The 121,960-nt window shown below is 34.2% G+C and overlaps 6 protein-coding genes, 2 long non-coding RNA genes, 1 other non-coding gene and 1 pseudogene across 18 annotated transcripts; 5 read left to right on the top strand and 5 right to left on the bottom strand.

Moving 5' to 3' along the window:
* Window positions 1–10,920: 10,920 nt before the first annotated feature.
* On the bottom strand, window positions 10,921–11,935 carry LOC126691129 (uncharacterized). Its single transcript, XM_050386203.1, has 2 exons — window positions 11,540–11,935; window positions 10,921–11,457 (listed from the first exon to the last, which is right to left on the bottom strand). The coding sequence occupies exons 1-2, from the start codon at window positions 11,933–11,935 to the stop codon at window positions 10,921–10,923; spliced, it is 933 nt and encodes a 310-aa protein (XP_050242160.1).
* Window positions 11,936–14,180: 2,245 nt separating this feature from the next.
* Window positions 14,181–14,758, top strand: LOC126692676 (uncharacterized). Its single transcript, XR_007645058.1, has 2 exons — window positions 14,181–14,254; window positions 14,365–14,758. It is a non-coding gene; the product is annotated as an uncharacterized LOC126692676 (long non-coding RNA).
* Window positions 14,759–20,587: 5,829 nt separating this feature from the next.
* LOC126692675 (uncharacterized) lies at window positions 20,588–37,119 on the top strand. Of its 5 annotated transcripts, XR_007645057.1 has the most exons (8): window positions 20,590–20,964; window positions 21,552–21,728; window positions 21,821–21,967; window positions 22,140–22,256; window positions 22,357–22,427; window positions 22,524–22,591; window positions 24,631–25,117; window positions 36,963–37,119. XR_007645057.1 is itself a non-coding variant. In XM_050388371.1 (7 exons), the coding sequence occupies exons 1-7, from the start codon at window positions 20,746–20,748 to the stop codon at window positions 36,749–36,751; spliced, it is 1,074 nt and encodes a 357-aa protein (XP_050244328.1). In that variant the 5' UTR covers window positions 20,588–20,745; the 3' UTR covers window positions 36,752–36,896. The 5 variants fall into 5 exon arrangements, 4 of the variants coding, with proteins under 4 accessions (XP_050244328.1, XP_050244329.1, XP_050244330.1 ...); XM_050388371.1 differs by lacking the exons at window positions 24,631–25,117; window positions 36,963–37,119 and adding an exon at window positions 36,477–36,896 and having other exon boundaries at window positions 20,588–20,964; XM_050388372.1 differs by lacking the exons at window positions 24,631–25,117; window positions 36,963–37,119 and adding an exon at window positions 36,477–36,896 and having other exon boundaries at window positions 20,589–20,964; window positions 22,155–22,256.
* Window positions 37,120–49,251: 12,132 nt separating this feature from the next.
* LOC126692674 (uncharacterized) lies at window positions 49,252–50,525 on the top strand. Its single transcript, XR_007645056.1, has 2 exons — window positions 49,252–49,698; window positions 50,155–50,525. It is a non-coding gene; the product is annotated as an uncharacterized LOC126692674 (long non-coding RNA).
* Window positions 50,039–51,584, bottom strand: LOC126692673 (uncharacterized; annotated as a pseudogene).
* Window positions 51,585–52,512: 928 nt separating this feature from the next.
* On the bottom strand, window positions 52,513–53,352 carry LOC126690861 (protein MIZU-KUSSEI 1). Its single transcript, XM_050385983.1, has one exon. The coding sequence runs from the start codon at window positions 53,350–53,352 to the stop codon at window positions 52,594–52,596; it is 759 nt and encodes a 252-aa protein (XP_050241940.1). The 3' UTR covers window positions 52,513–52,593.
* A 6,585-nt stretch (window positions 53,353–59,937) lies between these two features.
* Window positions 59,938–65,583, bottom strand: LOC126692672 (protein RETICULATA, chloroplastic). Of its 2 annotated transcripts, XM_050388370.1 has the most exons (8): window positions 65,315–65,583; window positions 64,580–65,222; window positions 64,380–64,478; window positions 63,709–63,929; window positions 63,386–63,455; window positions 63,225–63,304; window positions 61,806–61,870; window positions 59,938–60,342 (listed from the first exon to the last, which is right to left on the bottom strand). In XM_050388370.1, exons 2-8 carry the CDS (start codon window positions 65,138–65,140, stop codon window positions 60,149–60,151), a joined length of 1,290 nt encoding a protein of 429 aa, XP_050244327.1. In that variant the 5' UTR covers window positions 65,141–65,222; window positions 65,315–65,583; the 3' UTR covers window positions 59,938–60,148. The 2 variants fall into 2 exon arrangements, with proteins under 2 accessions (XP_050244327.1, XP_050244326.1); XM_050388369.1 differs by having other exon boundaries at window positions 64,580–65,583.
* Window positions 65,584–72,380: 6,797 nt separating this feature from the next.
* Window positions 72,381–83,270, bottom strand: LOC126692671 (serine/threonine-protein kinase ATG1c). 5 transcript variants are annotated; one of them, XM_050388366.1, is made up of 14 exons: window positions 82,766–83,270; window positions 81,807–81,924; window positions 81,650–81,708; window positions 81,196–81,260; window positions 79,863–79,956; window positions 79,703–79,783; window positions 79,425–79,533; window positions 78,573–78,645; window positions 78,098–78,480; window positions 77,613–77,983; window positions 75,412–75,706; window positions 74,249–74,319; window positions 73,391–73,472; window positions 72,694–72,822 (listed from the first exon to the last, which is right to left on the bottom strand). In XM_050388366.1, the coding sequence occupies exons 1-14, from the start codon at window positions 83,006–83,008 to the stop codon at window positions 72,818–72,820; spliced, it is 2,049 nt and encodes a 682-aa protein (XP_050244323.1). In that variant the 5' UTR covers window positions 83,009–83,270; the 3' UTR covers window positions 72,694–72,817. The 5 variants fall into 5 exon arrangements, with proteins under 5 accessions (XP_050244321.1, XP_050244322.1, XP_050244325.1 ...); XM_050388364.1 differs by lacking the exon at window positions 73,391–73,472 and having other exon boundaries at window positions 72,381–72,822; window positions 82,766–83,246; XM_050388365.1 differs by lacking the exon at window positions 73,391–73,472 and having other exon boundaries at window positions 72,381–72,822; window positions 78,098–78,477; window positions 82,766–83,245.
* Window positions 83,271–106,331: 23,061 nt separating this feature from the next.
* TRNAV-CAC (transfer RNA valine (anticodon CAC)) lies at window positions 106,332–106,405 on the top strand. Its single transcript has one exon. It is a non-coding gene; the product is annotated as a tRNA-Val (tRNA).
* A 66-nt stretch (window positions 106,406–106,471) lies between these two features.
* On the top strand, window positions 106,472–112,643 carry LOC126692669 (PRA1 family protein A1). Its single transcript, XM_050388363.1, has 8 exons — window positions 106,472–106,894; window positions 107,350–107,390; window positions 107,489–107,567; window positions 107,670–107,756; window positions 107,834–107,922; window positions 108,059–108,130; window positions 108,213–108,337; window positions 112,287–112,643. Exons 1-7 carry the CDS (start codon window positions 106,737–106,739, stop codon window positions 108,314–108,316), a joined length of 630 nt encoding a protein of 209 aa, XP_050244320.1. The 5' UTR covers window positions 106,472–106,736; the 3' UTR covers window positions 108,317–108,337; window positions 112,287–112,643.
* The last annotated feature ends 9,317 nt before the right edge of the window (window positions 112,644–121,960 follow it).

Here is a 121,960-nt window from a genome sequence, read left to right as displayed (position 1 = left end):
TAAATGCAACAGATCTAGGATTTTGCACATTAACCAATTTTAGATCTAGTAATATTGACACAATGATTTGCATGTCATTTTTTTATGGGTATTTAAAAGGTCATTTAAAGTCTAGAAGACTAGACTCTATCTAGGTAGGGTGGGTGTCTAACACCTTCACATCCTGTAACTTAGCCCCCGAATATTGGAATCTTAGGTTGGTAGATTTAGTGTCTTATTTTATTTGGGTAGATTGTAACTAAGAAACAAGGCTTTGTATTTCTTTCTTCTTCTTCTTCTTCTTTTTTTTTATTTTTTTTTTAATTTTTTTTTTATAACTTGATTGTACCTAGGAATCAAAACAATGTAAAGTTCTTCCTACCAAGATGTAATTATTTCCAATTAATGAGAATGTGTACTATTCAAGATATGTTATAGTTTATAAAGTTTTCTTATTTTACTCATAAAATAAGAGGCGACTCCATGTGATCTTGAAAAGGGAAGGTGCCGATGCCTAAACCCCTTTTTTGAGAGTACCAAATTTCTCTGTCTCTCACACAATGCAACACAAAGAATGATAAAAAAAAACATAACATTCAATTCAGGCTTGAAAAAAACTCCATTGTCCATAGTTTAATGGAGTATGAAAGCTATTTGCGTGGAAAAAGGAAGGAGTTAGCAATGAATATGAAACATGTAAGGTACTAAGTAACATGCATGAAGAAAATATAGATGTAAGTCTACATGCCATATGAGTATGCATGATGAAACGTAAGTTGATCTAAATGACATATGAATGATCTGAATTAAAACAAACAACTAAGCCAATAACAATTGAAAGCCCTAATTGCACAAATCTAAAATAACAAATTAAAAACCCAAGGTTAGTGATGTAAAATTACACAAATATTAGGGTGCGTTTGTTTCAGTGTAAAACACTTTCAGGAAATTATTTACCCCCTTGTGCGTGTTTGGCAGCTACGGAAAATACAGTCAACGGAAAATCATTTATGATTTGACTGGAAAATAAGCCACTTTGAGCATAAAATCATTTACACGTTGATTTTACCTTCAAACCATTTCCGGAAATCATACCTGAAGAGAGTGAGCTCGAGCACACTCCTCACACGGTCCAAAACCCATCTGCAAGCTCACCTCAACCAAGCTCCAGCCAGTCCAAATCATGCCGCCCCACGGTCCAAAACCCATCTCCAAGCTTACCTTCAAACCATTTCCACAAAAAAAAAAAAAAAAAAAAAAAACCGAACCCAGAGAGAGAGAGAGAGAGAGAGAGAGAGAGAGAGAGGTCAGTCACTGTCAGAGAGAGAGAGGCCGATCACCTAAACTTGAGATCGATTCCATCGCCATCGGGGTTGTGCCTTTCACCGCCGATCAAGCAAAGATCAACTCCAACGCCGTGCAATCTTGCCTTCGCCGCGTGATCTTGCTTTCGCCTTTGCCGCGCGATCTCGCTTTCGCCTTTGCCGCGCGATCTCACCTCTAGATCGAACCCAGTCGCCTCTGTCGCGCAATCTCGCCTCTAGATCGAACCCAGTCGCCTCTCTCTCTTCCTTCTTCTCTCAATTTGACCAGATTTGATGAATTATTTTTTGGGTTTTGTTTCTTTTGTGTTTCTGGACTGAGAAATGATATTATATATTTGTTTGGAAGCTGAGAAAATGTAAGCAACAAATAGAAAATATGTTTTCTATAGTATTTTCAAGAACACAACCAAACACTAAAAAATATTTTCCGAAGTATTTTTTAAAATACCACCAAACACCTGAAAATATTTTACACTTGGAAAACATTTTACATAGAACCAAACACAACCTTAAATAAAAATTTTAAAAGTCTAAGTTCCTTATGCCAAATTACACAAATATAAGGTTTTTTTTTTTTTAATTAAATACTATAGGTTTGGGAGAGTAGCTTGCGGTCCAATTTAAATATTTTTTCATTTGAAATTGACAACAAGACTTTGAGAGAGAGAGAGAGAGAGAGAATTATACAAGCACATATTTTACACACGTTACCATGTTAGTGTACATTTTTTACACACAATGTTCATAATTTCACATGCGTTATCCACGTTTTTTAAGCATGCTCACGTTTAACCCATGACATAAGTGACGTGTTTGAATGATGTGCACTATTAAATGTGCGATAATCAAAGCCTCTTTTAAAACTCTTTAACTACTAATTGTACTACTTCCATCGGCCATTTTCATTCTAACACGAATGGCTATGCCTGTGGCTAACATCATTGGCGATGGCTAATCTATTCTGGACAGTTATAAATCAGTTTCATGAACACCCATACAACTCATTGCTACAACCTAAAAGTAATGCTACAGCCACACACAAAGAGCAAGCAATCTATTTTTTCGTTATTTAATTAATTAATTTTTTCCTCTATTATTATTGGTGGTTGAACTGATTCGGACTAAACTTGCATTGGATTTACGACAAATACTAAGAAGTAGGGCATTTTCGGTAGACTGTAATTGTAATAACATAGGAATAAGAATAGGAATAGGTTGCAGCCTCTGTGAAGAACACACCGAAGATACTATTCACTGTCTTTGGTTGTGTGATCGGGTTAAATGTATCTGGCTTTCGGAGCCATCTTTCTGTCCATTCTGACCAAAGATTTTTAGAAATTTTGGCGATCTTGTTTCAGCGGTTTTAGCTAATGCAAGCCCAGCCATAGCTGCTCTGTTTTCGATGGTTGCTTGGAGCATTTGGATGAGGCAGAATAAACTGAGGGAGAAGCAAAGTGTTTGGGGAGTAGGGGAGACGGTACAGTGAGCTCGTGAACTGTTACAGGAATTTTGGGACGTTCAGGATCGTCCATTTCGGTCTAGGGTGTCTCGCACAAGACTGCCATGGACGCCGCCAAGTGTTGGTTTTTATAAGCTGAATTTCGACGATGCCGTCTTTGAGAATTCTGGTAGAGCAGGTCTGGGGGTGGTAGTTAGGGATGTGGAAGGAATGATAATTGCAGCTCTAAGTCAGAACATTCCGCTCCCCAGCTCTGTAGAATTGGTGGAAGCCATGGCTGCCCGACGTGCTATCCTTTTGGCGCAGGAGATAAGTCTCACATGAGTGGTAATGGAGGGTGACTCACTAAAGGTAATTGAAGCCATCAATAGTCCAAAACAATGTAGGACTCAGTGGGGCCATATTATAGAAGATATTAAAATAGCTAGTCTTTATTTGCAAGAATGTAGTTTCTTTCATGTTAGTAGGGGGGGTAATAATTTAGCCCACTCCATGGCAAGAAGAGCAGTTTTAACTGCTGATACTGATGTGTGGTTAGAAGAACTACCACAGGATTTGGATGATGTTTTCCAGTCTGATTTACCGAAATAAAATTGACTTACCTTATTCTCAAAAAAAAAAAAAAAAAAAAAAAAAGAATAGGGATATGTATTATAAGGAATACAAGACGCTATTATGTAATACCTATTACTATTCATTTATCTGGTGACAACACAATAATAGAACCCTAAAGAAAATGGAATGAAAGCATTTTAAATCAAATTTAAGATATATTTTAAGAAATATTTTATTCATATAATTATATTTCCAAAAAAAATATTTTTAAAATTCGAAAGGGAGATTAATTATTTTTTTATGATTTTTTATTTTCATAATTGTTTTGTGCTTATGGAAAGTTTGTTTATTTAAAAATATATTAATTTTAGAAATTAACATACTTATTAAGAAATAACTATTACAATCATTTTAGAAATGAATATTTATACTTCATTTTAAAAAATAATTATTCATTAGAAATGGTTATTCCTTACAATAAAAACACAACAAAACTAATGAATAACTAAATTTATTAGAATAAATTTTATATTACACTGTTAATTATAATCTACCAAACATATATCTGAGAACATAACATGACTGATGAGTTATGACTGTATTTTGGCAAGTTAGAATTAGGCATGTTCAGGGATTTGTTGCCCCCCACAAATCGACCTGACCCGCACCGATCCGCCGGTCTCATGGCTCCGCCAAAGCTTTTCGGTGCTGGTTGGCGGGCTTTCTCCAGTGTCGATGTTGGGCCAGTGTGGCGATCGGCGTCGAGATCTGCTGCACCGCGGGACATCGACTGAACCGAGCTATGTGATTACCTTAAAAAAAAAAAAAAAAAAAAAATCTATACAGTAAACGAACGGAGCCCCCTTCTGCTTTTTTTTTTTTTTTTTAGGATAAGTTTTAGTTCAACTAAACGACACTGCTACTATTAATTTTACTGTAGAAGATATTTTCTCTTCTTTTGCTCTCAGCCACACACGTTGTATAGTCTCTCATCTACAATTTTTTCTACAGCCCGCCCAAGTCCCAATTTCTTCTCTCTCCCTCACCTAACCCTCCACTGATTAATAAGACTATCTCCTCAGTCTCACTCTCTCAAGTCTCAAGTCTCATAGTCTCACTCTCTCACAGTCAGTCAGTCAGTCATAGAGAAAAACTTCCTTTTCATAGCTATAGTTGAAGATGATAAAATATAGAGCCTGATGGGCCTACCTTAATGGGCCTGACGGATCGGAACTGCTGGGCCTGTGTAAAGATGATCTCATGCGCTTTGAAGACCCATCGCTGACAGACATAGTAAGGGCCCATGATCCGAAGTCCCTATCGCCTAGAAAAGCCCTAAGATCCAAAAATGGAAATCCTTGCTCACCACGCTCAGAAGAATTTGTATTAGAGTCCCACATGGAAAAGATTTGGAAACCAAGAAGAAAAGCCAACTCTCTACCACTATAAAAGACCTAACACCCTCGTAAATCGAGGTACGTTTTAATTGACCCTCTCTAACGCTCTAAAGTGGGGAGAAGAATTCTAACTTGACCTTCGGAGAGTGTTTGGCCGGCACCACACCGGTGCTCTCTAAAGGTTTTCTTTCGATTGCTTCTGTTGTGCAGGTTCGCTTCGAGTCGCGAGTATGGTGTGACCTATTGGTGATAATTTTCGTCGTCATCAGTTGGCGCCGTCTGTGGGAAACGTAGCACACTATCGCTTCCTAGACAAAAGAGTTACATGGTACTCACACGCTCGATGGCAACCACTAACGACGTTCAAGAAGAGGAAGCCCCTATGACTGCCCTTGAGAGACAGGTCAGGACACTCGCCGCAGCCGTGGAGCGCCTCACCAAACAAAACCACGACCTAGAAGAGCAGCTGAACCAAAAGAGTGCGGCGGTCAATAACCAAGGAGTGGATCAAGAAGGGACCAGCGCTGAAAGGAGAAATCATGATGGACCACAGGAGAGTAACGCCCCGAGCAGACCAGTGCGACGGGACACTAGCATCCCTTCAGTGACGGATACGGCTCCACAACCCATCATCGCGGAGATGCAGGCGATGAAGGAACAGATGGAAGTACTGATGAACGCTCTCAAGGGGCGAGTGTCCAATGATCTTGACGACCTTGTCAACCGGACTGACTCGCCATTTACGACAACCGTCAATTCCTTCCCCCTGCCGAGTAAGTTCCGCATGCCAAGTATGGATAGTTATGACGGAATCAAGGACCCTCTAGATCACCTAGAGACCTTCAAGACCCTGATGCACCTTCAGGGAGTGGCAGACGCAATTATGTGCAGGGCATTTCCTTCGACCCTAAAGGGCGCAGCAAGGATTTGGTTCAGCCGGCTAGCACCAAACTCCATCAGCACCTTCAAGGAGCTAAGCGCTCAATTTACTACGCACTTTATCGGAGGACATCGGTATAAGAAATCCACGGCTTGTTTAATGAATATCAAGCAGCGAGAGGAGGAGACGTTACGGGCCTACATATCACGCTTCAATAAAGAAGCGCTCTCGATCGACGAAGCCGACGACAAGATATTGGTGGCAGCGTTCACGAACGGGTTGAAGGGGGGTAAGTTTTTGTTCTCCCTGTACAAAAACGACCCAAAGACCATGTCAGAGGTGCTTTACAGGGCCACCAAGTATATGAACGCTGAAGACGCACTATTAGCCCGAGAAGATAGACCCAAGAAAAGAGACAGACAAGAGGATCCCCGACAGGACCAGGGGCGGAAGAAAGGAAGGATGGGAGACCGGAGGGAGGAGAGACGTCCAAAACCCATGGGCGGAAGGTTCACAAGTTTCACCCCGTTGACTGCTCCGATAGACCAAGTCCTAATGCAGATTAAGGACGAAGGATCCCTAACGTTTCCAGGAAAGCTGAAGAGTGATCCCAACAAAAGGTCCAGAGACAAATATTGCCGCTTCCACCGTGACCATGGTCACGACACGGCCGATTGCTACGACTTGAAGCAACAAATCGAAGCCCTTATCCGGCAAGGGAAGCTGAAGAAGTTCGTCAGCAAGGAGAGAACGGATCAACCCCCACAAGAACAACACCCCTGTCGAGAAAACGAGCGACCAAGGCCCCCATTAGGGGACATAAGGATGATAATCGGAGGAACAGCTGCGGCCGGATCGTCAAAAAAGGCTCGCAAAACATACCTTCGGATGGTACAGAATGTCCAGTTGGCGGGTACAGTGCCAAAGATGGCAAGAAGGGAAAGCCCCATTATCGAGTTCTCGGAAGAGGATGCACGACGCCTACACCATCCACACGACGATGCCCTCGTCGTCAGCATGCGGGCAGGCGACTACAATATGCATCGAGTGTTGGTCGACAACGGCAGCTCGGCCGATATCTTGTACTATCCGGCGTTCCAGCAAATGAGGATTGACAGGGAGCAGCTAATACCGACAAACGCCCCGCTCGTTGGTTTCGGAGGGAGTAGGGTATTCCCTTTGGGCGCGGTCACATTATCGGTGACAGTAGGAGATTACCCCCAACAAATCACCAAGGACGTAACATTCTTGGTGGTCGATTGCTCGTCCGCCTACAATGCTATTATTGGACGACCCACGCTCAACTCGTGGAAGGCGGCAACATCAACTTACCACCTAATGATCAAGTTCCCAACAGAGTATGGCGTGGGAGAGCTACGCGGAAGTCAAGTTGCCGCACGAGAATGCTACGTAGCTATGATGGAGATGGAAGACCAAATCCAGGTCTTGAATATAGAAGAGCACCGAATGATGGCAGAACCCACAGAGAAGCTAGAGGAGATAACTCTCGACAGTTCCAACCCGGACAGAACAACCAAGATCGGAACGCTTGCCAAACCCGCAATTCGTCAAGAGCTCGTAGCTTTCTTGAGGAGCAATAAGGATGTGTTCGCCTGGAGTCATGACGATATGCCAGGAATCGATCCCTCGGTCATGGTACATAAATTGAATGTATTGCCTTCATTTCCACCCGTCCGATAAAAGAAGAGAGCGTTCGCGCCGGAACGAGACGAAGCGATAGCGGAAGAGGTCCGCAAACTCCAAGAGGCAAGCCTCATCAGGGAAGTCTACTATCCCGATTGGCTGGCAAATGTGGTAATGGTGAAGAAGACGAGCGGTAAGTGGCGGATGTGCGTGGATTTCACCGATCTTAACAAAGCATGCCCCAAAGATAGCTATCCCCTTCCAAGGGTCGACGTCCTGGTAGACTCGACGGCTCAACACCAATTACTAAGCTTCATGGACGCTTTCTCGGGTTACAACCAGATCCGCATGCACGAGGCCGATCAGGAAAAGACTTCGTTCGTAACTAGTCAAGGACTCTTCTGTTACAAAGTAATGCCATTCGGCCTGAAGAATGCGGGAGCAACATACCAAAGGCTAATGGACAAGATGTTCGCACAGCAAATCGGGAGGAATGTACAGGTCTATGTCGATGACATGTTGGTGAAAAGTCGGAAGGAGGAAGACCACCTGGAAGATCTTAAGGAAACATTCGGTACGCTTCGATCCTACAACATGAAGCTCAATCCGGGAAAGTGCGCATTCGGCATAACGGCAGGCAAATTCCTAGGATTCATGGTATCCTAGAGGGGGATTGAGGCTAACCCGGACAAAATCCAAGCCATAGTAGAGATGGCCCCACCGCGAAATGTGAAGGAGATACAAAGCCTTAACGGCAAGATAGCGGCATTAAATAGATTCGTGTCAAGAGCCACGGACAAGTGTTTGCCCTTCTTTCGCACGTTAAAGAAGTCTTTCAAGTGGACGGACGAGTGTCAGCGAGCATTTGCGGAATTAAAAGCATACCTATCCTCACCGCCCCTATTGAGTCCCTCGCAACCTGGTGAAGAACTTTTCCTCTACTTGGTTGTCTCCTCTGTGGCAGTAAGCGCGGCCTTAATTAGAGAAGAGGATAATGCACAGAAGCCTGTATACAACGCCAGCCGGGCGTTCCGCGGTGCCGAAGAAAGATACCAGCCTATGGAGAAACTCGCTTTTGCATTGGTCACGGCGGCTCGCAAGCTCAAGCCCTACTTTCAAGCCCATACCGTGAACGTAATGACCGACAAGCCCTTGCGAAGGGCACTGAGTAACCCTGAAGCCGCGGGTCGACTAACGTTGTGGGCAATAGAATTGAGTGAGTTTGATATCAAGTACCGTCCACGTGTGGCCATTAAAGGACAAGCTGTAGCCGACTTCATAGCGGAGTTTACGCGTGACGAGGACAAGGGGGCAGAAGAATTCCCCCAGTGGAGCATATATACCGACGGATCATCCAATCGGCGAGCCGGAGGGGCCGGCATAGTATTGCTGTCACCTGAAGGAGACAAGATTGAATGTATGGTCCGTCTCGACTTCCCCACCACCAACAATGAAGCGGAATACGAAGCCGTGGCGGCAGGACTCGACCTAGCCAAAGCCGCCAGAGCTGAAAATGTGGTCGTTTACTGCGACTCTCAAGTCGTGACCAATCAAGTAAACGAAGATTATGAATGCAAGGGGGAAAGGTTGAAGAGATATCTTGATCAAGTAAGGGCGAGAGTCGACGGACTAAAAGCAATGGTCGTCCAATCCCCAGGGGAGAAAATGAGCTCGCTGATCGGCTAGCCAAAGCCGCTTTAGCAGAACATATGGTGACACCGGGTAATGTACTTTCTTTTGTTCAACTTTTTCCACTAATAGACCCCGACAACATGCAGGAGATACGCTCTGAAAGAAACTGGACTGCACAGATAACTTCATACTTAAAGGACGGGTTACTGCCAGAAGAAAAGGAAGCAGCAAGAAAGCTAAAAGTCCAAGCGGCAAGGTTCGTCTTAATAAAAGACATTCTTTACAAGAGAGGTTTCTCCCGTCCTTATCTAAGATGCCTGGGGGCTGAAGAGGCAGACTACGTAATGAGGGAAGTACACGAAGGGATATGCGGGAACCATTCTGGATCGCGGTCGTTAGTGCACAAATTGGTACGAGCTGGGTATTACTGGCCAACCATGCAGAAGGATGTCGAGTCTTACGTTAAAAGCTGCGACAAATGCCAGAGGTTCAGCAATTTTATCGGACAACCAGCTGAGGAGCTAACCCCTATAACGACTCCATGGTCGTTCGCTCAGTGGGGACTAGATATCATGGGACCTTTCCCAACGGCGGTAAGGCAACTGAAGTTCTTGGTAGTGGGTATTGACTACTTCACAAAATGGGTAGAAGCGGAAGCCTTGGCCACCATTACAGAAAAGAACATTAGAAGTTTTGTCTGACGGTGCATCGTATGCAGGTTTGGTATTCCTAGAGTTCTTGTCTCAGATAATGGGAGGCAGTTCGACAACGGCCACTTCCGGGATTTTTGTACACAGCTAGGAATAAAAAACCACTACTAATCACCCGCCCATCCTCAGGCTAATGGCCAGGTCGAAGTCACGAACCGATCCCTGTTAAAGATTATCAAGACTCGGCTCGAGGGGGCAAAGGGCATATGGCCCGAAGAATTGCCGAGCATACTATGGGCATACAGGACAACGGCGAGGACTCCGACAGGAGAGACGCCATTTCGACTGACATACGGGAGCGAGGCGGTCATCCCAGCAGAAGTTGGGCTCACAAGTTACAGGGTTCACAACCATGACGAGTGCAGGAATGACGAATCCATGAGGCTACAGCTGGACCTGATAGATGAGGTTCGGTCGGCGGCGGAGCAAAGGATCGCTAGATACCAGGATCGCATGACCAGACATTACAACTCCCGGGTCCGACACAGAAACTTCCAAGTAGGAGACCTCGTACTCAGGAGGGTCATGGGTGCAACTAGAGACCCTACACAGGGAAAACTCGGCCCCAACTGGGAAGGACCTTATAGAGTTACGTCAAGGAAAAGGAAAGGAACACAAAATGCAGTCCACAAGATGGACGGATCATCCTACAGGGATGATAACATCCTACAGGGATGATAACTTGAAAAGTCCACAAGATGGACGGATCATCCTACAAGGACGATCACTGTCAGTCCACAAGATGGATGGACACAAAATAAAGTCCACAAGATGGACGGATCATCCTACAGGGATGATAACATCCTACAGGGATGATAGCTTAAGTCCACAAGATAGACGGATACAAATGAAGTCCACAGGGAACGGATCACCAACAGCGTGAAAGAACTATTCACAAAGTGGACGGATCACCTAAACGGTGTTATAATTTTATCCACAAAATGGACGAATCACCAAAGACGGCAAACAAAATTACAAGTCCAAGAATGGACAGATAACGGGATGCTGAAAAGTTGGCGGACCGTCCACGAGGCCGGACAACGGATCTTCCAAATGGACGGATCAATCAGCACAAAATAATAAGTCTGCAATGTGGACGGAGTATAACGGATAAACAAATATTCTTTTGAAAATCCTTCCTCAAGGAGGAGGACGGACTTTTAAACAAGTTCCAAACAATAATAGAAAACATATAAACATTAATAAGCCAAAAGCCCAGAAGGCAAGTGTTTAATACAATTAAAGAGGACGGATTGTTCTGAAAAGTAAATTAATAAACCAAAAAAAAAAAAAAAAAAAAAAAGAGGACGGATTGTTCTCAAAATAAATTATATAGAGATTAATCCACTTTCTTTGGCTCAGCAACTTGAACATCCTTCGACGGGACGGATTCTCTGTCGCCCTGAACAGCGTCTTCGCCAAAAAGGTCCTCCGTATTTTCGGAAGCGACGGGGAGGGCAGAAGTCTGGCCTTGGTCGTCAACTTTGACCATTGACAAATCCAGCTCGGGGTAGGCCTTCTTGACCTGACGGAGAGAGTCGTCGAAGCCTTGAAGGAAAGAGTCCGCCAGCTCGCTCAACAAGGAGTCTGAGTCACGGTACTCCTTGACGGCTACCTCTTTCACATGACGGATCTCTTCCTTCAGTTCTTTAATCTCCGCCTCCTTCTTCTCTATAACCGTCAACGACTCGACCGTCTTCTCCTCCAGCTCTTTCCTTGCCTTCTCAGAAATCTCCAGCTTCTTCTCCATATTGGACCTCCATTTATGGAGTTGACCAAGCTCTTCCTCCGTCTGCTCCGCCTTTGCACGCACCCGGTCCAAAGTACTCTCACGATTGAGACACCGGTCCAGTAATCCCTTCATCATGACCAAGGACTGTAAACAAGGAAAGAGCCCGTCACATAATGTACTAAACAACGAAAAAGAGAAACAAACATATTTGACGGACATAACCCACCTGAGCAACGGCAAAGAGGCCCGTCTCCCCCATGGCCTCCGTCGAGTGGTTTCCAAGATCCTCATAGTCTTCCGCCGTGATAATAGACGACAGCTTCTCCAACGCATACTTGGAGTCGTCACGGAGGAGGGAAGGAGGTCTCTCTTGCTTAGAGTCTGGGGCCGTCATGAATCCTTTTCCCGTCCCATGCTTAGCTGGGGTGACGGTCTTGGTACCCTCAGCCATCAAACCAACCACAGGTTCAAGAGAGACCTTTGGTTGCCTAAACGGACGGTCAGATTTTGATGTCGGTTTCCTCTTCGGGGCTGAAGCCGACACCCTAGGTACCACCTCGCCCGATTCCTTCTTCTTGACGGCTTGAGATTTAATTAAAGCTCTCCTTTTTGCGTCTTCCATCTCTGCAAATAATGACGGATGAAATTAAAACTAAGTAAAGTCAATTAAATGGCAAAGTAAAGTCGACGGGCTTACGTCTATGAACTTGCTCGTCGTATCTAATAGCCTCTTGGGTGGGCTCAGGACCGTCGCAATACCAATGTATGGTCTTCGGGTTCACCAACTTAGCCCAAGTCCTTTCCTCCGGCTTAGTTTTTCTGCAAATCTTTTCAAGGAAACTAAATTCCTCAAGGCTAACTTGCGGGCGCCGTCTACCTGCAGAGAAAGACGATCAAGATATACATATAAAAATGGACGGATATGAAAAGCATTACAAAATTAAGACGGGTGCATACACGATTGATTTATCACTGCCCAGGTTGTGTCGACGGGCATGTACTCCGTCTCCCCTGGACGGTTCATCCATCTGTCACCCTCCAGGAAGAAGTAACGACTCTTCCAGTCTCTATTTGAGTCTGGGGTCTCAAAGATCACCTTCAACAAGGGGCTTCGACTAGCAAAACTATACATCCCCCTTGATCCAGAAATCTCGTCTGGACGGTAACAGTGAAGAAATTCACGGACCGTCAGTCTCCTTTCTCCATTCGACATTGCACCATAAAGAATCTCCATGGCTATGAAGACCCTCCAGGCGTTAGGAGATATCTGGGTGACGGACAACCCCAGATAATGCAAAAGTTCCCTATGAAGTGTAGAGAGCGGGAATTGAAGTCCTGCCTTCAACGCCTGCTCGTATACTCCGACACCGTCTACCCCTTCATAGTAACACTTCTCCGACACATAGGGTAGACGGATGGAAATGTAGTCCGGGATTTGGAAGTTGGTTCTAAAAGTGCTGAAATGTTTCTCCCTGATGACGGATGTGAACCTATGCACTGTCCACTCTGGCAACATGATGAATTGCCTTAGTCCATCAGCACCTACAACGGACTCCAGTGCTTGATTCCCGTCGTCATCAGAACCCTCTATTTCAACTATCTCCATATCCTCATTTGTTGAGGATGAAGAGGAGGTAGACGGACTCCTATCTTCGCCGGGGCTCTCTTGGTCTTTATGACCGGACGGGTATACATCCTCGTATTCCGTCCCGTCACGAACCACCGACTGGTTACTTGACGCACTAGACATTTCCTACAATTGACGATGAAACCTAAGACTGACGGGTTTGAAAGTATTGACGGGTATAGTAAGCCTAACAACAATGCAAGGACGGAAATGTAACTTGATTATGGTATTAAAGTAAGTACTTACCACACTTAGCAGAGGATAGGTGACGGTTGGTGTAATCGGTAGATACTCGTCCTCGACGGATTGCTCTGACAAGGTTGACGGCTTCGCTCTGACAAACGATTTCTAATTGAAAATTGTAAAAATGAGAGAGTGAGGCGCCTTATATATATAGGAGATGCACGGAAGACGAAGCGACACTTCGATCCTATACAACGGCCATTCAGAGATTGACACGTGGCATGCTCAATAAATGTTGACAACCTGTCAGTACGCATCAACAGATTTGTACCCATCATGTAACCGTTAACTTTATGAATCTTCCTCTGACGGGTTGATCCATCTGGAACCGTCATCCTATCTTGCATAAATCCGTCAACCAGTTGTGACTACAAAATTAAAACCTTCTTTTTGTCTCACGGATCCCATTCCGTCATAAAATACCCGTCATACCCATACGTTAGGGTCGTCACCCCATTGATCCTTTGACCTAAAAGCTAACGGACCATTGGGGTGAAGGGGGCAACTGAAGATGATAAAATATAGAGCCTGATGGGCCTACCTTAATGGGCCTGACGGATCGAAACTGCTGGGCCTGTGTAAAGATGATCCCATGCGCTTTGAAGGCCCATCGCTGACAGATATAGTAAGGACCCATGATCCGAAGTCCCTATCGCCTAGAAAAGCCCTAAGATCCAAAAATGGAAATCCTTGCTCACCACGCTCAGAAGAATTTGTATTAGAGTCCCACATGGAAAAGATTTGGAAACCAAGAAGAAAAGCCAACTCTCTACCACTATAAAAGACCTAACACCCTTGCAAATCGAGGTACGTTTTAATTGACCCTCTCTAACGCTCTAAAGTGGGGAGAAGAATTCTAACTTGACATTCGGAGAGTGTTTGGCCGGCACCACACCGGTGCTCTCTAAAGGTTTTCTTTCGATTGCTTCTGTTGTGCAGGTTCGCTTCGAGTCGCGAGTACGGTGTGACCTATTGGTGATAATTTTCGTCGTCATCAATAGTCTTACGAAATCAGTCTTTGTCATCTCTGTTCTCCACCATCGGCTCTACCATTATGCAGCTCTCTCTTTAGTAAACCTAACCCCTAATTTATTTTTGGTTTTATTTTGAGTTCATTGATTGTTTCTTGCTGACTCTTTTTTTTTTTTTTTTTTTTTGGGGTTATTTTCTTGTAATTTCAGGGGTGTTTTAAGAGATTCAGCCTGGTAAAGGACTAAATCCCAAAGGCTCAAATATTTTTAGAGTATTTTCTCAAATATCTGTGGCTGTGCTACTGAGTACTGACTATATTTGATATTACTAGAAGACTATGCTAGAAATATAAAACATTATTGTTAAATGTTAATGTTGCTACCTTGCTGAAATGATCTTATTATGGTTGAGACTTGATAGTTTATAATTGTGTGTTTGATTAGGAATGCTGTGACAGGTAGAGATTTGTTAATGTGTGTTAATGTGTTTAATTTGACAGGATGAGATTTATAGTCTTATCATGATTGAGACTGGATATTTTATAATCGTGTATGGTTGAGACTTGAGACTTTATAATTGTATTTGATTTGGAATGTTGTGACAGGTTGAGTTAACATGCATAGTCTTATTGTGGTTGAAACTTGATAATTTAGTGTTGGGTATTTGATTTGGAATGTTGTGATAGGTTGAGATTTATTAATATGTGTTAGTGTGTTTTTTTTTTGAAAGGTATGTGTTAGTATGTTTAATATTTTTTGTTTTTTTGAGCTCGTGTTAGTATGTTTGATATAACAGGTTGAGATTTATAGGGCTTAATGTGACAAGTTAAAATTTTATTACTATGTTTTTTTTTTTTTTGATAAGTTTATTACTTTGTTTGACAGGTTTAGATTTTCAAAATTTATAATTTATATGTTTTATAAATTATATGTTTATAAGGGTTTAATGTTAAGCCGAACATGTATAAGTAAATTGCCCAAGTATTAGGGGAAAAATAAGCCCTTTGTAAAGAAAGGCCCAGTTAAAAAAAAAAGTCAAAATGGGCTTAAATGCTATTCTTTAGAGGCCTAAAATCCCAAACTTAGAATAATAATTTTTAAAAGCCCAGCCTAAAAGTAAGGTGCGGTCATGCATAAAGTGAAAGTGCACCCTATAATTGTGGTACAAAAAACCTTTTCAAAACTGACCGAGCCGAACTGTGTACAGGCATGGCAAATCGGGCAGGTTGGGTTAATTAGATTACGGGTCAAATGGTTATGGGTTAAAAACGAGTTTGGGTCAATCGGATTGCAGATATTGGGTTGGGTTGATTTGTATTTTTCATATGAATATATTTTTTTTAATAAAAAAAAATATGTATTTGTCATTTGAAAAGTCATATAACAAATTACTTGATGTAAAATACATACTTGGAATTTATTACTTGTATCAAGAATGAACTCAATTAAATTTATTAATACTTATTTAATAATTTTAAAATTATATAAATTATAACATTACTATTTAAAACAAAATAACATAAAAATAAGTAAAAGAAATGCATAAGTTTTATTTCTACACAATATCAATATTTCAAAATATAAAAGAAAATTACAAATGATTTATTGGATAACTCATTTGACAAAGAATAAAAACATATAAGAAATTTACAATCTTGAAAATTAATTTTATAATTTATTATTAATTGTGGTTGACATTTTATTTCAATTTGAGAAATACATTAAAGTTTGATAGTTTACTTATTTATACATGGTTTCTTTTATGAATATCATATTATTGTTAAGCAACACAAACTCTAGGAAATATTATAATTTATTTTGAAAAACCATTTATTTTGGACATAAATTGTTAAAAAATAGGTTTAAACATTCATAATTTATATTAATTTGATACTTGGTTTTATTATTTTTACACTTGTGAATGTTTCTCATATATGTCTATGATTTTAAATTTATGTTTTTAATTCTATTGTAATTAGATTATCTTGACATGTATTTTACTATTTGATATCTAAAAATCTTTATTCATTAGAGAATGCTCAATCATTCATCTTTCAATTAATTTGCATACAGTTATGTAAATGTCTCAATTGTTTTCTTAAAGTTCACAATAAACAATTAAACTAATATTATTTTTATTTTATTTTATTTTATTTTTTACCAAAAAATAGTTTTAAAAATAGTTTGGGTTCAAGTTGGGTTGACTTGCAAAAAATATGAATCAAGTCAACTCATTTTTGTTTCAACCCGTTTTGCAATGTCAGCCTAGTCAAAGTCAATTTCAGGCGTTCAGCCGCGTGGAGCTGGAGCTAACCTTGTCCGCATGGCATTGTAAATTCAAAACTTAAAAAAAAAAATATTAACCATTCAAATATGTATGGGCCTGTAGGCCCACAAAAAAGTTTGGGAATATGGAGCTGTAGTAGGTTCGAGCAAGTTGAATTGGCTGGAAACTGAAGCGTGAAGAGACTGATGACTGACGAGTATATTCCAGTCCCCACCAATGAAACTTTAAACCAAAATTTTTAACTTTGAGAAACCCACGAAATTCTGTACTTTCTTTTCGGTTTAAGAGGCCCAATTAAGAAGATGTGTGTACCTCATTTTGTGCTAACCGCTGCTGGGACTTATTCCTACTGGCTATTACTATTATACCAGCATTATGTCGCGATGCATAGTTTAATATAAATTAATCAAAATTTATATGTAAATATTTTTTTATTAATTTACTTAAAATAAATAATAAAAATAAATGAATATTTTACTTTTAAGTTACATAATGAATGTATGTTGTGTGAATCTAAGATATCATAAAATACACACACACACACACACATATATATATATATATATATATAATGATTTACAATAATACATTGAACTTTAAGGCTCAATTAATCACATATATTTAAATGGAAAACCCTTGAATTTAATAGGTAAAAACTATCCAAAACAATAATTGAAATCATGTTTAAGTGAAATCTCAATTCAATAATTAAGAACAATCTAAATTATTAAACATTTAAAAATTTGAAGTAAAGAGAGACTCACATGAGAATTTAATTTTTGTCCTTGAAAGCATGGAAGAAGACATTGCAATTTGAGTGAGTTTCACCCTAAGTTTAAACTTAAAGTTTAAGTTCTATGCATTGCACACTATATGTGTGTGTATATGCATGAAAAATGCTTTGAATTTAATATTTATTGTAGAAAAGAGGTGGTGTAGGCTTACCTCTGTTTAGCTAATTTTTGTTATAATTCCTTTGTGTAATGTGTGTATATGCATGAAAAATTATATGAATTTAACATTTATTGTAGAAAAGAGGCAGTGTAGTTTTACACCTGTCTAGTTAATTCTTGTTATAATCCCTTTGTTTTGCAAGGAGAGAGAAAACCCTTCTTTCATAATTAAAAAAAAAAAAGTCAGCGTTAATATATAATGGCTAAGATATTAATCTTTGGAAGTAGTATTTTATATTGATTAGTATTTCAATTGTGGGTTTTGGTAGCTAGAAGTTAGCGCATAGTAATTAATAATTAGAAAATTACTTTGAAATTTTTTTAAACCAATCCCTTAAAAAAGATTTAGTAGAGTTTAAATCACGTTAATAAATTATCTCTCTATTCAAATTTTTTTTTTAAAAATCATGTTAATAAAAAGTTACTAATAAAACTATTATTAGTAAACATTTCTTAGGCTTATCTATTTAGCTTTGTTGCCAAATTTATATAAACATTTTTTTTTCCTCCGAAGAATATAACACAACCAAAAACCTATAAACAACAATTTACATTCAATATAAAGAATATAATCGAAATTATTCATAATTTAAAATTAAGAAATTAAGGCAAATTATAAATTAAGATATAAATTTAGAAAATGGACAAAGAATAAATCTGTTTGTTTTTTCTATCACCTTGAGAGATGAAAGTGTGAGTATGTAACTAAAACCTGAACCAATTTATTGTAGAAGAGAATAAATGAGTGCAAAAGTTTAATATTATGAATTGGGTTGAAACGAATGTGAGAAGTTTTTATTAATTTTTTTTTAAGTTAAAGAAATATAGCTTTAAACAAAATGAAAAAAATAATAATGAAGAAAGAATGCATACCTGTCATGGAATTTAGACATTCGCATATTGGAATAAACTTCACTTCAAAAAAGATATATATATATATATATATATATATATATTAATATATAGGTAGAGTTTCATTTGATATAGAATTTAAATCCTATTGGAATTAAGATTTCTAATCAATTTCTTTGTTGCTATCTCATAAATCTCATAAGAAGTGGATTAAAAAGAAGGTCATATGAATAGAAAGAAAAAAGAAAACATTTTTTTTATTGAAAAAATGAAACTTTTCTTTTATAACCAAAAAAAAAAAAAAAAAAAAAAAAGACAAACAAACATTTTTTTAGAAGAGAAGAGAAGGTGTTTACTTTAAACTCAAATATTTATTACCTTATTTACAAATTTTTTTTTTTTTTTTTAACTTTATCCAAAAATTTTTTGGGTAAATTGGTATAAATAATAATTATCTAAAAAAAGCCATGTGTGAATAGGAAGATTTTGCTGTTGAATACGTTTTGTTTGTTTGTTTGTTTTTGTTTTTTTTTTTTTCTTTTTACGGGTATTATTATTATTATTATTATGTTGTTGTTGTTGTTTACACGGAGTAATATAAGTTAAATTTTTAAAAAAAGGAATAGATGAAGATTGTTGCTGACTTCTAAGCCCAATTTTTATTATATGTTTCCTCCGTCTTACTTTGTTTGTTCTATTTGAAAAGTCAAACTTTTTAAGGGAATATCATTTATTATCTTGTCTACCTTTTAAAAATGTATAAGTTTCCAAAACTACCCTTAAATAAATTTATCAAAAAATTGAATTATTAATAAAGTAGGGGTATAATAGGAACATTAGTAAATTAATGACTTTTATTTCTAGAAACAGGACAATATTTTGGGACATCCCAAAATAGAATAGAGGACAAACAAAGTGGGACGGAGGGAGTAGTATATAGTATATGATATATATATATATATATATATTTGATAGTTTTATCTTATGGTGTCCTTTTCGGATGATTGCTTTTTATCATTAGATTAAGATACTAATTGATTTTTCATGCAGGTGGAGATCGAATTTTAAATCTTTTACAAGTTGAATTAATTAGAACTCACTATTAGTTATTACCATTAAAGAACCCAATCTATTTTTTTCATTATTTATTTATTTTTATATTAAAATATTTTGCGGTGGAGGAGTTGAATTGAGACAAAACTTAGCATTATAAATTTATAATTTACGGTAAATTCTAAGAAAAAAAATGTTATGATTGTAATTGGGCAAGTCCATATCAATTTCAGTCGTTTAGCAGCGTGGATAACGCCGTCCATCTGACCATAGGGAATGAAGAACATGAATGAATGAATATTGACAATTCTGCGAATATTCAATGTGTTAATTGCTCGGAATAAACAAGGTAAATGTCGCCTAATTGGGAATAAGGAAAGCAAGCACGCAATGAACAACGTGTTAACTTAATCTCACGGTCAAAGGAATGCTTTTTTTTTTTTTAGTTTTTGCTTTGGCTTCTAAAAAGTTTACATTCTGATTTAAAAAATATATATATTGATAAGTGAAAAAAAAAATTTATACATTCATAATGCATTATTGTATGTACTCCTATTATAATATGCGCAAATATTAAAAAAAAAAAAATTAAATAGAAAAATGCCTTTCTTTCTTATAGTACGTTTTCTCTGTAGTATTGCTATTCAAATAATATAATTCATTTGTTACATTTAACAAATGTTTAACACATTGAAAACTTTTTTTTTTTTTTTTAAGAAACAGAGAAAACTTTTTAATGTTATGTCTTTGGCTACTTTATTTTCTTTTAATGAATTTTTAAAAATGATGAGATAAAAAGTTATTGTATGGTCACAATTTGATTCCCAAGACCAAATGATGGATGAACTTAGGCCCAAAGAGCCAAATACAATGAATTTGTAGAGAGCGGATTGAAAAACTTAGCTTTAATGAATAAAGTAACAAGTAAAGTGAATCCAGATGACAAGAGAATGAAGATAGGCTGATTTAATCTAAAGAAAATCGTCATCGGCACAATCCGAGGAGATCAGTTCTTATATATTTCTGTTCAAGTTTGATTACAAGTTCAATTCTTGATTGCTATAGTGTTTTTCTTTCAATTTCTCGATCTCCTGTTGTTATACTAATTTTTTTAAATTAAAAAAAAAATTGAAAAAAAGACTTTGTTAAACTTTTCCACATGCCAATCGTGTGGAAAAGGTGTTTAATTGTTTATTACTATTTTTTTTTTAATGAAAAAAAATAGTTTATGTTTTTTTTGGGGTGAATAATGCGTTTGAATTGTTTATATGCCAAAATTTGTACCATAGTATATTCTTGGACATTTAGACTAGGGTTTTGCTGGAGGGTTTCTCTTGTAGAATCCCATGTGAGTCTGTAAGAGAGATAAAAGAGGGAGATAGTTTTCACTATACATTTACAGACAGAGAGAGAAAGAGAGAGTTGAAGAAGGGAAGGAATATAACAATGGAAGCTAGAGTGGGTGTGGTGGTTGAAGGAGGACAGAGAGCTCGGAGTTCACCAACTCAGGTATTTCAGCAACCGAGGCAGAGCCAAGCAACACGCTCACAAACACAGACACCCAATCAGATTGGAACGGTGCAACAGCTTCTCGCCGGTGGTATCGCCGGAGCTTTCAGCAAGACCTGCACCGCTCCTCTTGCTCGACTCACAATCCTCTTTCAGGTCTCTCTCTCTCTCTTGGTTCTCTTTCTCATTCACAAACTTATTGTGTTTATGGTTTTTGCTATCTGGGTATTTTTGTGGTTTGTGATTCTGACTCTTTTATTTTATTTTATTTGGGGAAGTGGGTCTTATGGTTTTTGACTTGGGTTTGGTTGGGGAGTGTTTATATTATCTGGGCTCTGTTTATTTTTTGAATGAATTAAGACTTATGTGTTATTTGGGGTTTTGATTTCTGCTAAATAAAGAAAATGTCTAATTTAGTTTCTTAGTAGTATGCAACACAAATGCTAAGAAGAGAAACTATCAGGCGGAAAAACACGGCGGATTTTATCGTGAAGCCTTCTTATTTGATTGCATACATACAATGACTTCCATTTTCCATGACAATCAGTACGTTTCTGATTGTAATATTGTTTAGAAATCATGATAATGAGTGTTTGAGGCTTAGAGCAATAATTAGTTAATTGTTGATTATACATAATGCTTACTATTGTCCTTGGTTTGGAAGAACATGAGATTAAAATTTGTGGATAGGTCTATATCATTCCAAAGCTTGGTTATTGACTCTTCCAAATCGTTCTTATCAGGTCCAAGGTATGCACTCTGATGTTTCTGCACTGAGCAAGGCTAGCATATGGCGTGAGGCTTCCCGTATTATCAATGAAGAAGGGTTCAGAGCATTTTGGAAAGGCAATCTGGTCACAATTGCTCATCGTCTTCCTTATTCTTCAGTCAGCTTCTATGCTTATGAACGCTACAAGAATGTGAGTGCAGGTTTTCTTTGAGTAATTCTGATGCATATATTATCTCTTCCATTGCTTGATATCAATTTGTTGATCCCTTTTATGTTCTGCAGTTGTTGCATTCGATTCTTGGGGAAAATCGTAGGGGTAATATGAGTTCAGATGTTTGTGTGCACTTTGTAGGTGGTGGGTTGGCGGGAATAACAGCTGCCTCTGCTACATATCCGCTGGATCTTGTGAGGACACGTCTTGCAGCACAGGTACTGGCAGCATATCTTGGTTGATTTTTTTTTTTGGATCTTGTGAGGACATGTCTTGTAGAGAGTAAAACTAACAGTGAACTGAATAAGGAAAAACCGATTATCAAAAAAAAGAATAAGGAAAAACCATTTCCTGTCTTTTGAATTTCAACTTCTTTCTTACTTCAATTAGATTTTAAATCTGCAGACAAATGCAACTTACTACAGAGGTATCTGGCATTCATTTCATACCATTTGCAGAGATGAAGGTTTTATGGGCTTGTATAAGGGACTTGGACCGACACTTTTAGTATGATTTTAACCTTCTTCTTCTTCTCCTCCTCCTCATTCTCCTTGGTGGCTCTAGTTTATTGACTTAAATTGCCCTTGGTATGCTTTGCGTGACACAGGGTGTTGGACCTAGTATAGCGATAAGCTTTTCTGTTTATGAGACCTTGAGATCGCTTTGGCAGTTGAATAGGTGAATACTGCATTTTGGTTGTGGAGTTATGTTTGCTGTCTCCTGCTTTGTGCAATTTGGTTGTACTACTATACTAATATTTTCTTTTGGCATCAGGCCTGATGATTCCCCTGCCATGGTCAGTCTTGCTTGTGGCAGTCTTTCAGGCATTGCATCATCAACAGGTGAGTGGTCCAGGACCTCTTTTTCTTTTTTATTATTATTTTTATGGATAAGTTTTGGTCATAAGGTATGGGGGAAGGGGAGTTTCTAACTAGTGCTTATATTTATGTGATGTCATGGCAATTGTGATGGAAAGGAGATAAATGGAAATTTTGTTAGGGTATATGAATTTTGTTTCCTCATTGCTAATCAATGGCTTATTATATATATTTGTTGTATCTTGTGTGGGGATGTTCATATAATATCTTTTGGAGATGAACTTTTGAATATCATTTACTACTATTCATCAAGCCTCTAAATGTGAGAAAAACTTCTAATGTTGCAATGCTTGTGTTTTTGTAGAAGTTGAGTTAGATGTCTTGCTCAATTGGCATATTTTAATTTTTGGGAAACTTGTGTACAAAAGATTTTTTTCTCAATAAGTTGACATTTTTAATGAAATGTTGCTGTTGTGCATTGGAGTCTGATGACAATTGTATAATTTGTGCTATAGACTTAGGGTCCGTTTGGTTGGAGAAGTGGAAAAGTGGGAGGATGGAAAATTAGTGAAAGGATAGAAAAGTGGGAGGATAGAAAAGATTTGGTTTTCCCTCATGTGTGTTTGGTTGAAGGGGTGGAAAAGTGGGAGAGTGAAAAACTCTTTTGTTTGGTTAGAGAGTAAAAGGAGAGGATAGAAAATGTAGTTTATATAAATTGACTATTATACCCTTGTTACATAATAGGTAAAAAATAGATTTATTTGTCCTCATTAAATAATATAAAATTTACCAACAATTATATTTTTCAATGAGAAGTGTTACGTCCACAACATTTTTCGCAATGCTTTCACAACAAAATTTATGTTGAAAGTTGTTACTAGTTCTAGTTTGAACCCACCACTAAAATTATTTTTTTACTCACCAATATTAACTAATAACAATATATTACTTAAAATTTATTGTGAAAATATTGTAGTAATATTTTTCAAATAAGATTTTTTATTCTTTATAATATTTCTCTTTTCTTCCTTTGCATTTCATCCATACGTTGTTTTGTTTTTTTTTTTTTTTTTTTTTTTTTTTTTCTACGCTATCTCCTCCACACACGTTGTCCTATCTCTATCCCCACCCCCTTCTTTTTCTTTTTCTCCCTCATTCAAGTCTCAAGAACGTTCTAGCACTCTCATTCTCTCTCTTTTTTTTCTCCAGTTCGCTCTCTCTGCGTTTTTTTTTTTTTTTTTTATTACTTGATTCCAAAATAGTCGTCCCCAATGTGGTCCAGATGGGTCATCTTCGTCCCAAAGCAGTTGGCCCAGTTGGAGCCATCGCTCATCTTTGTCCCTAACGCAATCCAGATGGGTCTGATGGCTTCTGTTTTCTGTCTTTTGTCTTTTTTTTTTTTTTTTTTCTTTGTTATGATTCGATTAACTTTAAAATTGTGTTTTTGAGTTTGTATTCTGATTATGCTTGAGTTTAGAGATGTTTAGAGAAAGATTGTTGTGTTTGTAGCTGTGAGGGCATTTCTGTAAAAGTGTTGTGAGAGCACTTTTCTCTCCACAATTTTCCTCCCGATTTGGGAGGATGAAAATTGTGGGCCCAGGAGAGAATTTTCTCCCAGGTTTTCCATCCTCAGCATTTTCCTTCTTTTGTCAAACAGTGGAAAACACTGTTTTCCACCCTATTTTCCTTCCTCAGTTTTCCATCTTCCCTATTTTCACCCCAACCAAACACAGTGTTAGTGGCAAACTTCCTCATACTGAACGACCATCCCATGTCTTATGCATACACTCAATAGGCCTTGGTGCTATTTAGTTACAAGTGGTAAACTAGTTAAGAAGGCTTAAAACTACTATCCTGATGAGATTTGTTAGGTGCTGCTATTCTTTTTCCGTTTTTCCCCTGTATTGACAGTGCCAGCAAAAACTGATATAGTTATGAATCTCATATTGTAAATTGTTTTTAGCAATTTATAATCAAATGGTTGGTTATACTTGACATTAATTATATCTGGCATTTTCAATATATCTACATGATTTTCATTTTCTCTCCTGCTTACTTTTCAGCAACATTCCCTTTGGATCTTGTGAGGCGAAGGATGCAATTGGAGGGTGCTGGTGGTCGAGCCCGTGTTTATAATACTGGCTTGTTTGGGACATTGGGGAACATAATGAAGAGTGAAGGCCTACGTGGCTTGTATAGAGGGATTATACCAGAATACTTAAAGGTTGTTCCCAGTGTAGGCATTGTCTTCATGACTTACGAGACATTAAAGATGCTTCTATCGCGCATCCCATGAAGTTTGCAGTTGCCTATAAAATTTCACGTTTACTGCCATTGATTGTGGCCATTAAAGTCAAACTCATTCTCCTCTGCAATATGGAAGGTGCTTCATAAAAGATACAAGGTAGGTAGAGAAAGTTCCGTGGTGTCTGTCTTTTGAGAAATTGTGGTGGTAAATTTTGTCCTTGCTGCCATGAGCCCATATTTTTTCATGTATAGGTAGTTAGCACAATGAGGAACATCAACTGTACCCAATTCCAATATGATTAGGTCGTGACATGATAGTATTCATTGGTGATCATAATATCACTAAAGTTTTGTTCAGTTTTGTTGTCGCAACTTGTTTGTTACTTGTCTGTCTCTGCATATTTACTAACTATTTATGCTAACAATGTATCTGAATGTGTCCCATTTCACTGGGAAATTATTTTTGTTTATTAAGATAGTGTTTTAAAGACTTGGGAAGCACCAATAAGGATACTGAATATGTGCATGATCCAAACCCGGATATGATCATTCTTGGAAATTTAGAAAACAATGTAGTATCAATATATTTGTTTTTTTGAGATAATTTCAACCTATGGTATCCGCTTTTGATGATAGATTTTTATCATTAAACTAAGACACTAGTCAGTTTTTGGTGTAAGTAAGGATTGAATCTTAAATATCTTATTCAAATATTAGAGATACTCTGAATAACATATAAATAAATATTTGTAAATATATATCATGGGTGATTTTATGGTACACATTTCTTTTTTTCTTTTTTGGTATGAAATAAAAAGTTGAACATAAGTTATTGCGTTTTAAATATATATTTTATAAGAATAAATTATCGATTAAGATCATATAAGTAAATATTTGTAAATATATATCATGGGTGATTTTATGGTACACATTTCTTTTCTTTTTTCTTCTTTTTTGGTATGAAATAAAAAGCTGAACATAAGTTATTGCTTTTTAAATATATATTTTATAAGAATAGATTATCGAATAAGATTAGATAGGTATGATACTAAAAATAAAAAGTGTACCGCATAATTCTCCATATATCAGGCTAATTTTTCACTAAAAAGATAAATCATTTCTAAAAGGCATAAAATGCGTAAAATAAGAATCCCTCCGTATATGCATTTGACTGTTAGAAGTATCAATGTTTCTTGGTTAATGACTCTGCGGATGTTAAAGGCTCATGGCAATGTGGCGCTTGTCCTAGTCTTTTTATTTTCTTATTTTATAAATAGTTGCAATATATTGCTAACCTTGCGGTTTGAAATTTTTTTTTTCCTTAGACCCTGACCACTTTGTGCATGAAGAGGTGTTAATTAAGCTAAAGCTTTTGGAAATTGGCCTCAGAGTTAGTTAATAAATAATAGAATACTCTTCGAGACCTACTTTTTTTTTTTTGGGGGGGGGGGGGAGGGGGGGGTGGGGGGAAGCCTTGGAGACCTGTCTCTATTTTAGATACATATGATCTTCTACAATATGAAAATTGTGATGCATGAGGAATTCTGGTTTCCACTATAGGCCCTTTTGCCCAACTCAAGGATGAGTTGAATAAAAATTGTTGTGGGTGTTTTTTTTACTTATTGTACCTTAGACGCATGTTTTGATGTTATTAGATAACTTCCAGTCTAGGCTTTTTTAAGGAAAGAAGTTGGGTCTGACGTTCTCACGAAATGGGCTCTAAAGTCCCATTTTGCTGATGCCAGTTTGTGCACAAACATTGAGTCCAAAGTTCAGGGGGACGACGCTACAAACTAGGCTTATTCTCCACTTCTACCGCATAAGGAACATTTCTCCAACTTTTGCTGTGTGTTAGGGTACTTCTTTTTTTTTTTTTTTTTTTTTTTTTTTTTTTTTTTTTTTTTTTTTTTTTTCACACCTAATTTTATTTAGGTACCGCCTATTTATTTTCAAACACTACTAATAAGTTATTGGATTTTCCCAAATATTTTTTGCTCTATTATTATGATAATCACAAATGTTTCATATCTCATTATCTAAATTGGGTTATGATATAAAATATCACAAAAAAGCCTGAAAACTCACATTTTATCTAATTTTATTATCATATTTTATTTAAAACCCAAGAATACTTATGCTTGGCAATATTTGAGAAGCCCATGATTCAAGTCCATGGCAAAATAATTTTATCAATGGAATTTAAATCCATGATCAAAGCTCATGATTTAAACCCATGACAATTTATTTATCCAAAACCCAATTTTCATTGGCAACATCAAAGCTCAATTCTCATTGGCAATATCAAAAGCCTAACTTACGTTGGCACTATTTAAAGCCTAATTTTCATTGGTAACATCAAAACCCAATTCTCATTGGCAATATCAAAAGCCCAACTTACGTTGGCACTATTTAAAGCCCAATTCTCATTGGCAATATCAAAAGCCCAACTTGCGTTAGCACTATCAAAAGCCCAAGCTAACTACTTGGCACTATTCTATCAAAAGTCCAAGGTTATTAATACTTGGCAAAATACTATATTATAATTATTTCACTTATAAGTCCAATAATGAACAATACTTTAAATTCTTAAACATATTATTATTATATTACAAGTTCATAGAATTTATGAATTATCTATTCTCAAAACCCATGCAATCATCTTGTAGAAGCCCATGGAAAGTTATGATTGTTAGACCCATGACATATATTTATTTCATGTTATAAACCCATGAAATACATGGACATCATTTGCATTGCGACATCCATAATATACGCCTTCGACACTCATGGTAAACATTCAAACCCACAAGATCATCATTTAAGTTATGATGCGATTATTAGAAATCATGAACATTATTGTAACATGGAATTCATCAAAGTAAATATTATTTACAAAAGTATTTTGAAACTTGTCCTATTGTTTCAAACATTACAACTAATTGCCCAATGGCCCATTGCAAGTATTTATGAAAAACCCAAAAATATTTACTAATAAAATCCATGAGGAATGAAAGCCCATGGCAACATATGCACACAACTCAGCCCATGTGAGCAAGAAACACCAGCAGAAGGCAAGGGAGAACAGCCCCTGTTCAGTCTTAACCAAAAAGAGCAACTAGGGACTCATACAAGGGAACCAAGCCTTTGAGAATGGACTAAAGGCTGTTCCCTCAATTTTCTGTCACCCCCCACCTGACGTGAACAGTGCCCAAGGGCTGTCACATCAGCTGAAGCCTAAAAAATGATGGAACTCCATCATCTTCCCCAAAATTGCACCTCCAGCGGAAGGGGAGCTGAAACCGAATTGTTCAAACTCTAACAAATTGATGTTAAAAATGCTAAAAATGTTTAAAACGTGATTCATGTGCCAAGCCCATTAATCCTAAAGGGGGAAAATTGGGAACATGTGGTTTGGAGGGCAAAAAGGGATCTCTAGCGGAACCCCCTTAAAGTAGACTAGAACTTGACACCTGGCTTGGGGTGTTAAATCTTACTTCTCAGGGGTCCGAATCTCAGTTGCAGTATTAGGATTCACTTATGACACACGCCTCAAATCACTATAATCAAAGCTCTGCCCCAAGAATCCAGGCATTTAATGCAAAAAGCTCTAAAATCCCATCATTACCCAAAAAAGCAAAGCAACCCCCTAAATGGATTTTCCTACTTTTGAGCAAAAATCCCAGGGAAGCTTGACTCTGATTCATCACCTTTGAGTGGTCACACATTTTTTGGAGCTTTGTCAATAAATGCTTCTCTGAAAACTCCATTATAAAAGCACAAGCAAGCTAACCAAAAAACCAACTAAGCTACCCCTCTGAGACTTTGAAATTCGTTGGCCATTTCCTTCTCTTTCAACTCTCTTCTAGCTCACCATCCATCACCTTCAACCCATACCCATCTGATCCCAGATATTCTTCTCCTCCCTTTACACTACCACAGCTCATAAGCGTCTTCCAGTTAGCCACAAACAGCCCATTACTCACAAAAAGCTTCAATCTCAGTGTTAATCCCATCTCACTCACTCAAAATAGCCCACATTCACCTCATTCATGCCTTATAATTATACACTCACCAAAATCTTAGTTTAATACTTGCTGCACTGAGCTGGGGATCTTTCTCCCCCTTCATTCCATCCTATTTTTCCTCTTTTATTTGTAACTATGGAACATTTAATCATTGTTTATTATTATTATGACGAAGGATATAATATATTTGTAACAATTGAATTTTTCCCTCATATTGATGTAATGATGGTTGAAAGTACTATAATTTCCCCTGACCAAGACACACAAGGACCCCTAGGAGTGAACACTTTCCTAAATTTATTTAATCATTGACTGCTGGACTCTAATTATAATTTCACCCCTACCGCTGGAGATAATACCGTACCGCTAGAGGACTGATTTGAACTATGATGTAGTAAAAAGACTAATAATATAACAAACTAACAACACTAACGTGTTTATTATGCTTTATTGTTGTTTTCTTGTTAGGGTGCAGTCTCTATCTCTTGCTTGGGCGGACTTACACCACACCGATAGCCTTTGAGCTTTATTTCAAGGGCCCATCGTTGAGTTTCGGCTTGGCTACCCCATATTCTATTTGGGAACATCAGAAATTTTCCCCTCAACAATTTGGCGACTCCACTGGGGAGCCAACCGTAGTGAAAGTCTATCATGCCCTCGAGGTTGCATAATAACCTACAAGAAGCAAGTCAACATAATGTTAGCCCGGTGGTACAAAGTTAGCACTCTACAACTGCACTTGATGCCAAATTTTAGAAGAGCAGCCTCTACTGCCTCACTACCTTGCTACAACCTTTACAAAGCTAACATTATGTATATATAAGTATACATACATACACACACACACATATATATATATATACACACACGTATGAATATATAAGTGAACACTCTATTTTCTTTCCTTAAAAAAAGAAACAATTTTTTTTTTTTAAAAAAAGGTGTCCTCAAGGTGAACAGTACAATATTTACACATGGTTAGTCAAAAGGAAAAAGATAACAATGCACATATGTATGTTTATATAGATGCGTAGAAGAATGGGCACTTTTTGTTGTCTTTCAAAATCACAAAACTTTTTACTTTGCCTTTGGCTTAAAAATGGTTTTATGCAGAAAAAAAAGGGGGAACCTAGTAGCTACGGCTGGAGGTGTCCTTTTCCATGAAAAGTACAATATTTACATGTGAATGGCTAAAAGAAAAGGGTAATGATGCGTATATGTATGTTAGTATACATGTATATACATATACATAGATGAATAAACACTATTTTATCACCAAACCTTTTTTCCCCCCTCCCTTTGGGCTCAAAAAGTCATTCTTGCAAAGAAAATGGGCACTACAGCTACGGCTGAAGGTGTTTCCTGCTATGTACAATGCAATATCCCCACATGAACAGTGAGAAAAGACATGTGCACACATAAAAAAGTGGCAATCGACAACCCCCCTTTATGTAGAAAATTATTTTATGTAGAAAATTCTTTTATGTAGAAAACTCTTTTATGCAGAAAATTCATTTATGCAGAAAATTCTGTTATGTAGAAAATTTTTCTGTTATGCAGAAAAATTTCTATTATGCAGAAAATTTTCTGTTATGCAGAAAAATTATGCAGAAAGTTTTCTGTTATGCAGAAAAATTGTGCAGAAAGTTTTCTTTTATACAGAAAAAGTTTCTGTTATGCAGAAAAATTAGCTTTTATGCTAAAAAAAAAAAAAAAAAAAAAAAAAAATTCTTTTAGGCATGAACCCTTTTACAAGACAATGTCCATAGTTGACTAGTCCTTTCACATGAGATGTTGGTCTCCACAATTGAATGACCTTTTGTACAGATAACAACACCACTAAAAACTAGACAAATTACAACTAAATAAGTTTTTTATATATAACTGAATAGTTTCGCATACATGAGTAGTAATAGCACCTAGAAGATTTTTTCTTCTTCTATTACAAAAAAAAAAGGGGGAAAGAAGTCTTTATAACTAAGAAAGTCTCAAAACACATTTTACATCCCAAATGAAGTTGTCCACTAATACAATGGCTATAAAAGAAAATATATATATAAACTAAAGCATGAGTGACCTAATTCAATAAGCCACCAAAGGTTTCCGCGGAGGACGAGCCACCGTTGGTAGGTAAGGGCAGCATGATGGAATTCTTTTGACTTGTTAAAAGGGATAGTTTTGCTGACTTTGCTGCAATTGCTTTCTCTAAATTTGCAATCTTCACCGCAAGCTCAGCCAACTTCATCTCACCATCATGAGTGATGCATGAGGCAGCGGCAGTTTTGAGCCAATCAAGAATGAACCCAAAATAAGTTAAAAAGCATTTTTTTTATCCAAAAGAAAGGAAAGCACAAGGAAGCATCTAGCAGCAAATCACAGCCACAATGTGAATAAACTCGACTACGAAATGGAAGTATATATTGTTACTCATGATGATGCGTGAGGCTTAGTTGCCTCAAATAGAAGGGTACTAAGTCAAATGAAGCTAGTATAAAACTTACAGCTATATCCAAAAGAGAACACATCTAATGGAAGAAGAATTCTTGTCCAGCAGTATAGCTGAACCATTCAAGGAACTTCCAGCAGCACCTAACCTATCTTCTCCATCTAACAAAGAATGCATTGATGTCCTTGCTTTGGAGTACGATATGATGCTTGATTCAGATCCTTATTTGGTGATACATGCTCTCAATGTCAAACCATGGAGAGACTTATCATGGCATATGGACTCTCCATCGCTGTACTCATGTCATCGTGCTGCTAGACTACCATTAGTTCATTGATATACGATTGGGGCCACGAACTTTCAAGATAAGTCATTACATCGCTCCCTTTAAATTTATATTGAGTATATGTTACTCTATTATGCTCATATCACTCAGTACAAATTACTTTAATATTAATCACATTCATCACTCAATTAAAACTATCATGTTAAATGTATATTACTTTATCTTTACCATTATTGCAACCATTGATCGAAAATTGTTATGTGAAACATATTGTTTGTTTCAACCATCGTTATGCTTCTTATATCTTGGAATTTGTCTATTTTGTAGGCATAAAATCCTTGATCATAACTCCTTGCAACTAAAATCATCAATATTATCCTAATCGCTAAAGGAAATCCTTCTTGTACCAACCGTTGAACCAAGTAGATTGGCAGTCATCCCTTAAAGAAGCTTTGTCGCCATTGAAGCCATGGCAGCCCCACACATACTTCACTTCACATAGTGATTACATTGACATCTTTGCTTAGGAGTAAAACATGATGCTTAGTTTAGATCCTGACTTGGTGATACATGCTCTCAATGTCAAGTCATGGAGAGATTTATCATGACATAGGGACTTTCCACTACTGTACTCATGTCATTACACTGCTGGACTGCCATAAGTTCACTGATATACGGCTGGAGCCATGAACTTTCAAAGATAAGTCACCACGTCACTATCTTTAAATCTGTATTGAATATGCACTATACCACTTAATACAAATTACTTTAATATTATATCATATACATCATTCAATCAAACCTATCACGTTAAATATATGTTGCTTTATCTCGAACATTATTGCGATCATTATACAAAACATATTATTTATTTCAGTAATCATCATGTTTTTTAAATATTGGGCTTTGTCTATTTTGTAGGCATAAAACCCGTAAGAATTTTTCATCCCAATATAGAACCCTGAATCATCCAAGAAATTCAATGACTCCTTGTCGCTGGAATCACCAATCTTGTTCCAATCAATAAAAGAAAGTTTTTTCTAAATCATCCACTGAGCCAGGTAGATTGGAGGTCATCAAAGAAGCTTTATTATCATCATCAAAGCTGTGCCATGGCAAAAGGCGAAAATCTCATGAAACCTATCAATGGCAAATGGCTGGAGCTATGTCATACTTAACTCAATAATCATATTTTTTGCAAAATGCTTTGGAAATAGAGAGTAAGTGTTATCCTTACTCTAAAACATGAATATCTTACATTTATTTCAAAACTATAAATATTTTAAGATACATTTTTACATAGATATTTGTATTTCAAACTTACTTGCAAGGACAAACCTTTTGCAACTTGACATTTTCAAAATAAATTGTTCAACCTCCATGACTGTATTTTGGCTCAATCATATCAATCTTTCAATGATCAAAACACTTTTCATATTTCAAACCTTTACATATTCAAAATTGAAGACAGCCTTTATGGTTGGGACTCTTCAAAATAAAATGGTCATGCATTTAGCAAGTGATTTTGCAAATAGATATTACCTTTATGACCATGCTTTAATTTTTTGAGCCTAAGAATTGTAATCTTTTGACAATCAAAATATCTTGGCAAAAGAAATTTATGATTAAAGAAAATATAGCCTATACATTTGAACCAACTTCAAGTCATTTAAAAAAAAAAAAAAAAAAAAAACAAAATATATGACTGAACCAATTTTCAAAACATCACATATAATACAACATTTACGGCTATATAAGCTTACAACATACTTCACATTACATAGTGACTACGTTACATTACATTACATCACAATATATCACAAAGTAAATTTTTGAAAAAAAAAAAAAAAAAAGATACACCTAAGAAAATATAAGAATCTACTCCAACAAAGCCATTGCCAAAGATCTCCACTAGAGGGGAAACACCGTTGAAAGACACATGATCTCATCCCTCTGATCAAAGGATTAAGTTCAGCAATCATCAACGCAGTATTCTCCTCAGATCAGCTATCTCCATCATCACAAACAGTACATGATTCAGTGGCACAATAAATATGACTTCAGCTAGAGCAATAGTCCTCTCACAACAACACCGATCTTGCATCCAACCATGAATCTGGAATGTTTCTTTACAATATCTCCAAATACCCTTGACGATCAATCTTTTCAAGAGTAACGACAACAAATTTTTCGTGCATCACCATGAAGTAAGAGACCATAGTTAAATATCCAACGGTAACAACAAAAGAGCAAATGGACAGTACCAAGACATAATTCCTTCTAGCAGTATGAGTAATTTCAGATCATACTTGGAGATTCTTTTATTCTAAGGAACATTGTGAAGATATGGTAGAATCATGGTTGGAACTCTTCAAAAGCAGTCTCTCCAGCCGTAACAGAATCAATAAGGCTTTTGTCAATTGCCATTATGTCAACAGCAAAACCTGAAGTGAAAATGCATCAGCAGTAAATATACATGATAAGAAAGAGGGAAGGGGCATAAAATTACCGAAGTCTGTATCCATATCCTCAAATCCATCATCATACTTCCTCGGCTATGTCTTGTTATTATCACCAAGCTGCTAGAACCATAAGGGCAAAGAAATGCAAGGCCGTGAATGAAGACAAGGAATAGAAAGGAAAGAAAGGATGTAAGAAGATAAGGAGTTCTTGAAGAAACCTCTTCCAGAGGTTTATAAATCTTCATCCTATCAGCAATGGTCTTCCCCTAAATTGCTTCATCATGACAGTCGGACCTATGCAACCAATAGTTCGATTAACAAAAGTAACAGTTCGATCTAAATAACCATCATTGAAGGGTCTAGATTCATCACGGCTGGAATTCTCACTAGATTAGACTTGGGGGCTTCCACCACAGTGTCTGGATATCTCCTGCATGAACCAGACAACTATTAAATTCAGCATCTATAGACTCCAACGGTGCATCAGATTATGGAATACAATCTTATAGCGGAACAATGTCACATCACCAATGATATTGGCTTTATGAAGGGGTCAACAAGACACTTTATTATCAATCTTTCAGCTTATTTAATTAAGCCAATCAATAATGGGCCCACAAAGACCCATGAATCGAATGGGGGCTGGCAGAAGCTCTTATCACTGGATACAAAACATCAATAGCGACTGGAGCCCATACAATTTCGTCACTAGAATATCTCTTCGTAGCACCCACTTCAGAGGTGCACTAATTGGGGTATCCTTCTCAATTACTATTGAAGGACTCGTATCACCTTGCCAGCGGCTCCAATTCCACCAACAACTAAAATCTCTTTATCAACTACAAATGCAAAAGAAAAACTCAATCAAGAAGAGTTGAATCAGAAAAGGCAGATGGAAGAAGTTTGGAATGAGATAAAAGGGTTTTCTTAGTCTTAGAAAAAAGGAAGAAGCTCTCTCTTTCAAGCTCACCATCTCTCTCTCTCTTCCAACCCATGCAACACAAGCTTATGGACTCATTTAAACTCACATGTGTGACCAAAGGCAGGTTGATCACACATACTCAAGGGGCTAAAGGTTGAGGTACAATTTTTTCATTCATGCCACATACCCCAATCATATTTAATAACTTTATTTATTCACAAAAAATACCAAAATATCACCTATATTATTTTGGGCCTCCATGAATATTTCTCATTGGTCCACGAATATTTCCTATCTCATTATCTATAATAGGCCACCATTTTTCAAAAACTCGCACGTGTGATCCTAATATTTTTCTTCCAAAAAATATAGTATTACTAATAACTTGATCACACGCGACTCGAGGGGCTGAATGTTAGGGTACTTTTTTTTTTCACACCTAATTTTATTTGGGTACCACCTATTTATTTTCAAACACCACTAATAAGTTATTGAGTTTTCCAAAATATTTTTTGCTCTATTATTATGATAATCACAAATGTTTCATATCTTATTATCTAAATTGGGTTATGATATAAAATATCACAAAAAAGCCCGAAAACTCACAATTTATTCAATTTTATTATCATATTCTATTTAAAGCCCAAGAATACTTATGCTTGGCAATATTTGAGAAGCCCATGATTCAAGTCCATGGCAAAACAATTTTATCAATGGAATTCAAATCCATTATCAAAACCCATGATTTAAACCCATGGCAATTTATTTATCCAAAGCCCAATTTTCATTGGCAATATCAAAGCCCAATTCTCATTGGCAATATCAAAAGCCCAACTTACGTTGGCACTATTTAAAGCCCAATTTTCATTGGCAACATCAAAGCCCAATTCTCATTGGCAACATCAAAGGCAATATCAAAAACTCAACTTACGTTGGCACTATTTAAAGCTCAATTCTCATTGGTAATATCAAAAGCCCAACTTACGTTGGCACTATTTAAAGCCTAATTCTCATTGGCAATATCAAAACCCAATTCTCATTGGCAATATCAAAAACCCAACTTGCGTTGGCACTATTAAAAGCCCAAGCTAACTACTTGGCACTATTCTATCAAAAGCCCAAGGTTATTAATACTTGTCAAAATACCATATTATAATTATATCACTTAAAAATCCGATAATGAACAATACTTTAAATTCTTAAACATATTATTATAATATTACAAGTTCATGGAATTTATGAATTATCTATTCTCAAAACCCATGACAATCATCTTGTAAAAGCCTATGGAAAGTTATGATTGTTAGACCCATGACATATATTTATTTCATGTTATAAACTCATGAAATACATGGACATCATTTGACAGTGCCAGCAAAAACTGATATAGTTATGAATCTCATATTGTAAATTGTTTTTAGCAATTTATAATCAAATGGTTGGTTATACTTGACATTAATTGTATCTGGCATTTTCAATATATCTACATGATTTTCATTTTCTCTCCTGCTTACTTTTCAGCAACATTCCCTTTGGATCTTGTGAGGCGAAGGATGCAATTGGAGGGTGCTGGTGGTCGAGCCCATGTTTATAATACTGGCTTGTTTGGGACATTGGGGAACATAATGAAGAGTGAAGGCCTACGTGGCTTGTATAGAGGGATTATACCAGAATACTTAAAGGTTGTTCCCAGTGTAGGCATTGTCTTCATGACTTACGAGACATTAAAGATGCTTCTATCGCGCATCCCATGTAGTTTGCAGTTGCCTATAAAATTTCACGTTTACTGCCATTGATTGTGGCCATTAAAGTCAAACTCATTCTCCTCTGCAATATGGAAGGTGCTTCATAAAAGATACAAGGTAGGTAGAGAAAGTTCCGTGGTGTCTGTCTTTTGAGAAATTGTGGTGGTAAATTTTGTCCTTGCTGCCATGAGCCATATTTTTTCATGTATAGGTAGTTAGCACAATGAGGAACATCAGCTGTACCCAATTCCAATATGATTAGGTCGTGACATGATAGTATTCATTGGTGATCATAGCATCACTAAAGTTTTGTTCAGTTTTGTTTTTGCAGCTTGTTTGTTACTTGTCTGTCTCTGCATATTTACTAACTATTTATGCTATCAATGTATCTGAATGTGTCCCATTTCACTGGGAAATTATTTTTGTTTATTAAGATAGTGTTTTAAAGACTAGGGAAGCACCAATAAGGATACTGAATATGTGCATGATCCAAACCCGGATATGATCATTCTTGGAAATTTAGAAAACAATGTAGTATCAATATATATATATATATATATATTTTGAGATAATTTTAACCTATGACATTTGCTTTTGATGATAGATTTTTATCATCGAACTAAGACATCAGTCAATTTTTGGTGTAAGTAAGGATTGAATTTTAAATATTTTATTCAACTATAAGAGATACTCTGAATAATATATAAATAAATATTTGTAAATATATATCATGGGTGATTTTATGGTACACATTTCTTTTTTTCTTTTTTGGTATGAAATAAAAAGTTGAACATAAGTTATTGTGTTTTAAATATATATTTTATAAGAATAAATTATTGATTAAGATCATATAAATAAATATTTGTAAATATATATCACGGGTGATTTTATGGTACACATTTCTTTCTTTTTTTTTCCTTCTTTTTTGGTATAAAATAAAAAGCTGAACATAAGTTATTGCGTTTTAAATATATATTTTTATAAGAATAGATTATCGAATAAGATTAGATAGGTATGATACTAACAAGAAAAAGTGTACCGCATAATTCTCCAGATATCAATCTAATTTTTCACTAAAAAGATAAATCATTGCTAAAAGGCATAAAATGCGTAAAATAAGAATCCCTCCGTATATGAATTTGACTGTCAAAAGTATCAATGTTTCTTGGTTAATGACACTGGCACACTGCGGGTGTGAAAGGCTCATAGCAATGTGGCGCTTGTCCTAGAGTCTTTTTATTTTATTATTATTATTTTATAAATAGTTGCAATATATTGCTAACGTTGCGGTAAGAATCTTTTTTTTCCTTAGACCCCTGAGCACTTTGTGCATGATGAGGTGCTAATTAAGCTAAAGCTTTTGGAAATTGGCCTCAAAGTTAGTTAATAAATAATAGAATACTCTTGGAGACCTACTTTTTTTTCTTTTTCTTTTTTTGTGGGGGGGGGGGGGGGGGGGAGTGGGGGAAGCCTTGGAGACCTGTCTCTATTTTAGATACATATGATCTTCTACAATATGAAAATTGTGATGCATGAGGAATTCTGGTTTCCACTATAGGCCCTTTTGCCCAACTCAAGGATGAGTTGAATAAAAATTGTTGTGGGTGTTTTTTTTACTTGTTGTACCTTAGACACGTGTCTTGATGTTATTAGATAACTTCTAGTCTAGGCTTTTTTAAGAAAAGAAGTTGGGTCTGACGCTCTCACGAAATGGTCTTCAAAGTCCCATTTTGCCGTTGCTAGTTTGTGCACAAACATCGAGTCCAAAGTTCAGGGGGACGACGCTACAAACTGGCTTATTCTCTACTTCTACCGCATAAGGAACATTTCTCCAACTTTTGTTGTGGAATTGACTTTTCTTAACTTTCTATTGTGTAGTAAAATTTTCTACACTTTTATGTGAATGGCTATTCTCCATTTTCTACTACAAAAATCTTTCTCTACTTCCTGCACATAAACTCTGAAATCTAAAAGAAAATACTTATCAAGCAAATGTTAGTTTACAAGGGTTAGCATACATATTCTTAAATATATAAAATATACTCGGCAGAATATGGACTGCAATGTGTGTGTACACACACACACGTACGATAGGATTAGTTAAAGTAAAACAAATTAATACATGTGTTAGCAAATAATAAATAAAGTTTTTGCAAACATTAAAAAAAAAAAAAAAAAAAAAAAAAAAAACGTTCTCAGCTGGATGTTGACTAAGAGAGCTCAACTCCAACTGACACAATCTAGTTACTCAATTAGGCTACAAAGTTGAGTGGTTTGGAATGTGAGTCAAAGTAGTCATCCTTTGGAGATTGTAAAGAGTGTGCTTTGGTGTTTTCTAAGGGAGAGAAAGGATTCCTAGTGATGCATGCCTTACTCTCTTGCCATATATACTCTACTTTCTCTCCTCTCCAATGTCACTTTGTTTCTCTTTTCTCTCTTCTTTCCCTTTCAACTCACTATTCAGATTTCCTTGGTTACTATGATGTTGTTGTTCCCATATTCGTGGGTACTATTACTATTTATACCACAACTCAATCCATGATCTTTTCCATTTTTACCCTTATTTTTACCAACCATTTTGTTTGCTGCAGGCATTCAGCCAACACCCATAACGTACTGGTCACTATCTTTTGGCCGTGTACAGGTGGGTTCAATCCCACTACTTGGCTTTACGACAAACTTCCTCATATTTTTGGTAAAGGACAGTCTGCCATACACCATTACCTCTCTCTCTTTTCCCAAAATGGTAAAGCCCTCATTAATTCTCTATCTTCACTTTCTAGAATGTATTAGATGGTTCCAACCTACCTTTTCCCCATTTTTTGGTAAAGATGTCTTCCCAGTAAGACATTCCCAAAAGAGGGCTTGACGGGATATCAGATCTAGACCCTTTCCTCCCTCTACCAAACCACACCTTCTACACCTCATCGGCCATGGCCCCTACTCCATTGCATGGCTGGGATGCAAAAGGGCAAAGCCCAGACCTTACCTTACTCACATGCCTTGCTACTTTTGTCTTTTCTCTGTTTTTGGTTTCTTTATTCTTCACGCGTTGCCGTTGCTACTTTTGTTTTCTTTCATTGTATCTTTTATTGGAGATAGGTTTGGCCTCTTATCCTTTTATACAAAAGGATTTGGGCCTTTGTGGGCCAAATAACCTTTATTGGATCAAATGGGTCTTGGACCGAATTTGCCTTAATTTTCCAAAGTCATTCCGCAGAAGATTTGTATTTTGCTGCAGGTCACTTTCCCTTGAATTTCTCTCTTAGCCCAGATGTAAGTCTAGACTTTTATTTCTTTTTTGTTTTACTGGGCATTTTTTGCTCTTTAGTCTTCTTGGTGGGCCTTTGGGCATTACTTTCTATTGGGCTTAAATTCTCTACTCCTTAAGGCCCAAATTCATTGGGTCTTGGTTTTTACTTCTTGATCCAAAATGTTTGCAATTTTGAGCATCAACAAAAATTAACTGAAGAAATAATGTCAATGCCTAAGAATTAATTGAAGAAAAAATTGAAACAGGTTTGAATATTCGGGTGTAATGATCGTTCCGAAAATTACATAGTACTTAAAAACGAAAGAGTCCAATGTCTTAAAAATTCCAATAATAATGATTCAATAATTCATGCTAAAAACTTTAGGACTGTGTTGTTAGGTTAGACAAATTACCATGTTTTCTCGCTGCTTTAGCGGCTGATGTAACTATTTGTTAAGCAAGTTAGCAAAATAGTTTCTAACTTATAATGATAATAAACACAAATAAATAAGGATCAGTTCAAATGTAATTTATTTTCTCACTAAATTAAAAGAAACAGTAATTGTGATATCCAAAGGCAAAACTTCTAGTTAGTTTACTTGGAAAAAAAAAAATCTTGATAAGGCCTCTTTTACTAAACTAGCGTATACGCCGTATAGTGATTAAAATTAGCATTATTTTCTTTTTCCTCTGCATTGTTAATGTAACTTTTGTGTTTGTGCATTTTAAATTAAGTTACGTTAAAACTTAAATAAACTAAAAGATTAATAAAGAGATGAGTTATAGTGAAATTTGTTAAAAAAAGAGTGAACATGTATGTAAGTTAAATTAAATTAATTAAGAGGAGTTATCTAAACTTATAAATAACGTGTAGGTTAAGAGAAAGGTTGGAAGACTATATATATAACTATGATATGGACTATTTTCAAATCAAGAGTGAATGAAGAGAAATAATTTTTTTTTTTTAATTTTTTAATTTTATACAATATAGAAATTTTACTCTAGTTTAATCTAAAGTGTATATGTGTGTGAGTCTCTCTCTTGGAGACTTTAACCCTGATCCTGTGAGTGAATTCAATAATACTCTTAAATACTTGAAAGATTTAGGGCCAAAGAAAGGTATTTCTTTTGGTGGAGCTTTGAGCTCAACCACTTATGCAAAGTTGGTCAGAGTTACACAACGAACTGTTGGGTTATTATATCCTGGAGGTTGGGCTGTTGTATCCTGGAGGGGACAAGTCAACAGTGAATTTTTGCTGTATCTGTTTCTAGGCTTTGCCAACCGTAGAGGGCTTGAATCTCCTTAAAGAGAGCGAGATTTCCGTGCCTTAGTCTGACATTGTTCATTTATATTTCTATTTGTATTGTAACCAAAATATCATTTTATTGGTAATTTCTCCAACAATTTTAAGGAGAGAGATATTACCTCGATAATGCTTCAAAGTAGTCTCATAACATTAGAAGTAAATTACCGTCAATTCATTATGTTTTTAGATGGCGGGGTTGAGGCATGGACCAAGTCACTGTCTTGAGATGATACACACATTTATGGGGCTTCCAGTGTAGTAGACTAAATATTGTGCATGCTGCCCTCGGGATACAATAACCTAGCCACCTTCGTTAATTATCCTTCAAGCCTACACCGCTTGTAGGATAGGAAGCTCTCAATAGTACTTTTCTTTTACCTAGAAATATAGTATATACTATATACAAGGACATTATTTTCATAAAAGATGAGAAAACTAATAAAGTAAATATATGAATAGTTTTCTATTACACGAAAATATACCTAATAATTTTCCTATAGCCGGACATATAAGGTTGAATATATAGAAAATGGATAATTATTAGATATTCTTAGAGTACCATAAATACATACTCCTTCTTCTCACATAATTATAGGTCCCATTAATTAAATTCATGGTAGGATTTACAATTCATATGAGAGGAGAGAGTACACATTCATTGTACTTCCGGAGTATTCAATCATTTTCCATAGAATGGATATGTGCCAAGTGGTCATTAACATGTTTAAATCAAATTAAACTTTTTGACGTTTCTTGTATTCAAAACATTTGACAATTATCATTAAAAAAAAAAAAAAAAAACGTTTGACAATTACTAAAGGGCCAAAATGGCCAAATACCACCAATTTTAGAAATTTTTTGTAAAAAAACACTGTTTCGGAACTATATAGGGAAATACCACTTTTTATGGTACTCGAGTTTCTAAAAGTTTTGCCATCGTGGTATTGCTGAGGTGGAAATTGGGCAATTAAAAAAAATTATGTGGTACTCGAGCATGGTAAACTCGAGTACCATCCAACACAATACTCGAGTATACCAGGCTCGAGTACCATTTTATAATAAAATGCTGTTTTTTATTTTTTTTTTATTTTTTATTTCTAAGGTACTCAAGCTCACCAAGCTCGAGTACCTTGTAATTTTTTTTTTTTTTGGATTATCTACAAATAAACATAAACATAAAATGGTGTTTATTATATTTATAGAGTACTCGAGTTCATCAAGCTCGAGTACAAAACATTTTTTTTTTTTGGGATTATCGACAAATAAACATAAACATAAAAATAAGTTGCTTTTTTACGTTTTTATTTATTTAAATAGAAGCATTGTAAAATATAGAGATTTTAATTTCAAAATATGAATTTAATTTCTACATTAAGTAAAACTGTTCACTGTTTTCTTACAAAAATTGTTCACTGTTTTCTGCATAAACTATTTCTAGTATTTTGCATAAAATTATTTTCTGTTCAGCATTATTTAAAAAATTGTTCACTCTCTTTTTTGCGTAAATTATTTTTTGTTCACTATTTAAAAAATTGTTCACTGTTTTCTCATAAAACACCTAGTGAAATCGTTTTTTCTAAATCTAAACGCCAAATCTGAATGCTTTTTCATGTTTGAATTTCATAATAATCGAATCTATTTTTCTGCATTGATAAAATCTGTTTCTACATTAATAAAATCTACACTCTGCCCATCATGTTTATTGTATATTCGAATCTGCTTATCGCATTCATAAAATCTGTTTTTTGCATTAGGTAAAACTATTCACTGTTTTCTCATAAAAATTGTTCACTGTTTTTTGCATAAACTATTTCTAGCATTTTGCATAAAATTATTTTTTGTTCAGCATTATTTAAAAAATTATTCACTCTCTTTTCTGCGTAAATTATTTTCTGTTCACTATTTAAAAAATCGTTCACTGTTTTCTTATAAAACACCTAGTGAAATCGTTTTTTCTAAATCTAAACGCCAAATTTGAATGCTTTTTCATGTTTGAATTTCACAATAATTGAATCTATTTTTCTGCATTGATAAAATATGTTTCTACATTAATAATATTTGCACTCTGCGCATCATGTTTACTGTATATTCGAATCTGCTTACTGCATTCATAAAATCTGTTTTTTGCATTAAGTAAAACTGTTCACTGTTTTCTCATAAAAATTGTTTACTGTTTTCTGCATAAACTATTTCTAGCATTTTGCATAAAATTATTTTCTGTTCAGCATTATTTAAAAAATTGTTCACTCTCTTTTCTGCGTAAATTATTTTCTGTTCATTATTTAGAAAATTGTTCCCTGTTTTCTCATAAAACACCTAGTGAAATCGTGTGTTCAAAATTTGAACGCCAAATTTGAATGCTTTTTCATATTTAAATTTCACAATGAACGAATTTGTTTTTCTGCATTGATAAAATCTACTTTTAGCCATACAGTCTACCTTTCTAAAGCATCAAGTAGCTAAATGATTGTGTCTGTCTATTTGCCTACCTTTAGGCTTTGCAAGGAACAAATCTACTTTTATAGGGGTGCATACACCTCCTATTGTAGTCTATTAAAGCTGGCCAGCTTGCAGATTGTGCAGGCACTTCTTTCATACTCATAGCCTGGGTACCTAATCTTTAGTATTGCACAACTGCATTGTACAAACACTTGGAATTGCACATTTTTAATTTCATTATTATGCCATTCTCATAACTTTTTTAAAGTATTTTTCATGTGTATTATTTTCATACTAAGCTACATTGTATTTCTACTAAATTTAATGCAACACAAGTGCTAAATGTCTCTTTTAGATTTCTATTGCCTATTGCTTCCATGCTTTAGAAACCTAAAGATTTTCTAGCTGATTGCTGAATGGGGAACAATACACAATATCTGGTCCAATCAGAGTCCACTCACATAGGCTTAATTTATGTAGTAATCTTCCAATCAAAAGTACGAGTTGACATTAGAACGTAACCATTAGTAGAGGAAAGTCAATTAAATTTGAAACAAAAGGTATAGAAAAAGTCATGTTTCTTTAGCAATTTTATGAAACAAAGTCTAACAAGATACATAGCTACAGTTAACACTGAATTAAATAAACTATCTATTACATGTGGAACAAGAACTTGGAGACAATGTCACTTTGCAAGAAATAGAAGTGGTATCAACTCAAAACATAACAAAAGTGAAATGAGAAAACAGTGAACAATTTTTATGAGAAAACAATGAACAGTTTTATTTAATGCAAAAAACAAATTTTTTGAATGCAGTAAGCAGATTCGAATATACAATAAACATGATGTACAAAGAGCAAATTTTATTAATGTAGAAATAGATTTTATCAATGCAAAAAAACAAATTTGTTCATTTTGAAATTTAAACATGAAAAAGCATTCGGATTTGGCTTTTAAAATTAGAAAACAAGATTTCACTAGGTGTTTTATGAGAAAACATGGAATAATTTTTTAAATAGTGAACAGAAAATAATTTACGCAGAAAAGAGAGTGAACAATTTTTTAAATAATGCTAAACAGAAAATAATTTTATGCAGAATGCTAGAAATAGTTTATGCAGAAAACAGTGAACAATTTTTATGAGAAAACAGTGAATAGTTTTACTTAATGCAAAAAACAGATTTTATGAATGCAGTAAGTAGATTCGAATATACAGTAAACATGATGGGCAGAGTGCAAATTTTATTAATGTAGAAACAGATTTTATCAATGCAGAAAAATAGGTTCGATTATCGTGAAATTCAAACATGAAAAAGTATTCAGATTTGGCGTTTAGATTTAGAAAAAACGATTTCACTAGGTGTTTTATGAGAAAACAGTGAACGATTTTTTAAATAGTGAATTGAAAATAATTTACGCAGAAAAGAGAGTGAACAATTTTTTAAATAATGCTAAATAGAAAATAATTTTATGCAAAATGCTAAAAATAGTTTATGCAGAAAACAGTAACCAATTTTTGTGAGAAAATAGTGAACAGTTTTACTTAATGTAGAAATTAAATTCATATTTTGAAATTAAAATCTCTATATTTTACAATGCTTCTATTTAAATAAATAAAAACGTAAAAAAGCTACTTATTGTTATGTTTATGTTTATTTGTCAATAATCCCCCCCCCCAAAAAAAAAAAAAAAACATTTACTAGGTACTCGAGCTTGGTAAGCTTGAGTACTCTATAAATAAAATAAACCCCATTTTATGTTTATGTTTATTTGTCGATAATCCCAAAAAAAAAAAAAAAAAAATTACAAGGTACTTAAGCTTGGTGAGCTTGAGTACCTTACAAAAAAAAAAAAAAAAAAAAACAGCATTTATAAAATGGTACTCGAGTATTGTGTTGCATGGTACTCAAGTTTAGCATGCTCGAGTACAACATAATTTTTTTTAATTGCCCAATTTCCACCTCAATAGTGTCACGGTGGCAAAACTTCTAAGAACTCGAGTTTAAGAAACTCGAGTATCATAAAAAGTGGTATTTTCCTATATAGTTCTAAAACAATATTTTTTTTACAAAAAATTTCTGAAATTAGTGGTATTTGGTCATTTTGGCCATTACTAAAGGTTTGATAGCCATAAAGCTATAAACCGTTTGAGCATTTTATGCTTATTAAATTGAGCAACTAATGGGGCACAAAAGATAAAAGCTGTCAAATGACAGATTTTGCTCATAAAATGAATTTAAAAGGTATGAATTTTCAATAACTTAAATCAGCAATTAATTAATATTTAAAATATTACAACATTTTGTAGCCAAGGATAATCCCAGCTAGTATTTGGTATAGGGACAGCAATTTTGTCCTGTCTCGCCTCATCTCACGTGGATTTTTCTTGTTCCGCAAAGGTGGTGGGGTGGGGATAGGGATGGGTTTAAGCTTTTAGTCATGCAACATCTCTGTCCCACTCCCCACTATTAGTATTAAAGACTGGCTCCGTAATACTAACTATTTAAATGCATGGATATTAAGATTTTTTGTATTTGTAATGATGTTTTCTTGATAAACACTTTGGATAATATTATTTAGTCTTTGTCAAAAATTAGTTTAACTTAATATGATAAATTTAAGGGAAAATTACAATTTATCATCCTAAACTATGCACTAAATTATACTTTGCACCCTAAACTATTATTCTTATCACACTTTGCACACCAATGTTACTTTTGCTATTATGTTTGACGGAATCTTATAGCACGTGACAAACACACGCTTATTGATTAAGTAGAACAAACCTAAAAGACTGAAAACACCCTTCTTGTTCGGCTACCTGCACTTTGAAAAGAATTTCCTTGACCAACGCTTTACTCCTCCGTAAGCCCCCCCCCCCCCCCCAAAAAAAAAAAACACCCTTCTTTAAAATCAATTAAAACAAAAACTATTTTTTTTTCCACTCTCTGACGTGCATGCCTCTCCCCAAATTCAAATTCTTCTCAAAACCTCAAGTCCCACCCATCTCACCCATCGTCAAAGAGAAAGAACAAACTCAAATTTTCTTCTTTTTTGTTCTTTATTTGGCCAGAAAGATCCATGAAAGAAAACAAAGATAGAAAAGGACCGAAATGGAGCCAAAATTACGAAAAGAGGAACTCTAAATTGACGGTAGGGAAAGTATTGCTAGTGTAGGAAATCAACATGCAAGTTTTGCCCAGCACCATCGCCGACAGTGATGGACATGATGAACCTGGACACACTCATTTTCTAGCAACGAAGCACTAAATCTCTCCTCAACCCCTAAAAGCTAATTCCAATCCAATAACAACAACAATAATAATAATAATGCCTTTTTTCATTTCTCCTTAGTCTTATTTTTCTTTTTTCTTTCTTTCTTCATAGAGAGATCACCTACTAGACTCCATTTCTTGGGAAGAGCTTACAAGAGAGAAAGAATAGGAATTCTTTGAAAGTAGCTTCAGCTTTTTTTGTTGTTTAGCCGTAATTGCTTGGAAAAGGAATTGGAATTGAAATGAGAGAGAGAGAGAGAGGGACAGGACAATGGGTGAGGCCCAGTGGGACCTAAGATTTTGAAAAGAATCTGAATTTGGGGAGAGGCACGCCAGACAGAGAGAGATGTGGAAAAGAAAAAATTGGTTTTTGTTTTAAGTGATTTTGAAAGATGATGTTTATTAGACAGCAAAAAGTATGTGCTTGTCAGCAAGGACAAGTACTTTGAGAAAGTATTCAATACAACCGTCAATAAAAAGAAGATATTACTTATCAATTTTTAATTTCAAGGACTTTACATAGTAGCTGAAACCTATAATGATTTACTTGTATTGGTTAGAAGGATCTCATGTATAATCTTACGGGATAAGTGAATAATGTCTTGAGCATCTTTTTGAAATGACTATTTGACAGTAGCTTCTTATTTTTGAACAGATGATCATGATGGTAGAAGGGGCATTTCTCTAAGATAATGATAGTTTCTAGCAAGTCCCTTCCACTACCCTGTTAATAATGTGACATTTGAATTGCTTATGAGATTATTACTTTAATAGAATCTTGAGATATTTTCGTCATGTCTGTTAATCATGTTATAGATCTGCAACACTTTTGAGAGGTAAATGTGAACCTGGTGGATCGTTCTTGTTCTCTTCTTTATACACACGGTATCGTTCTCTTTTTCTCTCTCTCTCTCTCTCTCTCTCTCTCTCTCTTTCTATATATATGTATATATATATATATATATATAGAGAGAGAGAGAGAGAGAGAGAGAGAGAGAGAGAGGTTATTGATTAGAGACCATGGTATAAACACACAGGACTATCTATTCTAATGGTACATGGGAGCATTATTCATATATGCTAACTTTTTAAGATACCGTGTTACCCATGTTATTAAATGTCTTTTGGCCAAGTGTACCAATTGATGCTCTTATTTTTTACCTCATAATTATTCCGGAGAAGTATCAATGGCATCCTTTCCCATTTCCCATGGGCTATAATTGCATATTATGGAATATTTAACTGGCGTTTAATTGCACTTGTTAAATAGGAATTGAGCGAGTCTTATTACATTAGAAAGTAATAAAAGTAAATAAATAAATACCCTTTTAATTGAATGTTATGTTACTCCTTAAGAAAAGATGATCGATTGTAATAAAAAACTCAACCTTAACTAATATACTTCGGCAATCGTTTACTGGGCCCTCATTTTCATTTTTCTTTTCTTGGGTTTTTTTTTTTTTTTTTTTTTGTGTGCATTATTTTGTTTCATTTTAGTATTAATGGGATTTCACGTTTTCACTTGCATTGGTTCAATAAGGGCATCACCAGCTTGTAGATACTGGTAAGTAACTATGGAGTGAAGTTTACTATCAGTAATCGACTTGTTCTGGATTTGAAGGGATTGATGCAGATATCCAACTTTGTCCTGATTAAAAACACTTAAGGTTACTATCATTTTGCATGTCTCTTCAACTGAACAAGCCCAGCGCTGTGACCTGTGAGCTAATGGAACATTAACGTGTCTTAAAATAGGCAAGGGAATAGAATATGCTACCGCATAAAAGCTGATAGGGACCATCAAACCAAATAGAAAATGTAAATGTGGCAATCCTTTCCTTGTCATGTCATCATCATCATTATGAAGAATGCTTGAGAATCCTACATGATTTGCCTTTAATCACAAAGCTTAGGATTCTTCAATTGCAGAGTTAAGCTTCAAGCATACTAAACAGTTCTCTATTTATGGCAGACAATGTTCTAATGTGGGATTTCCCTTCAATATTTATGAGAGAGTTGAAGTAATTAGAGAAAACCTTTAATTAAAAGCTAAGAAAAGATCTCTAATCTTCTTGAAAAAGTAGTCAAGGTTAAACAGGTATTGTCTATTAAAAGTAATGTCCCGACTAAATCATTGGTTAGGAAAGAACAGAATCATGGAAGATTTTGCTTAGGGCACCTTATCATGGCTTTATACCATATGCGCCCCTTCACAATATATTAACTTATAATTTGAGAATCATGTTAACTTTAAGAACCGTTATAAATTGCAGTAATCATGCTCAATGGCCTCATACCTCAACCCTTCCTGCTAGAAATCTTCTATGGACCAATGTGTTTTCTATCTTCTCTTATTCGTCTGCCGATGATGTTCAATTGCGTGAGGTACTGGTAATCTGCATCCTGAGGTCTAGATCACTCTGTTTATTGTATCTAGTCCTTGGGATGCAGATTACCTCTTCCTTGCTGGCAATGAAAAGCTTGTGATCAGCTTAAAGAAGCTATACTACTTGATGTGCTACCTTTTAGAAGTACACTTTTCACGCTTTCTTCTACGTGTTGGTTGTTTCTTTATTGCTGCATTTTCAGGTATGTGCTCGCATACTAGACACATCAGGTGGTCAAAACTCAAAAATATTGATTCATTTCCCTTGGTTAATGGCACATCCACAAAGCAATTGCTGCCCACTAAATGAACTTCTGCTCCTGTAGTACTGCTCAAGGTAGAGTGATGTTTATGAACTAAATGTCATATATATAACGTATAGTATCAAATGACTTGATTTCATGTGGAATGTTGGACAAAATATAGTTTATTAAAATATAAAATATTATGGATTATTATTAAAATTTGGATTAGTAGACTATGTTGACAGGTTGTTAAAATTTTGAATTCTAATATTTCTTTTATGAGGTAATCCGTCAAGCCTATATGTGTAGAATCTGTAGATAAATAGCAACCACACAATGGAATAGAATAAGTGAATCACATGATTCATGAAGCTGAACCCAAATATTTGAGACATCATTTTTGGTTTAAAATTTATTGAGTATCCTAATAAAACATCTTCTTTCCTTCTAAAGATTGAAAGTGCCTAGCATATTTTGATTTCCAACTTTCTTGGTAGTAGATTGAGTTTTAATCTTCAAAAATGGATTTTATGGATCACTTTTTCCAGTTTTCTGCAGTACAAATAGCATCTTCCCTTCTTTCAGCTTTCTGCAGAACTCCAACAGCCTCTTCCCTGCTTTCAGTGAAGTACTTGCCATCATTGAAGATCAGAAACTCTAACATCTCCACATGAAAGAAACTAAAACATCCATGTATGTGTTATGCAGGACCCGAAGTCTTTTCCGACCACACAATGCCAGGACAGGTTGAAGTTATATTAGCTAGAAAAATCTATCTTCGGTAAAAGTTAATTAACAGCAAGCTCTATGACATTATACCATGTATCGTTTTTTTTTTTTGGGTATGTATTACACATGACTTGAAGCAAAAGAAAGTTAGTTCCCCCTATAATAAGACTCCTAAACTTTTATTCAGTCACCAGGGTGTTACTTCATTTATTCAATATTGAAGTTCATAATAGCTTGCTACATGCATTTTAAGAAACCAAGCACAGAGAGTGAAAGGTGACCTAACAGTGTTTTCCCACCTTTTTCATTTCTTTTCGCGATAAAAGATCTAACCTTTGAATCTATCCCTGCACCCCTCCTCACTCCAAAAAAATAAAAATTAGAAAAAAGAATCTCACTCCCAATAGATTATCTTATATAACTTCTTGAACTCCATCAATTTAATATTTTCTAATCAACAGGCAATTATACCTCTTTTGAGAAAGTTGATTTTGACCCTAAAGTAGCGGCTAAGGTCTGATCCATATAAGATGTTTATCTAATTAAGCAATCAAGTTGTCATTAATTAAGGATAATATAAATGCTTTCAAAAAAGCAGGGGGAATTTGTTTTCGGATTCCATCAATCTTGTCCAGCATACGTGGACAAAAGTATTGTTTATCTTTGCATCAAACATAGCGTTTGAATCCTTCTTTGCTCCATTGCTTTTGAACATTAAAAAAAAACAAGCTTTCTAGTTTGTCGTTCTTCATCATTTACATTCTCTCGATCCACTAATCATTATTACATCATTCTATTCCGCGACAAATGCCCAACCAAATATTTTATTGATATCCTATGGCTAGTGTAAAAGACATTTTCTTTTCTTTGTATTATAAGAGGAAGGTAATTATATACAGATAATTCATTTATATTTTATACTGATCCGTAAAGACTCAAGAGGGTTAAAACACACCTGTTTGATGTAATGAGCAATAGATTGACAATCAGAGACCTCATGTAGATCGAGAGCCTGGTAAGCCAACTCCATGACATGGTTCTGCATTGCCTCAGGCATATCAGTCTCGCGCACCACAGCTTTCCCTTCCAGCATCTCAGTGAGCAATTTTAGAAGATGAACTTAATTGCTTCATACACTAGTAGATGCATTTCAGGAGCTTAAAATGACCATATATAATGCAAAAAGAAGATTTTTTTCTTTCTTCCCTTTTTTCTTTTTCCCTCAGAAAAGGAGGTAAATTCTGTGGTAGAGGTTGAATGCTGAATCTCTTTTTTTGCCCCATTCTGAATTTTATAAATGGTTTACATTTTGCTTTCAGAAAAAAAAATGAAAAGTTGTCCATATTACGAACTGTTAAATCAAAACAGTTGTAGCAAAAATATCTCTGTTAAGAGCAAATAAAGATTATATACATGTACCACTGCTTAAATAAATAAAAAATTTACTAATCCAAAAGCTAGCATTTGAAAGAAAATGAAGAGTTTTACAGTTGCCCTTGTATGGCTGATAATATGTGGTCAATTGTGATTGGTCACCCAGAAAATTTGCAGAAGAGTTGCAACTGCAAGTGATTGGTACATTTATATTTGGTTGATGCTTTGCTAGTGGTCCATAGTTGCACAAGAATGGTAAAAAAATGTTAAAACATAAGGACCTTTTGAAACTCCAAAAAACGTAAGGCTAGAAAGATTCGAATCTTAATGGTTTTGTGGGTGGCATTGCTTCTAAACCCACGCCATTCATGCTGCAAAAAAAGGGGTCTCCATACTGCTTAAGCAGCTTAATTCTCAAGCCCAGCTAGTAATAAATCATTCAATTAAATACAGAGATTTGGACTAGATGCCTACACGCAACTGAACTTTTGAGGATTAGCTAAGAATATTTACCCTTTAGTACTAAAGGTGTGTTCGGATACTGTTTATTTCACTGAAACTAAAAAATTATTGCTAAAAGTACTATAAATAAATGTAAGAATTAGTTGAAATAGTACAGTGAGGTCCATAAATAGTGTCAAAAAATGCAGTGAAGCTCATAAAAGGTAGCAAAAATAAGCTAAATCGTGAAATAAGCTAAATCGTGAAAGACTCTTCAATTACATAATTAGTAACCCCTTTCCCTGGCTTTTCTAAAAGAAAAATCCAATTACGTACAAAGAAACCCCATTAATTTCCAAGAAAGTAAAGAATAAAGATATTCAAGTGCAAGAGCAAGAAAACAATTAAGTTTTCCGAGCTACCTTGCAAAACCCCATAAAGAATTAAAGAAAATTGCCGTTCCTGGACCTGAGCAAGAACACACTGAGTTCTTGACCTGGGCACTCGTCCGGGTTAATGAGGTGGAAAGACTCGGAGTCTGAGTTCCCAACAACATGCTCATAATAAGCTCTCATGTACATGATGTCCTCGGATTCTGTAGGTATGACTCCAGCTCCAACGTTGGTGTTCTGCATGGTCTTGAGCATGGACTTGATACGCTCACTCCCTTTTCTTCTTGTAGCGAACCCGATCTTGCGGCCATTACAGTACATAGTCCAGAGCGGGACTGCGTGAAGAGGACAAGAACCGAAGTCTGAAGACGTCTTGTCACATTCGAGGGCAATGCGGACTAGTCCACCGCTCATTTCTTTGATGAGTTGGGTGGTTAAGATGGAGAGTTCGAGGAGGAGGGTTGGTTTGGAAGAGAGACGGTCGTGTTGGATGCAAAACCAGACGTGGCCTCGGCGAGGACCGAAGATGGTGCCAAGAACCATGGACTTGGAGGATCGAGGTTGGGTGAAACTGACGGTGCTGGTTATGGTTTCGTTGCTGGAAGTGGTGGAAGAGGTTTGGGAGTGTTGGTCTTGGTTCTTGATGGGTTCTTGGTTGGTGTTATTGTAGGTGAAGTAGTCGGGAATGTCGTCTCGAAGAGAAGTGCTAAGGCGTTTCTTGGTGGTGGTGGGAGTTTTTGTGGTGGCTGTGGTGGTGGGGAAGAAGCAAGAAGGGAGGAATCGACGGAGGGTGTCGATTTTCTTGGTCATTGTTTTGTTCTGTGTTGTGGTTTTTGATGGGAAAGTGATTGATTTTCAGGTGAGAAAATTGAAGAGGGTGAGATGGGATTAATTAGTTAAGTTTAAGAGGGAAAGAGAGAGGAGCTTTGGGATTGGGAAGTGAGGGTGTTAATGGAGTCGGAGAGAGACTGAGACCGAGTTTCTGGGGTGAGAAATAGTTGTACTGGGGGTGCAGAGTATTTATATTCTGTGAGAGAGAGAGAGAGGACGCGGGAAGTGAGAAATAGAGCCGTTGGAGGGATGGGAAGGGACTAGGGAGGATAGGGCAAGGGTTTGTCATTGAACTTTAGGTGTGCATGGCTCAATGCTGAGGGTTTTTCATCCATTTTGTCATGTTGAGAAATTCCCAACCCATCATATATATGTAGAAAGCAGAAACTAATCCAACCTAACTTACATGAACTGGGTTTGATAGATGGGTGATGCATATATGTTTTATACATCATAAAAAAATGGGTTTTTATCAATTATTTAAACACAATCTCCAACAAATTATTACAATTCATATAATAAGGTTCTTACATTATATTCCAAATTGTCATGTTCATCTAAACTAATTTTCACAATACCAAAATCAATCAAATTAAAAATTTAAAATAAGTGTAATGAAATAAACCATCAACATAAACCCAACCTGACCTAAGACTCAAAATAAAATTCACACTGAACCCAATCCACCAACCCAAAGTGTTGGGTTGGTAGGTTTAATGCACACCCCTAATTGAACTCATTACTCATAAGGATTTTTTTTTTTTTTTTTTTTTTTTTTTTTTTTTAATTCGATAGTTGGGAGAGTGGGGATTTGAAACTTATATGGCTTCGTTAGAAACACCAAAAAATGTTAGTTGAGTTACAAGATTTTTGACATGAGGCAAGTTTAAATATAGGTTTAATTACCTTTTTGATCTTGAACCCTTGCTTATGTTTTTAAATGGTTCTAAAATTTCTAATGTTTTATTTTAGTTCTTAATCTTTTGTTCATATGTCAAAAATATTGTTGTCATTAAATGGGGATGAAAAAAAATATGAGATAGAAAATAAAAACAGTAAAATAATGTGCTAATTAGATGCTACATAACAAAAATGACGTTTTTAACACATGAACTAGGGGGTTACGGATTTCATATAATGCAATCCTTTGTTGCCACATAGGACTGGCTCAATACAATTTGTGGCTAAGGCGATAGTTCTAATTTTTTTTTAAATCTTCAAATACCAATTAAATATGTATATATATATATATATATATATATTTTAAAATACCATTATTCTTGTATTTTGAGAGGTATCTGAACCCTTGCTTTCGAAAATCTTCTAACCAATGGGTATCCGTCCAAAAGAAAGACACTAGGAATATGGCCAAATTGCAAAATTACTAATTAAGTTTTGTATTTAAATTTTAGTAACATATTTTTTACAATTGATAATAGCTGAGTCATTAATTAAAATAGTGGATGAAAAAAATATGAGATAGAAAATAAAAACAGTAAAATAATGTGCTAATTAGATGCTACATAACGAAAATGACATTTTTAACACACGAACTAGGGGGTTACGGATTTCATATAATGCAATCCTTTGTTGCCACATAGGACTGGCTCAATACAATTTGTGGCTAAGGCGATAATTCTAATTTTTTTATAAAATTTTCGAATACCAATTAAATATATATATTTTTTAAATACCATTCTTATATTTCGAGAGGTATCCGGAACCCTTATTTTCGAAAATCTTCTAACCAATGGGTGTCTGTCCAAAAGAAAGACCCTAGGAATATGGCTAAAATGCAAAATTACTAATTAAGTTTTGTATTTAAATTTTAGTGACGTATCTTTTACAATTGATAATAGCTGAGCCACTTAATTTTCTTGTAACACAATCAGTCTTATTCGACACTCTCTTTTCATCAAATAGGGACAAAATGGCCTTATGTCCTTTTCATCCAAATTATATAGCCTTATGCCCCCTTTCCAAATTAATTAGGAAAATGCCCATCTTTTGTAACTCGATTTTCTCAAAATCAAGTTAAAAAAAAAAAAAAAAAATTCTAGAGCCCTATAGTGACGTTTTGAGGACCTATAATGACGTTTTATAACTTGATATCCATGAAATCGAGTTATAGACAATTTTATTGCCTATAACTTAATTTCATGGATATCAAGTTATAAAATGTCACTATAGGTCCTTAAAAACGTCACTATAGATCCTTGAAAATGTCACTATAGGGCTTAATTCAATTTTGAAAAAGTCGAGTTTCAAAAAAAGGGCATTTCCCTAATTAGTTTGGGAAGAGGGGCAAAAGGCTATATAATTTGGGTGAAAAGGACATAAGGCAATTTTGTCCATCAAAATAGTATAAAGTTTCAAATGGTTTATGACTGAATATTTTCGTAAAACCTGTAGATCAAAGCTGAAATGTTATTACTATTGAATATGTCCTTACCAAAGAGTCTCATTTGACTGTAAAATTATCAAATGATTGATCAATTTTTTTTTTTCAAAGGTATTTCGTAACATAAAAAATATACAAATATGAATTGTCAAAATTCATCGTACTTGATGAAAGTTTCCTACGCAATTAGCAGGTTTGCTATTAGTAAGAGATACGATCCCCCTTCGATTATCATTTCCAAGTAACTAATTACAATTACAACAAATTGATATCAAAGTTTTGGCTATCTCAGCACTTACTATACATGCCTGATAATTCCACAAAGACATAATGCTTGATGAAATACACTAGAGGTATTTTGCTAATCAGTTTCTGTAGTCTGCAACCCCTATTTCCTCATCAATTGATTCACCTTGAAGTGATGACTTCTGCAGCTCGCTATACCTCAAATAACGGTGGGCAAAAACACAGAAATATAGAAGATTTACAGCTAACAGAGCAGTCTAGCGTATTCCTGTTAAGGTCATTGCCACCTAACCATGGCAATTTGCCATTCAACCCAGTGACTTTGTGGATGATACTGACAAGAATGGTGCTTAGGTAGCTGGCAAGGGATAAGCTAAGAAAGAAAACTGCCCCACCAAAAGTCTTCATGCTCTCTGGACATTGTGTGGTAAGCAACTCCATCATGGCTATTGCTGCAAAAGCTTCAATCCAACCAGACAAGGCAAATTGTGGCACAAGCAATGCCACAGTTACATTATTTATCAGGTTACAAGTTACAACCATGTATTGAGGGAACAAAAGAAAAAGTTTACCATGAAGTATATTTAAGTATGAATGGCGGATTTCAGATTCACGTTCCAAGGAACTTTTGGCATAGTAGAATTCAAAATTAGGACTAAGCTATTTTTGGAAAAGTTGTAGAGAATCAAATTTCCTTTTCATTGTCAAAATTTCATCTTAATCTGAATTTTGAGTAAAATGATATGATCAAAATACTGAAGCTTCTTCTGATCTGAAAAATCAGCTTACTCTTATCCAAATCTTTTTTTTTTTTTGGGATTTTCCCCCCATACGTTTTTTGCTTATTTTTTTAATCATTCCAACCTCTATAAATAGGGGAGGCCTCCCCACATTCAACACTCTTTCTGACCCCCCTCTTTTTGGCTCTTCTCTTCTGAGACGCTCTGGAGGCTTCTACTTTATGAACTTCTTTTTTATAAGTAAAGTATTTTAGGCTTCAAAGAGTTGAACAAATTTCTTTGAATCCTAAAATATTCTTTCATTAAAAGAGTACGCTCATGCAAGAGGTATTTTGTTTTCCTTCTTTCTTTTCTTCTTTCATTAATTTTTGTTATTGTTTGTTGCATGAATATGTTAGCATGTTTTTATTAAGTTCTGCTCTTGATATATAATTGCCATGCTTGAATACACTGTTAGAATTTTCTTTAACATGTGCTTCGGTAATTGTGTATTATAATTCTTTTTCTTAAGTTTCAAAATCTGCAATGGCTGATAAAATTCTTTTATGAAAACTCAAAACTGATCTGTATTTTTCAGATCTGATTTTTTTAACACAAAATAGATCTTTATTTTTCAGATATGATTTTTTCTAAATACAAAACGGATCTGTATTTTTCAGATTTGATTTTTTCTAAACACAAAACAAATTTGTATTTTTTAGATCTGATTTTTTTTTAACCCAAAAACAGATCTATATTTTTCAGATCTGGTTTTTTAACACAAACTAATCTGTATTTTCATTAAATATATATCTGATTTTTTTTAGAAAATGTTTTCTTTGTTACAAAATTGCAGGTTATGAAATTTAAAAGAAGAAATTGAAAGTTAGGTTGAAGTCTTGCTGTGTTTTTTTTTTTTTTTTAATATGTGATGCATGTATAATAAATTCATCTCATGAATGTGGATCCTCTTTCAAAAAGTCTTTTTATTTTTATTTTTTATTCATAAAAAATAGATATGATTTTCTTGATAAAATCACCTTTTTTAACTTTACACAAAAACAGATCTGCTCATTATTTCTTTTACATAAAAACAGATCTGACTTTTTTTACAAACCAAATCAATTTTTTTTTATTCACGAAACATATCTGATTTTTCTTGAAAAAGAGGACATCATTCTTAAGGAAAAATTATTTAAATTATTTTCTGTCATGTGTGTTCAACATATCATTCAACATCATGCAAAAAAGGGAATATTGGTCATTAGAGTTTAGAAGACCAGATTATGTCTGGACGGAATGGGTGTCTAAAACGTTCCTATTCTGTGACCTAGCCCTCGAGCTTAAGGTTTTTGGATAGGTAGATTAGTGGTTTGTCTTTTAATTTTGGTAGATTGTAACTAGGACCAAAGTTTTGTATTCTTTTGCATATATTGTAACTAGGACCCAAAGTCTTGTAAGGTTTAATTTACCAAAATTGTACTTGTCTTTATTCAATCAATGACATTCGAAATATTTTGATAATGTATTTATTTATTTTTTCTTATTTTTTTTGTATAAAAAATAACTGGCGACTCCATACCACTACCCAAAAGAGAGGTGCCCTTACAAGCACCCAAATCTCTTTTTTGAGAGCACCCTGATTTTCTCGGTCTCTCACATAGGCACTTTGTTTGATTAGTCTTGTGCTTGGGGACTCACCTCGAGTGATTCCATTCCAATATTTATAGATTCTCTTTTTTCTTGTACATAAATTTTTGTTGTTTGTAATCCTTATAGCTACTTCCTGCCTCATTTTGTATGAAGTAGTCTTTCTTTTTTCAATAAAATTTTTCTTACTTATAAAATAAACACGGTATGTTTACTCATAAAAAATGGCATGTCCATGATATTGTGTTTATTTAGGGTTTTTTAAAAAATATATATGAATAAGTTGTGCTGCAATTTTTTTTAGTCAAAATTCCATATAAAATTCTCATGCGATGATTTTTATTAATTAAATAAACCTCAAGTACAGCTTATGTTTGGTTTTTGTTAAACTTGTAAAATATTTAACTTATATAAAATTAAAATCATATAATAGTAACCTTTTGTGCGTCTAAAACTTTGGAGTTTAACTTGAAAACAGTATCAAATTATAGAGTTTATTTATACTTATTTCCAAATTTTTTTACTTAGACACTCATTTCTAAGAAACATAATAAATTATTACATACAAAATTTGAGGTTTTAACACCTTTTAAAAGTAACTAATTTTTTTCTCTTCAATTGAATATATATATATATATATATATATGTAACTTTTAAACCTCAAAAAGCATTAAGAAAATAGGAAAGATTTCCTTTCTACCATTTTCAATGAAGCTATACACGCGCACAAAAATATAGAAAAAAAAAATTAATTAATTAAAGTTTAAGAGGATTTTGGGCGGGCTGGCAGCCACTCCACCTATATGAAAATATGCTGTTTGTTAAAATCACATAATACAGATTGCATCTGAGAACTAAAACCCACTGTCATGGAAGCTATATTCCACTGTCACAATTTACCATGTATTCATTTTAGTTTTTATTTTATTTTATTTTATTTTATTTTAATTATAACATAACCAGAGTTTTTTTTTTTATGAAAGAAATCAGAAACATGATATACCACAATTTGTGAAAGATAAAGTTGAACACAAACGGTAGAATAGAGGAGTGTTATTCGATTTTCGTGGTGTGGGGGGAGTCCTATATATAATCTACCCAGTCATGCGTGGTAAGAAGACCAAATCTAGAACCAATCAGTTGCAGCTACTTCCTACTTCTCGGAGACTAATCAACGTCTTTTGAGTTAAAAGAGTAACCAGGGCAGTTTGAGTTTGTCTGTTAAATATGAGACCCTAGCTATCCTTCAAATGATTCAGGACTAATAATCAATTTCATCCCATCAAAAAGAAATTCGTACTTTTGCATCATTAGTGTGACTCAAAAATGTAGACTTCAAGGATTTATTGGGCCCTTTGTCATGATTATGTTAAGGACTTGCAAACCATTCAAACTGACCTAGGTTAAAGAAAAATTAAAAGCCTAGTAGAAGATAGACAAGATTGAGTATTATCAGAATTCAGTTTCCTTCCTCTAAAAGAAACTCAGGGTACACTAACTTACTAATTGGTGACCTCCAGTCCCAGAAGAGAAGATATAACAAAACGATAATACAAATCTCGGCCAATTCATTGAAAGATCAAATTGCATTGGGGCTTATGTAAACTACAAGGATAAAACAGCCCTCTGCTAGCATTTCTAGATTTGGAAATGGTACAAAATAAAAATCCAATAGAATAAAGAGTACCAGACATAAAATGAAATAATTAAGTGCCCCTAAAAAACAACTCCAACTTAAAATTGAAACGCCATACAATTATTATTGTACCCCACTCCATCTAGCCCAGTCCACAAATTGCATCCCACCATATACATTGTTGGCGAATCGCACACCAACTGTGAAAGCCATTGCAACAGGTGGAACCTGCTTTGCTATAGGAGATGTTTCTACCAGACGTTCCAGTCCATTGATGATCTGATAACGGGTGTTGGAAGAAACTGCAAGAAATACACCTGCAAGATTGGAGAGAAAACCATAACCAAATAGCAGAAAAAACTAGATGCATGACAATTAAACCTCAGGTTATCGCTGAGAGCACAGGCTATATAGATGGCAACTAAAACTAAAAAACTATTTCAAAATTACTTAACACTCAGAGCTAAAAGATAAGTTTAAATAAAGAAGGCAATATGCACCAAAATGTAGTAATAGTCAATATGAAATGAATAATCAAGGAAGGTAACATAGAACATGTCTGTACTACAAAAGAGGAAACAGAAAATATGGACAAAAGGAAAAAGTTTGGCTCCAAACATGTTTGGAGCTATCTTGCTTCAACCCAGTATGTGGCGATTGAAGAGACCATCTATGTGTAATTGTAGTCACATGACTTTTTTAATAAGTCATGTGACTTGTTTAAATAATACACATGCATAGTCTTATAAATTACCATGTAAAATGGCCTAATGGGTTGGAAAAGATGCTTCAAACATGTTTGGACTTTGGACCCAATCTTTGTCTTGGACAAAAATGGTGAATATGTGGCAAATCAGGAAACATCAAAAACTGCAATAAAACATGCTGCATCAAACACAAGTTTTCCACCAGTACTGCACCAGCTACAAGAAATTATCAAACAGTGCAATGGATCTTGGTTCACTTTTTGGCAACAATTCTCTGTGTAGAGCTGTGAGATTCATTGGTAAGTACCTACGGCAGGACTACTGCCAGAAGTATGTCATGCTCCTGCTGTAAAGTTGCAATAGTTCAGTGGGAATAGAAGCTTATCATTTTCTTTTTATAGGTAAAAGTTTAAGGCATTCTGATAATGGAATCTAGATTGAATACCACGTCAAGTACACTTGAGTACATTTTACCATCATTAAATGCCTACATAATTCCTCAATCCTCGTATTACTGAATATGGTTCATAAATAAGCTGAAGACCCCTGCTGGACAGAAATTTTTAGTAGCTCAGCCCCAGTGCAGTGCAGACTGAAGGCAAATCTACAACTATAGCCTCAAAGGAGCCCTCCCAGAGTCCCACTATCTCTAAATTTTATCTTTGTTTTGTCCAGTAGAAAAAGTTTGAGTCTTTGACCTCACAGCAAGATGTCCAATACCAGGAATATCAATTTGCGACAAATCAGCTCCAAGATTCACAACATGGCAGTCACATTAACTCAGATGTTGCACAATATATACAATTAGCATCAAATCCAGAGTTTGAGCTATTATAAATTGGAAGAGAAAACAAACTCAAAGAGAAAAGGAACAACTACAATAAAGTTAGTAAAACATCAAGGAAACATACCAAACCAAAACCTTTTGGGTATTCTCAAAACTGATGAGGAACTAGTAACAACAATAAAATATGTACCACAGTTCAGAGATACCAAAAACTTGTATCAAGATCATATTTAAGGAAATGAGCCTGACAACTTGTAGCAAATCTAAACAGTGAAGTAAGGCATACCCCACAGAGCAGCACTCTTCAAAAGTGGTGGCACAGGAATGTCGTCTTCTGATTTTTTTATACTCCTGACATATGAAGAAATACTATGGTGAGGGAACATTCCACTAGAAGAAAAGAAAACCACATACACTAAAAGATGAAATGTCACTTCATTTGGAAAAAACCACAAACTAGCTATTTCTTGTAAAAGATAATGTTCTCAGGCAGTGTTTGATGCGACATGATAGAGGTTGGATTGGACAAAACTATTCATATCTATCAATTTTGCATGACCAATTGGATTGGATATACTAATCCCTTTGGAATTTTTAATCTTCCATGTGACGAACATAACAACACAAGGATGGAAGTGGTATAATTGTATACAGCCTGTGGGGATAATATGTCACCCTATCAGTTTGTCCAAAAGTTGCAATTTGGCCACCTTGAGATCACCACAAATGATCTCAAGATTACCGCTGATCGCTAAATCTTTCTGCCAGCAGAGAATTGCCAGCCATGTGAATTTGCCATTATCGGCCAACTGCTGTGTACTTATGCTTGTTGGTGATGGTTAACCAACGATAATTACTTTCTTTTTTTAAAGAAATCCCTTCCAACTCCAATATTTTCCACCGCCCACAATCCACCAGCAGAAAAATTCAGTAAGATATTTTCTCTATTTAATATAATCAAAGAATTTTCCAAGCACAGTACAGAAAATAGTCAATTCAATTCAATCCAATCCAACCCTTTAGATATAGGGCACCAATCACAGCCTTAGATATAATATCCATAACACAGGACAGGAATTACATTAGACACAATAGTCGATACTTTACATATCCACTTTTTAGTTCAAGAAGAAATGGTTTCTAAGAACAATTCCTATATATTATCATCTTAAAACATATTTCATTACACGTTGCAGAGAATACTTTTAACCAGAAAAACTTTCAAATGCATATAACTTGTACAAATTAATAGTCTTTACACTAAAATTACCAGCAGGACTATTACTAGTCACATGGTCATTAATATGAGCACAAGATAGAAGCCTAAAGTGAAAGCATAGCTAGTTAAAAAAAAAAAAAACTTGCACATAAGACACAGAACAGAGAAATGGGCTAAGCAAAGCAAACATGTTCTTCCATTTCCCTTAAGTGGAAGACAGCATGATATGGCTTATCATGGATTACTTGCAGCAAAAAGCACTGCAACTGGGTTCCTGACTTAGTAACTGCCATATGAATGATGGCATCAGTAATGCACCATACCAAAAAGCGGAAAATGCCCAAAGAATACAAAGATTCTCATATAATTGATGGGAACAAAAGGTAAAATGACTACATACCAACCACTATTTAAAATTGCTAAAAGAGCAAGAGCAGCAATTAGCATGTGACAGATATAAAGGAAGGATGTATATAGGAAGTATACCGCTTGGCAGTCATGATCAAATTTGCAATCCCTTGGCCAATAATGCCACATCCAAAGCCAACTATTCCATACAGAATACCCTGGAAACAGAATTGGTTAATCAACAATTATAAATATGTCAGAAGTTCCACTATGTTTCAGAACAGATATGTATAACTTACCTTATAAAAATATGTACCAATTCTCTGCTTTACGGTAAATCTACATCCTGGTCTTTCTGCTTCAAATACACTGCACAAGAAGATTACTTAAAAGCCTTACTGAAATCTTACCAAGATTCTAAAGTTGAATATGTATTTGAGACAGAACAAGTACGAATATGTATTCAGAATGCGAGATAAAGGCGTGATTGAAAGCTCAATCACAACTTTACAAAGGCTACATCCAGAACAAGAAAGTTGAAAACATTTCTTTATGAGGAAAATAGTTGAACACTGTTCTTTGTCTGAGCTTAAAAAAAAAACCCTTGGCATGAGCTAATAACCTGCTAGGAAGAGCTCCATAAGCATGCTGCATTCGTCCAAGGAATCCCTTAGATACAGATGGTCCCCCAAAACGAGCATAGGGTGCCAACATACCAACCAAAGCAACGTTAACCACCACTCCAACCAACAGATCCGCAACATACAACTCAAATTCTGCCCAAAAGTCTTTGCCTCTTTTTTGAACTTCCGCAAATGTAGCACAACAAGAATCAATGACTATCTGTATCACATTACATCAATGTTGATAAGATTCATACATAAAAATATAAGAATGACAACCAAATCAACAGTGTTCTAAGACATTACACAAATGGAGGCCCTCACATATGACCAATTTAAGCGACACAGGAAGTTGGCCACAACTTTGGAAGGGCCTTTAACCTGTATAAAATGGGAAGGACACTTGGCAGTCTAACTTGCCTAGTGCAAAAATGCCTTATTAACTGCTTTCACAATTTGCAAACTACAGGTTTTGTATTCCAATACTCTATTTATAAAAATTTACCAAATTGGGTAGTTTATTGCATGGTGCATACCAAGTTACGCACTACGTCCTGAGCAACAGAGTCGATGACACTATCTACTCCAAGATAAAAGTTGGCAGATATAGCATAATTGTATTTCTACAAAATATGTGTATTGAATATATATCCAAACAAGATAAACAAACCTCAGTTCCAATTTTAAAAAGAAAGGACGGATCAGCCAACATTCGATTCCGAAGCATAGAGCATGACTTCATTGCAAAACCCAGAGGCCAGACTGACCCCTACAATTCAATTAACAAAATCACTGGTTGGGGAAAAAACTTATTAATGATAAAGACACTAAAAAAAACAAGATAAAGCAGAAACTTTGATAAAGTCGTACCTGCAGATCCAAATATCTAAGAAGAAGCAATTTGCGAATCCCCACACTCTTCGCGGCCTCTAACATATCCGAAGGAAGGCTAACCCCTCTAGCCTCTGTCTCCTTCATCACCTCTTCAAACTTCAAAATTGGCCCAAACTCATCTTCTTCTTTGTCATCACCACCATCTCCACCTCCACCACCTCCTCCACCACTGCTAAAGCTCCCATTTCCACTTCCACCCAGCACATCCCCACCCCCACTCCCATCAATATCAGCTTTTACTTCAAACCCAGTTTCCAAAATCCTAATATCTTTCCCTACAACACTACCACTATCACTATTACCTCCTTCTTTCGAAACCGAAACAGAGGCCACACCAGACTGCGATTCACCAAGTGGGTTTGATTTTGAAACATTCGCCACCACAACCCTCCTATTTTTTCTACACAACACTGGCAAAGCCACCACCTTGACCACATTTCTGACTCTCACACTCTCTACAACCACACCCCGACTCCACATCTTCCCCAAAACAACCTCGTTTCTCAAAAACCCAACACTCGATGACCCACCAGCCATTACAAACACTCAGAGAATTCGACAAATTATTTAGCAATTCCCACACCCAAAAAAAAAAAAAAAAAAAAAACTACAAACCACACTGTAATTACACACAAAAACACAGTAGCGAACTGATCAAAATCAGTAAAGTCACAAAGGATTCATTAAGAGGAGAGGAAAAAGAGTGTGTACCTTGTTTGGAATAAAGGAAAGTTGAGGTCTTTTTTTTTTTTTTTTTTGATAAAGGAAAGTTGAGGTCTTTGAATGGACTTTTGGCGCACAAGTGAGGGATGTGAAGACTCGGTAGAGTGAAACTGAGTGAAGAGTGACAAAATAATAGAGACGTTGAAGACGATAGGTGGGTGGCGGCACCAGTGAGTAAAGGTAATGCTGTTTATTCATTCAGTCATCGCACGTGAGTCAAAATAACACATTTACAAGCATGTGGATGGGAACCTCCTGCATCAAAATTATTTGATTAAACCAAAATATATAAAACACTTTTATGGTAGAATAGAATTTGTCCTTTTTCGACTTCCACCACAAGGTTCAAGTCGACATGTGCACGGAATTGAGTAGTAGCACGCAACAGTTTTATAACAATTTCGTAACAAAATCTAAATAACAAGTTGTTGCTTGCATGGGCGGCTCTAGGAACAGTTCAAGGGTTCAAATGAACCCCCTGAGCTGGTCCAAAAAAAGAAAAAATCTATATATAATTTTTTAATTCATTTTTTAACCCTCTTAAAATAAAATTTTGAACCCCTAGACCTAAATTTTTTTAAAGCCTAGTTGAAATGAACTTGATTATGATTATTTTGTTCTTTAAAAAAAGAAAAAAAACTCAATATCAAACCAATTTTTCCTAAAATTTGGGAGAAACAATAAGCCTAACAACAAAAGTATAAATTTATTCTTTTTAATTTTTTTTAAAAATCAGTTAGATCTTAAAAATTTGAAATAAACTAATACATAAAAGTTTATTGTATTTAGATCTCGCTTGGAGTTTACTTAATAACAATAATTCATATGTTTATAGTATTTAAAAACAATAAATTATTTTCAAGATTTAATCTTAGCAACAATAATTAGTATCTTTATTATATTAATAAAATATTATAAAAAATCGTATTAATAAATAATATACATTAAACTTATAGTTTATCTTATATGAAAAACGTTATGTTCATAATACTTTCACAATAAATTTTAAGTAACAGATGTTACTAGTTGTTACTGATAGAAAAAAAGTAATTTCAGTAGTGAGTTTAAATTAAAACTAATAACAAATTATCAACTAAAATTGTTAGAAAAGTGTTATGAAAATTTTGTAAATATAGCACTTTATAATAAAGAAATCACGTAGACTGCAAAATTCATTTTTTACCCAAAATGCATCTTCTTATTGACCCCTCTAAAAATATATTCTGGAGCCGCCACTGGTTGCTTGTTTTTGTTTTTATTTGAGTCCACCATTATTTTTTTTTACTAACCGCTAATATTTAGTCACCTGCACTTTGTTATGATATTATTATAAAAATATCGTTTGTAACTTTATTCCACGAGATTTTATGAAATTTTGAGTATATAAGATTTTTTTTTTTTTAATTTTATAAAAAGTATGTATTTGTTACTTAAGATACCTTAATATAATGGGTAAAATATCATTTTTGTCTCTAAACTTTCATAAAAGTTTGTTTTTCATTCCTAAACTTTTAAAAATTCTTTTTTTGTCCTTAACTTTGCAAAACCTTCTACTTTTCATCCTTCTGTCTATATCTGTTAGTTTATTACCTATGTGGCATAACGGAATGTTGACATGGTATATGACTTGGACTAAATTATTTTACTTTTAAAAAAATTAACACATGGCTAGCAATGATTTGCACACATGACAACCATTTTTTAAAAGTACAAAAATACCCCCTCGCTCCATCTTTTACACAACCTGATAGAAACACAAACACTACCTAGCATTCAAACCTACCGACGACCCTAATTATGGGTTTGGGTTTTTTGGTAGGGTGGTGGGTTTGTGAGCGTGGTTTGGTTGTGGAGAGTAGTGGTGCGATTGGGTAGCCGGTGGGTTTGATAATTAGTGTCGCCAATGGGTTTGAATGCTGGGGTCACCGGTGGGTTGTGTTTGTGTTCCTATCAGGTTGTGTCAAAGAGATGGAGTGAGGGGGTATTTTTGTACTTTCAAAAAATGGTTGTCATGTGTGTGAATCATTGCTAGCCACGTGTCAATTTTTTTAAAGTAAAATAATTTAGTCCAAGTCACATACCATATCAGTATTTCGTTAGGCCACATAGGTAATAAATTAACAGATATAAATGAAAGGATGAAAAGTAAAAGGTTTTGCAAAGTTTAGGAACGAAAAAAAAAACTTTTGAGAGTTTAGGGACGAAAAACGAACTTTTTTTGAAAGTTTAGGGACGAAAATGATATTTTACCCTAATATAATTCATCATTGCTACCTTTTTAAGTAATAATTCTGGAGTGGCAGATGGAGTATAAGGGATCCTATACTATCTATAATTAGTAGTATAAGGTTCCTTGTTAAATATCCCCTAGATTTGTTATTGCCCAAGTTGAGATGTCACGTATAATCAGAGTCATAGATGTTGTTGTTTTGCTCATCTTGTGTTAGTAGATGCCAAGTCCTCTTTTTTGATTTGTGTTTTGAGGATACAAAGAAATGGAAATTGCGTAAGAGACGAATTAATAATTGAATAAATGGTAAGAACTTCCCTTAAAGTTTTAGGAAATGACATTGTACCACCAAAACTTAAAAGAAATGACACTTTCCTCTCTTAAGGTTTAGAATAAATTAACATACTAGTCATTCCTTTAATAGAAGTAATATAATATTTCAAATCTTTTGAAAAGATTCCATTAATCATACCTTAATAATGGTTAGTGAGTGCTTTTTAGATTACACATTACTGCTTTTTGTCACCAAACTTCCAAAAACAAAAATACTTCCAACAACTCTAAGTAGATCCAAAAATCCAGCTATCTCGGTAATTCTCTTTTTCCCTTTACAAATCTTACAGTACCACACACACTTCACAAGAATCACTACTCAAAATTTGAAATATTCCACATCAATTTTTTTTTTAAAATTATGTTATTGTTATTAACAAAATGACTAATGCGTTGATTTTCTTCAAAACCCAAGGAAAAAAAGTGTCAATTCTTAAATTTTAGGGTGGAATGTCATTTTCCTAAATCTCAATGAAGGTTTTTGTAATTTACCCTTAATTAGTAATATCACTATTTAAAAGAAAATATTGTAATTAAATATGAATTATATGATGCTAATTTTTACGGAAACAACAAAGTTTTACCATGTTTGTTTTACTGTATAAAGAGATGCATTGAGTTTTGAACATTGAAATAACAAAGTAATTCAATAAAAATAATTGTTTTGTTATTCTTAATGATGAATTTATATTCTATATTCGTTATTATAAATTATAACAAAGTAATTCAATAAAAATATTTTTTTTTTTTGGTTATTCTCGACGATGAATTTATATTCTATAATCTATATTCGTTAATTTGGAGCATCAATTTTCCTCTTATGTGAATATATGCGCTGTTTTATTTTGCACCAAATATTATGGTATCAAACCTTTTTATTTTTGCTTCTAGGTCATGATTCGGTGTCTTATTTTTTAAGGAGTATGGGCCAACCAAGTTCCCTTCAAATATTTCCTCAAAAAAAAAAAAAAAGCCCCCTTCCATGGGCGGCTCTAGGAACAGTTCAGAGGGTTCATTCAAATGAACCCCCTGAGTTGGCCCAAAAAAAGAAAAAATTTATATATAATTTTTTAATTTATTTTTTAACCCTCTTAAAATAAAATTTTGAACCCCTAGACCTAAATATTTTTAAAGCCTAGTTGAAATGAACTTGATTATGATTATTTTGTTCTTTAAAAAAAAAAAAAAAAAACTCAATATCAAACCAATTTTTCCTAAAATATGGGAGAAACAATAAGCCTAACAACAAAAGTATAAATTTATTCTTTTTAATTTTTTTTTAAATCAGTTAGATCTTAAAAATTTGAAATAAACTAATACATAAATTTTTATTGTATTTAGATCTCGCTTGGAGTTTACTTAACAACAATAATTCATATGTTTATAGTATTTAAAAACAATAAATTATTTTCAAGATTTAATCTTAGCAACAATAATTAGTATCTTTATTATATTAATAAAATATTATAAAAAATCGTATTAATAAATAATATACATTAAACTTATAGTTTATCTTATATGAAAAACGCTATGTTCATAATACTTTCACAACAAATTTTAAATAACAGATGTTACTAGTTGTTACTGATAGAAAAAAAGTAATTTCAGTAGTGAGTTTAAATTAAAACTAATAACAAATTATCAACTAAAATTGTTAGAAAAGTGTTATGAAAATTTTGTAAATATAACACTTTATAATAAAGAAATCACATAGATTGCAAAATTCATTTTTTACCCAAAATGCATCTTCTTATTGACCCCTCTAAAAATATATCTTGGAGCCGCTACTGCTCCCTTCAAAGAGCTTTATAATGGCCTTCATCTAAGTGTAGCAATTCATATTAGGGGTTGCGTTTACGCAGCGTTGAGGTAGGGTTCTCTGACTACATAGATTGGCCCCCAAAAAAAAAAAAACATAATCGTAATAGCATATTCGAAAAGTTGGACATAATTAATTAATTAATTATTATATGATGATAGTGTATATGAGAAAATATGAAAAATAAAATAAATAGTACATAAAGAAAGAGAAGGGAAAGAGTGAGAAATTAATGTCACTTATCCTTAGAAGCCTATATCTACAGTAAAAAGCTATTGATGGCTATATCTCACTATGAAGCTCTATATTTTACCGAAAATTATTGAGTACTTCCGAAACATCATAAATGCATACTCTCTTTTCTTACATAATTGTGGGTCTCACTAATTAAATTCATGGTGGGACCCATAATTCATGTGAGATGAAAAGGTACGCATTTATGATACTCTGTGAGTACTCAATAATTTTCCATATTTTACAATGAAGCCATCAAAGAGTATTCATATTTTACAATGAAGCCATTAAAGAGTATTTATAGTAGGCTAAATGTTGTATTCCACTGTGGCACTGTATCCATGATGAGATCTACCAAATTAAGTTGACGGCTTACCTCATTTAAACTTCCTCTAAGGTAGTTTGGGGTGATAACAATAACATGTTGAGGATTACGGTGATTGAGTTTAGGCAAGGGGTTGGTGGCAATGTTTGGTTGGTTGGGTGGAGGTGTTTTTTAAGGCTAGACAACAATATGTGGGATGGATGGGTCCCTGGTGATATAGTCACACTTTTAGGTCATATTTCACCGAAGTAGGGTTGGGTTTGGAATCATTTAAGCTCAAGTAGATTGAGGAAAACTTTAGCTTGTATTTTCTAGAACACTTGCTTAACGTCATATAGAGTTTGTGAAGACTTTTCAAGAGTATGGAGTAGGGAATTTGGTAAGGTATAGGTTTGTCAATATTAGACACCTTGAGGGGCCTTGGTATTCAAACTTGCCGTGGAAAATTTCCTATTCTTAGGACAAAAATTCTAGAGACACTTTATTACAACTTGTACACATGTCAAGTCGTGATTGGATTACTTTTTACCAAGTACTAATGACGATCCTATATGTAAATGATGTAATTTAATTACAGGTTGACAAATGTATAAGTTGTGATAAAGTGTGTGACAAAGCGTGTGTCCTTAAAAAAAATTGTTCTTAAGGGCTTCTTCATTTTTCAAAGTGATGATGGCAATAACATTATTAACATCATCAATCTGTGTACCAGCATGATTAAATGCTCTAAAATAGGGGCAATACCCAGCTAATAAGTGTTTATGGTATACAATAAGTAAATTCTCATAATCATCAAAACTTGTTCCTCCTTAGGGACACAAGCAAGCATTAAGGAAGCTGGAAAAGATTATGCAGATCTAAGGCGTCATCAAATCTTTGGGCTTCCTCACTAGTTTCTCCATCCATCCTAGCTATTCTAAGAATTTCTTCTGCAGGGAGTTCGGCTCTGTGCTTCTGCAGCATAAAGTTAATCACTCCAGATTGGGCTAATCTGGGCATTGCCTGTTTGAGGCCCGGTCTGTTTGGTTTGGGACAATTAGCTGTACGGGAAGCATTTGGTTGTTTGTATTTTTACACGCAACAACACAGTGATACAATACATGTCAGGGCATTGACACTATTCCGAAGCAGTTAGATTACTTTGAGTGTATAAAAATAAAAAAATCATTTAGAATCTTAGATAAGTTATAAGTATGTTATTTGTTACAAACTTAGTTGTAAATTTGTAATCAATGGTTATAACTCTCACTAAACAAAATTAACATTACATATTTTAAAATTTTAACTATTGGACTACTTATTATTTATATTCTTAATACACTTTATTTTCATCAAAAAAATTAAAACATGCTTTATATTCTTAACATGCATTTCAAATTTTGTGCCAATTAGTTGTTATTTATTATTCGATCTATTAACTTACTTTTTATGCATAATTTTATACTACAAAAGCTTAAAATTTAAATGTTAGATGATGATAGCTATTAACTTTTGATTTTATAGAAATTTCGCAAGCATGAAAAAGATAAGAAGAAAATATAATCTAACGGTGGATTTCTCAAAATTCACTTAGAATAAAAATCAATAATTTGTGACTAAAAATCAATAATTTATCACTTAGAATCTAACTGGATTTCTCAAAATTCTCTTTTTTCAATAAAAACATATTGAGTAGAGTTGTAGCCATTGACCACAACTACATTTGTGACTAAAAATCAATAATTTATTACTTAGAATTTATTGTAAAAATGTTGTGAAAGAGAGAGAGAGAGAAATATTACATTCATAACACTTTCACAATAAATCCTAAGTAATAATTTGTTATTGATTCTAATAAAGGCCACCTTTAAAATTATATTTTTGCCCATCATTAACAGTAACAAACTTTAGGCAAAGCTAATAAACTTAAAAATACAAGTCAGAATATCTCCTTTCAAAACACAGCCCATATCCTTTCTCAAAAAAAAAAAAAAAACAGCCCATAATATTGCACTAACGAAATTTCAAACTCATATACATTTTCCAGTTCAACCGATCAGAAGTTACGACTTACGAGCAACGACTGGATCAACTGTAAGATGGTGGGCTCTAAATATGATAACTACTGCACCGATAATCTGAACAGAGAGTGCATTGAATGTAGAACGAATGCACATTTCACCATTCTTTGAATCACAAAAATGTAATATTACAACAGCCTATCCCAGTACAAGTCAACTATTTCAACATCCCAACTCCCCCAGACACTCAAAGAATTACTGTACAAACAAATAATTTTACAGAGTAAAACGAAACGAGTAATCAAGAAATGGTACCTAAACGTCACTTGTTTCTAAGGGGGTGTTCAGAAGAGCCATCCGCTGGGACCTAGAATAACCTTGCCTGTTATTAATGACATCAATGTAAGTTCTAAGCCTATACCGGTCTGAGTTTGTGAGAGAGAATGGCGGATTGAGAATGAGGGATGGTGCTTCCACTAGAAGGAAAACTAACAAACGCACAGCTTTTGAATACAATTCTGTTGCTTTTTCCATATCACCCATGAGCTCCTCAACCTACCAAACATACGAGACAACAATCCTCAGTGAGTGGCTAAAGAAAACATTTTCTATCACTCACTTTCTTTTATTTTTATTTTTTTAAGAGTCAATCTATCACTCAATAATAGTGAAAATTTTGGATGGTAACATGTTATGAACTTAAAATGTTTTCTAAAGACTATATTTAATATTCCTATCATCTGCTATTCATAGTACACAGACAGATCTCAGCTTCATGTTTACCCTTTAAGTTAGATTTGAGATCATTGTTTCATTACCTTGATTATTTACGTAAGACAATAATTCTAAGGGTGAGGGCCAAAAGCCTTCCAACGGAGCCATACAGGGGTGAAACCCCCCTCCCTCCCAACTATTGAATTATCAAAAGAGAATAAAGGTGAGTAATGAGGTCTAGCTTAGCTAACACCTCCTTCCCTTGCATGTGCTAAGAGGAGGGTGAGCTCAAGAGTCGAGCACCAAATCCCATTGGGCGTGTGTGTGTAATTACCTATCAAACAAATATATATATATATATATATATATATATTATATTTATTTATATATAAGGGACTCGAAGCAATACCATGTAAAAGTGAATGCATTCCATTTTGTATTTCTACCCCTGCTTTTCTCCACAGCATCATTGATGTAGGACAAAACCAAAACTTGATGCAACACCAAATTTGAAGAAAAATAATATTAAAATAACCTAGGAATCAACACCTAGGATTGGTTGGAATCAATACAAAGCCATTGGAAAAAGTTTCAACTCAATTGACTTCCAAAATTAAATAAGACTAAAATAAAAATATAATTTTCTTAGAGCTTCCACATCAATTATACAAGGCAATGTTATATTTGATGGAGCATGACTATGAATGAGACAAGCTTGAATGGACACACAACTAGGACATGTCAACAGATAATTGGTCTAACATTGCAAACAAGATACAGAATTTCCTATTAATATTTTTTTAAGGTCTTAAACAATAGACGATGGAGCTTAAGATGATTGACTTGAGGTCCTTGTTTGAATAGATGAATATAACCCAGGACATTTGAGCTCCACTCTTTTAAAATTCTTGCACACTTGTAAATTGAAACCTTACTGCATTTCCAGTACGCTTCTTTTGTAGTGGAGTCATTTTCTTTTTAATAAAGTTTCTTATTACCTTTTTTTTTTTTTTTTTTTTTTTTTTTGGCGCTACTCACTTCAGACGCATAGCTATTGTAGGGGCTGTAGATTGTCTAAACAGAATAAACTGCTGAACCCTACCCAGTAATTTGACCTAAGAGTTCTACAAGCATGAATACAATGCATAAACATAAGAACTTGCCTTGCCAACTAGTTAGCGAGTGTTAACTAGAACTAAATGCAGGAAAAAGAAAAGTAAAAACTCTTTTTTTTTTCCTAAGCAAGAGAGAGAGAGAGTATACTCACGCCTCCACGCCTCCCAAAAGCAAGGGCAGCTTGGAATATTGTCTCCATTGCATCTGGCATCTCTGTATTGCCTGAATCATGACATGTAGAAACATTACAGAGTTTAAAATGAAACCACAAAAGCTTCCTTCTTTACGTTTTTTTTTTTTGATAAGTAAAAGGCTTCCTTCTTTACATATTTGTAACATAGACAAAATAGATGAATAGAAGCACCCAGAATCCCTGAGATGGAAATGATATATGACAGAGAAAGCTCCCCATACCATAAATGTGCACCAATATTGATATTAAGGCCTAAACGAAAAGCACCATTTGAGGCATGCTGCACTTACAACCACTAGCTCATAGGACCCCAGTCCCAATAAGTTGTAGGTACATTAAACAATAAAAGCCATTAACATGGCATACACACATATATTTTTTGATAAGTAAAAAGAAAGGGGTGCAACATGAGGACTTCCTAGGAGGTCACCCATCCTAGTACTAAGTGTGGAGTTTTGACATAATATAATGTGTGTATGTACATATGACAGTTTTAGTCTTCACAACACCCAGATAACAATTTGAAATTCAAAAAGTCATCAAATAAAATGGTAAAGAACTATTATAGAAATTTAGGCATCAATGAAATGGATTTGATAAAAGGATAAGAGCAAAAGTTAAAAACATATTATCTTACAGGCTACAAACACTTGATACACTGATGCTGAATTGCTGATGATATATGGAGACAGAAAAACTTTATGCATCATAAGATCACTTACATCAGTGGGAATATAATAGAAAAATGCGTAAATTTTACAGAGTTTTTCCTAAAAATGACTCACATCAATCAGTGTATAATTGTGTAGATTTACAAGTTTGCTACAGTAACCATGTAAATTTACACTGATACTATTCATTTTTTATTTTTCGTTCTTTACGTATCCAAACCATGAAGGAAGAGGATGGATAGTGGTTGTTATGTGTGTGAAGAAAGAGAAAAAAATCAAGAAAATTTGATATTTTAATGAAATGTAATGTAAAATAGATAATCTAATGTGGAGTGTTTTGAAAAGTGAATAAGTAAAATAGAAAAAGTAAGTTCTTATGCTAAAATAGACAGTAAATTTTGCACGAGTTGATGTGAATGCTCTAAGATAAGTCCAAAGATCAAGTCATACCAGGCTCAATGACCTTAGCAAGTTCTTCAGCATGTTCAACTTCCAGGAGAAATTCTCTCTCAATCTGAGAGGCAATATCCTCTGGCAATTGATTGCTGCCAACTGAAAGACGTTCTTCTGCTTCAGGACTATCATACTTCTTGCTGGTGCTCCTTTTAAATCGTGTACTCTCTTGGCTTGGACTTCCTTCCATAGCTGAGGCAGCTTGTGTATGGCATATATCCAACGCTTGCTTCCAAATTGCAAGAATTACAAGTCGTATTGAGAATGCTTCTAGTTGCCTGCCTGTCTCAATCTTTTTGAAAAACAAATATTGTTATAATTTGAAGACATAAACAAGTTCATTAAAGCCTGAGCAGGAGAAACCCCCCCAAAAAAAAGTGTTTTACTGTAAGGCATGTCAGAAGGAGTCACGCTAGCAGCATGAGGCACAAACAGAATGAGGGAACAAGATTAAGTTAGTCCCACCACCTAATAATACCCTCAAAACAATAGTCAAAGGATATATGATATTTATCAGGTTACAACCATGTATTGAGGGAACAAAAGAAAAAGTTTACCATGAATAAACCATCCAAGTATACTTAAGTATGATTGGCAGATCCAGGATTTGACTTCATGGGAGCAAAATTTATAACTAACATACATTTGTCTCCATACACCAATGGATACATGTAGATACACACATTATGCACACGCACAATGCAAATGCATTACATATATAATACTTAATATCAATCTGGACAATAAAATACAATTTAAATGGGTAATAAGCAGTATATTTACAATTTTGTGCATGATGTGGAACATTTGAAGGGAGCGTAATAATCGAATATTTGAAGACTTGGGGAGTTCAGGGGTCCAGCTCATAGCCTTGTTTGTAGGAACTTTGTTTTATTGGTCTTATGCTTGGGGACTCACTTCAAGTGATTCCATTCCAATGTTTATAGATTCTCTTTTTTCTTGTACATAAATTTTTGTTGTTTGTAATTCTTTTGGCAACTTCATGCCTCATTTTGCATGAAGTAGTCTTTCTTTTTTTTTCAATAAAATTTTTCTTACTTATAAAAAAACACAGTATGTTTACTCATAAAAGATGGCATATCCATGATATAGTGTTTATTTAGGGTTTTTTTAAAAATATGTATGAATAAGTTGTGCTGTGATTTTTTTTTAGTCAAAATTCCACATAAAATTCTCATGCGATGATTTTTATTAATTAAATAACCTCAAGTACAGCTTATGTTTGGTTTTTGTTAAACTTGTAAAATGATTAAATTATAAAAAAAATTAAAAAATTAAAATCATATAGTAACCCTTTGTGCATCTAAAACCTTGGAGTTTAACTTGAAAACTGTATCAAATTATAGAGTTTATTTATACTTATTTCCAAATTTTATTACGTAAGACTCTCATTTCTAAGAAACATAATAAATTATTACATACAAAATTTGAGGTTTTAACACCTTTTAAAGGTAACTAAATTTTTTCTCTTCAATTGAATTGTTGCTTTCTTTATTTTCCTTTTTAATATATATATATATATATATATGTATTTTTTTTTTTTTATAACTTTTAAACCTCAAAAGGCATTAATAAAATAGGAAAGATTTCCTTTCTACTATTTTCAATGAAGCTATACACACACACACACACACACACACAAATATAGAAAAATAAAAAACATTAATTAATGTATAAGGGGATTTTTGGCGGGCAGGGGGTGGGGGGGATGGTGGGGCACTCCACCTCTATGAAAGTATGTGGTTTGTTAAAATCACATAATACAGATGAATTTGCATCTGAGAATTAAGACCCACTGTCATACAAGCTATATCCCACCTCTGTGTCAGCTGGTCAACACCTGTCCTAGAAACACTAAATGAATTAAGCGTATAGCTGACATTGAGAGAAATCAAGTTCTATCAAAGGAATAGATTGAAACCACTAAAATAGTCTTAGTAAATGGGCCAGACATAGGCCCATGCCACCAAGAGACCATATATCATGTGAGGTGCTACAGAGAGACCATGTATCATTAAATTCATTGGCCGTGTGGTGAGGGAGGACAGGGGACCATTTTATTATTTACTACTCTGATTTTCTCTAAAAAAAATGCTCTTTTTAACTTCCCTACAGGTTTGTGGAAGGAATACTAAAGAAACAAGATTAATTTCATAAATGGGAATGCTATGACTTACCTTTTCATTTTCTAATTCTGTAATGGCAGATGCGCACTGTTTTAATGATTTAATCCTCATCATGCAGTGAGTTGATGGCTGCTCTAAAGCATCTCCTATAGACATTGATCCTTGTGAAGTCCCTGGAGCAGAGCTTTGATTTTCCAAGTTTTCAATGCGATATGGGTTACTGGTAGCTGTGCCCATGATTGGCATTGGAGCACTTGATGTGTCAGTCATATTAACAAATGCTTGGGGAGGAGACCCTGACTTGTATGGAGAATGGCTTGGCTTGGAAGCACTTGCTGAGGAAGATGACACATCCATTGGAGGTCCAGACACGAGAACATAATCTTGATCAATTGACTCTAGCGACTCCATGACCGCAGAAACTATGAAAATAAGACGACAAAAAATGAAAATCCATGTCTTACTAACATATGCTGGATCCAGATAAATCATATGGTGACATGAAAGGAAAACAAAAACATGTTAGGATTTGGTACCTCTTGATCTATTGTTAAATGATCTCTGGTCCATAGGTTTTATAGGATCAATTAAATTTCTGATTGAGGGTGGTCTATGGCTGTCTAACTTAGGACTAGTACTTTCCAATTTATCTGTGGAACTACCATGTCTGGAAGTAAGAATAATGTTATTAGAAGTTGTTGATGCTGCTTCCCTTTTATCAACTTTTGTATCAAGAGAAAATCCATAAGTAGACTTCATAAAGGGCCTCCGTTTTACAAAGGAAGGGCTCCCCTCTGCACCACTAGAATCATCATCTAAAAAGAAAGGAAGACAATCATCTGGAGAACTTTCCTCCATATTCCTCACAGGATTACATTCAGGCGAACGAAATTCATCCAGTAGTATTGAAGACCTCCTACTTCAGCATGCAACAGGCAATTTTTATTATTTTCAAGACTGATAAATACAGTGAGACAAAACCACAAAACCAAAACACTTTGTATTGTTTACCTCAGTGATTCAGCAGGTTGCTTCTGAGAAAGAAATGGGTGATTAAAAAACTCTTCAAATGTTAGTCGTTCAACTGAAAATTACAATGATAAAAAACAGGATTAGAATTAAGAGTGGAATTTCATATTAGAATTCATAATCCATTGGAAGATAAGACCAAATTTCCTATGGCTCTCACATATCAGTGGCAAGATATTGCAAGATTCCTAGGGCTCTTATTTATTGTTCCTTAGCTCATTTGTCTCAAGCAATCCATGCTTTCTATGCATCAAAAACTTGTAGAATGAAGGATAGTTATGAATCTAAATGTCATAAAACCACCCAAATTAGCAGTCACATGCCTCAACAAGTCTGCATCAGCAGGAATGATGAATACATGCAATCCTCAATTATTGTCAATGCAATTAAGTTGAACTCAATTTAACGTCAAGGCAGATTTGTTGGCCCAAGCCAAACTACATTGATGTGAAGAAGGTCCTATATTTATTGGCAAACAATGCATATATAGTTGACATCAAGGTATAGCAATTATGGCACATAATTAAGTTCCGTAATGCCTGGTTCTTAATAAAACTAGGGCAATTATTATAACTTGATTGATACTTGAAAGAATTTGAAGGAAACCCTTAATTGAGTTAGTAATTCTATCACTCACACGTCTCTATGCCATTTGCTAATATACAAAAAATAAAATAAAAAATAAAAAAATAAAATTTTTGACAAGTAAATATAAAGTTGATGCATTTGACAACATACTAATTATTGAAAAGCATACAAACTTTAGCATCTGATATAGCCTGTTTGCTCTTGGGCCTACTTAGGTATCTCACACACACACATCATCTGAAATACCTGGATTACGTCGCAGCAATTTCTGGCACAAATCTTTGCAGTCCGAACTCAGATCTGTGATATCTAGAGGGAAATGCAATTCAGTTGATCTCATAATGTTCTGCAGCAACTGCACAGCACACAATATTGAAGTCTGTTGGATTAAGGAAACCCTAAAGGCATGAAGACTAGTTTAACCAAACACAAGGACTACTACTGAAACTAAAAGCAATAAGGTAAGAATACTGCGCACCATGTGAAACCTCTTTAAGTATGTAAAAAAGCAAAGCTAATCAAACCTGTATTTGATTGTTTCCAGTAAATGGAGTTTTTCCAGTAACAAGCTGAAATAAAATCGCACCAACGCTCCAGAGATCTGCCTGCGTATTCAGTTCAACGTTAATGAGAAGAAGTTGTGAAATCATGAGTAACTAAAAAAATGAAAAGAGCGAAAGTCACCTTTGCATCATACTTCTGAAGTTGCATTATCTCGGGTGCCATGTAAAGAGGTGAGCCACACAAGGTTTCTGCAAGGCCTCTAGGTTGCAGAGATCTACAAAAGGAAAACTGAAATGTCTGAACATTGAAAAGTTTAAGAGAGATGATATAGGGAAAACCCCGTCAATTGAGAGTCAGATGCAAGGTACATCCAAGTGATTTTTTTTTTTTTCTGTTTTCCCAAGAATTCCACATTATGAAGTGTTTGAATGCCGCAACCTCCCAATGTCATGTCTTGTCAACACATGTACTCCCAAGGTGAATCAAAGGGTATAGGAAACAAGCATGTGCTTAATCAGGGGAAAAAAAATTCCTTGGACCAAGTGACATTGCCTCTGCCCCAAAAGGGAATGGAGAGGTGAGGTCACAAGTTCAATCCAATGGTATTTATCTAAAAGGAAAAACGTTCCTGATGGTTAAAAAAAGATCTAATTAGTACATCAAATTTTAGGAGCATTCTCTGACCACCAGAAACTAGAGTGCCAACAAAAGCTCTAAGTCTAAGCAAGGAAGGCACCTAAAGCTAGGGGACATTAGGCACAATATTATGAACTTCAAGTGTTACTTTAAAAAACCTTGTGGTTTTTTTGGACATAATAAAGAGAATTTTAGGTATAAAGCATACTCTTATTGGCAAAAAAAAAAAAAAAAATCCGTGGAAAAAGAGAGAAGAAAAAAAACTTCGCTCAAAACTAGGTCTTATGAATTGACTTTGGTTCAAGGGAGGCTTCATGAGGTGCCATTGCATAGGGATGATCATGTTGAGTGGCTAATGGCTGCCAATAAAATCTTTAATTGTAGAAATACCTGGAATGCAATTTGCGACAAAAAGCCTTATGTCACCTGGTGGAGAATTGTGTGGTTTCCTAATGCTGTTCCTATCTAAATCCTAAGCATGCATTCATTTGTTGGCTTGCTTTTGAGGAATAAGCATACAAGAAAGAAAATACTTGCTAATTGGCGAATCAAGGGTCATTTGATGTGTGTTTACTGTAGAGGCGAGATTGAGTCTATTGAGCACCTTTATTTTGAGTGTTCCTTTTCTCATAGGAGCTGGCAAATGGTTCTAAAAAGTGCTTTTTCAATAGAAGACTTGGAAGAGTTTTCAGAAGTTGATTGAGAAGCTAGCCTGGGCTGCTGCATATATCATATTTGCATGGATCGCAATTCAAGGATTCATAATGGCAAAGTGCAGTACGATAGCATGACTGAATTTATCACTTCAAAAAGATAACAATGACAACAATAATACTGAAAGGCTACCTCCCAGGAAGGAAAATAGCGTTGATTTTACCTTGCAAATCCAAAATCTGCAATCTTCAAAGTTGAATTGTTGTTGTTTGTAGAAAGAAGGAGATTCTGTTCCACAAATGGTACACATTACAAATGGATTGAAATGCCAATAAAACTGTCTGCAATGACAATATTACTACATATCAAACAATTCTTTTATAAATTGAACATTATACTACCCTAATTAATTATTATACATATAAACTAGAGCACATGTAATCCATCCATTTGGCAATTTCCAAGCCTTCTACAATGCTGTTGAACAATATACTCAACTAAACTAAACCATTACGCACATACAAGTTTTGGTTGTTCATGGCTTTAAGAAGTATTTTTTTAAAAAGGGAAAAAAAATTGTTGGCATAAGCTTGCTTCCTGTCTAGAGAAATGAGAAATATATAGAGTTTCACATATTAATTAGAACTGGAACTTAAACAGGAAACAATCAACCAAACCTGTGGCTTTAAATCCCGATGTATAAGATTATTGTCACGAAGAATTTGTAGACCAGCAGCTGTAAAATACACAACGTTCCAATATCACTGAATTACCAACTCATTGAAGATTCAAAAGATAGAAATTAAGAAACAACCAGGAAAGCTCAAGAAGTACCCAGCTGCAGCATGAATTGCTTTGCAATGGCTTCTGGGACTCTTCCATTGCGTTGAAGGTATACGGAAAGATCACCCCCTCTGCAGTACTCCAATACAAGGTGTATTTTCCCAGGAACCTATATGAAGCAATATTAGACAAAAACTTTTTTTGAATGTTTTTGAACCTGTTATAGATAGTTGACATTACTAGCTGAACATAATACCTTCAAATTTTTGAAATTGCAGATGGATTCTAAATCAGGCCAAGTGATTTAAGACTGCAGTACTTTATAAAATCGACTCCATTAATGTAACTAAAGTGACCATTACTAAGCTCAAGCCCAATCAGGCTAATAAGACTTGAGCTTCACATGGCGATTGCAATTTTCTTAATAATCCATTGTTTTCCCAGCTCTTCTGTATTGGGACTTTTATATGTGTAGTTTAGTTGATGACAAAAACTAAGGAAACTGAACCCAGAAAATAAATAAATAATATCCATTTGTTTTGCTTTCCCACATACAAAATTATCAAGTCAAATAAACCTAAAGGCTGCATTACCCATGAATAGTCTTCCCAAGAATAAACATTGAAATTTTATTTTCATATTTTTTTGACTTTTTCCTCTAATTTCCTCAGCTTCTAAGCAAGTACACACAGCTATATCTCTGTCTAATTCATTCATTAGATTAACAACAACAAAAAAGAGAGAGAGAAAAGTATACTATGGCAAACAAACAAAAACCCTGTGGAAAATCTTTTCCCTTCAAAACTATTCCCAACACGTCAACTATACCCATAAAAAAAAAATCCTCACATAAATTCCCATCGAAACGAACAAAATTAAGCAAATAAAAAAGCGCTTTAAAGTTTATTGCTTCTTAACTAAACAACAGCAAACTTCAAAATTCTTTTTCCACTACTTTCCTCAATTTTCTCACCAACCAAACAGTATCCAACCAAAAAAAATCAACGAACCTCAATGATATCGTGCAAGCGAATAATATTAGAGTGGTTAATCCGCTTGAGGATGAAGATCTCCGACATGAGAGACTCTTGCAATTTCTTGTTGAGTCGACCCGTAGCGATTTCCTTGATCGCCACCTCGGTTCCATGAACTCGGTGCCTCGCGTGCCACACCACCGAGAACGACCCGGACCCGATTTGCCGACCCACCAAGTAGTCTCCGACCACTCTGCCCCTCCCTGTTCCCTGAGCCATTCTCGAAATTCCAAATACAAACCCTAGAATCCGAACCCGGAACCGAGCTCCGAATACAAAAAACAACGGATCTTCTAGTATTCGACCCGAATTGATGAATGATTAGAGAGAGAGAGAGAGAGACAGAGAGAGAAATAGATAAAAGAGAATAGAAGAAGAGAATGATTTGTATTTAATGCATGATTTTGATCATTAAAATATTATTATTGATTCAAAAAAAAATTTAATTATTTTTTTCTTATATTTTGAAATTAATTGAGAATAGTAATTGTTGATTAGATAGCGTCTAAGTACAAGGTTGTCAGGGAACACACAGAGAGTTTTGAAAGAAACATAAAGCGTAGCGTAAACTAGCCAAAAAACAGAGGCAAAAAGGATTAAGCAATGTTAGCCTGTGGTGGCTTGCACGGTTGCTCTGTGGGTTTGCTCTGGTGGTTTGTTATCATTGGTCGATTTTGATCTCTTTTCATTTTTTGGGGTTAGGTATTGAAGTAAGTTCGATCATTGTGATTGGTTCGGAATAAAAGGTCAAGGAGTCTTAGGTAATTAACAAAAAAAAAAAAAAAAAAGTGTTTTAACATTAATAGTAAGTCTTATTTTGCCAAAATTACTATTAACGTTCATCTAAAATATTAATAAAATAAGACTTACTATTAACGTTAATAGTAAAGAAAAGACTTACTATTAACGTTCATCCAAAAAAAAAAAAAAAATAAGACGTTAATTTTGGCAATGATGAGACTTTTTACTTTGCCAAAATTAAAGTCTTTTCTTTAATTTGAATGTATGAATGGAATAATCTACCTTTAAAGAAGTTCTTTTTGCTATTATTTTTAGCAATAACATACTTTATATTAATCATTGAGAAGTGAATATGTGAATGTTTTGTTTTTAATTAATAATTATTTTCCATTAGAGGTTAATATTTTGGATAACTTTCCGATAGTACTGGTTCAAATTGGGAAAAATGCGATATGGAATTTTGATTTAAATTAAGATAGGTAGGAGATAAACTTAACTTAAAATAATCATATATATTTTTTTAATATTATATTATTTTAATATGTTTCTAGATTCCTTTGCTAATCAAAACAAGTCTTAATAGTTTGGTAAGCACATTTCACTTGAGGTGCAAAAACACCGTTTTTTTTTTTTTTTTTTTTGAGAAACTCGTTTTCTAAAAGCTTTGAATCGAGATGGTTGGAATTTTTGGCTAGCCGCCTTATTTGCTTTTCTTTCATTTGATGATTTCTTCTCTCTTCAGGCTTCATGCACCTACTAAATTCATACCGGTTAAGCTTTACTACAGTGGTATTCGTATAATATTTAGAGCATTAGTCAATTTTAGTTTTACTCAAAAAAAAATTGAACTAAAAAAATTCACTTTTATTACTTTAACTAATTTATTATTTGGCTCCTCAAAAAAAAAAAAAAAAACTAATTTATTATTTACAAACAATTTACATTAACTTCAATACTTTGGTAATACAATTAAATGTATTAATAAAGGAATTAATGATGACAGTTACCAAGTTTCAAGCGACACCTGAAATAGATAACAACTGCCATCAAAGTAGAAGGAAATGATGAACTAATCTATTATTTACAGACAATTACATTAACTTCAATACTCTAGAAATACAATTTAAATGTATAAATAAAGGGATGATGACAGTTACTAAGTTTCAAGCAACACCTGAAATTGATAACAACTACCATCATCAAAGTGCAAGGAAATGATGAACTAATCTATCATTTACAGACAATTACATTAACTTCAATACTCTGGAAATACAATTTAAATATATCGATAAAGGAATGATGTTAGTTACCAAATTTCAAGCAACACCTGAAATCGATAACAAATTCCATCAAAGTGCAAGGAAATGATGACACATAGAGAGAAGAAACTGTCAATTATTGATAATAACTGTTGTAGATCTCAAGTACAAATAGAGAATAACAACTCATATAACAAACTACTGGTAAAATATCTGATAATTAAATAAGAAATCTGAGTTTCAATCTCCGTCTACACTAAAAATCGATTGGAATTTTGATCTAGTGATAATAAACATAGTTATCAAAAGTTAAAACTCTATTAAAAAAAAAAATACAACATGGACTTCTTTCTTATTTATTATTGGCTTTCTAGTTTCAACTTGCGAGCTCATTGTAAAAAGTCCATGCAAGTAGTCCTCTTGTAAACATTAATCTTTCGTGTTTATGAAGTATTATTTGTTTACCTCGATAATCGATTTAGTGTAGGTCACCAACATCAGTGTTGATAGATTAAAAGTCTCCATAATTGAGGTATTACCGAATCACATCCTCTCATAAGTAAAATCACAAGAATAAGATCTTCATAAACGGTCATTAATGCTTGAGAGAGGTCCTCACTAGATTGGCAATCACATTGATACAACTCTACTTACATCGATATGTGAAAATATAATCACAAACAAAACAAATTGGCAACCACAGTCGGAGAAATGCCATTAACAACTAGGAGTATGGAAAATATAGAAGACACGAGCTCATACCCAACAAGAGAACTAACTTAAAGTTTTTTTTTTTTTTTTTTTGTGAACATAACTTAAAGTTTTGTTATAAACCAATGCCACTCTTGGGAACATTGGCCAATAAATTAGAATAGGTGCTCTAGACCATGCCATAAAACGAATGATAGGTAAAGCGGATGAAGAGCTAAAAATGACTTTACGAGGAGCTTTTGAAAAAGTATTGCACAAAATCATTGAAGTGCTCCTTTCACGCATGAGGGGTAGGAAAGGAAAGCCCATTAAGATACCTTGGGATTTCTTGAAATAAGGAAAAGGTATACTCTTTTACGAGTATATGCATCTTCTAACTCATAGTAGATGGGTCCTACTTATTAGTGGGACTCACCTGCTATGAGAAAGAAGATATATACACCCGAAACATAGTATATTTTTCCCAAAAAAAGGTAGCAAAAGAAACTCCTAGGAATGAGACTTCTCACAACGAAGTTCCCCTATATGCCACCACAAGTGCAATATAAAACAAGTCTAGTGGAGGTCTTAAAGGGAACGGTCACGATAATAAATGGAAGAACCACGAAAATAAGTGAAAGAGAAAGGTTTTGCTGCATGATGGGTTATGTGATAGAAAAAAAAAAAAGCAACATGTGTCCAAGGGCCCAAATCATGTACATTACACATGACACAAGACCCTTGGACACATGTTGCTTTCTTTTTGCTACCACATAACCTATTATACAGCAAAACTTTTCCTAAATGGCTATGAGAATGCAAGGAATGGCTACAAAAATGCAAGGGTAAGTCGTGAACCACAAGGAGGGGATACACTTCTGTCTTGATTTCAGGAAAATCCCAGTGTCTCTAGACCCTCATATGCCCTAAGAGTGTTCCGCAAGGAAAAGGATTACCATACGATTGTCCATCTCCCACATGAACATGCCAAACCTCTTAATTATCCCCTTAAGGTCAAGCAATACATGAACAGTTGCTAGGCTTAATTGAGCAGGCTTGTGGCTTAAGATACATAGAGCAACTAGGTACGTTATATTCAACCGTATCCTGAGTGGGTTGATTAGGAAGTAGAATAGCCTAGAGGTTCAAAATATCATATATCTCCATTTGTTTCTAGTGACAATGGCAAAATGAAATGGAACACATTTCATGGTTTTACACTCCAGTTTGCGGAGTTGTTGAATTATGGATTTTGTGAACAAAGAAAATTTCCCAATTCTTTGACTAGACAAGCACTTGTATGGTACAACACAAACTTGCCCCCAAACTTATCTAAACTTGGACAAAAATGGAAGAAAAATTCCAGACACTTTGCCCCTCTCCATGAAGAGTCTTCCACCTTATATATCTTCTTTTGGATCATCTTCACCCTCCACTTGTTGGTCATCCGAACCCTTACTTGAATACCTGTCCCATCAGACACCCTCTCTGGTTTCTTGTGAGTTGTGATACCCAAGGTAGTACTATTTAGAGGTCTTCTCCACATAAATGCGGCCAGAAAAGTAGTTGCAGTGCATTTAATGCGATGGTGGCAGCTTTCCCTTAGATATTTTTAGGTTTCCTTCCTTCTCGTATGTTCTTGAAACGTGTCTTCATCGTTGGAGCTTCTTGGAGGGTTATACTAACGGATGAAATACATATTGTGAACTATTTTCATCATATCCGAGGAGGATTTCCTCCTCAGATTGCCTCCCATTTGTTCCCCATCTTTGAGACTTTAGTTGGGGACGTTTAACAATTAATTGTTCCTCCTCGAACTTATCAATGTCCTCAGACAAGGCCCAAGGCTCAATACGCTATTTTGGGCCCTAGTCCCTACAGGGTATTTAACAACTTTGCCAGAGGTAGAGTATGTGAAGTTAGCTCAAGATGGTTTGGATTTCAAATTGAGGAAGAAATTCCAAGGAGTGTCTTTCCTTGATTTTATTAGGTCTATAATAAAGACTAGCCTCTGAGAATGCGTGTATTCACAAGCTCATCTACTTTCTTTCTTTCTTTTTTTTCTTTTTTTTTTTTTTTTTTTTTTTTTTTTTAAAAGTTAATAATTTTCATTCATCATAATTCGAAATTGTCACATTTTCTAATTACCTATGGTTGTGATAAGATTTATATGAAAAAAATTATTTTATCCACAAATGCATAACACTCATCACACCATGAGTATTTTTATGATTGGAAAATATAGCAACCCTAAATTATTAACCTTTAGAAGAAAAAATAATAGAAGATTATCTGAGCATGCGCATAAAATATAACTTACACATGAAGGTTTTTTTTTTTTTGGTTGAAATGCTAAATATGGGACTACAAATTTTACTTAAAAAAATTCTTACAAAATAATATAAATAAAAAAACATTTGACGAAAAGAATTTAGAAAACTACAAATGTTCAGCTGCAAAGCATATATACTTCTAAGACCTCAAAGATAAAATCTGCAAAAAATAAAGAAGGAAGAGCCATTTAAAAAAAGAATAAAAAGAAAAAGAAAAAAGTGACCTACCCAAGCTCATCAGGAACCAACTGACAAATCCTCATCTTCTTTCTCGATGAACCACCATTTTTTTGGGTGCATGGTTGTATATATAAGAACAAAGCTTTGAGAAACCTAACGGTAACAAACAAAAATTCATCGTATACCCAAAGCAACAAAACTAAGCACACAAATATTCAAGCATGGGTGATGAATCCTTAAAAAATCAAAAGATTAAAAAAAGAGAGAACAATAATAGGGACCTTTTTCATTTTTTTGCCGGGCGGTTGCTTTGCCAGTTCCTAACTGTGATAGATTGTGGATCGTTTGTGGTGGTAAGATCGAGTTTAGTAACCCACTTGGTGTAATTTTGTGCACAATGGAATCTTGTTTCTTTTTTTTTTTTTTTTTTTTTTTTTTTTTTTTTAAGTTATCTTTAAAAAAAAAATTAAGAAGAAAACTGCTCAAATTGATGTACTAAATTTTACGAAAAATGAGGTAAATGTGTAGGTGTGTATGTGGAAATGGAATAAGCGGTTGGTATTTTGTTTTTAAAGAGAAAGTTAGTTAGTTAGTTGTTTTTTTTTGTTTTGTTTTTTTTTTTCTCTTTTAAAGAGGTCAAGCCGAGAAAGTAGGAGGTAAATTATCAGTGACTAGGGATAGAACCACCCCTAGACTAGGGGGGCAATGGCCCCCCCCCCCCCCCCCCCCCTAACTTTTTTTAAAAAATATATTATTTTATATATATATATATATACATGTACTGATTTTAGTAATTTTGTGTTATAAAATTACATTTTCTTTCCCTTTTACAATATCATTTGTTCTTTTAAAACTAATGCTATACTCACAAAATTTTTTTATAACATTTTTACAAACTTTTTTTGTAGCATATTTTTATTGGTTCGCATATGGGCACATCACTCACATAATTTTTTACTTACCAGTAACCATTTATTATATTAGTAATTTATAAAAAAAAACTTGTGGCTCTAGCATTTTCCTTATTTTAGTGACCATAAAAAAATGTATAGATCTAAAATATAAAACAAAATATGCAAGCCCAAAAAAAAAATCTCAACAACAAAAATTACCATTAAAACTAAAAACAAAATTAAGTTCAATTAACTAATTTTATCCAAAATAAATAACCCTGCCCTTTAAAAAATTCTAAGCAAAAATAATTTTGTTTTTACCCACAAAAAAAAAAAAAAAAAAAAAAACTCAGTAGCTAAGTAGCAGAATCAGAGGTTGAAACCGCCGCGTACAGCCAACAGTAAAACCACCCCCTCTAACTCAAAGTTCTAGCTCCGTCCCTGTCAATGACTTTTTTTTTTAAATAAAAAAATATAGATTTAGGATTTTAAAATTTATAGTTTTATTCATTTGCCCTAATCATTACCCTTTTTTTTTCTTCTACACTACTATTTAAGAGGCTTCATTTGCTTGGAATGAACAATTTTGTGGTTAAACAAATACCTCTACACCCTAAATTTAAGCAAAGACAAAACTTGGGGATAAGAAGGTAAAAATACATCTCTAACTCCTCACGTACCTTCAATCACTCAAAATGCTAACTCTAACTCAAAGTTCTGGCTCCGTCCCTGTCAATGACTTTTTTTTTTTTAAATAAAAAAATATAGATTTAGGATTTTAAAATTTATAGTTTTATTCATTTGCCCTAATCATTACCCTTTTTTTTTCTTCTACACTACTATTTAAGAGGCTTCATTTGCTTGGAATGAACAATTTTGTGGTTAAACAAATACCTCTACACCCTAAATTTAAGCAAAGACAAAACTTGGGGATAAGAAGGTAAAAATACATCTCTAACTCCTCACGTACCTTCAATCACTCAAAATGCTAAGCCAATGTTTTAAAAAAATTTCCCTCCTTTTTCAAGACTTAACTGTTCGTTTTTATTTTTAATTTGCGGTTTCCTTACTCATTATCTCTTTTTTTTGTGTTTTTTAATTTTTCAAATATTTTCTTCTTTATTTTGAATAAAAAAAACACTCATATATAAAACTATTATTATAACTTCTCATCCATAAATTTAGGCACTACCATATATCTTTATTTTTTCTAAACTGCAACCCAGTTGTCAAAACAAAACAAAAATAAATGTCTTCTCTTCCCCTCCATCTTTCTCTTCAATGTATAAGCAAATGTAATTTTCTTAATACTCAATATTTTTTATGTTTTCTTGCTCACATGTTTGTATTCTTTCTTGCTCAAGTTTCAAGTGAGCTCCATTAATTCCTCAAGTTTTAAAAATGAGTTGTATTGGTCCTTCAATTAACTTCGGTTAGTTTTTATTACTTATGTGTCTAATAGAACAATGACATGTCAATTTTTAAGTGACATGACATTTTTTATTGTTTAAAAATTACACATAAGCACCAACTCACAATCTGAATTGTCAAACTCTTTTTACTAATTAGACTTATCCCAATCCCTAGACAACCCAAATCCCTTTAACCAAAACCTCCATACCAACCTCCACAACAATTCCAAATATCAAGCCACAGCCATTGCAGGCTCTGTAGCAAAAATCCAAATCTTATTACCAAACTTGACAACTCTTAACAAAAGCTACAGCAACCCCATAATGATCCTCTACAAGCAACATAATAGATCCAAATCTATACAAAGAATGAATCGGCTTCAAAAAGCATTGATATTCTCCTCAGCTTTGTCATTACCAAAGAATGGGTTGATTTCATTGTTCAGACCCATAGCTAACTACATAAAAGATCCATATTTATATAAAATAAACCATCTTTTTTTCCAATTTTAATATTTGATTTGAACCAAGTGTATATAATAGAAAAAAAAAAAAAAACAACCCTAACTTTTTTATTCTTATTATGTTTGTTTTTCCCTAAAAATTTGTTTTTCTAATGACAAAGGGAGGGGCGGGTAATAGAGACCAAACATAGATAAACACAGGTGGGCAAAGTGTTAAGTTTTGAACCAATGGTAGAAAAAGTAAAAACATACCTAACCACAAATGAGTTTACTGTAATTTGCCTAAAAAAAAGTTGGCAAATGGATATGAACGTATGGAAACTTGGAGTTGGGCAACTAATAAGGGAGTATTGGGATGTAAATTGTGGTAACTGTTTTTATTTGAATTCAAAATAAAATGTGGGTGTGTGGTTAACATTGAAACTACTTGCAAGTGGTAACTGGTAAATGATGATACAGGCAAGGACAAAACTAATTGGAAATGTGAACGTGTCATAAATTTAGTAAAAATTTAGGAGTTTTTAAATTAGCAATTTTATATGTCTAACTTTATTATTTAAGCTTTAAAAATTGGTAAAATTAGGGGTATTTTGGACATCAAAATTGAAGATTCCAAATAGGGGAAGTCCCTTAAATAAGAGAAATTATTGTGTAGTCTCGGAGTACAAGGTCAGCAGGCTGACCTTGTACTCCCAGCCAATAATTATAAGACACCTCATTAAAAATGCTCACGTCAACCTACCTGCCAACGCATCATAATAATTGATGTCTTTTGACGTCTGTTAACGTGAAGCCAAATTCAAATTTTGCACGTATGCCTCATGAAGCTTAGTCAAAATATTTGGGCTCACATCAATAAAATAAGTGATAATAGTAATATAGGGTTCTCAACTTAAAGGCTTAAAAGCCATAAAGAATATAGACAGCAAAACAAAACTCTCAGTAGAAGACAAGTGGTGGAACAAAGGAACAAACAAGTTACTATTTTTTGGGTTTCAAGTAAAAGCATGGTAGAATTAATGGACTTGGAAAGTGATAAAGGTATATTTTGTTTTGTCTTGTTTTGATTAAATTTATGTTTTGAAAGAATGTTTAATAATTTGTGGTGATATACTTGCTCTCAAATAAAACTATATAAAAATGTATTGCTTTATTTATTTTTATTTTTTTGCTCTTTACAATATTTATTGTTAATTTTTTGTTATTATAATATTTTTTTCATTGAGTATCCTTAATCAACCCAAAAAATTTAAGACTAAAATTTTGTTGTTATTGTTGTTGTTATCCATGGTCAATCCCAAAAAAATAATTAAATAAATTAATATTAAAAAATTTGGTACTAAAACTTTGTTGTTATTGTTGTGCCTAAACATAAGAGTTTTGCGATCAAGTGTACCATAGGCCTTTCAGAAGACATACAAAATTGTAAACATGGTGCATATTGATAATAAAAATAAAAAAATAAAAAAATTCTAAACATGATATAATTATTGTATTGTAATTTGCAAACCAAGTGATATTTATATTTTTGTTTCTAATATTTCCTTAGTATTTTGTTTCTAATATTTATATTTTTCATAAAAATTGTTGTAGTTATTTGCAAATCAAGTGATATTGAAGAAATTGAAAGGGATTGCATGTTTGTAGCAAGACTAGAAGATAGTGATGAAAATTTGTTGAATAAGGTGGTCCATGAGGCAGATGAAGCATATACTTTATATAATGAATATGCATTGCAAATGGGTTTTAGTATTCGAAAAGGAAAGCCTAGATATTATAATGGGACGAAGAACATAAAGTAACGTGAATTTCTATGTTTTAAGGAGTGTTTTAAACTATATGAAGATTTTTGTAAAGAGAAATATTCAAAGAGACTAGAGACTAGAACTGGTTGTGAAGCATTTGTTCGTTTCACAATTGAAAATGGTGTTTGGAGGGTTAGTGCATTTAATCCAGAGCATAATCATGAACTTGCACTACAATCAGAGAGGCATTTGTTAATATCTGGTCGTTGTATTTCAAAATCTAAGGCAGATGTAATTGATACCATGGTGAATGCAAGTATAAGTACAAAGAATGCTTATTCATATCTAACAAAAGAAGTTGGAGGGAGTGAAAATGTGGGCTTTACCGAAAGAGATTGTTATAATCATGTGAATGTACAAAAGATGACAATGATTAGTGTTGGAGATGCTCAAAGCTTATTGAATCATTTTAAGTCTAAGCATACAGAAGATCCCATGTTTTTTTTTTTTACACAGTTCAAGTAGATCAAGATAATTGCATGACAAATTTTTTCTGGAGAGATGGGAGATCAAGAGTTGATTATGATTGTTTTGGAGATGTAGTGGTATTTGGCACTACATACCATACCAACGAATATAATTTGATTTGTGCTCTATTTGTAGGTGTTAACCACCATTGGCAAAATGTTATGTTTGGATGTGCATTCCTTTTGGACGAGACCACTGATTCATTTAAATGGTTGTTTAAGTCATTCTTAAATTCAATGGGGAATCGATCGCTTATAACAATTTTCACTGACCAGGATCAAACTATGTCAAATGCCATTGAGGAAGTATTTCCAGATAAACATCATTGGCTATATTTGTGGCATATTTCAAAAAATGCTCATTCCCACTTAAGAGACTTAAACTCTAAGTCAGAGTTCATTTACTTTTTCAACAAGTGCCAAAAATAATGTGATTCAGAATTGGAATTTCAACACACATGGGATCAAATGGCACAAAAATTTGATATTGAGAATTATCACTAGCTTAATATGAAGTACAAAGTTTGACATAAGTGGAGCATTGCGTTCACTAAGGATTTTTTCTCACAGCTGAATTTAAATCTTCCTCGAGGAGTGAGAGCACGAACCATGTTTTGAATGGTATAGCAAATAAAACAATTGGCCTCACTAAGTTTGTAATCGAATATGAAAATGTATTAGTAGGTACACGTTCCTCGGATTTTGATGAAGATTTTCGATGTAAGCAAGGTGTCCCACAAAAAGTAGTTAAGAAGAGTGGCATTTTGGGTCATGCAGCTCAAGTTTATACCTATAAGATATTCAATTTATTTGAAAATCAATTTCTTAATAGTCTTGCAATGGTTTGGGATCAAGTTGATTGCCAAGATACAATTGGTGTTTTTGAGGTTAAAGAAGAAAATAGTGAAAGAGTACGTATTGTCTGATTTGATTATCTCAATTAGGGGTGTACACAGTTCGGTTCGGTCGGTTTTAGAGAGGTTTCTTGCACCACGCCTATAGGGTGCGGTTTCACCCTATGCTTGATCGCACCTCACTTTTGGAAGGTAAGAATTGGTCTACACAAGGTGCGGTTAATCTTAGTGGCTCGATGTAGTTCATTCGATTATATGGGATGGACTTTTAAAAATTACTATTCTAAGTTTTGGGCTTTTAGGCCTTTAAAAAATAACATTTTGAGCCTATTTTGACTTCTTTTTAACAGACTTCTTTATCTAGTTACAACCACAAGAATACAACTCCAAACAGCATAGGAAAAAAAAAATCAAACATTAGTGAACTCAAAAAAAAATTATAAATAGTATGAGAAAATACCTAGGAACTCTTTAAGCCTTTGAGATTTAGTCCTTTACTAGGCTAAAGTTGAATCTCTTAAATTACCCCTGAAATTACAAGAAAATAACCCAAACAAAACAAAAATTAGAATCAACAAGAAACATTCAGTGAACTCAAAAGAAAGCCAAAAAAATTAGGGGTTAGGGTTACCAAAGACAAAACCATATTGGAGAACGGAGATGAGAAGGAGACTGACATAGAGGAAAGTCTTTCTTTGTGAAAGAGAGACTGAGAATTAGAGACGAGTCTTGATGAGAGTGTGAGACTGAGAGCTTGTGTTCTTAAAGAGTAGAAGGTTAGCTCATAGGTGGGACTAGGAGCCTAAGATTGAGAATTTGAGAGGGAAAATCTACTCTTTGCTTGGTGGGATTAGGGCATGGAAAAAAAATTATGTGGCTGAGGGCAAAAGATTAGAGAAAAATGGTTAGGTGGGAGCTTGAGAATCTGAGATTGAGAGGAAAACTTTACTATTTGTTCGGCGGGATTAGGGTTTGGAAGAAAAATTATGGACTGAGAGCAAAAGAGGAGAAAATGGTTGGGTGGGAGAATGACATTTTGAGATTGAGAGACTTTGTTTGGCAGGATTAGGGGTTGGAACTTGGAAGAAAATGAATATGACTGAGTTGAGTGATTAAGTGAGTTGAGCTTAAGAGCAAAAGTCTAAAAAAGAGAGAAAGAGACAAGTTAGAGTCTAACTCAGTCAGGGTACGTGTGTGGCTGAAATTAAACAAGAAAAAAAAATCTTACACAGTGACTTAAACACTTACCAAATATGGCATCGTTGTTTTTTTTTTTTTTTTTAAATGCAAGACAGCTTAGAGTCTTAGACAAGACCTGAGAGTGAGTGAGACTATTTCAGACTTGAGGACTGACACACGCTATAATTTTTTAATTTTTGAAAGGCACACTAACGTTATATTTTTTTGACTTCACACACGGGTGAGATTGTGAGAAACTGAGCCTATATTAAATATCCTCGGTGCGGTTCGGTTCTCGATGGTGTGCATATTCCGACGCTGATGGCTGCATCGGTCCGACGTCGGCACTGAAGAGATGCCACCAACCACCGTACCGAAGACCTTCGACTGCGACGGCCTGAAGGGGGCGGATCGATGCGGTTAAACCAATTTCAGTTGGCGCCGGTGGATCAACGAACAGGCCTAATCTCAATAGCAATATTTCTTGTTCTTGTAAGAAATTTAAGTTGTTGGGCATTCTTTATTGTCATGCATTGCGGGTTTTTAGTATAAAAAAATTAACTAGAATTCCATGTCAATACATTTTGAAATGTTGGACAAAAGAGGATAAGAAGAGGATGATGACTTATGAACAAGACAACCATTCACTTAGCAATGATAAAGAGGCAAAGATAGTATGGCGTAATAGCATGATGCGTATAGCTAATACAGTCATATGTAAAAGTCAATGGGAGAATAGCCTTAAGAGAATTTGCCAAAAAAATGCTATTGGAACTTGATGAAAAAATTGAAAGGGAGTTATCAAGGTTCAAGTTTGGTGCAGATGCAAATGTGAAAGAAAATGAAGTTATACAATGTGACACCACTAATAAAATGCTTTGCTTGCCAAATGAGGTGTTAGTGTTAAATCCCTCATGTGTGAGATCAAAAGGTTTAAGAAATACTAGACTTAAAGGGCACTTTGAGAAGAGCAAGGCAAACACATCTAAAGATGCATCTTCTTCAAGTGAGTAATTTTTTTTATAAAAAAACTAAATATGTGCTACATTTTTATCATCAATAAATATTTTTTGTATATTAAATTCTTAATTTGTGTGTGATTTTTTTAATGTACAGTTTCGTATGAAAAAGAAAACAACAAGCAGTGGAAGAGCATTCAAATGTCTCATTTGGTGGCACATACAATACACCAATCTGTCAACCACCTAATCCTTACTCTTATATAGGCTTTATAGGTGTTAACTTATATGGTCAATTTTACTCGCCTTTGACAATGCATTCTCAGGTATTAAGTATACCTATAATATAAAAAAATATCATATCTATAATGTATAGTTATAGTTGTGGCCGTACTTGATACCTAATTATGAGTTATTTTCTATTTAAGATATGAGCTGTGTAAATGTACCATTTACATCTATGTTGCAAGGTACCGATATTATAGTCCAACTTAGTCAGGCAAATTGACACAATTCATTTATTCAATACTATGTGTACAAAGTTTTGTTTTGATATAATGTGTTTTTATACTTTATCATTACTGTCTATTTGGATACCATGGATTTGGATTTGAAGGGGCCCAAATCCAAATTCTTTGTTTGGGTAAGTTAAAAGAAATGGATTTGGATTTGGTCCCAAATCCAAACAAAAGCCTAAATCCATGGATTTCAAATACCATCACACGGTGGAATTTGGAAATCTCTCACTCACTGTGTTCTCTATTTCTTTCTCAGTTAGCTTCTCTCCGTGTCTCTCTTCCTAGCTATAACTCACCAGCTTTTCTTCCCTTACTCTCTCCACAACTTCAAGTTTGTTTCTCTCAACTCTTATTTTTCTCTTTAACCTCTCTAATTCTCTCTTTCTACTAAATCTAAATCCACAAATGCTGTGGGTTTTTCTATTGGTTTTATTTGAATTTTTGTGGGTTTGTTTGGGTTTCATTTGATTTGTTTGATTTTTTTTGTGCATCTTTTTTCATGGTATTTTCAATAATTTGTTTTGGGTTTATCTTTATTTTCTATTTGTATTTTCGTTTGTGGGTTTGTAATGCAAATTATGTGTTTGATGAAATGCTTCTATGAAGAGTCTATGAGTTGTGAAGTAATAAGTGAGAGAATATTCATTTGAAATAATGTAAAGAAAGTTCATAATTGCCTATACAGAGTTCTTGCTATAGTGCACTTGTACTATTTGATCAACTTAAAATGTGAAATTGTGTTTGTTTTTTATGTGGGTTTGGAATAATATTTGGTGGGTATGTGTTAGAATTATAAAAAAATGAATATTTTTTTTGTTAGTTTAGTATCGCAATGGTATTTGGGAATTTTTTTGATGTGATATTGGAGTTGTTGTAGTGCTTAGAAGATGCCAGTTACCATTGATTGTTATTGAGTGTATATGTGATGAGCTGGCTCAAATGGTACTTCATCCTCCTATAATGTTTGATCAGCTTCAGCATGTGAAATTATCTTTGTTTTTGGTGTGAGTTTGGAATAACACTCGGTGGGCGTGTGTTAGAATTATGAGAAATGAACCTTTTTGGTTTGGTATTACAATGGTATTTGAGAATTCTTTGATTTTCTAAAGGAGTTGTAGTACTTAGAAGATACCTATTGGACTACACACTTACACTTTGAGATGATGGTTTAAAGCTATGAATTTTCTTTTTTGTTGTCGGTTAGTACAAGTTATTTTGTCATGTAAAATTTATGCAATTCTAGTAGTGTCTTCTTTGATTAAATCTTGATCTTACATTACAAAATGATTTCTTTGGATGCTTCAAATTACACATTACATACACATTTTACCATTATTGCCAATACCAAGAAGCTTGCCAGCAAAGGACATTGGTAAAGAGTGTCATTCTTTGGATTAATATCCTTGTGTTCCTTCTTAAGGAAAAACAGGTTCAATTTTTCTTATCCATAAAATAAGAGAAAGTCCAATTTATTTGGTCAAGAAAGAGAGCATCCATTTTACTAATACGAGGGAAAAAAAAGGACTTTAATTTTAATGACATTTGTGATCTCTTGCTTTTATGTGACAAGTTTGTGTTCTTCTTGCGTTCTTAATTTTAATGGTTTGGTTTATTGACATGCTTGTGTTCTTCTTCAAAGGTTTGCAAAATTGCTCCTATTCTTGGTGAGACTAAAGTGTGCTAGTATATATTATCCTCATAAAGAGGATCAATTTGATTGATAGCCCTAGAGTTGTTTATAAGAGTAGTGACTCTGAAATAGATGTTATACTGAAGGGTGTGGTATGTTCTAATTATGTGTTTCTATGATAAATTTTAACCAATTTTGAAACATTGATTTGTTGATGCTATTGTTATAATTATCCTTATTTTTTCTTAACTATGCATTTGGTTTCTAAACTGTAGAATACAGGAATGAGCCATTGAAGCAATATCATCATGATTGAGTTACATTATGTAGTAAAGTTGTGACCAAACCTGTATTGTATGTGCCATGTGATTGGGCATCATGTTCAAACTATCTTGAGCTTGATTTGAAACTGTTCAGGGTTAATATAGTTTATCTTAGGAGTAGAAGCTGATACAAGCTCATGCAACTATAACAAACATCTTCCCCATATTTATATTTCAATAGTTATTCATCCTATTTATTTGGTATTAGTCTTGTCTAATAGGCATAACAAGCACATCAGCATTCTGTATTAATAAGTTCTGCAGTTGAGCCTCACCAAAGAAAAAGAGTAGGAAAGATCCACTCATTGAAGTCATTGTAGATATTGGTTCCTCTCTTAAAGAGTATTGTTCATTTGTAAAAGACTACTTCATAGTAATGAAAAATAAAAAATCACAACCTTCTGGTGAAGAGATACATGCAGTGGTTTCAAAAGTGTCTGGACTCATGCGGCTTGAAATATTCAAAATAGTTGAGAAGTTAATGCATGGAAATGCAGAGGGCTTTAAGTTTTTGAAAAGTCTTTCAAATTATGATGATAAAAAGGATTTGATACAACTTCTACTTAGTCCCCATTAATTTGTTCTTTTGGAAGTCGTGTATTTTGGATATTTAATTTATCTCTGTTGATTTATAACTTTTTAGTTTTTAATAACTTTAGAATTTTTAGTTTGAGATTTTGAATGTAAAAAACTTATGCATTTGGGTGTCCTTTCTAGTTGATATAAAACATTTTAGTTGTCAATAGTTGGTAAGATATTTTTTTAGTTGGCTATGACTAAAAATATTTAGACATCATCTTGTCAATTGAATTATCAATATTACCTCATGTATTTAAAATTGAAATGTAGAAGGATTAAGAAAAATAATAATTAAAAAGATGTATTTTATTGATCTTAAATCCAAATCCAAATTTAGGTATCCAAATAATGGAATTTCAAATCATTCCTTGTTTAAAAAGACCCAAACAAAGAATTTTAAAATAAAGGGATTTCAAATCAAGGCATTTTAAATCAATGGATTTCAAATCCAAATTCAAATCCAAGTGTTGCCATCTAAACACAACCTTATAGAATTCATCTGCTTCCCAAAGAGGCTCATTGATTTATAATTCCAAACAATTAGATTACACATAAAGCCAAGAGGTAAATTTGGAAATTCTTGTGGCATACTTGTTTTATCAATAGTGTCATTTATTTCTTGTTCTCAATGGCCACAATGAACTAAGTAAGAGAGTTCATAAGCTATTTCTAATTATAGTTTATATTAATTTTAATTTGGTTCATTTTTGTTCCTTTCTAATTGATGCAATGTTTTAAATGTTCTTAGAGGGAAGATGTCATGTTACCATCAGTATAGTCCATTCAAGAACCGAGAACCATAGGAAGTTCATGAGACAAGTAGAACTTACTATTACAACTGTTCTCTACTTTCAAACCGGAATTGCAATGGTGCTAGCAAAAAAAATTGTCATGAGAACACTTACTCTTGTTGATTTTTGAGCTAAGAGAATGTCCCATCTTATTTTTGTTTTTGGAAACTTTTGGAAGTGTTTCATGTATTTGGATTCTTGTTGGTTGTTGTTATTAGCTTTTATCTTTTGCTACCGGTTCTCCAGCTTGTTTCAGTGAAGTATCTTGATTAGAAGAAAAATACTATATTTTGGGAGGTAAGGGAATTCCCCTTCATTAGTGCCATTTTGTATCCAAGTTTTTCAAGGATTTTCCTATCAGTGTTTCTATAATGTATTGTATACATTTTCCATGAGTGCTTCTATAATGTATTGTCTACATTTTCCATGAGTTGTTCCGTGAGTTCCAAATAAAAAAAATTTGCAAGTATTCTCTAGATTCTGAAGAAACATTGTCGTTTCTACCTTCTTCTTTAAAACCAAGGCGAAAAACCCATTTTCGTTCCTACATTTTCACGCGATTTCCACTTTGGTCCCTATCTTTTATTTTCACCGCTTTTAGTCCCTAAAATCAAAAAAGCGATCTCGTTTTTGTCCTTACCGTCAGTGCCCTAACGGCAAAGTCCTAGGTGGCAGACGGAACACCCTATTAGCTGACGTGGCACTGATGTGGCGCTGATGTGGCCATTAAAATATTATTAAAAAAATATTATTTGGCATTTTTATATGCCACATCAGCATTTTATTTTATTTTTTTAAACCCACATCAGAAATTACTTTTAAAAAATTAAATTTAAAGAAAAACCTTAAATCTAATTAATTTAAAATTTTAATTAAAATTTTCTTTTCTTAATATTCATGTTCTTCAACTTGTTCTTCATGTTCTTCAGAGACCAAACCCAGCAACCAAGAACTAAACCCATATCAGAAGAACACAAACAAAAAAAGAAAAAAAAAATTAAATTAAATACTAACAGGAAATTTTATTCATGTTCTGTCCAAATCCAAGAAGCAACCAAACCAATCTCTAGCAAACGCCAAATCCAAATCCAGCAACCAAACCCAATCTCCATCAAATCTAGAAAAACAAAAAATAAATCCAAGAAACAAACCCATAAACACAGTAACTAACCCAATCTCTAGCAAACCCATAAACCTAGAAATTTCCTTGGGAAACAAACACACATAAAACCCAGAAATTTCATGAGTTCCGATCTCTCAAATTTTTGGCCACCACCTCCTTCCCAGCAGCAACAACCTCAACTCCATCACTAGATATCTTCTGCAGCTTCGACCTCAACACCCACACCCATGCCCACTGTCTCTCAATCACAGCCCTCCGTTGCTCTCTTCAACCAAGAAACGCTCCAACAACGCCTCCAAGCTTTAATCGAAGGTGCTCGCAAGAGTTGGACCTACGCTATCTTTTGGCAGAGCTCCTACGACTATTCCAACGGTGTCTCTATTTTGGGTTAGGGTGATGGGTACTACAAAGGCGAGGACGATAAGTCCAAATCCAAAGCCAAGAACAAAGCTTCGTCGTCTGTGGAATTGGGATCCACGGAGGTGATTTTTTAGAGCTCAGATCTGATGAATAAAGTTAGGGTTTTGTTCAATTTCAATTTCTTCTTCTTGATGGCTGGGTTTCAATTTCTTGTTCAAATTTTTTGGGTTTTAAATTTTGTTTTCATGTTTAATCTGATGTGGGTCTGAAGTTTAATTTTGTGTTCTTATTTTCTGGGTTTGTGATTTTGGTTTTTAATTTTGTGTTCTTAAATTTAAATTTTGTGTTTAAATTTTGTTGTTTGTGTTCTTGTTTTTATTTTTAATTATGTTTTCAATTTTTTTTATTTAATTTAAATTAATAAATTAATTTTTTTAATTTAGATGCTGACGTGGTATTTTGTAATGTCAAAATAAAAATTTTTATTATTATTTTAATACTTCCGTTTGCCACGTAGGTCAGTGCCCTAACGGCACTGACAGAAAGGACTAAAACAGAAGGCATTTTTCTAAATAGGGACTAAAAGCGGTAAAAATAAAATCTAGGGACTAAAATGAGAATCGCCTGAAAATATAGGGACGAAAATATGCTTTTCGCCTAAAACCAAATAACATAAAACTTTAATAAGGCCTTGATGAATATGGTCCTAAAGCAAAAGAGGACATAAAAAGATAAATCATCCTCCAAATGCAAGTCTTGAATGGAAACTTTATTGTCTTTAGACATTTTTTAACCAATTTAAACTCAACACTTTATTGTCTACGACAATTTTTTAGTAGACAACGCATAATTGAGTAACCAATTTATTGGTTATGACATAGAGTATATAAGACACCTAGCAAATCAATTAAGAGGCTGATCCTTTGAGCACAGCAGAGATGCGAATTATGCAACTCATACACTTGCAAGACATGCACAATTCTTGGAAGATATGACTAAGATAAAGTCATATGGCTGGAAGAAATTTCTGACTATTGCAAATATCATTGATGATACTATTTTGGAATGGGCTTTGAAGTTTAATAAAAGTACAACCTTTTTCTCCAAAAAAAAAAAAAAAAAAAAAAAAAAAAACAAAACAAAAAAAGGTGACAAATGCAATATTAAAGCAAAACACACGTAAAAATAACAAAAAGAAATTATTCCAAAAATGTACAAATTTAATTGAAATGTTGAATTTGATTACAAGGCCAATTTTTCCCACCATTATAATACATAATTCCCACCAAAAAAAGGAAAAATATGGGCTTCTCAGTTGCTTTGTCGATCTCAAGTGGCGCGACTATTGTCCAAAGGCTCTACCTATAACCATGCTGAGAATAAGCACTTGTATTGCTTGTCTTACGTACAAGTTTAAACTCAACACTGCAAAAAGGCTATCTCATCTTTGACGTTTTGTAATAGATGACCAAATCTGGAAGTATTGAATTTGGCTGAGTAGAATTGAATGCACACCAATAGCCAAACACATCCAATACTAAAATCCTATAAGTCAAGTTCTTGACTAGCACAAGAGCACCTTCTGAGTCCTTGAATAGCTTCATTAGTTGGCTCACTCCATTGTTGCACAGCAGAGGAGTGGAAATAAGCAAAGTACAAAAGATTGAAAGAATCAGTCCTTAAAATTTGATATCAAGGTTTTGCAATTGAGCATCAATTTCATTGAACCAAAAATAGTACTTGAGCACAAATTTTAGAATGTCAATCCACACCACACAAATTCAAAGCTAAAGTTCAACAAACCAAGTAATGAGACAAAAATTTCTAACAACCTCATGAATACAAAATACCATATAATAAGAGAAAATAGGAAATAATAGTAGAACTATAGAAATGAAGCAAATACAAACATAATCAGTATATCTAAAACACTAACTTTTTTAGAATCAATTGTCTACTAATTTAGAGGTCAATGCTACATAACTTCTTTATGGACAGTGATCAACTTCAAGATTCCTTTTTTAACTTATATCAAAATCAATTATACTTCATATTTCTCACCAAAGAAAGACTCAAAAGGTTTAAACGAGATACACCTAACTAATGAACAAATGCTTGCTTCTTTTTTCTAATCATTGTTGCAATAGTAGAAAGCCAAAAACATAAAGACTACACTATGCTGATAAAACTTGGGTGGGGTATCAAAGCAAGCCATAAATCCCATAACTTTTGGAAATTATATAACATGCTTCAGATTAAATAAAAACTATATTATTAGGTTCTTGTATTGTTGCAAAGTACCTATTAAAAATTAAAGATTAAAAAATTAAGTGAATATCATAAAAATTAAAGATAAATCCGGTTTTCTTTTTGGAAGAAAGCCAAAAAAAATAAAATAAAAAGACACCAATATAAAAGAATAAAACTATCATAATCAGCTATAATAGGTGGATTTCATTACTTAAACAATATAACATTATTTTTCATAAAAGAAACATAGGGTGCAAGAAAAGAACAAATTTCCACAAAAGATGATTTCTTTTTAGGTGCACCCATCATTTACAGATGGCTGGTCACTCCAACAAGACTGGACCCAGGGTCGATGGATTAGAAAAGGAAAAGATGCATAGAAAGAAGTTTGGAGAGTTCTCGAGTCAGACCAAAGAGTGAGATGTTACCACACGGCCATGGGCTAGATCGGTTTTCGTTTTTAATGATAACCAAAATGGCATCAGAATCAATGACGGCGATTGCAAGGTGCTGAATGGACACAATGTTAAAGGAGATGAGAGAGGGAGAGAGGAAAAGTCCATGGTGCTTGAGTCGCCATTCATGAGAGAGAAAGAGAGTAACTTGTAGTCGTAGGTGAGAAGATGGAGCTTATCTGTGACTGTGAGCAAAAATTTGTTTAAATTTTAATTTTCACAAACCCTAACGGTTTTAGTAGAAGTTAGCAGAGCGTGTGCTGAGCTAGCAGGTAGGTTGACGTGAGCATTTTTAATGAGGTGTCTTATATTTATTGGCTATGATTACAAGTTCAACAAGCTAACCTTGACTTCATTGTTCAGACCCATAGCTAACTACATAAAAGATTCATATTTATATAAAAGAAACCATTTTTTTTTCCAATTTTAATATTTAATTTGAACCGAGTGTATATAATAGAAAAAAAAAAAAAAAACCCTAACTTTTTTATTCTTGTTATGTTTGTTTTTCCCTAATTTTTTTTTTCTAACAACAAAGGGAGGGGTGGGTAATGGAGATAAAAAACAGATCTAAACACAGGTAGGCAAAGTGTTAAGTTTTGAACCACGAGTAGGAAAAGTAAAAACGGACCTAATCACAAGTGAGTTTACTGTAATTTGCCTAAAAAAAAGTTGGCAAATAGATACGAATGGATGGAAACTTGGAGTTGAGCAACTGATAAGGGAGTATTGGGATGTAAATTATGGTAATTATTTTTATTTGAATTCAAATTAAATGTGGGTGTGTGGATAACATTGAAACTACTTGTAAGTGGTGATGATACTTATAAATCAGTAGGCTGGAATGTTTCAGACTATGGTGATGACTATGAATCTTGAAAAGAAAGAAAAAACTATCAAAGGTGACCGGTGTGATTTGGCCAAAGACTTTCCGATGGTTAAGTCAGTTTTCTCTCTAGGACATAAGGATGGAAAATAGTGAATGTTAGAACTTACCTTTGGTAGATGGGACCTGCTCATTTTATAGAGAGTTTGACCTGGGTCTACTTGTTTAGGATTTATCACCATCGTGAGTGATATTGGTGGTAATGAAGAAAATGGGGTATGTGGAACGAAGTATGGAATTCCTTCCACGTACCAAGCAACGTGTCATGTTTTGCTTATGTAGAACCTTTGGAGCATTTCTTGTAGAATTTACCAAGTACAATTTGATCATCCATGGGTATGGTCGTCTATAACATGATCGTCCATGGATGAGTTCTTTTTGGCGAATCCCATTATTCTTAATGAAGGGTCTTGCTCATGCATTCTGTCATTCTGTTGTAGTTGTCCTTGGATGTGATCAAGTTGTGGACGACAACCTAGGACAGGCTATACTTAGTTGATCCCCATCAAGTGGTAATTGCTAAATGATGATATAGGCAAGGAGAAACTAATTGGAAATGTGAACGTGTTATAAATTTGGTAAAAATTTAGGAGTTTTTAAATTAGCAATTTTATATGTCTAACCCTATTATTTAAGCATTAAAAATTGGTAAAATTAGGGGTATTTTGGACATCAAAATTGAAGATTCCAAATAGGGGAAGCCTGTTAAATAGCAGTATAGATAGATTATTATGGAAAATTATTGAATACTCTAGGATTAACATAAATGCATACTCCGCTCTCTCACATGAATTGTGGGTCCCAACATAAATTTAATTAGTAGGACCAACAGTTATGTGAGAGTGGGGAGTACACATTTATGGTATTTCGGAAGTATCCAATAATTACTCGTTTATTATAACTTCTCATCCATAAATTTAGGTACTACCATATATCTTTATTTTTTCTAAGCTGCAACCTAGTTGCCAAAACAAAACATAAATAAATGTCTTCTCTTCCCCTCTATCTTTCTCTTTGATGTATAAGCAAAGGTAGTTTTCTTAATACTCCATATTTTTTATGTTTTCTTACTTATATGTTTGTATTCTTTCTTACTTACATGTTTGTATTCTTTCTTACTTACATGTTTGTACATTTGTCTTTATTTTACACAAGTTTATATATAATTTTGAAAAGATTTTCCTTAACTCTCTTTAGGCATTCAAACTTGAAAAACTCTTTTAGACTAGAATTTGTGTGTATTCAAATGGTTATTTTGTATTTAGAAATACAAATAATTTTTTAATTAAAAAAAAGTGCCTTTGAACACATGCAAATTATTATTATTTTTTTTATCTCATACATGGAAAACCTCTTCAAGTAAGCTTAATAGGGAAATCAGAACACAAAGCGTCTGGGTGGTGTAGTCGGTTATCACGCTAGTCTCACACACTAGAGGTCCCCGGTTCGAACCCGGGCTCAGACATCCCCCCTTCTAACTTATCTCTTTTTTCATTTTTCCATCACTTCACATTTTCCTTGTACCCTCGCTCTTAAGTAAAAAACTTCCGTTGTTGTCTTGTGTTCACCAACGTAATTCACAAAAACGAAAAGCCATTTCCTTCCCTCGACGCTTCCTGAAAATAATAATATCCCATTTCCTTTCCTCTTCGTATCACATACACAAAACATCTTCTAAACCTCTCTATTCCTTTCTTGCTCTCCCTAACTTTCCAAAATTTCTATTTCCCAGGAAAACTCTACCTGTTTGGCTTCGTGTTTTTGCTATTCTAGGGTTTGACACTGAACCAGAATCGATGGATTGGGGCAACGTCACAGCGGAGGATCTGATCGACGCTCTCCGCGAGGTTGACTGGTCATCGCCGCCGCGTCCTCTCTCCGAATTCTTCTCCCGATTCACCGTCCCCAGATCTTACGCCAAATGGAGTAGCCGCCTCAAATGCAATCTCTACTAGTACGATCATTTCTTTCTATTCAATCTCAATTTTTTTTAGCTCTATCATCTCGCTGCTTTGATTCTGCCATTTTTTTCTTGTGTGAATTGAATCGGTTTTGATCGCAATCGTCAATTTCTTTGTTTTCTGAGGTCCCGATAAGCATGCATGAAAGTTTTATCGAAATCAATAATACCTAGCTGAGTTAGGGCCAATAGTTATATAACGCTTAGTGAAGATTATTATAGCAATACAAATAGTATGTTATTTAGAAATAAGAAGCTTCTGAGTGCTTTATATAATCTTGTAAATTGTGTGTTTTTTGATTAATAGAAAGTGAAAAGAGTGACAAAAATTGGCTTTACAGCTATGATAGGCTCGGTTGTGTGGAGGGGTTCGGTTTTTTGTTAGATTACAGAAAATGCAGCCATCCGTATTTGTTTTTATTAATGTTTTGTGAAATATGTATTTGCAGCTACCGAACCAACTACTTCATTTTGATCACTGTCATTCTCGGTAAGTCAACAAAACGACTTCAAAATTCTCATTTTTGATTATAAACATGTGAACTGTGTGTATTTTTCGCCTTTTAATATTTGAATTATGAATTGTAGGATTGGGTTTTATCCGGAGGCCACTTGCTCTTGTAGCTGCTTTTCTGACAGCACTTAGCATTGCTTTCTTGAATGATAGGTATGCCGTTGTATGTAAAACTGCGTGCGCGTGTTTGTGTTTTTGTGCTTGCTTTTGCATGCATTTCTTAGTGGTATGTACTTTTGTGCGTTTGTGTTGCAGCTTTGCAGGAACTTTTAGCGAGAAGGCAACAAGAACCGTGAGACAATTCTCTCCACATTTAGCAGCAAAGATGAGGCCTCCTCTTACGTAAGTGTGGTTGTTTATTATGTGCCTGCAATGTGCCCAGTGATGTTCCTGAAATAATTTGTATTTTTTGCTGCCAGGCCTGTTATTCGTGGACGTCCATCAGCTAAAAGAGCAATTTTTATTTGTGGCCGGCCTCGTTGGGTGTTTGTTTTTATATTCGCTACTGGTATTTGAATTATGAGAAGAACGCTTCATTTTAATATTTTCTGTATATGTTGAGATTAGCATAAACCATATCTCACTATATGACTTATATTAGTTATTTAAATTTTTACTCATTTTCCCTTCTCCTTTTTCTGTAGTGAGTCTCGTCCTCTGGTTTGTTTCTTGTGGTCTCTTAACTGTTCTGTGGGCTCTGGCCATTGGGCTTCTCGGTATGTTGCATGCTGCAAATCTCACATGTTTTTTTCTTGTCATTTTGTATGTTTTGTGGTTAACTCTCTCTCTTTCTTTCAGTTACTATCCTGCATGCAAGTTTTAGAACACCTAATCTGAAAGCACGTTTGAACACATTCCGTGAAGAATTTCGTGCGGTGTGGCGCAATTATAGCGAGCTGTAGCCTACATGAACTTAGCTGGATGTGAGTAAAACTTTCCCTGGACTTTACATATGGTTCACTTCTTACCATTTACTGTGTTTTTATATAATGAGGTTCACTCACTTAATTTGTACTATGACTTTCTAGTTTTCAGCTGTGGATGTTCTTCTAAAATTCTATATCTTGATTTTACAGAAAATTCAGAATAGCATCTCCATTAGGGCCTAAAATTTTTTGGGGCACTATGCACTCGCATAAGTGAAACCAGGGGTTGATTTTTGGGTCACTGATAAATTGATCTCTATCTTAATATAGAAAAATTTGGCTTTACTACAATGATAGATTTAAGGTATTAATGCCAGTGGGTTCTAGCTTGAATTACATATCCTCCCTTTGCAAGAGCAAGGTGAAGGGTGAGGTCATGGGTTCAAGACCTACTAGATGTGGTGTAACTTAGTAATAAATAAATTAAAAAAGAAACATATATATATATATATATATATATAGATAGATAGATAGATAGATAGATAGATAGATAAAATACTTTTGTTAAAGTACAAAGCCTAAATTAGGTTTGCTTTGCTTTTCTAGATAAAATACTTTTATAATTGAGGAGAGTTCTATCTTCCTCATTTAGCACATATAATAATTGTAATTTTGGGTTTGCTTTGCTTTTCATTTCTAGGTGAAAAGAAGGGGTGGGGTGTTTGGATTTTTGGTTTGGTTTGATTGCTCATATGTACTTTTGCAAGTCTCTGTGCGTTTGCATGATTATACTCTTCTTCCTGAATTGTGGCCACTTTAAGTGGTCGAAGATGATCTAACCTAAAATATTAGATGATACAATATAATAAAATATGAAGTAAATGTTAATGCGGGGGAAATAAAACTTGAGTAATCCTATGAATGATTTTAGATCCTCTTAGACTATAACAGATTATTTATAAAATTAAGTAATTTTCAGACTGCCCCATACCCCCAGTTGGAGTTGCATTTTGGTGTGAAGTGGTTGTGGTTCACCAAGTTCCTTCAAGAGTATGGGGGAGTTCCACAGTTGGGAATGAGATGAGACTAAGATTTATTTCTATTGTCCATCAAAACCTGGGTTTCTTAGAGGGAAACAGAGGTAAAGCCTCTTTAGGGCGTTAAAATAAGGAGAACCCTAGAGTTTTTTAAGGAACTAACAAGCCAAAGGGAACATTTGTAATATTGGAACAATTATAAAAAACTCCTAGAGGTTTATTCAACATACACGTTAATCCTTATCTCTCCAAAACTTATATTTCCATCTATATCAAAATTGTCAACTAGACTGTTCTAACAAAAACTCCAACTTCAAAATTGAAAAACATAAATATCCTATACATTTATCTATTTATTTTTTTTAAAAAGAAGGGTTTCAGTGTCTCTCAATCTCATGTTCATTTTTTTCCATTGTGTTTTATTTATAAAATTATAATAAGGATGAAGTTTAATTTCATTCTCTAGACACCTAATGCTATTTTTTGTGCATGTTCTTGGCACCTTTTTTACAACGTTGTTGGTCCAATGATGGTACTAATTTTACTTATATATATATATATATATATGATGGTACTGAATTTTGATTAAGGTGCTAATGGTATTGAGTTTTGGTGCTCCTTAACTTAAGCTAGATGCCTTAATACCCTTAGCAACTCAATGTAATTTTCAGTACCAAAAGCACTCATGCTATTATATGTTTATAGGTTGTAAAAAATTTACTATATTATTATTGTCATTTTGTGGCAGAAATGACTTATCGTAAGTTAGTAATTCACTTGGGTATGACATGTTGAAGTGATAAGTGTAAGGAAACATATTTCTATATTGTTAAGGTATTTTTGGGGTTTACTTAAATCATTAGTTAGGTGGTAGCGTACGTTAACAGTTTGTTATAGTTAACGGAATAAGGTAAGTGTAAGAAAAAGCATATATTGAAGGAGAAGACTAGTGGATTTTGAAACTAAAGGGACCAGAGTGTAAATTCTTTATGTTTTTGCTACGATAAAGTAATTCACACATGTATACTAGTAGGATCGAACTTGCGGCATCATGCCACCATTTAGGGTTGTAAGCCAGTAGAGTTATAACCCATTTCAACCAAAATGTAAATCCTAATAAACCTCAAGGAGGCTTTTCTTAGCTTTCCCAATTAAATTGAAGAATAGCTATCTTACAATGATGTTATTATCTTCTACTTATATTCATCAAAAAGAGAGGATGAAACCCTAAAATCCTAGAAACAATTCTGCATGACCCTTAATTTGGACTAATCCTAGCCATGCATAATAAAGATAAACCAAAAAGACTAAAATAAATAAGGCTGCTGCAATACTGCATTTATAATACCTGTGCACAGTATTGCTAAAGTTCCTGTAAACAATTTTTTCTCCCCTCAAATTTGTCTTACATTAGTTCTCTCCAGTTTGGAGAAAATTCGGCCTCATGTTTGGCTTCAAATCTTCCATGGTCTGTTGGTATCCCAAATACTCCTTGCCATCCTTTTTTTCTTCGTTCTCCTAAACAATTGAGAAATAAATCTCCAGCCTTAATATGCTAATAAGAAATTGTGCACTATAATCTTTTGCTATGAACTGTTCTTTAGCTTTCAACATGTGCAATAAATCACAAGGGACAGAATACCATCATCTTGCATATTGTTTAAAAAAATTGGCTTAATTTCATCCTTGCATTTTTTTAAATATTTCTGAATCAGACCTGAGTCTATGAAATCTTCAAATATGATCAAATATCATCTCTCTAGTATCATAAGAATAAAGCATATCATCATCCACTATCATATTCATAGGCAATATACTAAAGTATTCATCTATTAAAGGTAAATAATCAATCTTCATTGAAATTGGCCTTCTTGAAATTTGATCAAACATTAGTGATGTATTCCCAGTAATATGTGTGTCCAAATCTTCCATGTCCAAATGAACACTCTTAGGACTTAGACCGATCACTTGCATCGTAGATTGGTGGAAATCCCAATTTACCGAACGTTCTCCAATTTTTAATCCTCCATTCCACCTTGTGCTGCGCGTTTTACAAGTCCAGCATCGGCAAAGAAGTTTCCTTCACTAAATCATAATGGTTTGCAGTTGCCTGCTTAAATCACCATCCGAGCTTCCAACTTGTCAAGCGCGCTTAGATAATTACTTCAGTTGGAGTTCAATCTCTCTCAACTTTTGGTGTCTTCTTTGTGGCAAACCAATGGATTGTATTTGGTTCTGTAACCAATTGGTGTACTGCAATGAGACAATGATTTACTTTGATTGTCTATTGAAGCCTCAGGCCCTCAGTTCCTTGGAGGGAAGTAAAGGAAAAACCTGTATAGGATACTGAAACAAACAAAACCCTTATTAGAAACTAACAAGCCAAAGGCAATATCATTAGTATTTAAGGCTAGATGTCTTACAATGATATCATAATCTCAATTTATAAATTTGTGGCGACAGATTATTGCTTTTAAGTGTGGGGAGGATTGGGATCGTTGGTCAAAGAAGAGGGTGAGAAGCACCCATGGTTGTAGCTTATGGAGGAGTATTAGGAGTGGCTGAGATAGATTTTGGATCATGTGCAGTTTGAGGCAGGGGATGGTGACTGTGTGAGGTTTTTGCATGACAAGAGTGAAAATTAATCTTTGAAAGAGTAGAAGTTCATGAGCGGCTGGGATAGTTTTTGTCACCATTTATAAGTCATGGCATCCAGTATAAAATTTAATCCTTATAGTGACTTTCGACACACTAATTGTGTGGCAGTATAGTCTATGCTTATAATTACTATTTTCCTTAACTTAAAAAAAAAAAAAAACTATTTTCCTTACCTTATACATTTTTTATTACATTCCATTCTTCTACTGATTAAATTCATCTTGGGGAAACTTGCTATTGGTGGTAGTAATGTTGTTTGTAGTTATGCTTCATTTAAAAGTTGTGTTCTCACTCATTTGTTTTCTTTTCAGAGATTGTTCAATTCTGCAGCTCATACAGGTTATTGTCAAATTGGGCTTAGCTGCTGCTGCTTTTGGTATAAAATAATCTCTTTTGGCTGGACTGGAATTCGTAGGTGAAAGATGCTATTCTATGCATGTCACCAAGAAGTTGTAAATGGTCAGGAACTATTCTTGTTTGTAAAGCAAACTGTTTCCATTTGTTATCCATATGTAGAAGAAACCTTGGAGCATTTACATTCAGTAAAGCATAAACATTGCCAGAATACTGGGGCACACTTTAAATGCCCTCTAGTTGTTGGAGAATTCTATGTTGTTTAATAGAAGTTTTCCAATTGCCTATATGGGATGTGATATTTTTTGGTTTCACCTTTTCCTGATCGTTTTGTTATTTGCTTTTTACATCCTATATGGCTATATCACTTGTCAAATTTCCTCATGCTGACCAGGAGCTGCTTAGCTGAGGTGGTTTTTATGTTTTGGTTCTTACGCGTGTTGGGTAAATGGATGTTTTGGTTTGTTTAGTGTAAAACTAGTGTTGGGGACCACAATTTGACTCCTTACAACCACTCTAAAGACAGGCCCGTGTGGTGTGATGTCGAATGCCATAAAAGATTTGAGTGTGTCTTCCTCATCACCAATTGATTTTGAGGTGGAATGACACAGCTCATAGTTTAACAAATGGTATTAGAGACAAGGTCATGAGTTCGAGTCACGGGAGTGTCATTGCGAGGGAGGGATTGTTGGAGGGACCACAATTTGACTCCCTATCTCATCACCAATTGGTTTTGAGGTGGAATGACATAGCTCACAGTTCGACAACTAGTTTTAGAAAATGTTTTGGTACCATTGGAGCTTGTACATGGTAGGAGTACAAGTTTGCTGAGACTGAAATTGAGAGGCTGTACCTGGAAGAAGAGAGCCATATTTAACTTGGATTCTGCCTTCATATAAGATGGATAAATTTCTTGCTCTAGGGCATGAGGTATTTAATTTGGAAGGTTACTTATGTGATTAGGACTTAGGAGCATGAAAAAAGGATGGAAAATATGGAAAATGTTGGAAGATAGAAAATTTTTATTTTTATTTTGTGTTTGATAGGAGTGAAAAAAAGTGAAAGGCTCAAAATTAAATTAAATTAATTTACTACTAGTATTAGTTTTATTCCTGCTTGGCTTGATGAAGATTCATAAGCTCAAAAATTTAAATAATAGACTTTTAGTTTGAATAAAATTTAAATTTGTTCTAAATTATTGTTAAATCTTATTCCTTAGTCAAAATGTTGTTTTCTTTAAGAAAAAAAAAGTGGGTTGTGTGGGATTTAAATTTAGAATATGTATATTTTTTATAATAAACTTTTAGTTTGAATAGAATTTAAATTGTTGAAATTTAAATGATAAAAGTTTTACTTAAATTAAATAGTTGTTAAATATTATCCCTTAATTAAGGCATTGTATCCTAATGAAAAATATAAAATCAATTTACTAATTAATGAGAATAGCCACTTGACACAGCTTTTAATCTTAACTTTTATTATAGTATATGATTATATTATCGTAATTTGAAACTAGTTAATATCGTAATAAGATGTTTTTAGATCTACAACCTATTTTTCATCTCATTTTGGGTGGACAAATTTTGATGTGCTCTAAGTGAAACACATGAACCGACCATTTTCCATCAATCAAATTTCTTACTAACCAAATAAAGGAATCTTCCATTTTTCTTTCCTTAGTTTTCTTTTTCTATCCAACCAACCAAACGGATTCTAAGTTGGTAACAAAGCAGTGGGGGATCATTATAGAATTGTGGCGGTGGGAAGCAACAGATTCCGTGGAAACTTTGGATGTGGGATTACAGATTTGTTGACGTGCAGAGAATGAGGAATATGAATACCCCTTCCTTTTACGCGTTAGAGCATACAAGTAAACAATGTTAAGGTTTCTTGCCAGTGCTACCTGTCATTGTCAAGTCAAGGGGGGAGATTACTTAATGCCCTGGGAAGCCTATGTGCCCAAAGGCATCGACATAATTTCAATTTCAATTTCAATTTCGGGGAACCATAATATGTTTTTCATTTTGTTTAGTTTAGTCAGGTCAGAATCAATGTTTTATTTTTTATTTTTAGTGAGATCTTGATATGATTCCGCTAAAAGTAACCTTTTTTTCTTTTTCTTTTTCATTTTGCAATGACTTTTTTTTTTTCTCTACGCGGTTTACATGCCACCAATGTGCCGACTTGCACTGTTAAAAGATAAAAAGTGGCACAGTACCAACCCAACCAACCACAATCGCACTTCATTATCATGATGGATGATGCTCTACCTCAACTAAACTATTGCTTCCTGCTTAAAAGTTATTACTTTTTATTTTTTTATATAATTCTTTTACATTAAATTTTTTTTGGCAATGCTTATACTGATTACCTTACCTTTTGTCTTTTTCCAGTCCAAGTAACACAAGCACAAACACAAACACAAAATTCTTTTACTTTTTCTTTACTATACTCTCTTTTTCTTTCATCTTACTCCGTTCCAAATATATCATTATACAATTTTGTGGTGATAGAAGCACAAATCTAACTGAGATTTATTCATAAATAAAATAAATCTAACTGAGATGTCAGATATTATGGTAGTAAAATATTAAATATCTCGTCCATAAGTTGTATTTTTTGGGTGGAGCAATCATTTCTCCAGGTGTCCCCATATTCACATATTGGCCTGTTGCTACAGCCTCATATGGCTAATACAGACATCAAGTTAATGACAATATAAGTTTAGGTCAACAGATCAATTAAAAAAAAAAATCAGCAAAAAAGAACTTTAAGAAATATTTTATTATAATTTTTACCATAACTTGATGACATGTACGGCTGTGATTGATAAATTATTACTATTTTTTCTCACTACTTATAATTGAGTAGATAAGATTATGACAAAAATTATGACACAAAAGTTGTGTCTATGGACTTTCTCTATTATTTATTTGTTTATTTTTTTTTTAAATTGACTTTCTCTTAATTTAACTTTCGTATGTTGTCTAAATTGATGGGTACAGAGTTCAAATACGTGCAGCAATTAATAAAATCAAATGGAAACTTTTTGGAACATATATATCTTTGATGTAATCGACGTATTTTAATATTGGAAAGCCTCGTGCTTCATCTGATTACATTTGCATGTGCATTGATAAGGGTAATATTGTGAATGTGAATATTCATGAATATAGTATCATGAAGCGACGTTCAAAATAGACCCGTTGGCCTCACTTGTCATAAATGGCAGTCGAACAACTTTAGGACGTCTATAGCTTTAGGAAGACGGGGTTAACTTGTCATAAATGGAAAGCTGACACTACTAAGCTGAAGGGAGTAGTGTCAGCTGACGACCCTAACAAGGGAGTAGGCGAAGCAGACGACCCTAACGAGGCTGACGACCTCGACGAGGGAGTAGGCGAAGCTGACGACTCCGACGAGGGGGTAGGCGAAGCTGACGACCCTGACGAGGCTGACGACCCTAACAAGGGAGTAGGCGAAGCTGACGACCTTAACGAGGCTGACGACCTCGACGAGGGGGTAGGCGAAGCTGACGACCCTAACGAGGCTGACGACCTCGACGAAGGAGTAGGCGAAACTGACGACCCCGACGAGGGGGTAGGCGAAGCTGACGAACTTGACGAAGCTGACGACCCCGACGAGGGGGTAGGCGAAGCTGACGAACTTAACGAGGCTGACGACCTCGACGAGGGGGTAGGCGAAGCTGACGACCCTGACGAGGCTGACGACCTCGACGAAGGAGTAGGCGAAGCTGACGACCCCGACGAGGGGGTAGGCGAAGCTGACGACCCTGACGAGGCTGACGACCCTAACAAGGGAGTAGGTGAAGCTGACGACCCTAACGAGGCTGACGACCCCGACGAGGGAGTAGGCGAAGCTGACGACGCCGACGAGGGAGTAGGCGAAACTAATGACCCTAACTAGGCTGACGACCCCGACGAGGGAGTAGGCGAAGCTAACGACCCCGACGAGGGGGTAGGCAAAGCTGACGACCTTGACGTGGCCTTGCTTGGTCTCCACGTTTGCATATATAAAGAAATATCTTGCGCCCCACGCTTGGTGTTAAATAAAAAGACTCCTACAAGGAAATGATTTCGAAAAATACGTCTAAAGAGACTCCTATAAGGAAAATACTTCTAATCCAATAAGGAGAGGTCAACCCTCTACCACTATAAAAACCCCAATACCCTCACCAACCAAGGTACGCATAATTTACCCTCTCTAACACTTTAGAGTTGTGAGAAGTTCTAACTTGACCTTCGGAGGGTATTTGGCCGGCACCACACCGGTGCTCTCTGCGAGGTCTTCTCTTTTTGTGTTGTGCAGGCGTTGTTTCGAGCACGTGAGTGCCGTGTAGCTCACTGACGATTTTTCAGCATCATCATGCATGGTTCATGTTACGCAAAAGGAGCATCTGGCCCTCACATAAAATAAAGAAAGAGCATTACCAAAAACCAAAAAAAAAAAAAAAAAAAATTACAAATTACAAAAAGTTCCCAATTGAGGTATTCTTTTTTATTATATTATATTTATTTAGCTTCCATAGTTAACACCGTAATAATATTATTATATATGGTTGTAATGAACGTGACTCATAATATAAGACACCCACATAATACATAAATAAATTTTATGTGGCATTCAAAGATTAAGAGTTATCATATCTACTAAATTCACAGGCTGGCCCATGTTAATATGGCTTCTTTCAAGCTCAACCCATGTGCTCCACTAATCATATTTCTCTCTAATTTTTATAGCATCATTCATTTCTCTCCCTCTAAAAGAGCCAATAGATAACCATTTATTCCAATTCCACACTAGCTGTTTTAGCACTGAGATGATTAGCATCAAACTAGTTTTTGCCTTAAGACAATGAGAGGAAAAAGGAAAAGTAGTTCACAACAAGAACAGGTGGCGGAGCAAAAGGCATGCAGGTGAAGATGGAGAATTATATGAACTGGGCACAAGCTTTAGCCTCAGCATCGGGCTTCATGTTGCTACTGGGTCTCATGTGTTGTTGCCTCAGCATCAAACCTCGACTACTAGGCGATACTAGCAGCGGCAATGGAAGTTGCTCTTGTGATGGTGGAGTTTGATTAAAGATTTCATTTTTCATATACTTTTTTGGCTAGCTAGGAACCTAGCCTGTTTGATTGCTGTATAGAACATTATTATTAGTTTTAGTGTTTATTTTTTTGAAGACAAGCATATACCATAGGATTTTCCAATGTTAATTTCTTGTAGTTAGTGGGATTTTATATGTTTCATTAATCGTTGTTCTTCCTGATAATTTATACAATTTTTTTTTCTTAAACTTGTGCCTCTAAATCTGATGAGTCTGTGCAGTAACATGAAGGAAATTAACTTTTTGTTGCTAAGTTGAGGAGAGACTATTTAATTTCTTGCTCTTGAAATCCACGAAGTTAGAGAAAATTCCTAATACAATTGTTGTGTGTGTGTGTGTATGGCTTCAGTTATTGTGCTGACATTCGGAGATTCATGATTTTCTTCTTTGGTAAGAAACGAAGGTCCGTGTGAGTTCCGAAAAATTATTCCCTACTCTTCTTTGGAATATTCCGGAAAAACAATGAAACCAGACAACATCAGAATACAAATCCTCTTTTTTATATTTTTTTAGTAGAGCGGTCATAGTTACACGCATGCACGTCAGCTGAAAAAAACCAATTATGAGCTAACAATCACAATTCCTCCAAATCGAGACTTGGAGGAATTTTCTTCAATTAAATACGTTACGATTTATAAAATCATTTACATGTACTATTTAAAAGTTAGTTCGGTTAGTAATTTTTTTTAGTTGAATAAATAATTTAGTGTTCAATTCTAGTAAAAAAAAAAAAAGAGTCACATGACTTATTAAATAGATTATTTAATTAAAAATACATGTGAATAATTTTATTAGTTACCAATGGGTTTGAGGATTTTCTTTAAACTTGTTTATTGAAGATAAAGTTTTTCCTATTGCATGTATTTTTTTTTTATAAAATAACTAAAATCAATTGAATTATGACAGATTTTCTATCAATTGCGTACTTCTGCATTCATCCAAAATTTATTATTTTTAACAAAAAACGTAATGATTGAGGATTATATTAAACAAAGTTATTAGTACCATTTTACATCCAAAGGGTTATTAGCTCAATTATTATTTTTCACTTTCTTATTAAAAAGAAATTATTAATTCATTTTTCTTCTCTCTATGTTGGAGCTACTCATTCACTTATAAATAAAACTTATTTATCCAAAAAAAATATTATCCATTAGTACTAAAAAATTATAAATTAATGGTAAATTTTTTTTATTCAACTTGTATATGAAAAATGGGAAAAGTTAATGGATATTCTAAAAGTATTGGTTTAGGAAATATTTTTAAAATTTTTTTAATGAAAAAAGAAAAAAAAATTGACTTTTTGCCATTTTTTTTAAATTTCTTATAAAAGTGGTATTAAAATTTTTCTAAAATAGTTCATTAACGAATTTTTTAAAGGCATCAGGATCCATAAGACCGACACAAATATTGACTATCACAGCTGTTCCCCATTTATGTGTATAAGCATGACAAAAGCACTTGTAACTTTATTTTTAGATAAGAATTAAGAAAAGTTGTTTCCCAATCTATGTCTTTACTTCGTAACCACTACTTTATAGTCTTCATTTCACCAACAAAGCTCATGGAACCATCTTTCTATGTCTTTACTTCAAAATCACTTGAATCTCAATCATAACCACTTAAATGACATATGCCCCTATTCCCTAAAAGGCCTAGACAAGTTGCAATTATGCTAGGGATACAAACTTTTTTACAAAATTTTTTACAAATTACTGATGTGGTAAGTAATTATTGGTAAATAAAAGAGTGATGTTAATTGTAAGTCTAAATGAAAACCAATAAGAAGTTAATTGCAATAACAAATTGTTAAAATGTTGTAAAATAGTTTGTGTCTGTAGTATTACCTTGCTACGCAATCTCCAAAAGCTTAATTTGAGCTTTCCAAATTAATATAGGGAAACATATTGACCGTTAATCTTGCCATTCCATCGTCGCAAAGTTTTAACTTGAACACTGGGACCTCCGTAATTGCTTGAGTGAGTCAGTAATATGTATGGGCCAGACTGGTAAGGTGGACCATTTTAGGAGACAAACGATTTTGTGAATGATTAATTTAATTTGTATGGCTATATATTACGTGAACAAGAGCAACTTAAGGTGAACATGTTAATGTTGTGGAGCCCAACCCAAGGATGTAAGGGCCCGGAAGTTTCAACGATATATTTTTTTTGATAGTATAAGCCTATAAGGGTGGACTTGGATTTATGGCTTTGGACAAGTTAATTATGAACAACTTCAAGAATTGACGGACAATATTTTCATGTGGTCCAACCCTGCAAGGCCTCTGAACTGACCATTTTTCATTTCATATGGGCCCATATATAGTTGCATTTTGAGTTTTAGCTCCGTTTGTTTTGATAAAAAATTTACTGTAAAGATAATTTTTTATTTTTTATTTTCTTATGTCTCGTAACATCAGATAAAATAAATTAAAAGAAAAATATATTTGATTAATGGAAAAATTTATTAATTTAGAGATTATTTTTCACTAAATTTTTTCAAAAAACTATTATTTCATGCCAAGTTAAACAAAGGAAGTTAAGAAGAAATATAGAAGCTATTGAAAGCAACTTTATCTCATTTTGAAGTTACTATCAAACATAGGAATGTGAGATATTTTTTAAAATTAACTTATTTTTTTTAGAAAATATTTATATCAAAACAATGGAGCGTTACTTTTTTTCACTTGAATGAGTTGGAATTTTACTACTGAAAGTTCTTGAAGTTCAAATGAGTTGGATTTTCACCTGAGCGTTACTTAAAGTTCTTGAATCCGACCTCTAAACTCTAAAGACACTGATTCTCCAAAAATAATAATAATAATAATAATAATGCACAAAGACCAAAAATAATAATAATTAAAAAAAGGTATGAACCCGAACTCTAAACTCTAAAGACTTAAATTACAATAATGCACAAGAATGATTCTCCAAAAAAAAAAAAAAAAATAATAATAATAATAATCACCTGGGCGTTACCTAAAGTTCTTGAATCCGACCTCTAAACTCTAAAGACTTAAATTACAACAATGCACAAGACTGATTCTCCAAAAAAAAAAAAAAAAAAAAATAATAATAATAATGCACAAAGACCAAAAATAATAATAATAAAAAAAAAGGTATGAACCCGACCTCCAAACTCTAAAGACTTAAATTACAATGCTCTTACAATTTTCCACGTCACCACTATTTTATTTTTATTTTTATTTTAAATTCTTTTTATTTTAGATTTTAGATTTTATATATTTATTATTTCTCTTTAATGTGTAATTATCTTATCAAGTGTTACAATAGTTTGGTTTAAGTAAAACTCTATTAGATATATGTCTCAAGATCTCGAAAATTCTACTTCAACTAAAATTCTATAACAAAAATAATATATCCAAGTCAAACAATGTGGAAAAGCGGATTTAGTTATATTTGAAGCGAAGTTCCTCCCGAAGGGTCTCAAGAAGCAATCTTAATTTATACTTCCGGTTAATTGGCATGATCCAGTTTCTGACGTGATAAGTATATGGTGCAAGAGAGTAAATCTTTTGTATGCATGCGCATGGCCTGTATGTCAAAATAGAAATTGAAAGTAAAATACCTCATTAGTATATATATAAATATACTTTAGCAATACGTTTCAATATTTCACTACAAATTTTTTTTTTTTTAATTTTTAGAATGCACTATAAACTTTTCAGTTTGTGTTTTACAACAATACGTTTTAGTTAGTGTTTTACTTTATTTACTTTTTTATAACAGTTTTTAACTTTATCTCTCTCTCTCTCTATATATATAACTGAAATCTCTGAAACTCTTACAATTATTATTTTTGTTCAGTCCAAACTTAACAAGGAGTGAAACTCTATCTCTCTAACAAGTCCAATTTAAACTCAAACTCAACATTATCATTTAAAAAAAAAAAAAAATTATTTTTGTTTAATTCAAACTTAACAAGTAGTGCTATTTTTCTAACAAGTCCAAGTTAAACTCAAACTCAAACTTAAACTTAAACTCAAACGTTGTTAATTTATAAATTTTCCCAATACTAATTGAAATCTTAAATGTGAAGTTCAAAAGTTGTTAGAAAGATTGAGTCTATCTAAACAATGGCAGAACATAGAATTGGGTATATTGGGGTCATGACACCAAGCAGTAAGGGTAGTTTAATCAAAAGAATAATGGCGAATAAATCATTAACACTATAAAAGCTGAGTAGAGGTATGAACTCTTCTTATGTTATTTTCTTCTCCTCTATTTTATTAAAAAAAATCATTTTATGATTTTTCATGTATTTTTTAAAAAGTAATTTTCGTATATGAACCACCAAACTCTCTTTAGCGTTTTTTTACAAGATAAAAAAGTTTGTAATAATTGAAATTATTCTTTTGAATGTAACTCATCTTTCTCTTATATTTCTCTATTGTTTAGCCATATATATTTTGTTTTGTTTCAATAATTCCTAAACAGTGAATCATTTGATTCTTTAATATTTTTTAGTCTTTCAGAAGTT

This window comes from Quercus robur, chromosome 7 (assembly GCF_932294415.1).
Source record: "Quercus robur chromosome 7, dhQueRobu3.1, whole genome shotgun sequence".
NCBI lineage: Eukaryota > Viridiplantae > Streptophyta > Magnoliopsida > Fagales > Fagaceae > Quercus > Quercus robur.
This window is presented reverse-complemented; position numbering and strand designations above follow the sequence as displayed.

What these genes read in the sequence shown, in the direction of transcription:
- LOC126691129 (XM_050386203.1), bottom strand. Translation starts at nt 11,935, where the DNA reads ATGGAAGACGCAAAAAGGAGAGCTTTAATTAAATCTCAAGCCGTCAAG. An exon ending in GCCTCTTTGCCGTTGCTCAG is followed by an intron (nt 11,458 to 11,539) that starts GTGGGTTATGTC and finishes CCTTGTTTACAG; the next exon opens with TCCTTGGTCATGATGAAGGG.
- LOC126692675 (XM_050388371.1), top strand. Translation starts at nt 20,746, where the DNA reads ATGGAAGCTAGAGTGGGTGTGGTGGTTGAAGGAGGACAGAGAGCTCGG. An exon ending in CTTATGAACGCTACAAGAAT is followed by an intron (nt 21,729 to 21,820) that starts GTGAGTGCAGGT and finishes TATGTTCTGCAG; the next exon opens with TTGTTGCATTCGATTCTTGG. An exon ending in TCGCTTTGGCAGTTGAATAG is followed by an intron (nt 22,428 to 22,523) that starts GTGAATACTGCA and finishes TTTTGGCATCAG; the next exon opens with GCCTGATGATTCCCCTGCCA.
- LOC126690861 (XM_050385983.1), bottom strand. Translation starts at nt 53,352, where the DNA reads ATGACCAAGAAAATCGACACCCTCCGTCGATTCCTCCCTTCTTGCTTC.
- LOC126692672 (XM_050388369.1), bottom strand. Translation starts at nt 65,140, where the DNA reads ATGGCTGGTGGGTCATCGAGTGTTGGGTTTTTGAGAAACGAGGTTGTT. An exon ending in TTAGATATTTGGATCTGCAG is followed by an intron (nt 64,479 to 64,579) that starts GTACGACTTTAT and finishes ATTGAATTGTAG; the next exon opens with GGGTCAGTCTGGCCTCTGGG. An exon ending in TTTTTAAAATTGGAACTGAG is followed by an intron (nt 63,930 to 64,379) that starts GTTTGTTTATCT and finishes AATGTGATACAG; the next exon opens with ATAGTCATTGATTCTTGTTG.
- LOC126692671 (XM_050388364.1), bottom strand. Translation starts at nt 83,008, where the DNA reads ATGGCTCAGGGAACAGGGAGGGGCAGAGTGGTCGGAGACTACTTGGTG. An exon ending in CTGGAAACAATCAAATACAG is followed by an intron (nt 79,534 to 79,702) that starts GTTTGATTAGCT and finishes TGTGCTGTGCAG; the next exon opens with TTGCTGCAGAACATTATGAG. An exon ending in ATTGCTGCGACGTAATCCAG is followed by an intron (nt 78,646 to 79,424) that starts GTATTTCAGATG and finishes TGTAATTTTCAG; the next exon opens with TTGAACGACTAACATTTGAA.
- LOC126692669 (XM_050388363.1), top strand. Translation starts at nt 106,737, where the DNA reads ATGGATTGGGGCAACGTCACAGCGGAGGATCTGATCGACGCTCTCCGC. An exon ending in CTCAAATGCAATCTCTACTA is followed by an intron (nt 106,895 to 107,349) that starts GTACGATCATTT and finishes ATGTATTTGCAG; the next exon opens with CTACCGAACCAACTACTTCA. An exon ending in TCTGGCCATTGGGCTTCTCG is followed by an intron (nt 108,131 to 108,212) that starts GTATGTTGCATG and finishes TCTTTCTTTCAG; the next exon opens with TTACTATCCTGCATGCAAGT.